Source organism: Haliaeetus leucocephalus, unplaced genomic scaffold, assembly GCF_000737465.1.
Source record: "Haliaeetus leucocephalus isolate CR32 unplaced genomic scaffold, Haliaeetus_leucocephalus-4.0 Scaffold273, whole genome shotgun sequence".
Lineage (NCBI taxonomy): Eukaryota > Metazoa > Chordata > Aves > Accipitriformes > Accipitridae > Haliaeetus > Haliaeetus leucocephalus.
The window spans coordinates 7,639,411-7,783,589 of NW_010972709.1; the positions used below are offsets into that span (position 1 = coordinate 7,639,411).

Here is a 144,179-nt window from a genome sequence, read left to right on the forward strand (position 1 = left end):
CGCAAAGCTCACGGTTAGTTGAGAGCTGTTTCCCAGATCACCTGTGAATGCATGACAGAGCTAGACAGAAAATAAAAAAGGGGTTCCCATCTTTTAGTCTAACACCCCAAATCGGTCTTTGTGGGAACATCTCACACCATTCACAGCAGTGCTATTTTGAACAGAAAGGAGCACCTGCAACCCAAAGCATCCCACCCGGGGGTGCTTTTACCTGCTGAGGAAGGTCGGGGCGCTCAGCCAGCATCAGCTCCAAAGCAGATTTCCGAAACTCTCGAGTGGATGTCGCCTTTCAAACCCCAGGCACCGTTTCATTGCTGCCTCTTTTTGGTGTAAAAGGCTGAGTTTAGGGCGAGACCCCTCGTTTGCAGGCGGTCTGAGGCTGCCACCTGCCGTCAGGCTGCCCGCCGCCCGGCCCGCGACAGCTCTCATCGCGACAGCCCTCATCGCGACACAGCCCCATCTCACTCCTGCTTCTCACACGGTGGGGACTATGTTTCCAGCAGGGTGAATTCAGCCCCGTTTTTACGTTTCACAATTGTTGCAGTATGGAAGTTGTGGGGTTTGGGGTTGTTTTTTTTAATAATTTTTGCTTTGTCTCATGCTTTATAGTTGCCATCATCTCCCTAATTCATCATTTAAAAAACCAACCAAACAAACAAAAACCAGCAAACTGCACCACTACAAAAGTAGTGTGGGTAATTCTATAATCTGATGATATTTTCCAAATAAAATCTATAGGGTAAATTAGCTTCTATACGTGAATGAATTAGGTCAGTAACAGCAACAGCTTGATCTGGGCTCTTATTCTTAAAAAAACCCAAAAAACTCAGTGTCTCTTTAAAAAATGCTGCTAGGAGAAGTTCCAATTTTTAATGTTGTAGTACCTTCAAACTGCAGTTCTGGACTTGCATTCCCCTGTGCTTTGTGCCATATAAACACCAGGTCACGTTGTTTCCTACCCCGTTCAATCTTAATGTGGGACTAAAGGCAATAGAAGAATTGAGCAGAGGAATAAAAGGTGCAAAGCAGGCAACAGGCTTCTTGTAATTGTGAAAAGACATGCCAAAGGTTATCCACTTCCATAAGTAAATATGCTTACTAACAGCTGGAGAAGCTTGCTAACAGGAAGATACTTAAGCCTCTGTGGTAGAAGAGGTATTAGTTAGTGAAGAATTAATTTCTCCTTGTTTATTTCTCAGCAGAAATCCTAGGTGAAATCTTGGCTCTCTTTCAGAGGGCTGTCTGAGCTTGTAAATACCCAGAAAACAAAAATTAAAGAGCCTTGGTGCACAAAGAGCTTTCTTCCGCTTTGTCACAATAGAGCTATAGAAAGCCTGGCTTTAGCATTACTTTTGTTTAATTCATGTGATTTCTCACTAGCCCTGACTTACCTGACAATGACTCACCTTGTTCAAGGTAAACTTTCATTTTATTGAATTAGCAGGAAAAAATTATGTGGAGAGCAGCCACCATTTATTGCACTCCTGTAAAGAGCCTATGAAGAACCGGTTTAGAGGATAAAGAATAGTTCACACTAGAAAAAAACAAAACAGACCTGACTATGACAAAAAAACATGCTTCAAAGTAGAGACTTATGGGAGAAGAAGAAAAGCAGGTTACAATCAATATGAAAAGGCACAATTAGCAAAGGATAACAAATTCATCATTTAACTTAGAGCATAAGTACGTAAAAGGCTCTTAAGCGTATATCAAGCTGCATTCATAAAAATGAGTTAAGCTTCTTGTAGTCTCCTTTGTAATTAAGGTGACATTTATGCACTTAGTCTATGTGCATCATTTCCAAATTGGCAAATTAGAGAAAGGCTCAAGAATAACACTTGAAATGAACTGGAACTTGGCAGAAAAAGAAATAGTAAAAGAACTCCTGATGTTTAACTATCAAAGGAAAGGTTGGGTGGTTCATGGTTATCAGAGGATGATTAAAATCAATCGTGGAGTGAGAAGACATATTCTTGAGTCTTAATTAGAAGCAATAAGAGAAAGTTGTCAACAAAACAATCTCTTAAACATCTCTTGCCCTTAAGCTATTCCTACAAAGGGCAGATTGGGGGGGGGTGGAAATTGGAAGGGTTTTGGCTCTCCTGAAAGAGCATGCTGTGCAGGATGGCTCCCAGTGCCACATCCAGGCACATACTCCCCATTCCCTTCGTATGAAAGAAACACACAGGTTGAGGCTACCTGGGAGCCACCGCAGGTCCTCCGCTCTGAGCGGGGACACAGCACGGTGCCACCCAGTTTAGTCACAACTCAAGGCAGGGCTGGACGCTGGCGCACACCCGCTCCCAGCTCTGCAAACAGCTCCGTCTGGGAGCAGCCTCAGTAAAAGCTGTGCAACTGTGTGGGCAAGCAGTGAGAAAGGAATAGGTGCTTGTCAATTTGGGATCGCTGTGTTTTGATCACACCATTTCACAATGTCTAGCTTTGTGTTGTTCCTATTGTGCTGAAGTTCTCTGACGACAACCCACCCTATGTTGTTGTGTGTGGTTTTTAAGTATAGTTGCTTCCACGCAGTTATACCCTCACTTAGCCCTAATTATCCTTGTGAACACCTAGATGCAGCCAGATACACATCAGGGTTCACGGGGAGGCAGGAGGATGTCCTGAACTGCACTCACACGGACTGATTTGTTGTACGTGGTGTTGCTGGTCAAGATATTCTGGCCATTTCCAGGTATCGGTTAGCGTTTATTGCCAGGGGAGGGCTAACTTGCATTTCTTACAATCAGCTGTGCCTAGATCTGTGCTGCTGGCATTTCACCTCCCCACCAGAGGATTAAACTAGTGGAGGCATTCACCCCAAGCCAGTACTGAAGCTAGCCAGCCAGGAGACATGCTTTTCCACCCAGAAGGCATTCCCTTTGGCGCTGTTCCCAAAGGCAAAGTGCAATCACTCTGTACTAACAAGACCTGCTTTCACCCAACCCACATTTACTTCTGGGCTTTGTTTATCTGATCTATAATTTGCTTACTTTTGTGAGCGTTACTCATTCAGCTATCACCTGGATTGTTTTATTGTATTTCCTCAATGCTGATTTTTAGAGACATGCAAGACTTTGTGATACTATACCAAAGCATTAGGGATCTGGACAATATTGGCTAAAGATGTATAATGGGAGAGATCTTAAAGTTTATGACTTTACAAGTCCATGAAATCGAAGGGAGTGTTATTTTGGTCATACGAGCTAGTTCCAAAGAGCCCAACTGCAAAAGGTGCATTTTCTAAATACCATGCAGTCACCTGTTCTGCATTAGAAAAACCTCTGTCACAGTGATATCAGCACCTCTAATTCAGTTGCTAATATACTCTAGAATATGTTGACAAATTAACGCAACATCTGAAGTCAAACTGATGACATCAAGTCTCTGATGCTTAGCAGAGGGCAGGAAGGAATCCCCGCTGTTTGCCCATTGAGGAATACCTGCTATGGTTTTTAACTGGCAGTCAGAACAACACCTCTGCCCTCCAAAGCTTGTCTGTGAACTGAATTTTGGGTGTTATGAGGACTGCAGTGGGGCAACAGACAGGAGAATGTCATTGCAACCGGTCCTGAAGGACAGGGAAGAAAAGACTTGGCATTAAGTTCTCATCTTAAAAAACTGCATCCTAGACATCATTTTCAGGTTAATTTGTGAAGGAACACAATTTAGCTATCGAAGAGCAAACAACCAACAGTGTTTGGGGATGCACCTTTGAAATGGGGAAAGAACAAAAGTTTTTGCATTTCTTCAAGAGTCTGTATGTCTTTTTCTTGAAGCCCAAGAGTAAAGACTTGAGATTTGGTTTCTCTTTGGACACTTGGGAGTCCCTTTGCAGTAATATCTTAGTGTTTCTCAAGCCTCTGCAAGCTGATGCTGAGCATGCGGTTAGAGGTAAAGTTGTCATTCCATTTTACAAGTGGGCAAAATGAAGGACAAAGTTGAAAGTTACACGGAAAGAACAAGTCCCAAGCCTTGGTCATGGAGGACAGGTCAGGTCATACCCTGGTCATCACACAGCACAGTGTGTCAGATAGTAACCTGTCACTCCTGGAGAGCTCCACTTAAATTAGGTGAATCTTCTTCATTTAAAGCTCAAAAACTGATAGATGATTTTGAATCCAGAGGTAATTGCTCCAAGCTGCATCAGGCCTTGAGATCTTCTAATATCTTTTTTTTTTTACTAATTTTGAATTCAGATGTGACAAAATCAACTCAGTTTCATTTCTGCCCCAGAAATATTGCTCCTTGCTAGAAAATTAATATCAGAGAGCTTTCATGCAGTACTGGTCACTTCTGGGAGGAATCACACTAGAAGGTTAGAGCTGATACTGCAGTGTCAGAACTGTGGATGAGAGAAATTTGTTTACCTGCTAGTTTTCTTATGCATAGCTCTCACTTTTGCTTTTGAGAATTTACAGTTTTAAATATTAAATCTAGTTATGAAGTTACTATCTGGTAATATTATCTCCTTCAAAAATGTAGAATATTACTGGATTTGAGTATTACTGATTTTACTGATAATGAGTTACAGTTAGACTGTAGATCTCTTGAACTGCAGTATGAATTCTGAATATTTGATAACTCAAAAAAAAAACCCAACCAAACCCATCAAAATATTTCTAAATGCATTCAAACACAAGCACCACTGAATCAATAAAACTATGAAATCCCAAGATGTGTGTCATGGTTTTTTATACACAAAGCAACTGGTTTCATGAACCAGCAGGATTTACAAGAAGTCCTCCTGTGCTTCCTGAAATTCCTGCTTTGTTTCTCCCAGCTGACTTGTGTCACATTCACTATCTGCTGGTGTAATGTCATTGCCTTCTGTGGAGCTGTGCTGAAGGACAGGCTCATTCTGTTAAAGCTGCGACTTACCCTGAAACAAAGCTTTAGATCATAACAATCAAGAACTTGCTGAGTAATATGGTAGGGTCACAGAGTTTAACTGAATTGCTGAGATGATGATTTCAGAAAGGGAAAAGAGCAGTGCAGGAGTTGGCAGAGGTCATACCTGATATTTCAGTGGAAGCTCATCTCCAGTGGTAGCAATAAAATTATATAATATTCTTATACTTCACAGCTGTTCACTGAAATTAATTTTTCCTTGCATAGTTTAAAGCTTTTATCCCTTCAGTGTAGTAAAGTTAGGGCTATCCATGCTTATGTTTTCACTTGACAGAAGTTTAGCAAATCACTTTTTTTCCAGGAAGAAAAATTGGCTCCAGCCATCCCAATCCTGCAGTGACCTAAGGGACCTCTCCTGCACTGAAGAGGAATATTAACTCTGCACACCACAGCAGGAATTCAGTACTGGAGTTGTACATAGAGTTTTCCCAGCTCAGGCCCTGTGAGCATGAAGCATCAAAACAAGGTGCCTAAGAGGCCAGTCAATATTGTTTTCTTGGGAAAAGGCTGAAGAAAAGAAAAGAAAATTTGGACATTTTCCTCAGCCTAAAGTCATGAGGGCAGCTGCTGGTGAAATACAGGCTTCAAGGGCAGCTGCTGGTGGAATAAAGGTTTCAAATCAACAGCATGACAGAAAGGCAGGACTGCCGACACCACTTCACCCTCACGGCAGTTGGCATTTGCCAAGCCAAAACCTGACTGTGGGGACGTGCCCTCTGCCCGAAACCATCATTTATCCCCAGCTCAGGCCATCCTATTGTCTGCTGGCAAGTCTTAACCTCACGCCTGGCTCTTCCTCAGGATGGAAAAGCATCATAGACATGATCCACATGGATCAAGCACCCTGGTAAAGATAATTACTTCTCCTACTGCTAATGCTGCTGCAGGTTCATGCTGATTGTGACTGGGCTAGTTTCTCACTAAAGTGAAGAATGAAATACATGATCTACAATAAGCCTTTTTCCCCCTGCTTTTTCTTTTTTAGTAAGCCAAGCTCCTCACATTTTATATTTCAGGCTTGGGAAGGGGAAGGGTGATAGACTGACAGGGGGAAAGTACAGCCAGCAGGCTTCAAAGCTGTGACAGCTGGCGAAAGTCATGACCCAGCCTTTGCAGAAGCTGTATTAATGAAGTGAAATATTTAACATAGTATTGTTATCATCAGTGCATATTTGATGGAAACATAAAATACTCATACAGGAGAGTAATTGTGGTTCAAATGCCTGTCCCACCCACTAAGGCACTACTTATACAATAACTCTCTGTTTCAATCCTGACACAGTAACATTTTATCTGTTCTAGAAGCTCCCACATGAAGAAATAGCTGGTATATATTCTGTAATTCTCCCTCTTTTAAAAAATAGTGACAGCAGGAACCTTTTTTTTCCTGATGGGGAAAGGAGAGACAATAACAGATTAGCAGTTCCCTTCCTACATCAACACTGTGAACCACAGTCAGCGTCTGGAGAAACTAGAGATTGCAATACATAGTTTGAAAAATCATGTTCAGGCTCTTTCTGGTAAGCAGCATGAGCGAATGTTTCTCATTCAGCATGGTGTTCCTGCTGAAGCGCGTGAGCCAAATTCTGCTTTCACGTTAGTGTGAATCTGGAGGGATTCCACTGGGTTTGGAGGAATTATTTCAGAGCGAGACCACAGTAACTCAGGCTGCAGCCTTGCTCATGGTCCCTGCTGAGAGGTATGGGGAACATGGTAATAATTACTGATGATTCTGCTTCCCTGGAGCTCCCCGCACTGAAGCAATTATTCTCTCCTTTTCATTACCCATTCAGGCCTCATTGGCTAAATACAAGACAGATTCAACAATTAATATGGACTCCATAAGAGACAGTGGGGAAAACCTACTTGCTGAAAACATAATTCTTCAGTAATCACTAGGAATCGCTAACTGTAAAAGAGCCAGATCCAATAAAGCCTAAAACTTCAGCAGAACTTAAGCAGAAACAGTTTTCCCTGTAACTCTGAGTCAGGCATTTCAGTTTTGGAGGCACATGAATTCAGATGTGCTTTTCTTTGTCTAGTTCAAAACAGCACCTGCTCTCCGAAAGATGGGGATGCTTGCATTGCTGGTGTGATGTGTCTGACTCTACCTCTGCACCATCTTTCAAGCTCATGTCTGTCCCAAGGATTATGGATTTCACTCCAGGGATCAGGTGTTTAGTAGTACCAGCATCTTATTTTGGGGTACATCAGTTATTGAAGCCCCAGGTGTGTAACAACATCAGTCATTGCACTGCCTCTGAGTTTCTAGAAACCTACTCTACGGTGCGTTACTGAAGTTACTTATATTGATCTGACAAATCTGAACCTCAGAGGTCTCACTCAAAGTTTCTCAGGAATGCAAAGTTACATCTGAAGACAAAGAGTTGCTGTGTTCTTTGCCATCTGCCATCTGCACTGAAGTGTTGGAGGGGACAGAGTGTCTCCCTTTTTTCTGAAATGACTGTGCCAGTGTGCAAAACACTCACTGCCAGGACAGCCTTCCCTGAGACATGGTATTAAACGATGCATTTGCCAACATTTTCAATGGGGAAAATTCCCACTGGGATATTCAGATGATATTAAATTTGGTTTGGACGTTCAGATTAAGCTGAAGCCACAGAATGGTGGAAAGGGAGAGGGTTATGTATCGCCTGACAGATTTATTGAGTTTTCTTGAGAAACGACTCTACGTCACCAACTCCATTTACTTTCGTGTCTGCTTCCTTCCAGTGCTGGCTGAACCAAATCACCTACTTCAGACTTGCAGGCCTGCTGGATTCCTTGTACCTCAGCCTGTTTCTCTGACCAAAGGCGGCAGAAATGCACCCAATTTACCCTTTTCACCGTCTTCTTGGACAGGAATGAAATCGAACTCGGCGACCTTGGAACTTCTCACTGTAAAGAAAGCATCTTTTATTTCACAACTCATCCCTGTTTACAGCTGTTACTCTGGCATCAGTGCAGGACAAACCCCGCAGGCCTCGGAGGCCGGTGTGTCACCCCTCAGGCAGTCGGCCTAATCCTGCCCCGGTGCTGAGGGTCCTGCCGGGGGCTGGCCTGGCTCTGGGATTTAGGTGGCTCACACGGCTCTCCCTGCTTGAGATCCAGGGTAAATTAAGCAATGTAAATATTGGGCTGGCCCTCCCTCATCTGAAAGAAGAAGGAAGTCCGTGACTCACTTCATCCATCCTCCTGGGACTGAAATGGGAAAGGCTGACTCAAAGCTTCATTTGTTTTTTGTCTGAAACTGTCAGAATTTGACTGGAATTATGCCCAATTTTTTTTTTCCTTAGCTGTTCTCCTTCAGGTTCCTTCTCTCAGCTCTCTCTAGTGTTGCTAAGGGTGTATTGCTGCTCATAACCTCCTGCTCGGCTAAATAAACCTTGACCATAACAGCCAGATGAAAGTCCTCACCTTAAGTTGACACGTCAGCCCCTTTCAGGAGTATATATAGCAAAAGCAGATGCAAATATAGACGAATATTAATCTGCTCTTCAATTGTCAATATTCGAATGGTGTTGGCTCTCATTCTGGACAGTAGTAAAAGAAGCTGGCTAATCATATATAATTGTCGGGAGCTCTGTGCTGTTAATTAACAGGAAGTTTTATGCAGCTGTCAGATGCACAAGCTGAGCATTTTCTGCAGGGGAGAAAGATTTATTTGGTGGCAGTTTCATTATAGATTTTAGGTAGAAAAAATAGCATTTTGATCACTGAGAAATCATGAAAGAAGCACACAGTTCCCTCTGCTTTGGAGAGGATTCTCCTCTGTGCCCATCACCCTCCCTCCCCTGCCACCCAGCTAAATAATTCCCAAGCATGAGGCAAAACAAAACTCACCGTCTGCCCCTTTGGTCTGTCCTTGATGAATTCGTGGGATGTCTTTGAAATGGCTGTAAAGGAATAGTAAAACCAGAGCTGAAATATACCTCAGAGAATGGATGGTTAATTGTCCATTAGGATCACATAACTGGGAAAAATTAAATCGGTATAAACCTCACTCTGATCTCTCTAATTTAATAAGGTTGCACCAGTGTAATCAAGAATAGCATCTCCACGACTGCACATCAGATTAGCTCTCAGTGTAATTGCACTAATGCTGGAGGAGTCACAGCAGAAAGACATTTCCTCTGATATTTGCTGTAGTTATTTCTGTTGTTGTAAGTGCTGCCAAACCAGGTCAGAGAAGGATGAGCGACGAGGAGGAGGGGAGAAATGGCTTTGATCTCAACACAAATGGCCTTGATACTGTGGAAAGACACACGGGGACACTGAGAGTATTCACATTGCCTGGTTGCAGGCATCCAACTCAGCTGCCAAAATTCAAGGATTGGACTTGAGAGAGAAAGGCACTTCAGATGCCTATCACAGCAACCTCCTGATTTGTCCAGCACAGCCTATGTAGCGTCCAAAGGAGGTTTGTCCCCTCACTTAAGCACTTATGTTAAATGCCCAAAGCTAGGCAGTGACCTTTTCTTTTAAAAGTATCTTAATTATTCCTGCGCAATTCAGGTCATGATGGGGAAAAAATGCCTGGATGAATAATGGCAAACACAATTCTGTGGAAAATAAAGGAAAGCATACAAACATCCTTCAGCAATAGCCCAAACTACCATCTGTTTGGGCTCAATTCTAAGAATAGCCTTTTTTGAGGAAAAGCAATATTTTTATTCTTATGTTCACAGCACATGCCATAAGGCGAAGTACGTGATAATCCAAATTATTTTTTTCATGATGCACATTTAGTTTTTAAGGCTGAATTTTGTGACATTTTAGGAGCAAATTGATTCATGGAAAGCAAAATATGGTGCAAACATACACTGAATCTTAATGACATTTTCTTAAAGAAATTAAGTAATTCTGGAATTAAACATTTACATCCTGCATTTCAGAATTACTTCATGATAATATTTAAAACCAAGAAGAAAGACACACACACAAAAAAAAAAGGTGACTGAAAACTAGTCCAGAGTCAATGAATGGTGACTGACTGGTTTCATAGCCAGGTTGGTATTTCGTGCCTTAGCCCACAGATAAGTTTTGTTGTCACCACCACATGTGCCATCCAGAGACCCTTCCCAAAATCATATTCTTTCTCTGGACAAGATTATGAGACTGAACTTGGGTATCTTCTGAGCTTGTAGTAGGCAAGGATTTGCAATACCTAAGGTGATAAAATAAGGCAAAAATGATAAAGATGCTTGACCCAATGCTTGAAGGCCTCAGGGAATCAGAATATCCACTCACCTTCCCATGCACTACTGAGGTGGTGGATATAATCAGAAGTTCTGTTTTCATGCTTACAGTTTCCTCATTGTCCTCTGAAACACTTGACACCCTTCACAGCCAGCACATCACCTTTGTTACAGATCTGTTTCTGTTTCTTTACCATGACTAACAACAGAATTCTTTTCAAAACCATAAAGCAACACAGAAATAGAAGTGCCTTCCGGATGATATAAGTCAATTGGGAAAAAGATCATGGGGATTGCAATGGTTTTCCAGTTTATTTGAATCTGGAGAAACATACTGTGCAGACAACGCACTACTTGAAACAAGCTGATTAATATATCTGAACACTTGAAGCTGACAGCCAAGTGATCTATGTACACCAGGCTTGGATGAAAGGAAGCTTAAAGAGAATTCTGGGAACCCCTGGCCTCAGGATATTTCATTAATAATTAAGGAGAAGTTGACATTGTGCTTTTAGTATCTTCACATCATGACAGTGTTAACAGCATTGCTGCTGTCACCGGCTGTGCTGGGGAGGAGCATGGTCTCTCTGAACCTTTCAACAGGAGCTCCAGCCAGTCCCCAAACTGGTTTATGGTATCGCCCTGCGTGAGTCTTTCACAACTCTGCTATCGCTTTCTCAAACTATAAAATAAGGAATTTTTTGTTGGTATTATGACAGCCTGTGGGAACCCCAGTTCCTGAAACCAAGTATTATTGGCTGAGGTGGTGTGAAAACTCAGAACAAAAAGCCTTTCCTGCTCCAGACACCTCCAGTCTGAGCGTGGGCTTAGTGACTCACTTAAGGGAGCAATAAATTGTGACAATAGGTTTAAAATATAAACACTTAGTCATTTGCACATTATGGAGGGATATTAAGATCCACTTTGACTACAGCAGTCATGTCATTAAATGTACTTTGGTATTTTCTGCCATTGTGGGAAAAATCTGTATTTGGAAGGGGTTTTTAGGTGTTCAGCACAGTCGTGACTTCTAACAACAGAGTGTCTGTGTTGCGCTGCCCTGCAGCCATAAAGTCAAGTATGTATTTGAACAGGTTTGGGTGGCCAGAATGCTCAAGACCAGAAAATATTTTGAGAAGGGCTAGGAAGGTGGACTACTCCACCCCTCTGTGTGTTGGCACCCAGTGTTTGTGAGCACTCCCTGGGCTGATTACGGGCGGCAGAGGCAGGGGCAGAGCCGTGGGGCTGGGCGAGCGGCATCTCGCTCCGACCAGCTCCTGCTCCTAGGGGTGCTGGGTGCCCCAGCCGCCCTCCCCCAGGTAAGTCCCGCTGCTGCTGGTGGTTTGGCTTTTCTTGGGTTTTGCTTTTGCTCTTCTTCTGCTGTCACTTCTGTCCCATGCTTGAGCAGAGTCCTGCATGCGCTCTTGTGCTAAATGATCTTGGGAGCTCCTGCAAGTGCTTTGCTTATTTTTTCTGGGCTTTAAAGTGTCTGGTATAAATTTTCCCTTTCTCTGCACTGGGGTTTTCTGCAAAAGAACAGAAGAACAAAAGGATCAACTTTCTGACAGAGCATTTCTACCAGCCAGGTTGGGATTGTTCACCTCTGCGGCACTGTTGAACTGTTCCCTCCCTGAAAGCCCAGGGTGTGAATGTTTGAACTATTTTGCTTTTCCCATTTGGCTACAATGCAGAGTGGCTGAAAGAATTGTATTAAAAACTGCCCCTAGAGCCTTAAGGACTGTAATTCTGCATGTCCTGGATGCACGGGCAGCTGCCAGGTTGCTATTCATATTGTTCTTGGGTGTTCCTTGTTTGCTCTAGGTGAGTCATCTCAATCTTTCCTTCCCCTGTCCCTCCACTGCTGTCTATTGTGTGTCCGCTTCTCCTCCTTAGCCACTGACGATGCTCAGATGCGTTTGTCCCCTGGTTTCATCATACCCAACACGTGTCTGAGTTATCTTTTTTCTGCAGGAGAGCAGCTGAGAGCTGCACTGAAGGAAGGTAAGGAGACTTTCTAAAACTCTGTCCTATTGCTAGTCCTTCCTTGTCTCCAAATGAATCAGAGCAGGAGCTTCTGCTTTTCTAGCTGGACACTGACATGTGCCCATGTTCACCTGTTTTCCGAGAGGCAGGAGAAAGGGCAGGGACAGTCTAAAGAGCTGAGGATCCAGTCCTTGCCCTGCGGCCATAATGGAGACTGGTTTTTGCATGAATTAATGCACGCTAGGTCCTTCCTCTGCCTCTGGAATATACACAAGTTTATTTAAGTCTTTCCCCAACACCTGCAGAGTGGACATATCTATAATGAAATGAGATGCAAAGAGAACTAAGTAAAGTTGATTATTTTTTCTGACATTTAAGTACAACATGTGGCAAGTTTTAGTGAAGAATTGTGTACTTTTTTTATTAATAGACACTGTGACACAGGCGATTGTAATATTCTAGGTTGGTCAGTACATTAGAAAGGTCAGGCTTATCTGGCTTTAGCCAGAGTATACAGTAGATCATGGATTTTGTCATAATTTTCTCTTGTAGTTTTCAAAGGTTTTACCACTCTGCCAGGACCAAAACAATTGTTTTTGAGAGTGAGAGAAAAAGGAGAATTTTACCAAGCCTTGAGCTCATGGTCGGGGCACACTACAGTTCATCTAAAGTTAAAAAAAATCTAAAAAATACAATTATTTTCTGCATTACAATAGAAGCAGTGGAGCATAATTTGGAAAAGGAACTGTTTCAGAGCTGTGTCTGATCTGGAGGCTGGTAGTTCATGTTCCTTTTTAAACCAGTTGGGCTGCATTCCAGCTGGTCTGAATGAGCCCCCCCCCCCCAGGGATAATATGCTTGAAACTTAATTAAAAAACCTGTATCTAGAAAGGAAGCCTAAGGATGAGAATAAGCTTACTCCCATTCCTCCTGACTTCTAAGGGGTTTCTTCTCATTTTGAAAAAAGTCCTTGCATCAGGATCATCTCTTTTCCTCTCAATCTCTGAAAAGTGTCTTGTCTCTGTAAATGTTGTCAAATCTCCTCTCATAAAATAGACATCTTGCCAACAACACCTCCCAGGTCTAGTGGAGGTTTGCCCCATACTCACAGCTTACTACAGAGACCAGCTTTGTACTTTTCAGACATAGAACGAAGGACACAAATAGGTCCTGCCTGCTGATTGTACCACTAATAAATAACCATGATTAATAACCGAGACAAAACAAAACCACCCAATGGAGACTCAAAGTCAGCATCCCAAGAGTAGGGTTCCCAGCTGGACAGAGGTCCTCAGTGATTGACAATCTCTGATTCTGCCCACTAGAAACAAGCACGTGGCCAGATCCTGAGAGTTCCCCAAGACTCACAGTTCTCAGGCAAGTCACTGCACACTGGGAGTCCTCAGCATCTTTTACAAATCCGTTTGCTTGTGAGGATTTTAGCTGGGTGCCAAGATGGGGCTTGGTGCTTAGCTTTTGGCAGCCCACGTTCAAAATGGTGGTCTTCGTAAACTCATTGGTGAAAAAAGACACCAAATGAGAGCTTTGTGGGAGCCCCTTATTTTTCAGAAAACCTCTTTGGCTCCACGTTTAGGAATTTTAGCTTCAACAGAAGGTGTTTCAAATGAGAGAAAAATGGATTTGTTCATATAAACTAGAGGCCTGAACACTTTGGGAAAAATGTAACCATTTTATGTTAATGACAGAACTGGAGTAGCTCGTTTATGCAGCTCTAGAGCCACATACGAGTGCAATCAGGTGCAATAGTCTTTACAGCAGCAATTTCTAGATGCAATGGCAGCAATGAATAGCTGTGACATTACTTGCTTGGCAACTTGAAACTCTGCCAATGTGATACCATTTTGTATGTGTGTATTATCACTTCTGCTGATACTCAGTTTTGTCTATAGGTGGCAGTGACCTTTCATTTTTTCTTTAAAATAGGCCAGAAGCACACATACATACCTATCTTCCTAATTTTACTGAAGGATCTGGGCCAGGACTGTGAGAGTGTGTGGTTGACTGAGCTCTGTACCCAGAGGAATGGCCACAGGCTTGTCACCTTTCTTCAGTAGCCACTTTGCCCCAGAGCATGCCAAACGTGCAGTTGTAATACTGCTCATACAGTGTAAAACTCAGTGCAATACAATAATCAATTACTGTTGCAAGGAAGGAAAAAGTCTGAAGACATATTATATATGTGCATGGTGGAGAACTGCATTTGGCGTTTTGGGATCATATTCCCCAGAGGGTTATGTAGCAAGTTTGTCCCATTTTTAGCAAAAATAGCCTCCAAGTCTTGTCCAGCTTTCTATGCGAGAGAAGGTTCTGGTGAGTGAAAAATCTTTAAAAATTTCACATAACCACCGTGTGTGTTTTATTTCAGTGAGAATTATAAACTTCACTGTAGAGAATGGGTAATCTCTCCTAGAGCAACATATGCCAGAGACCAGAGCCTGTGATTTCTGCTCTGTATCAGTTAAAGATAACTCACCTGACGTGAGTAGAGTTGCATCAACAGGAAACTGGAGCAATTGAGAATCAAGCTACAAATCATTGTCAAAATAAATAAATTAAAAAAAGGAATTTGTTTCTCTCATTCCCTGTGGATACGTACTGATTTGACAGCACATGTGAAAAAGGAAGCACGTAACCTGCAAATACTCCATCCTCTGCTTAAGTTGTCTCCTGGCATAAACCAGGCAGCCTTGTGAATGGAAAACAAAAGTAAATCCTCCAGATTCAACCAGATACTAAATTTACCATTGAGACTAAGCAGTAGGATTTGAATCTTGTTTTCTTCTCTTCTGATAGGATAATGCTTAAAGTTGCTAGGAAACAGAATTACATAGCAAGGACAAGAGGCCATTGTACCTCCATGGGGAAATGTTGGCTGTTTTCCACCATAAATCAGAAGTTCTGATTTATAGTGGAAACATCAGCTGAGAAGATAAAAACCCTGTAAAATAACTCTGCACTCTGAAATCAAGGCTCAGTCCTACAGCCACTATTTATGCAGCCATTCTCAGCAGCACACCACTGCGGTTCATGTTTCTGCATCAGCGGGGGCCGTTCAGCGCAGCATTAGGCACTTCGTGGAGAACAATAACCGTCTCTGGAGAGAGGCCCAGCTTAGATTTCACATCAGCTAAGATGCAGCATAAAATAGAAGCCAGATCTGGACCATCCCTGTAAAGCAAAGGTTTGTAGATTGAGGTTAGGAAAAAACCACAACCAGCTTGAGCTCTGTAAACAGTAACTGGAAGCAGACACCTGGGGCTATGGGCTGAAAGGAAAGCTGCTCCCAGTTCTTGCATTCAAATTCTAGTGAGCAAGATTTAGCAAAACTACTCTTTTCCTTCTTTTCTCCAATTGCCAAGGGTTGTTTAATTAAAACACTAAAGAAGTTGCTCTCATCCTTACCTCAGCGCCTTCACTGATTCATACAGGCATAAACCAGAGCAATAATAAAACAGAAGAGCACTTGGTACCCGTGGTGGCTGTGCAGGACATCTAACAGCAAGAGCACTGAGGCTGGAGCTGGATCCAGCCCTCTGCCTTCCTCTCTTTGGAGACCTTACTCCTTCAAGGTGTGCCTTAGAATAGTTTCTGCTTATTGTTTATTTGTGTAGCTTTAACAGTATATATACATATATATCCTGAGCCAAAGTCAATAGGAACCTTCCTCTTGACTTCAGTCTGATTTGCCCTTCAACCATGTTGTGGGGAGTGTGTTTGGTCTTGTCGTGGTCTAACCCCAGCCAGCAACTGAGCACCACGCAGCCGCTCGCTCACTTCCCCCCCACCCAGTGGGATGGGGGAGAGGATCGGGAAAAAAGTAAAACTTGTGGGTTGAGATAGGAACAGCTTAATAGGACAGAAAGGAAGAAAATAATAATGATAATAATACCAAAAATAAAATGGCAATAATAATAATAATAATAATGATAATAATACCAAAAATAAAATGGCAATAATAATAGGAATATACAAAATAAGTGATGCACAATGCAATTGTTCACCACTCACCAATTGATGCCCAGTTAGTTCCCCAGCAGCAATCTGTCCCCCCAGTTTATATACTGGGCATGACATCCCATGGTATGGAGTATACCTTTGGCCAGTTTGGGTCAGCTGCCCTGGCTGTTTCCCATCCCAACTTCTTGTGCCCCTCCAGCCTTCTTGCTGGCTGGGCATGAGAAGCTGAAAAATCCTTGACTTAGTATAAACACTACTTGGCAACACCTGAAAACATCAGTGTGTTGTCAACATTATTCTCATACTAAATCCAAAAATAACACCATACCAGCTACTAGGAAGAAGATTAACTCTCCCAGCCAAAACGAGGGCAGGCCCCAAAGAATTTACAGTCCTAAAGCATAGCAAGCTCAGAGGGTACATAAATGTATTTTAAATTAAGAGGAAAAGAAAAGAAAAAAAAAAAAAAAACCCCAACAGGTTTGTGTGTACTTGTACATAGCAAAAAGGCTAAAATTGAATCAAATACATTGCTCCTGAACCAAAGTTTAAAGAAATCAGAACAGTTTCACTAAGTGTTGAATTATCTATGGACTAATAGTCATTAACTAGCTAAGATTATGCCTGTATTGTAGTAAGAGCCATGACTCCAGTAGGTGTGAACATAAGAAAGCCATTTTAAAACTAAATTGTTTGGGTATCAGTAGTGCTGCACCTGTGGCAACGCAAGATGCTCAAAAAACACATCCAGGACCACAGATGAACGCTGTGGTGGCTGGTTCGTGTTGTCTCTGACTTGCTGCAGCTACAGTCTTGGCAGTGCTTGAACTAGCCAAGAAAATGTAGCTGGGTTACTTCTGTGAGCTGCAGTTGACTGGCAAAGCTGTCTAGAGCAAGCCAAATACTTCCATAGCCACAGGTGAGAATTTTCCCCAGAAGTTTTGTTATACATAACCACAGGACATAGAGGGCCTAATTTTTCAGAGTTTACATGCATGATATCTTTACATGCTGCCTCTTTTTTCTCTTCTTTTTTTTTTTTTTTTAAATGAAACCCAAGCAAAAATATAAATCCCCACCAAGCTGCTGTAATTTATTCATATATTTTGGTCGTCTTCTCTTTATTCTGCTGCTAACTCCATCTTATTATCTACTGAGTCCTAACAAATGCTGCAGGTGTGACTGCATCCAGTTTTCCTCAACAAACAAGAAAAGTTTGTTAGCTTGTACCGTTTTTAGTGAGCAGCTGTGAGCCCCTGTGCTTAACTGGGTTTGAGAAGGACTGGTTGGTACAGACTGATGACTAGGGCAGGTGCCTTTGGGAAAGGAGCTGGGTCTCATTAGGAATTTAAACAGCCTGTCAAAGTCTGTCACCATTGGCTGTTTCTTAATTTGAATTAGGTGGTAAATTGATATTAATGAGAAAGAAGGGGCTATTTGGGTTTTTTCCTCCTTTTTACAGGAACTATGGGGAATACAATGAGTGTCCCAGAGGAAGCTGAAGAAGACAATTTGTGCACAGTAAAGAGCTACCAGGTAAGCAAGAACTGCCCATTCTCACCTTCCCTGGCTATTGCATATTGCAATTTTTAAATCCCATTATGTAACTGGTCCGAAGAACTGTATTATTTGCTATTTCAGGCTCTATCTGAATCTCCTAACAATATTAAAAATGGATCTGCAGCATTTGTTCAGAGTCATTCTGCAATGAATGGTGAAGGTATGTACTGGGAAAGGGTGGCATATTTGCACTTCTTTTGCCGCCAGACAGGCAGAGAGAGGTTTGTAGTAGAGCAACAATAAATATTGGTGCATGGTCTCAAATTAAGATGAATCCATGTTTCAACTCTTACTTGTGAATCAGTAGATGTGGCTTTTCAGATGCTTGAAAGTTTAAAGATAACAAAAAGTAAAATAGGAAAACATTTTCAAAGTACTCTGGAAGCTGTTTGTTTAACTGTTCTAAGAATTTTGTTCTGCATCTGGTCCACAAAAAGTGGTTTTATGGACTGAAGATTTTGGTTAGCATGAAGTTTTACAGGGCAGGAGTGGTTTGGCACTGATCCCTTTCAGGTTGCTGCACAAACCTCAGGGTGTCCTGTGATAAAGTACATCTGCCTGGGCTCTGGTGGAAATAGTGCCTCCAACAAGCCTTGGAGGAATTGTTCCTGCAAGGAGCACAAATTGGAGCTCTTAAAAGGGGCATGATGTAGCAATGGCACCGATGCAAGGATCAGTGGTCTGTTAGTGAGGTTTTGTGTTTGTGGGGGACACAATGAAATGCTGGTTTGCAGACTGGAGTAAGAGAGCAGTTCGTGTGCTGGAAAGGAGAGCAAGTTGCCTTTAAATAATGTCATGGCATCCCTGCAGCTAGCAGGGAGTTACCAGGTGATGATGTTGTGCTCAGATGCCAGATTGAAATATCCACTGGTGGGGAAACTGATAGTCTGGAGCCAGTGTAGGAGACTATTAAAAAAAAAAAGGGGGTGGGGTTGAGGACTGAATGCATTGAAAAAAGTAAACTTATGTAGGCTAGAAACTGAATTTGTTGAGCTTTAAAATATTCCCCAACTACTGTGGAAAAGTAACCTTTGTGAGGCAAATGTTTGTGCTGTTGATCAGGCTGCTTTACTTTGCCAAACCCATTCTCCGGTCACAGTGGGCACAACTCTGGCACTATACAGAAACTGGGCTGTTTATATGGAGACCCCCTATAATTTTCTCTTTATAAAAGAAATCAGCAATGTGCCCTAGACTTAAGGGTCTATCCCCAAATTGCCTAATAGTGATGCCTGAAGACAAGCAGGCTAGAACAGTACAAAGCTTTGCAGAAAAGGAGTAACTTGGGATGGATAGAGGAGCTAAGACAGTAACGGGCCAGCAAAATGGCTACTGTATTGCTCTGGGTAATGCTGAGCTGCTTACCATGGAGCTCAATGTGTCTCACTTGATTTAAGCTTTGTAAGGAGCTTGAGGAAAGTGTTTCAAGGGATACCTGAGGTTGGCACAACAGGAGTTCACCCTGCTGATCTGGCATTTTACCTATGTGACTCTAAGGGGTGCTTACCAAGTGCCCCAGGTTGTTACCATATCGAGTGTAGGAAAGGGTGATGGAATCATGCAAGCCCAAAAGAAATGTATTAGTATAAATTATTTAAAGCACAGAGTAATACTGTATTAAGTTGAAAAAGGGAAAAAGAAGGGAGTAGGAAGCTGGTTTAGGGGGACTTATTTTAGTGACTGCAATAAAAGACATTCTTTTGAAACATTCTGCATGCACTTGGCCTTCTGGGGGTTTTTTGAGCAGTTTAACTTTAATAAAAGAAAACTTTACAAAATTCTTTGCAAGCTGGTTACAAAAAAATGAAAAAAAAATTTAAAATAAAATCCTGGTCCTAGCTACATGTTCTCATCCACAAGATTGTAAAATCTTAGGAACCACCTCTGCGTTTTTTTGTGAAGCCATATTTCTGATACTTTCAGTAGCAATTTCAACAAATGATAAGATAAATGTGAGCATGTTTTTGTTCATCTAAACATTTCCATCTTGTTCTCTGATATCTGGTCCTGCATTCTTGAGTAGGTGCATTGCTTTGACTTCAAAGATATCAAACAATTATTTGTTACCAATGAAATATGTGTAGGGATATTTTTTCTGTCCTGTTTGTCATTTAGAAAAAGTGTCTGGCTGTGAAACCTACCGTAATGTGGTAGGCATTATACCTGCTGTGAGGTTGTTACAACGTAATTGCCTCTGGACCTGAGGTTTTGCAGTGAAATGCCACTTCTGATCCTGAGCTGGGTCTTAGTGGTACTTTTCATATAAAGAAATCTACTTTGCCCTCATTTTAGAGGTAGTAGACTCTCTTGAAGAGAGCAGAGCATGTCTAATCTGCAGTGAGATCTTTGTAAACAAAATTTAACTATGTCAACTGCCTGTGTTTGAATTCCAGAGAACTTGGGTTATAGCACAGTAATTTATAGAGCTAGATAAGTGACAGCTGGGGATGCAGCATGGCTGATGTTATTACCAAGAGGTCAGTCCTATTTACCAGAATTTATTCAAATTGTGTCACAAGACTGATGTTGTAATCCTGACCACCTTTTTCCTGTTACTGTTATAGGATATATTAGATATAACTCGACTACTGCCAGGGCACCTAGAGCATGGGGGGTGATGACAACTTGTTTCTCTTTCTCTGTACACTAATGAAATAAAATCAATATGTCCCTATTAGGTATAAACTGTGGGTGTTTGTGTAGAAATTGCATAGTTGGTGGAGGTATGGGTAAATTGCTACTCAGTAAGGACATCCCATTTCAGACCTATTTGGGTGGTGGTCATAGCAGGACAGCAACCAAGTTTTGGAGTGATCACACCAGTGGCAGGCTGGACCCTGGGCTCCCCATGGAAAGATACCTGTCAGCACCTGAGCCCCACTTCCAGTGCTGACATCTTGAAAATCTGGTGTGAACTACATGGCCTGAGCATTAAAAATTTAGCTCCAAGTAGTTTTGAAAAGTTATCTCCCAATATTCATGGGTAATTGCTCTCATCCACAGATGTGCGTGTCTCTCCTCACCTTTCAGCACCTCATTAATTTCTCCTTCCACCTCTTGTTGGCTTTGGAGCCTTTTTCTGCAGCACTCATTTGGAGCAGCATTGCTTCAGCTCACATCTTTGCAGATTCAGCCACATTAATTTTACCAGCTTTTTCCTTGCATTGGGTTTCTTTCTGTTTTCAGAATACAATTAAACCCAACAATTTTATCCAATCTCTGTGAGGAAAGAAAATATTATTTTATTATTCATTGTTAAAAGAACCCCCTCAGCCTGTTACATCCAGTTGAAAAAAAATCTAAGCTTAGACAAAAATAATCAAAGACTGGTATGGCAATATGCAGATGGTACTGATTACAGTTTAGAATCTCTGTTCCATGGCTAATTTCCTAATGCCATCAAGCTATAATAAGTCGGTTTAAACAGTTGCCTACTAGAAAATAAAAGCCTGTAGCTGTGTGTTTCTGCTGGTGTAAACCAGCAGATTTCTGGGAAGTAAATAAAAGCCAGATGATTTACACTGTCTGAAGACCTAGAAAATAAGTGTACATTTAACTCTTAATATATAAAATGAAGCATATGGCATTGTTTTACTTAAGTGGATTACCTAATTAATGCAATAACTAAATCAGTTTAAGTAGCAAGTTGAAAAATTGAACTGTCTTGTGTGATATTACTTATATTTTAACTTTATTAATGTTTAAAAAGCAGTTAAAATCATTAACTACTTAGATATCACTGAAATCTCCCTGGTTTGTGTAATGTAATCAAGGTCTTGCTGAAACAAAAGTGCAAGTGCTGTTTGGACATAGAAGTTGTTCCTATAGAAAATGCAGTTGATAGTATTTCTAAAATGAAATAATGCAAGAAATAGTACTGTAATCTATTTTATGGTCATAAAGTGAGCACTTCTGGAGAATACAAAAGAGCTGCAAAAAAGGCAAGTGAAGCAAGAGGATTTTATTAATAGTGTTAGATGTATGTTTGTGGTCTTTGTCTTGTTAGTTTGCATTTCTGTGATTGCCAGTGATCTGACCATGTGCTGTGCATTAAATGGTATAGTTGATAAATGAGTCTATGAAATCTATATCTGCCAATATAATGAAAAAAGAATCCAGAGAGTTAACTTAATATGACCAAAGGAAGTAATGTTATTTGGAAGAGCCCCGTCACCATCTGCTTCACATCTGGGTGAGCAGATTGGCGACTGGTTCCCTACATTTGCTGCTTCTGCTCAAACAGGCTGACAGATGTGTGGACTTAGGGATTCTTTCCATGACTTGCCTTTCCTGCTCCTAGTGATTATCAGGGCCGCAGACATTGCACGGAGTGCCAGCATCCATCTTCTCTTCCTGTAATGCCATTTAAATAGTAGTGGTGCCCTTACTGCTACTTCATGACATGTTGCTTTGCAAGCAAAAGGATAGCATATTTGATCCTGACTTTTCCTAATGTGTTGTGTTGGCCTTTTTGAACTTTAATATAAGTACTTGGCAGACAACAGGTAGGGGGAAGAAGGCCAGAACTAAAAGCCATGTATCTCTGAGATTTGCACTACATAGAGCAGAAATATATCAAGAAGACAAAATGGGGAAAAAAATTGTTTGTATTTGGGTGGCAGTTACATGCAGATGAAAACAATGACCTGCTCATAAAAAGAAATATTACACAAGGAAGAAAAGTTCAGTTAAGATGCAACTCCTTTATTCCAGGGGATAAATCTGATTCAGCAAAATCTGCTACTAGCTGGTATCTAACAGAAAGGGTGTATTGCAATAACTCTGTGTGCCTGTAAGGTGTGAAACACAAGGCATTGTAGGTTTTGGGGGGTTTTTGTTTTGGTTGGTTTTTTTTTTAAAGAATGATCATTACTATTCTTGCTGCAAGCTTCTCTCCCTCTATTTTCATTAATTCCAGTAAATCTGTTCGGTAAACAACAATGCTAGCTAACAGTGAAAGAAAATTATTCTCAGAACATAAATGTACTGGCAACTTTATTTGCATGGGATAGCTGAGCAAGACTGCAAAATAATTTTAGTATCTTTTTTCATAAGAAAGGGAAAAATTTTCTTATTTTGGATTTCTTTAATGCTCTTGAAAACTCAGACTTGTCACAACAGTTTTTTGGGGTCTCCTGCACAAATACAAGGTATGCTTGGGAGATCTGAAAATTCTACATCTACTGTAGCATTATGATACCAACTCAGTTCTAAATAACAGAAGGAAAAAATTAACCTACACAATATCTGTAAAAATATATCAGAAATGTAAATTAGAAAACTAGCTTTTTGTTGCTAGGTATTTGATTTTTAAGCCCAGTATTTGCTATTATAATCCATTGTGTTGGCCTACACTGATGGACTTTAGTGCCAAATGTTGCCTTGTAGCCCATAATGGTTACTTCCTGGCCATTAAAATCCACTGTCTCCATGATTATCTGAACTCCAGGGAACAAGATAATGCTGTGGTACTATAAATACATTGCTAAGCAAAATATCTGTTTGTAACTGGCTTGTATTCAAAATAGTCAAAGATACTAAAACTGTATTTGTAGCTAATGGCTTGTTCAGTTTAAAAAAAAAGATTTTTTTTTTTCTATTGTCAAAAGCAACATCATCAGAAAACATTTTCTCCTAGCATTTATTTTATGGCATGTTCACATGCTAGTGGCCTACAGGAGGAGATATCTATGCTGAAGACCGTGCCAATTCAAGTTGTTCCTCATTCAACAGCTAAATATTACTTGCACTATGAAAGAGTCAGTAGGATAAATAGCAGGAGGTGAGAAGCTGCCAATGTAAGACATCACAGGACCTTATTTTATATGTTCCCTATGTGTAAGTATTAGCCATGAGGGTGCATATAACTGCTGAAACCAGACTAGCAATCAAAGGCTAAGGAAAAGGAGCATGTTTCAAGAAAGCATTTGAAGGATTTAACTTGGGCAAACTGAGCATCAAAAATAGATGCCTACCTAGTATGTAGCTTAGGCTGCTGCCAGGAATAAAAAGAGCAAACTAAGCTTCAGAGAAAATGGGGTTATAGTGAAGGAGGAGGTAAGGCAATCTGGAAGTGCTGGACAGAATTGCTTTTGGTCCCACTTGAGGGAGTTTGGCTGCCATCTGTTATGTGCACCAGGCTGAAGTCTGGTTATATTCCCACTGATTAGCAAAAGCAAATCAGCTGACAAAAGCTTGGGCAGCCTTTTCCTTTGTCAGACTGGTGGCTCTGAACTTCTTTTCATGTCAGTAGCGTCCTCAGGATTCCTGCCTGCATCTGCCATTCCCTCCAAGTGCTGCGTCTTGGTCCCAAAAACATGTGAAATAAGTGCTTTGCTGCAGGCACTCTACACTGATGCTTTCTGAGCTCTGCTGCCTGCCCACGGGCTTCTGGGTACATTAGCTCCCATAATGAAGAGAAATAATTCCATACCTACATGGTCCATTTTGCAGCTCACATGGCTTGTGCTCACCTTAAGGCTTTGTCCATTACAATATTTTATTTGCTGGCTCTGTCTATTAAAACCTAAGCACTTGCTTTTTAAAATTCAGTGCTAATTCTGCAGACTTGGTCCCAGTCTGTGTCAGCAAACAGTGCTGTTCTTCATTCTCAGCCTATGGAAGTGCCTAAAATGCTAAAGTCAAGGATACAAAAGGAAAGGGGAGAAAGTCTGTCAGCAATTCTGAGCAGGGAAATGGCATTGACATAACATTGCACTAACCATTACTCTTATCTGTACAGTTTTTCTTATAAGTCAAGGAAAAAATGTCTGTCTTATCTAGCAAATTTCAGAAAAAATGTCCTTATTTTGAGCGTATTCTTACAGAAGAGGGACTTTGTGCAGCTATAGTATTGCCTTTTTAACATATTCTGACGAAGTGAAGGGGAAGGAAGGACAAATCTTCTGTAGCGTGACTGTCTTTTGTTAAATACTTGAAAGGAAAATGCCTGTGTAGTAGTAGTATGGAATGCAACCTCACAGCGGTGCTGTAAATTGTATATTGATTTTAGTTTCAGACCAGTTATTAATCTCATTCAGAGTGAGCAGCTTTGATCTACTTGCAGACCTGGCCTAGAATTTGGTAGGTTTTGCTTCTATTCCTAATTCTGCCTCTGGATTGTGGCATAACTTTGGAAAGAATGGCACTTCTGTGTCTCTCTAAAACCAAAAATATCAGGCACTTTTCATCCAAATCCTGCAATTTCAAAGCCTTTCTCCTTCACAGTTTGCTGTGAATATAGCATGAGTCAAACTCTTCTGTTCAGCCCACCACAGTAGTGCCTCCTCTCTGGTGGTGGGATCTGCTTTGCCTGGTGTCTGAGCAGACTTTCCCCAAAACAGTTTGAACTGTTTTGACACAAGAGATGCTGCAGAGCTCATGCCAGTGATATTTTCCAGGTCTTTCATTCCTTCCATGATAATTAGAGATAAAAGGAGCTTGATAGGTTCATGAGCTACTTTTTGTTTGGTTGGTTTTCTTAATGATGAGCTTATATTCCTATTTTTATACTAAAGACAGTTTTCCTGTGTTTCATTTTTTATCTGTTACATAAAGCAGAAGTTCAGCATCTGTTACAATTATTTTCCAATGGATATTGTTTCTGCTTTCTTTAGCTGGGGAAGGGTTTGCTTTTTGCTTCCTTCCCAAGTTTCCAACTATAATTAGAAGTTAGTACTTCAGTACTTTTTCATATAGTACTACAGGAGGCTTAGGAAACTAACTGTTACTTAGTGGCCCTGACTGAATAGGTGGTTGAGTAGCTAGTTATTTGTGCCTTTTTTTTTGCATGTCAGTACGTTGAAATAGGTGCTTATGAAATATTGCAGAAGAATATTGCTGGCAAAGGATTCTTGCCAGTGTGAGTTATTTTCTTACATGAATAGTAACAGAGAGAATCCAGGGATAGAAATTTTCTCTATTAGAGTACACACAAAAGTGAAAATCTATTTACTTGAACAGAACAGGTTGTACTGAGGTGCTCTGCGTGCTTGCATAGGCCCAAAACACAATAAGAAAGCAAATGTCAGATTAAAAATGCTAGAAGTAAAGTTAGGAGCCAGCTCCCTGGCAGCTGGTAAAATGCTGGCCGCAGTTGTGAATCCTGCCACCGCAGCCTTTACTTTGTCAGCTCTTGCCTCCACTGCTGGCAAGTATTTCAGTAAAGTCACTTGAGATTCACGCTGACACGCTGCTACACTCCGGCACTTCTCATCTCTGGGGTTTACTGGAGCTCCCACCTCTTGTTAGTCAGGACCACCCCTGAACCGCGAAAACGAGGGTCCGGTGGGGACCCTTGGTCACTGAGTGAAGGCTGTGGGGACGGGGATGTCACAGCTGGATGCTGGGGCTCTGTTGTCCTCCTGCATAAGACCAGGGTCCTTGGGCACTGCTGCAGGAGGATGGTATCAAAGAGATACAGGGACGCGTTCGGGAGTGCCTGCTGATGCTTGTGCATTATGCAAAATGCTTGGAGGGGGATGGTGGAAAGTTGAGGTAATTTTGCCGTGAAAAGCTAAGGGGTAGTTTTGCAAGCTGGCATCTGAAATGTTCTGCTTTCCTTATCTTAAAAAGGAATTTAAAAAATGAAACTGAACACTGAAGATCTGTACTGTGGAAGACAGGTGTTTTAGTCAGGTTTTGTTGGTATCTGGGGTTTTATTTCTGTTAATGTAAAATGTGAAGGGCATAATATTGACTAGACTATTACAATTATTTGAAATAATTTCAATTTTGCACTGAACCTGACAATTTTAAAATTCTAATTTAGCAAGTCAGTTTGAGACTGTCAGTTTTTCACAGTTATAATTACGTAGATCTAAATGCATCCTTGAAATCTGTGGCTATGATTGACAGGGAAATCAGATATATATTCTAGTCAAAGTAGGGAAGAGAAGCTCAAGCTGAGGGAGAGCTGTAAGGTTTACCTCTTGACAAGCCACCTCTTGTTTACTGGGGTTTCACACCACATAATCTGTGATTCAGTCTTCCATCCACAGAACAGATACAAGAAAGATTTTTTTTTTCTTTTGTCTCCTGTAAAGCAGGAGCCTTCTGCTCCTGTCTGCATATACAGCATTAGGGATTTTCGCTTCAGCTGTATTATCAAAGGGCCATTGTACTATAAAATCATAAAACATACTTTTCAGATGAAAGATTTTTTCACATCTGAAGTGTGATGGCCATGTGTGTACACAAGGGGGAATCATTTGTGAGAATTTTGAGGGGGTGGAAATGTAATTAAGAGCCATATTGTTTGTGTGTAAAAAGAGTCAGAAAAGTAAGGATAAGAAGCCTGGCTCAGATGTGATTTATAAGTATCCAAATCAGGCTTAAACTAACCTACAGACTATAGAGGAGAAGTGCAAGTAGAAACTGCACTATGGAGAGTAGGCAGCAAGGCAAGGAACAGTGTTGGAAAAATGAATGAAATGAGTTATGACTGCTCGGCCCTGTGAGGAGTTTGGCAAGCCAGGAAATGAAATCGGTCCTTGCAGTTTCCATTCTTTTTTCCCACTTAGCTTTGACAGAGGAAAGTGTAACATTAATATAGAACTGTCAAGTTTTATTGATTTTTTTTTTTTTTTTTTTTTGCATATCACTTCTTTAGTTTTAATTGGAAAGCAAAATATCCTCAGCATGTCCACTGGGCTAAGTAGTCAAAACCCTGGGCTGTTACTCGAGCAGCTGAGAGGGGCTGTGGAGAATGTAAAACTTGCACCAACTTCAGTGAGGAATGACAGGAAAGAAAATCAGATGGGCAGGTCTGATAGATGAGCAGCAGCTCGTATTTAGCACCAGAAGACAACGGGGTCTCTAAACAAGCTGCACTCTGTGTGGTCCTCCCCGAGGCTCCACGTTTCAGAATTAGTTTATTAAAGAGCAAGGTCCCCATGATTAATTGTACAACCAGTATAACTTCGTTGCTGTGTTGGATAATTACTGTTTTATGCTTCTGTTTGTAGTGGATGCAAAGGCAAGTGTTGCACGGGATAATGTGGCCGTTTCTTCCCCAAAGACAATGGAGCAGAGCCCCGTTCCCGACGCGGGCGGGCAGAGTCTCGGGAGCGCTGCCAGGAGAGCTCTGCCATCCGCTAAATCCCACTCTGTCTTTGCGTTTTCATGGTCTGTACCAGGGCGTACTGAAGATCCAGCTACAGATTCATCAGTTGGATCGGCGAAACTTGATGTCAGCTCAGAGGCGCCCGGAGTGAACAAAGCACCAAGTGACAGCGTGGAGGTTCCTGCGGCAGCTGCGCGGGAGGAAGGCACGCATAAAAACCTGACCGGGGCCCCGGCAGCGGCATCGCTTCGTGACATCGATCTCACAGCCCCAGTGACACCTGAGGGAGGGGATGCAGCTGCCTCAAAGCCGAAACAAGTAACCTTCTTTGACAGGATCTTCAAACTGGAGAAGGGAAAGGAAAGGAGTAAAACGCAAATTGATACCCAGGAGGAAAGGCAGACTTCAGACCTTCCTGACGGGTGCATCACAGCGAAAGAGGCTGCTGGATTACAGAGCACATCAAACAGTGTCCCGCAGGGGAAGGCAAGTGCTTGAGTAGGAATATCCATTTCACTCTTAATGAAACCTCTTAGGAATACTAATAGCGCAGGACAACTCCATGTCATGATGGCTGTGTGAATGAATCGGTGTTGCTCTTAAAAATTATTGCAGGTAACCCCCCACAGGGGTGGCTGAATGGAGGTATGGAAGAAGAACCCATGGTGGAGTGGTAACCGCTCTGATGTCTGCCTCATGACTAAATGCTGGCACCTGACATCGCGTTTAAATTCATTTGTATTTCTACGAAAGGTTTGGGCAAGATAGCTGTGTTCATGCTCCAATTGCCAGGATGGTGAACAGCAGCCAGCTACATAGGAAAGCAAAAATACCTGAAAGTCAAATTGTTTGTTATGCTTTAGGAGCTTGAAGTTTGACACTGGATGGTTTTAAAGAAGTTCTTTAGCATGTTTTGTGCCATTCTTAAAATAGTCACTACTTGAGCAGTAGCTGCTTGTTGCATACCCTATACCCAGTATAAGGAATATGCAGCAGCAATTTTTTGCACTCTTAGCTATTGTGAATTTTTAGTCAAGGAAACATGTTCCCTTAGAATTGACTTTACAGGATGAGAATGCAATATAAGAAGTTAAGTAACTTATCTGAGAGCACACTAATCAAAGAAAGGAGCTGAAAACAAACATAAGTTTAGATTTTACGCTTCCTGCAAAGCTTGATATCAGCAAATATATTATAGGATTCATTTTCAGGTAATTAACTACTGAAAAGCCCATCCCCTGTATGGGGATAAGTGGCATAACTCTTATTAGTTCTGCTGGAGAGGTGCCAGTATACACTAATTGACAATCTAGCTCAAATCCTGTCCAATGTCAGGAACAGAAGGGAGAACCTAGTTGCATGGCTCCCTCATCAGAATCTGTGTGTAAATGCCATTTTAATAGTAACTGCTTTTATTGGCCTTGTTCAGGCTTACAAATAAGACTGCTGTATGACTGCTGATGCTTTGAATAGTGTTAGACATAGATCGCAATGCTTACTGCTTGCACTGACAATATTGCAGGTTGTCCCCAAAAGTCTCTTCAATTTCTATTCTTCTACCTTGTCTTCTCTATCTTATGCCTTCTCAAATGTGAAGATCACATTTGTTGTATAAACTTATAAATGGTAATATTTTTCTGAAGATTCATTTTTAAGCCTAAACAGCTGCATTTTTGACTGTTGCCCTTCAAAAGTGGCACCCATTGCTAGTACTTCAGACAGCTATATATGCGCATTTAAAGAACCTGTAGTCTCAACCTAGCAGAATATCAAGTTATTCACTACATAAACAGAACAGGGTGAATAATTCAGAATGAATAATCTATTCAGTCCATACTGGCACTTCTGTTTGTAGCTTATAAGACTGAATCTTTTCAACACTCTAAATTCCTGCAGATATTCTTGACTAATACACACAAAGAGTAAGTTTTGCCTGTGGCTTGCAAGAATTGTTACTTTTACAATCAAATGCAAAATTCATCATTTCCTATTTTGCTGTGATTCTGACCTTTCACACTCTAGATTGCAGTTTGTGCTGTTGAAGTAGGACAGTGTGAAACTGTCTGTAATAAAATAACAATGTGAAGTAGCTTTAACCAGAAGTCAGTTAAACATTTGCTGGTAGCAAATAGTCATGTTGGCAAAGCTCAAATAAGCAAGTGTTTGTAATGAGCAACCATCAGGGGATGGGACAAGATGACCTAAATCTTATTGTGCCAGTTCAAACAGGTACTAGAAGCACTGCTCATTCAGATCAAGCTTTTTTATATCAAGAATGCCTAGCTTGCTTATTAATCTTGAATTCTGTTCCAGTCTTCAGCTTTTACCTACCCACATCCTGAACCTCATTAATGGTGATAACCTGGGAATCCCAGGCCCTCACCAGCTGTAGATTGTTTGGTATGTGTTTAAGTGGCTGCAGGATCCTAGCCCACACAACAGCTTTGTGGTGCCTGGGGGCCTGCTTGAGGACAGGTCTGCTGTTTAAAAAAAGTGCCTGTACGTCTTTTGCATGTGTGATTAAAGCTGTACCACTGCAAATCTTTGAGGACTTGGAAAACAGGGGTTCAAGTTGCTCAGCGTAAACAAGTGGCAGAACTGTATCACAGGGGAGAGTGAAATTTTAATCTTATCCTTGAATTTCTGGACTATAATTTTTCATCTTTCATTCTTCAAATATGAAAAGGAGTATATGTTCAGGGTGGAGTGGAGTTAAGGACCTTTTCCGGGAAAAAAATGTCAACTAAATGCTGCTGGTATGTTGCCAAACTTACTTTAACTCCTTTTGTAAAACAAAGGCTGTGGCTCTGCCTTGCAGCACAGTTGCCTTCTGTTCCCTCTAAAGTTGCTAGTTCTCATGTGGGATGCAAGAATGACCAAGTCTAATTTAATTGCTGTTACTGTAGTAACTACAAACTGTTACCAAATAATCGTACTAAAAATCCAGATATTGCTGCCAACAGTTTCTTTTTTTTTTTGGATTATGACTTGTAGTATCTGTAAAAGCTAAAAGCAAAGCAAAGTTTCCCTGAATTGAGTGCCAACACAAAACAAACAGCATTGCTGGTAAGTAAGAGAGAGGCTCCACAGTTGTAGCTTAAGAGCTGCACAAACATTCTGTGTTTGGTGAACCACTCTTTATTTTTGTGGTCTACAAAACTACATTCAGAACACAGCATAATTAAAACAAGGACAGAATTCATGAATTCATGAAGCATTTACTATGTAAGCCAAAGAAAAGATAAATTATATGCCTGAAATGTTTCACTGAGCCATGATTCATACAAACAAAAGTGCTGGCAGGAATACATTCTTTTGATATGTTTTTCTAATGACCGAGCTGAAACTACAGTGTAAGTATTTAAGGTGTTTATCACCTCTAAATTTGGCTCCTCAAAGAAATGAATTGCACATTTACATAGTATCTGTTAACTTCCAATGCTGGCTGACTTCCCTTATTTCTAGAGTTTTCTTTCATTATTTGCCTCTGGGGCTTTGCGCAGCATATTATGCAGTGAGCTGCTGCAGAGGTTTTTGTGGTTATTTGACTGTTGCTCTGAAAATGGGATATTGTAGGACTCCATGTTATCTCTCCCTGATTTATATGCTGATGGCCTGAGTCCGTGCTCCTTCCTACAGCAGTATTCCCACGAAAGCACAAGATGGATCACAGCATCTCTCAAAGTCCAGATTTGAGTTTTATCTCAGTAGCTAATGGCAGCCTTGCCTTGGGAATCCTGGCATAGGGCTCCTCGTACAGTAGTGGGTCATTACGGGGCCCGTTTGTGCTCTGCGAGTTGGAGTTCAGGGATTTTTGGACGGTGTCATGCCTCAAGCTCTGTACAGTCTGCGCTAGCTTTCACTTCTGCAAGGCAAAGTGTGGCTTTAGTAGGGAGATAACCTGGAACAGCCGGTGCTGCCGGTGGTGGTACCTGTCACCTTTGCAGTTGTCCCAGCTGGTATCTGCTGCTGGTAGCAGCTGTTTGCTACAGTCCTTGGCAGAAGGATCCCTTCCTCCTAAACAGAGTGCAGCCCAACACCAGAGCTTGGGCTTGTGTGTGTAAAAACTAGTTTGCTTATTTTTGTTTGATAGCATCAGGTACTTCAGTTATGAAGCTAGTTTTGTTTAGCAACATACCTTCTGCCTCCTGCTTCTTTAGTCTCTTGCCTCGTGCCTTTGTTGCCCATTTAATATGTGAAATAGAGCCAGCATTTTTCATATGACGAGAGCTCTTTAGATGGCATCCCTGGAAGCAGGGCTGCTGAAGCTGGCGTGGCCACGCATGTTCTGCATGGGACACATTGTTCTTGGAGCCACTCTGGCCTGTAACTGGCAGCTGGACAAAGTGGTGTGTTAGACCCTTGTAAGAAATTTCTAAATAGCCCATTGAAGCACTCTGAGCTACTGTGCTGTGTTTCTTCCTGGGTAAACTTGGAAAACAGTGGGTGGAGAATTAGAAGTCTGTTCTTGCAAGTAAAACCTTGCATACTTTAATTCTTTAAATGCTGCATGGAGACTGGCCACTCCATGCTCAACTTTCCTGATGCCAAATTAGCCCTCTGAAGTTTTAAAATGTTTATGCATCTTTAGTCTACTCCTTCCTTTAGTGACCTACAGAAACGTATGTCCTATACAAATATTGTGATTTTTTTTAATCGCCCAGTACAGGGAAAGGTTCTCAAGAGTACAATTTTATTTTAACTTTTCAGAGTAAAAATGACATTGAACAACTATGTCTAACTGGCAGCTTAGGAAGAAACTGTTGGTATTGCTTAGACCTCCATGCAGTCTTTGAGAGCAGTGATTCAAAGATGCTGTTTACTGGAGACACCTGGACAGGCTCATCAGTTTTATTTCTTGTCCTGATTTTTCCTCTGGAGTAATCTGAGCATCTAGTATCCTAACAACTGCTTCTCTAGTCACTGTTTCCTAAGTGACCAGATGCGTACTGCTGTCTAAATAGTTGGGGATGATAACTTCTGCTGAAGAATTATGGCACTGCTATGATTTTCTGTTCAATAATGTCTCAAATCCCCTATCAAAGTCGAGGCCACCATCATGCTAGGCACAATTTACTTTAATAAAAATTGACAGATCCAGCCCTCTACTTACAATGTAGACAGACAGAAGGGAGGAGGATTATTGGTAACAGACTCAGACATTACTAGCCAGATGTAGTACTCTTAAATATTACAAAAGGAAGTGCTGAATGGGACATGAGGACTTGTCTCAAGCTGCTCCCTCCTGCACAACATTTGTGTTGGCTTTACCTGTGCAGGCTCAAGGCAAGAGGGGCCAGAATGGCAGGCAAATTCAGTGTAGAAGGGTGCCAAGCTCTCCAAAACTGGCCCAAGAAGAGTTTTTTAAAAAAACAGACCTTTGTTTAGGTATCTAAACAGAAACTGAATAACTTGTAATATTACACACTTGTGAGTGTTTGAGCACTGGAAAACTATTTTTGGGCTCTGGGAACTGTAATTCCAGGAAGAGAGGAGGCAGCTCCATCTGGCTCGGAAGAATTACTTTGGGTTGTTGCTTTTTTCCTTCTTTTAATCTGTACCATGTTTGTGTTTGCCAGATAAAAATTATTTCTGGAATTGCAGAATACAGAATATCGGAAGCAATCTTTGTATGGTACAATCAGACACAGAGCCATCAAAGGCCAAAATCTCAGCGTTTGTTCCTATTCACAAGTTCAGCCTTGAAAAGAGAAAAGCAGTGTTGTTTGGGATGCCGTGTGCAACTTTACTTGTGTTTGTTATACTTGGTAGCTGAGAACAATGTTCCTCCAACCAACAGCAAATGCTGAATATATTAGAAAAGAGGGGAGAGAGATGTATAAATGCTCGATTGTTCTGAATACGTAGGCTGGAGAAGTATGGTTGGAATTAGGGTTGTGACTCTCGGAGCAACATAATGCAAGTCACAAATGTTACTTTTGCATTCCACTGGAAATTAAGCAAGCTAGGACTGAGGAAACTCTGCCCCCGACCCCCCTACCCTTTTTCTTTTAGGAGATAGATGACTGCAACCAAAAAGACCTACGGCAGGACTCGGCAGGTGTCAGTGGTCTCACTGCTGAGCAACCTGAAAAGGCAGAGGTAAAACCAGACAACCCCCAACCAGCTGCTGCAGTAGATAACTCCGTCATGAGTTTCCTTAAAACACTGGTAAGCTTTTGTCTTTCCTTTTCATCTTTAGGCTATGCTTTAACTTGCTTATAAAAATCCCATGTGGACATGTTGAGTTAAATGTAACATGTTTGCTGTCAAGGGCACTGAGAAGTAATGAAGCCAAACAGATGCCTTAGAGAATGACTTGAGAGTGATAGATGTGTAGGTACAGTGCAGTTATGACCAAGTGATGATGACTTACTCTGGAAACTTCCTCTTCTGCATAGATACTTGTAGACGTGGAGGTATTAAGCTGTCTTAAGGATTTTTTGTATGATGAAACTTTATGTTGTAATAGCTCTAAAAGTTCACTTTTACGGTTAATTGGATGTATAAGCTTAAATAATATATCTTTGGTTGAGGTATTTTTCATTTTAGCCATTGACTTTAACATGTTCTCAAGAAACATTTGTAATATAAAATTTTCCCACATGGGTGGGAAACCAATATTTGTACTTCTTTCACCTTTGTGCTAGAAAAAACTGCTAGTTTCAAACATATGATCTTTCAGACCTTTTGAAAGACTGAGTTGGGTGTGACTGTTTGTTTTTCTCAAATACATTTAAGGTTTCCCCAAGTAAAGCTGAAGCCAAAAGTGATTCTGAAGACAAGGTAGGCAGATTCCTCCTCCTGTCACTGGTCACTAGATGTTTTTGGCATACTTATTTCCTCTTCATTGTGTTGCCTTTTCCCCTGTTGATGTTATCATTTGAAGTAATTTAAAATATTTTTCCCCTGAATAAATTTGAAAGGAAGGTGAGCATAAACAGTGCAATTCTTCATATCATGTTACAATGAAGATCTGAACTGTAGCGTTTTCTGCAAGGTTGATGATAACCTGGTAGCGCTTTTGGCTGTTACTCTGACTTGTCCTTGATCTAAAATTACATGTCCCTGCAGTGAAATCCTCCTGAGTCCACAGAAAACTCCATTGGCTCGTAGGCCTGGGCAAAGCTGCTGGCTTTTCATTTCCAGTCGCGTATATGCGTGTCTGCCTTATCTCTCTTCACACCTGCTGGAGCTGCCATGTCCTGGTGGGGGGGACATGTGAGGACCCCCTGCCTGTGGCAGTTCTGTGGCTGGGTGGGCAGGAGCCTGCTCCCACCCTCTGCCCTGCAGTGCATCCACAGCTACTGCTGGGTCCCCCCTTGGTGTGCAGAAGGATGGGCAAGGGTCAGCTTCCCACTGAAATCAATAAAAAGCAGAAGGAGATCCCAGCGTTTCCTCTCTGGGACTTTTCTGGGTGAAGCACCCCTGTGTGGAGCGGTCACAGCTGACGGGCTGTTCGCGTGCAGCAGCTGAAACCTCAGGAAGATGATGGAGCTAGTCTAAGCAGGAATGGGACTTGCAGGGAGAACTGTCCTGCCCTGACCGCTCAGGATTCTTCCCTTTACATGCAGAGATGAGGATCAGGGGGTTTAAGTGTGGAGAATGGAACACTCAAGCTGTTCTAATACAATGCATCAGGCTACCAGTGTGTGTGATGTTCCTGAAATCTGTATTGTCTGGACAGGTACAGAACCAGAAAACGCTCCTCCAGGTAACAGGCAGATGTGGCCTCTTGCTTTCCTCTTTACAAACCGCTTGTTCTTAGATTCTACTGGCAAGAGGAAACTTGTTTTTAGAGTCCATGAGCAGTGATGGTCCTTTATATGCGAGTTCAGAAAAGTTTTATTATTATAGCTTTCATTTGCTATTAGAGGTATTGAAAATTTCAGATTGTTCCAATGTATTTAAGAAACTTGTAAAAAAAATTGTGGAAAAACTGGACTGTAAAAATTTTAAGTTGAAAACATAATCTTCTGAAATGGAAAAATATAGGTGTTTAAAGGCTACTTCTTTCCCCTTTTTTCCTCTTCTGTTAGTACCAACACTTGCAATAGTTTCAACAGAAGCAGAAGTGAGACAATTTGTATTTAGCTGCCTTCTATCTTCTCGTGTTTCAGTGGTTTACAGGCATGTTACTGACTGCATAACTGGGAACTCCCACACTAAATATCCTTACACATTGTTATGACCATAAGAACTAAAGGTTTTCTTGCAATGCCTGTGATAAAATTTAATTAACACATAAGGAATAAAACCCTAAAAAAGAAATGGTCTTTCCATGCAACTATTAGGTAGCCAAAATTACTATTGGCATCAACATTTTTGTTTTCTATCCTATTTTCTACCCTTTTTGTGGCATTCAATTTTTTTATATAGCCTGGTTCTAAAATGAAGTCAGTCTTTCCAGAAAGCTTGGTGAGTACATGGGGGATACACATCACTCCCCAATTATAGCTCAATAATTCTGGAAATTGTCAACCAGGGCTAAGGTCTTCCAAGATATCTAGATAAGGTATTTATCAAATTGTGCTGTTTCAGTAAGACTTGTAGCTCTTTCAACAACTTCTTAAAAATCCAGTTGTTCAGTCCCATTTGCATACTTGACTTTATCAAGTACACCCATGTGCTTCTATAACAGGTGTAGGTGTACTGTAATTTGGAAACAAATATGCTGTTTGGGTTTGGTTTGCTATCACACCTATGAGGGTAAACAAATCCAGATGACTAGCAGGATATGTGAACTCCATTATATAGAGGTTAAATGGGAGTTGTTTTTTTACAAAGAACTCCTTTATGCTCACTATCTTCCTGATAAAAAGAATGACATTTTCACTATATTCAAGGAAAAATGTTAAAAAGGTTAATTTATTCACTGTCATATAGAAAAGCTGCAGATTTTTTAGCTGATGTGTATAATGAAATAATGGTCACTTTTCCCCTGAGAAATAACTTCTGTCCAAGTGGTGAAGATGTGTTCTTGAGTGAGGCTTTCCCCTTTGTGCAGTCTGAGCCTCTCGTGAGCGCTGTGGGGCTTTCGCGTGGTTTGGCTGGTGCTGGGACCTCTGTGCCTTTGAGTCCTGGTCGTGCTTTCATTTTGGCTCCTCACGCACCCCCTTTGCAGGGAGGAGCTGTGTTCTATCACACGAGGGCTGGTACGTTCCCAGTGTCTCTTAGCAGAGCTCTGCCACGGCGAAGAGGACAGACAAGCTTTCTCGTAAATCTAAGACAGCCACAGCCCGCTTCAGCTTTGCAAAGCACGGCAGCACGCTCCCTCCTGCTGAAACGCAGAGGTGTGTGGCATCAGCAAAGCTGAACTCAGTGGTTTTTGTAGCAACGTGCTGTCAGCAGCGATGCCGCTGGCTCTAATCAGCTGGCTAAAGACAGGTATGCTTTCAGCAGCCTGGGCACACCCTTAACAATTATCATTTCATCTCTGTAAACACAGGAGTTCAATACGAGTCGAGTCATATTTCCTTGGATTAATTGATCCTTTGCGAGTTTATACGAACCGAGATGGCATTCAGATCTGATCTGCCCCAGACCACCTATTTGAGCCTTCTGTAGCAGATCCTGACTTGTTCCCGCATCACTGTATGTTTGGGAATACTAAGAATGGTACAGAGTACTGCAGGGAAAAATGGCCGGTTTTGATGCAACTGGCCACAGCCTCTTCCTAGTACAAAGCACTTTATGGGAAGCATGTAATTGCACCGAATGAAATGTTCTTGGGACCAAGATCTCAACTTCACATGCTGGTATGTGTTACATTCTGCACTCTGGACCTTTCCTCCCACCCTGTTAGCTGTGGTCAACCACAGTACTTGATACTTCACACTGTAAATACTGTAGGCTGATTGTTCCTTTGGAGTTTGGGTCTCTTCATGCTTCCATAGTTCCTGGAAATTTTCATCAACTCATTTTAAAGCTTTTTACTGGTCGAAAGCTTTTATTTTTTTGCCTTGTTCAAGTGTAAAAGAAAACAGAATGAAGCTTGCAAAGGGGCAAGTTAATTACCTGAAGGGTGAACACTTGAGTCATATGTCACTGAAATAACTTTTAAAATTTGTATTTCTTCACTGGCCTGTTTCTTAATTAAATTGGGAAATAAATTGCCAAAGGGAGATCAGAATGAAGTGCAGGATACTAGCAAATAGTAAGTAAAAAATACTGCATCCTCCTTTGTACTAGGTAATCAAAGGCATCTTACTGCTTTAAAACCTGACACTGTGAGACACTGAAGAGTGAAGAATGCTACCCCATATTATTTGTGATTAGTCATATGTTGTAGGCATATGTACCATGCAGTTACTGCAGAACAGACTCTTGTGTTAACTTGTTTGTAAGTTAAAGCTCAGTTAAGCAACCTTAGATACTTCTGGTTTTGTCTCCCCTCCTTTTTTTATTACTGAAAAGATGAAAACAGTGGGGAAGAAGGGGGGGGGGGAAACAACAACAAACCCTCTTGTTCATAGCGTGAGAACTTAAGCTTTTTTTTCCTGCACTGATAAATCCAGAGGGTTGTGTAGAAGTCTGGGGGTAGGGGGAGGACAACGGTGATTGAAGAGTGAAGTTTTGAGAAGGTGCTTGAGTTAGGATTTAAAAAAATATATTTTTTCCAATGCTGTGAAAAGTTAAATGGAACACTTTAGCAAATGTTACTTAATTTTTTCCAAGACTTTTCCACAAGTCATGTATTTGAACAGGCCCACCTCTACCCTGTGCAGGGTAATTTAGTCTACATTGAGGTGCAGGTAGTCTGCTACCACTTTTGAAAAAAAAACCTGATAAAGCTTTTTTTTCCTATATAGACATCTATCAATATTTCTTTATTTTATAGCCCTTTGTAGTGGATTTTTTGATGTGCCACCTAGTTTTTTAGAGATCGACTCCCTAACACCAGTGGGCAATGATTTCCAAAACTGTGTCCTGCAGATATTTAGAATGGAATGAAAAGGAAGCAGCGCTTATTCAACACTTTTAGTATCAGTCTATCATTACTATTTTTCTGATACTTTCATTTCTAACTAGATTCACGAACATTAGTGCAAACTTGAAATATTTTACGTAGCATATATCATTAATATTCATACTGCCCTTTTCCTAAATAATGCATTATGCAAAACATTTTAAAGTCCCTACAATACTGCAATAAAAAAGAAGGTATTTTCAAAGATTTATATATCTGCCTGTTAAAATTATAAATCCCAAATTCAGTTTGTTACTTGAATTTAAAATACAGAAGTCTCAGTCTTTGTGGGATTTGGGTCTCAATTTAATGAAGATTTTAAGGGGCAAATTGTGGTTTAATTTTGAGTCAACTCGATTTCCCTAGCTTTCATATTTATTTCACTACTCATGTGAAAGAAAGACTAAGGAGAACTGAGTGATCACTCAGAAGAAAACAGTTTGTTGTCCAGGGCAAAAAGGAAATGTTTGGTTTTAATACTACATGTATGAGTGTTTTAATGTCTTTCATGAACCAAATAAGAACTTTGCAATAAGTACTGAACGTCAAATGCTGTTGTACAAAAGGGATCGAAAGCGGAAAAAGGCCATGGTGTGCAACCTGCTCCGAAGACAGCGGCAGAATCCCAAACTAAAGGAGCCAAGAAAAAGAAGGCAGAGAGTCCCAAGCTAGGACACAGTACATTTAGTAAACTCTTTAGGCATAAGGTCTGTATGAAACTCTAGCAAGAGCAGAACCCTGAGCAGTAACAGATGGCTCCAGTCACAGAGTGAAGTTATTTAATTGGTAACTGAAATCAGCATCTGGCCAGCTGTGCAGTGCTCTGAAAACTACTGGTGTGAGCCTTTCTGTGCCATGCATTATGAAAACAATCTTCATGTGCAATGTTTCTCTCGTTACACCATCTGTGAATTCAGGATTCTGAAAATGCCTCTAACCTTCCCTGCTATGTGCTTCCCAGTTACTAACACTGACTAAACTTCCCTGGCCACTTAAAATAAAATAAAAGGTACGGACAAGCAATGAATTATGCAGATATGAACAGCGCCTGCAGTTGTAGGATGTGTTTAAGAGCTCAGGCCAACTACAGTTAAGGCTTTATGATCCACGTTGCCTTAATATGCACTGTCATGTGGTTAAAATTGGTGGTTTGGTGAAGTGGGTCATCTGATATGGCACGGAGAAGGTTGGAACATGGAATTTCCTTCAGAAAAGGTTACTTTTTACTGAACACAGAAAAGAAGTAATTGTTGATTGAATTCTAAGTGTAGTTCGGAGGGGGAAAAGTCTGGTTTTCAAGGATACTTTAAAGTTGTTCAAAATGCATACTTTTTGTGCAAATGGTTGTTTCAGAGGGGATTATCTTTTATCTTAAAAAAAAAAAAATCACTGACAACTTTTCATCTCAAAGCCCATATTTGGGCATTACTGCATTCTCTGAAGATAATCTGCCGTGATGTTCTGTGGCAGGGCAGCAGAGAATTTTAGCTTTTTAGCCCAAAGAATGCAGAAGCAGAGACCCTTCCACTGGGGGAGGAAAGTAATTAAATATTAATGATCACTCAAAACACCCACATGGAATTTCTGGTGAGTAGGGGGCTTTATAATCAAGGGCACAAAGCAAAGGGATATTTTTAAAACAAAAACATTCTTTCCACGATCTCATTTTTGAGATAAAACTGTCATCTGCATATTACTGAAGGAATAATAAATCTTCCCAATGGCTTTAAGTTTACAGTTTTTGCCAACAGCTTAAAGTTAAGATCTCTTCTAGTATATACTACCTTGATAGCTAATAGTTTTGATATTTAATACAACTAAAATATGAATTACTTATTCGTAAGGAATTAGGCCTTCCTGGTAAAAAACATAGCTAGCATTTTTTAAGGTGCTAAGCCTCTTCTCTAACAATTCAAAATCTTGCCATGAGTTGTTGGGAGAGATGATTGGTTTTGATTAGGCTTTTTTATAGAATTTTAAAGACTTTTGGTCTGGAATGTAAGCAGTTATCTTGAAGAAACACAACAGCACTAAATTTTTACAGCAATAAAATGTCTTATAAAATGTCATTATTTTTTAAATAGTTTTTTTCTTGCTTCTAAGTTTATTTTCACAGCTTTCTTTCCACATACAAAATACAGAAGCAATAACTGAGGTATCACTTATGACATATTAAGAAAAAAGGAGGTGAATTAAAATGGTGCCAACAGTTTGTGAGGCTGATTGAAAGTGGAAATTCAAATCGGAGCACTGATGTGACAGGCAAACCCTGAAGTCATCACCTCTAGTAAAAAAAAAAAAAGTTCGGTTTATCTCATTTCATTTGAAATGCTGTCCTTAGTGTGATGTGTCAACTAGATGAATAGGTAATGAATTCCTTTATTTGAAATTATCATTTTAATATATGTATTCATATTTAATTTTAAGCACTTCACTGTCTCCTCTGAAAGTTCTTTCTCTGCAAGTCTTCCAAAATTCACTTCTCTGTACCTTAGTTAAGAATAGATTGGCTATTAGTTTAACAGAAACATTGGGTTTTGGTGTCCTGTGTTTACATGAATACTAACTTTAAGGCACCTTGTGAATGTTGTTCTCAAATAGCAACATGCATGTTAATATAAATCCATAACATAGGCTGATGCAATGTGATTTAGCCATTTGACCTCAAAGACTGAGTTTGGATGGCATTTAACAGTTGGGTCCCTGTCTGTCCTTTTATTCCTATTCATGTGTATTTGCCTTGCATTGCATGCCAGTTTTGCAGTATAACTGTACTGATTTATGGAATTTTTACTTGGAAGAGAAGGGTTAATCTCTTAGTTTCAGCTTTAGTACTGAAGCCAGCTTGTGACGTTACACTACTACTTACTACTTGCTCTGGATCTTGTTCATTAGAACTAACCACAAAAAGAAGTTCTTGGCTCCTGCAAAATACCTCTCACTTATTCTTTCAAGAAATCTACAAAGCTTGTGGTGGGCTGCCTAAACCCAGGGGGGCTGGGCTCACATTTACCTGAGTTTGTATCTTGCTGCTCCTCTTTCTGTACAGCTCAGATACTCATCTTCAGTGCAGGCTATGCTGGATGTTAGGGTCGATAGATACTGGTATATATTACTGGCCAGGAAGGAGTTTAACAAACTGGATCCCTCCTGGCTTTGTGTATTTTGATGAAACCAGGAGACCCATTACTGTGAGTGATGATTTATTTATTTATTTTTTTTTTTACAAAAGAGTAAATCCCACCTAATGCACTGAAGTGTGAGTGGATGGACTAAACCAACCTCCAGCACCTGCAGAGCTTCTCTTTGTAGAGGTGCAACTCCTGTTTCTAAGCTATAAAGCCTCTGCTGTTCTGTGCCCTTCATTTCCAGGCAGTCATCTGCCTACGTTTTGTATCCCAGAAAGCAAAGCTTCCTGCTTTGGAGGTGATTTTAGCACGTCCCTGACTGGTATGCAACTGGCCCAGTGGAAAAGACCCAGCTCTGGCTTCTAAGTGTGCACTGGAAGGTGCACATGCAGACCCAGCTCAGAAAAATCTCTGCTAATATCTTAAAACCCTGTGTAATGTCTTATCTGAAGAAACTGGGAATGCATATGTAAATACACATATTTTTAAAGAACAAGTTGAGGACTGCAAGCACAGCAGCATGAGCACAAAGCAATTCAACACAAGGCTGCAACGCTGCTGCAGGTAGAAGGATGCGAGCTGGCAGTCCCTTCAGGCAGCCTCGCCTCTGCCAGAGATCAGTTTCCATGGTTGCAGGAGCCAGGACTTTCACAAACATTCACTAAAAATAAAATAATTTGTGACACAGACAATTCCTGAACTGTGTAACTGTGAGCGCTGACATTGCCGGAGACAGACTTGTCTTTGTGTTTTGTTTCCCTTCAGGCTGCAAAAGAGACCCAACAGACAACTAATACCAAAGTGAGTAGGATGATTCAAGTTATCTGTATGAATAATGCAGTCAAAGGGTAATTATTCTTGCTGTCACTTTCAGTCTCAAAGAGTGGTTTAATTTCTTTATCAATTAATCATCTCTGTTATGAAGGGTGGGTTGCTATGTAATTTGCTTCCTCTATTCAAGACGTTACTTCATTTGAAAGGACAGGCGTGCAACTCATACGCTGCACCTTGCGTGTCCTGGGCAGCGGTGGTCCGCTGTGCGCTTACCTCTTGTTCCAGGGGATGCCTGAACGTGCGGCGAGTATCTCGTCCTTCACAAGTTTTCAATAGCCTTATGTGTTCGTGTTTCTTCCTAGAGCACTGAACAGCAGCCTGTTACCTCTGTAAAATCAGACAAAAATGTCCCTTCCTCTCAAGAGTCACAGACAACTAAGCAGAATACGAAAGTCCCCGAGCCTGCAGCCCAACAGCAGGCAGTGGCCAGTGAAGCCCCCAAAGAGGTGACGAAGGAGAAAGCATCATCCACTCCTATGCCACTGAGCAAGCTCTTTTGGAAAAAGGTATGTCTGGATTTCGGAGCTGGCCCATCCCACAGCTCCATTTTCACACAGCATCTAAAGTTATTGCTAAGCATAGAGTTACAGTAAAGCAGTTAAATCTCCAAAGTTGAGCATATCCCACGTGCTAAATGCACAAGGAGCATGAAGGATATACCCACACGTACAAATGCATACGTGAGCTTTGGGCAGTCACGTATGCACGTGGCTAATAATGGCAGTTAGACTCCTGCAGAAGAATCTTACAGAACATAGTCTTTTAAACTTGTCTGTAGTATTTAAGTGATATTATGGAAGAAGGAATATTATTGTCTGTCAATTCAATGCATTTGTTAAAGATCCCACAGAGATTATAGCATTCTTTATGAAATTATATCATTAATAGAGACATAGCTATAAAAAAAATTTTGTTTTTATGAGAACTGTTTGCTTTAGTTCTAAATGTCTGAAAACCTGGAATCTGGTGGGTCTATTCTTACTCAATAGAAAAAGTTGCATACCAGAGTGGATCAGTCATTAAGTTTGGGGATTGAGGTCGATTGCTTGGGAAGACACATTTTTCCTTTGTTAAATAATGGTTTTAACTAAAATTAGGACTAACTTTGAAAACATGGTTCCTTTTTCCACGGTCCTTATGGTTTATAAGCTGAAGGTTTATTCTTTTCTCATTCTGTTTAAGAGAAGAGCTCTATTAAACTTTACTGAATCACTGTATGTTGAATAACTGCTTTCCTGGGCTTCTGTTCAAGTTCAAATCCCAGAAATTAACTGCTTCCAAACACACAGATGCTGCCTGAGCAGCTAGCCCTGCAGCTTCTTTAGCTGTATTTTCCCTACTGGGCAGTGATACTGGAGATAGAGTTTGGGTATGTTACCTACACCAAAAAAAAGGTGGTTAGATATTTACAGAGTAAACATGCTTGAAAACAATCTAAGCTTGAAACAAGCTTGTTACTTGGGACTTAATTTCCTGTGGAACTGGGCAAATCAGGTACTTAGAATGAGAGGAAAGTTGTGAAGAAGAGGGAGAGGGAGGTTTTTTTATATAGTTATTACTGCTACAGAAACCTTCTCTGAGTAGTCTGGCTTATTTGAAAACAGAGATGGGAAGCAAGATGTATGCCGAACATGAAGATGAAATAAGAAAAAAAGGCCGCCTAGCAGATGGTCGTATGCAGTTTCAGTGTAAAACTGAGTAATAAATCTTAAGTTCAGTAATTTCATAATGAAGTAACAAGGTCTTTTGTGTTTGAAAAGGAAAAAGCATGTAAGAAAGGAACATTTTCTCACGGAAAAATAGTGGAAATCACTTCTGTGGAGGAGAAACTGGTGGTGATGGTTGGTTTAAAAAAAATCTGATAAGGTTTTGGTAAGACTTCAAAACCTTGTTTTGAAAGATTAACCCAAACTAATGTAGTTATAGATATTTTACTGCTTGCATAATGTAGGTTCTGCCCCCAGTGAACACCAGGTCCCCATATCTCATAGCTAGACTTAACTAGGTCTAGGTACATACCCTGTGTTTCTTTAACCTTACAATAATTTTCATGTGAAGTCCTGGGTTCTCAAACATCTCAGGGGTGTAAATCTTTTACCAAAATTGTCTTTTACTTCTGTTCATAATGCTGGGTTTAACTTATTCTACATCATCATTAGCTGCTTATGTCAGTGAATGGAAAGTGCTGTAGAGAACTTCCTACAACTCTGAGCAGGTTTTGGTTCCTACAGAAAATCTTAAGGGCTAGTTAAATCATTTATGCAAATACACTGAACTACAATAGTGTGTGAAATCTGAACTTTGTAATATGAGCCCATTTCTGCTTATTTAGATCTTCTTGGGTCTGGAATTGTGCTGAGACCAAATGTTTTTGCAGGTTTTCTGGAGTAAATTTCTGCAGCAGAGGACTAAATTTGGTCCTAAGAATTTAAAAAAAAAACAAACCCTGCATGCTTCAGCATTGAATCCTTACCTATAAAAGGCTGATGTTGCTTTACTGGATTTTCTTGACAGAGAATATTATATTTCCTTTGATGAAAGACCCTGGTGACCCAGTCAGCTTGAAGCTAAAAAAAAATGAGGATAGATGTAAAAAAAAAAAAAACTCCTTAGACTACAGGTTAGCCTCAAACTCAGCTTGGTTTGAAGATTCTGTCTTTTTTTTCTGCAGTGATTTTATCTTTCTGGCACACTTAATGTACTGTCCTTTTGCTAGGATAGAGAATCGAAGCTAGCAACTGTTCCAAACAGGTGTGTAATTCAGAGTCATGTGTAGTTTTTCTTTTGAACTAACAAATAGCAACCACAACACTCAATAGATCCAGGATTCAGATCTAGCTTCTCTCTTTCCAGGCAGTCTCTTAAATATCTATCTTCCGATGAGCTTTCACTTCAAAGTAAAGCTAATGAAGTGCCTGTCAACACATTGCAGTTAATGCTGCTGCTCTGACTATAGATGAATAAATATGTAAAAGAAAAAGAAAAAAAAAATCCTTATTCAAGTTCTCAGATAGAAACCACTTTGACTGTATTTGCCCCATTTCCTGATCAGTCTGCAGAAGGATTTTCATAACTGTTACTCAAATGTTTGTCATGCTAGCGTGGTTTTTTGTTTGTTTGTTTGGGGTTTTTTTGCAAATACTAGGGAATAGTAATAGAAAATTACAGTTAGTAATTTCACATATTTGTGTTGGAAACCTGGTTTCAAGACCTTGTAGATCTCTGATCAGGGCAGAGAAACATGATGCTTCACTTATATCTGACTAAAGCATGCCAGTAAGTGATGGAGGAAAGTTATTGAGGGACTATTTAGACTGCTCTGTGAATTATCTTTAAAAGCAGATATACTTTTTAAAAACTAGAATTTTAAGCTGTTGCAATTCGGTTGCCATACAAACGCAGAAAAATAGTGCCCTTTTTACGAGGTGTAATTATGCACTATAATACAGACAGCAAACTGGTTACATATTAAGTGAAGCAGAATAACACCTTTTATTGCTGAGCCTGCAACCATACTCTGCCATAGGAAAGCAAAGGTAAATATTTGGGTGGAGTGTATGAGATAAAGTTACCCAGGACTTACTGAGTTCCTGCAGTAGTTTACCTGCTCCCATCCTGGAATATACCACCTATCAGGCAGGAGAGAAGGAGATTCTGGCCTTTTTTTGCTGGGTAAATGGATGAAGGAACTGGAAAAAGAATTGCCGCTGCCTGAGGGAGTGAGGAGGGCAATAAGCGATGGGCTTTTGGGGGCCATTTCACAACCTGACTACTGGTATAGCTGCTGTCCCTACAGCAGAGAGGGGCCTTTATCTCCTCAACCCAGCAAATAAAACCAATAGGACTTGTGAGTCAGAACCACACTCCTGGCCTGTTTACAGCCCAGTGTGGTTTAACCATAAGCTGACGGTGGTTAGTACTAATTGGTTAATAGTCTGAGCTGTTATAGCTCAAGATCTGCTGAGCGGCGCCTTCAGGCAGCAGCTGCAGGTCACGGGGGTCTTCGAGGTGGAGGTCCGAGAGCATGTTGGTGGCTAAAGCTGAGCTACCTTAACTGCAGCAACCTCTGTCGTCTTTGCGTTGGCAAAGGAGGGCAGGAAGGTGGATTAAAGTCTCTCTAATCCTCCCTGCTTCCCACCCGTGAGCCTGCGAGTGAGCGGCAGGAACAGATCTCAAGCATGACTGCTTTTAAGTGGAAATTTCTTGAGCAAAAGGTCATCTTTCATATGTATTGTTAAGATAAAAGAAAAGCTGCTTCATAAAGAAGGTATGACCCAGGAAAAACAGAAAACCTGTTCCTTGAGTCTAATGAAATGCAGTGGAGAGTGCCAGTTCAGACTCTAGCACAAGATCAAAGCAGGGTACGGTGTTTACCTCAATTTTGAGAAAGCAAAAGGAAAACTCCTATCAAAGTTACCCAGGTCACAGAATAAGTTAGATTCTCATAAGGCAACAATTTGTATGGTCGCGAACCTAGATAAGAAAACGGTGTAGTAACAGTTCCCCAAAACAATAGGAGGGTTTGTAAGAACCAGAAGATGGCTCAATGAGCAGACACAAACTTCCCACCACAATTGGTTTAAGTAAGCTTATTACTAAAACAGAATTAGGGACAGGGTCATTTAAGAGGTGGAAGAATGCTTCCCAAACATAGTGAAATAAAGAGTCTAGTAAAATACTCTTATAAAACACAACTTGCGAAGATAAAATATTATTTTGAAAAAGAAAACAAAGGTAGTTCTGTAATAGGAAGAACAAAGGATGGTGCTCATCTTACTTCAAATAAGTGTATCTTGAAATGTTTTCTAAGCTTGGCAGAGTGCCTTTAAAAAAAGAAAAATAAATAACCCAACAGCACTTCTGTCTCTGTGGTGCATAACAAAAATAGCTGCTGACTTAGGTTGAATTTATTACGATTTGTGTCTAAGGAAACCAGAGGCAGAATTTGGACCCATGAATCCAGCAACCTCAGTTGCTGCAATTTATAGGTATAAGGAGAGAACTTCTATGAGAGCATTTATGCATCAAAGCATCATGAAGCTCATAGAGCTGGGCTGTTTGCAAATTATTCTTCTATACAAATTGCAGTTTCTTCCCAAAACTAGCCACAAAACTTGATATAACTTTTGGTTTTCCCCCAGGTGAAGTAAAGAAACTGAACCCGTTGCTCTAGAGAACAGTTTAGGTTAATGTAACATCATTCAAAGTTCATTGATTTCATCTTTGTCAGGCTCTTCCTATTACACTTTCAATTCCTGCCAGAAACACCTTGGTGATTCTCTTGAATGCACAAATGGAAATTTTTCTTCTAGCTTCTTAGGGGAAACAGGAACAAAAATGAAAAACTGTTCTTAAAAGTATGTCAGAAAACCTTCTTTGCTGCAAGGGGTTTTCCCATCTACTGTGAGACTATGCATAGGCATCCTCTGCCTCTCTGAAGTATGCAATATATCATGGTCATGTGTCATCAGTCTCCAAGAATCTGCCACCTTGGTCGGTCTTGTTTGAGAAGAAGATTTTGTGATGTCTCTAGAGTTTGCTTTTGTCCCAGTGTATCTAAATACCCTGATCTGATTGCACAGAAGTTGTGGAACTCCAGCCCTGGAGATACTAAAAGCTCAACTTGACAAGTTCCTCAGCAACTCTGAGCAGGAGGTTGGACTAGGTCTCCAGAGATATCTTTGAGATTACAAAATCGTAAAAGAATATTCAGCATTAGTTACTTCAGTCTTACAGAGGGAGATGGGTATACAAGAAGGATTCTTGGAGATGATTACAAGAAATTTATCATAAAACTTTTAATAGCAGGCTTAAGATCTCAAACAAGATTACCTGTAACTTCTGCAACAATTTTATGCCTAATATGTAGATTAGATATCTAAGTTTAAAAAAAAAGTAAAAGTAAGCTATTCTAAAACAGGATTTAAACTTTCTTAAAGCCTCCTATGGCTTCCATCAAGAAATGTACAAAAAGTCACTGATTACTTTAAACAAATCCATCTCTCTGAATAGTTGACTATCACTTAGCTCTTTTCTTTATTTAAATAGACAGTGCTTTTCAGAGTTTAGGCATTTCACCCCAGGATGCATTTGTTATCGGTAGTGACACTAACGCCTTTGCATAGGCATAGCTTGAGAGACAAAACTCATTTGGGTTGCAGCTGTAGCAGCGTAGCAGTAATATGATCCCAAACTGTAATCTTTGAATGATGAGCTCCCAGAAGCTAGGTTGCTGCTTTATTGAGCCACTGTTTCAACTCCTGCAATGAATCATTTCCTTCAAGCAAATAGATGGTGAATTGATTAGATGTATGTGTGAATAGGCAGAAATATAGATGAAAATTATTATAGATTGATTATCTCAAAAATGTTCATAAATATAAATTAAATCTACAATTCTATGGGGAAGCGGGCTGTGCTGCAGTCATCTCAGGCAGCAGGGGACAAGGAATATTCATTCTCTCATCATTCTTCTCCTTCGCCCTACCCCATCCCAAAAACATTTGTTTCTTCCACAAAAGAGGAGTAAAGAACAAAGCAAAATCTCTCATGCTGCTGTAGAACTCCATGGTGTGTCCTCATCTTGCATGTGGGGTCCCCTTCAACTCAAAAAGAATATGATAGAACTAAAAGGTATAATACTGACAGAAAAATGCATAAATATATTGAATGGCTTCTGTATGAAGAACTACATAAATTAGGATTTTTTTTTTTTGGCTCAGAAAGGAGTTGGCAGAAAGGAAGATGACAGCAGCATACAGAATGACTGCTGTAACATAAAAGGTGAACAGGAAAGAGCAGTCATTGCTCAAAATAAAAGCGGTAGATTATCAGATCATTTTATTTGGTAACAAACAAAAATGAAGTGCTTTAAAAAAAAGCATACTTAAGGTGTAGAATCCTTTGCCACAGGATGCTGCTGGATGTCAGAAATTTATATTTACTCAGAAAATGTTCAGCTAAATTTCTGTAGGAAAAAATCCATCAAAGGCTATTAAAACAAAGATACTACTTGGGAATCACCAAGTTGAAGACAGTTGGAAAAGTAGACAAGGACAGTAGTACTGTAAGCTGCTGCTGGAGGAGGCAGCCATTTTTCACCGCTCCCAGAGTCAGGATCTGGGGCTGGGGTGAGTCTTTGGTATTATCTTTTAAATTGTTTTCATGTTCATGTGGCTAAAATTAATTTGGTCAAAATGACTGTGAGTATAAATTACATGTGTGTTCTTGTAAGTACATGTACAAACTGTGAAATATCATTCCGAGATTTATTTACAGCAGTTGTTTCCTATGGTAACGGTAGTAAGACACTTCAGCTCTAACTGTGCTGTATTTTTAAGCAGCAGCATGTGTTGAAATGCCAATACCTAGGGTAACTGCTTCTGTTTGATTCAATATTGAAGTTACACTACTGAGGGTATACCTTATCCTGCTTTTATAATGTTCTGCACCTTTCTGCAATAGGCTGCAAAATGATCAAGGCCTTGCTCCAGGTCACATTACCTGGTTATTAGCATAATAGCTTCTTTTTATGGTAGAAGGGAAAAATCTTCTTTACACAGTTACAGTGAGATGGGAATTAATTAGTGGTTCTTGAGGGCACAGAAGAATGTTATTTACCAGAGCATTTATAGAAGGCAGAGTAGTCAGCTAAGGAAATGCATGTTCAGTCTCCTGCCCAGCTGTGCCTCCACCTCCTACAGCAGAAATGTGCCTCCTGCTCACGTATTCTGCTCTGCACGAGTCTTGTTCAGTTAAACACATTGAGCATTCCCAGGATAGCCTTGAGAAGGCCGTGGAATGAGACATGCAGGAGATTAACCAATAAATCTTATGGGGATCCATATTTCAGAGGAATTTACCAACCGCATGCCTCTGGTTGAAGTACTGTTATAACAGGAGGAACTTTCCAGTAATTCACAAAAGCTCAGTGGGACCCAAAATCCTTCTATAGAGGCAACATTGCTGAGTACCCAGCAGCTTTTCTTGAACTCAAATGAGGGTCAACGCTATCAAAGAGGGTGACTGTGACCTGTGGGATTGGGTGAAGTAATAGATGAGCTACTTAACTACCTTGTACCTCAGGAAGTCATTTATATCTTCACAGCTGGGAAAAGGAGCTAGTGTTGCAAATGTGACCGAGCCTGAGAACACTGTGCCTGCGATGTTACACTTTTGTATTTCACTAAGAAGGGTGCTAGAGTTTTAACAACTAATAATATCCACAGTGTGTTTTAATTAATCCTATTCCTGCTTTTGTGTGCAAACTCTTGGGTATGATCTTTCTTATTTTTACTGGTTTTACCTGAGTGTCGTCTACTTGGGGCACATATTACTGTATGTAATTTCATTTGAATTTCCTTTTAAAATTGTAATCAAAGTTAAATTATTGTTTGGGAACTGGTACTGCAATTCAAGAAAGGCTATTTCTTCAATGTAAACAAGTGCTTAAAATCCCACCACCTTATATACTTTTTTGAATTGGGATGAATCAAATTCCTGAAGAAACCTGTACAGATATAGTGAAGCTGAGAATGCTTTCATGCCACATTAGTTCTTGATGTACCATCTTACAGCACTGCTGAAACACTTTGATTGTAACCTCTTTAAAAACAAACAAAAAACCAAACCTCACTTATTAAGTTTGTTTTCCCCGCTTTCTTAATATTTACCCAAAATAACCCCAGAACGCATCAGAAGAAGCAGAGATCGTAAGCAATGAAAAAGCGGACGCATCTTTAGAAGCAGGGGCTCCTGACAAAGGTGAGAGTAAGAGCCCAGAAGCTGCAGAAGTGAAACCTAGAAGAGAAGAGAGTAAAACCCCCAAAGCAAACCTGAGGAAGTTTTTTAAACTGGTAAGCAAGACCCTCAGTTTCACGAGTTGAGAGCGATGTGTTCAGTGCAAGGCTGGGGGTGGGAATTCTTGAAAAAAACCTTTGGAAAAAAATCAATGTCTGTAAGAGAACAGGAGCGAAGCTATGCCCGTTTCCAGAGGTGGGTGTGTGACCTTGTCCCCTTGTCCCCAGCGCTGCCCACCCTCCCCCGTCCGCATTTCGCGTTCTGCATCTCCCTCTGGCGGCCGCGCCCGGGAAGCGCCCGGGAAGCGCCCGGGAAGCGCCCGGGAAGCGCCCGGGGGCTGCTGCGGCTTCCATGCTCCGCCGGGACCCTTTGTCCCCCGCCGGGGGGGGGGAAACAGGGCAGTTCCAGGGGTTTGAGACAGAATTCGGGGTTGCCACGGAGGCAACTTCCACTGGGCGATGCGAGACTATCTGGTATTAGCCCACCGTTGTCAAGGCCCATGCTTGCTTCGGGGAGGCCTGTTTTTAGTAGTGAAATTTTTTTTTTTGGCAGCTTATGTAGGTTAGCTGAACCGGCATGTGAAAGGATACAATAGCTGCTTTAAAGATGTTATGCGTTAGGTGGGAAAAAGAAAGGCACAAAGTAGAATCTAATCCTCCTTCCCAGAAGGAGACTGGAGGGAAGAAGGAAACCGCTGAGGCGATAACGTGGCTGGTATCGGCTCGTGGTTATAGGTATGAAGCAATCCTGCTGATTTGTGTACAAATGACAGCCAGACAGTATTCCTCAACAGAGTCTAGAAAAGTGGCCAAGAAAGAAAATAATCCAAGTCTAGAACGCTTCTCTGATTAAAATTGTAGCAGGCCTTTGAGGATTTATATAGCAATTGATCTATTTTGGCAAGGTTTACAAATGCGTATGGAAGATTTCTATTTTTAATCATGCTGGTTTATTTTCAGACAGCTACGGGTGGGTGTCAGAGTAGTTTATACATTAGAATGTGAAAAATGTAGTTTCTTATAACCCGATGTAATAAACAGCCCAGGTTGTCTGCTCACAGGTATGTGCTGGTACATACAACTGTGAACAGTCACGTTGTCAAAGGTTAAAGTTCGTGAGTCAGACCAAGGAAGGTACATGCAACAACCCAAATCCTGATTTATTTTTTGTCTCTAAAAGATTGGTGTTTCTTTTACTTTCAGCTGTTTGTTAGCCTTAGCCCAACCCATGATGGGTGAATTTACTTTTTTTTTTTCTTCAGAGTTACTTTACTACATAGCCACTCTGGTGTATTTGAGGATCCAAGCTAGAATTCCTACTATCAGCCAAGAATTGTGCACCCAACATGCTTTTAATTCCACATAAGATTTTACAAAACTAGTCCGTTTGGAAAAATCTGAACCTTATTCCTAAATCCAAGGGGACTTGCGGTCATCCTGCATAGAGGCTTGTTACTATGGGAGATGCTAGACATGCAGAAGGTGACTTGGGACCAATGCATATCAAACATTGACGTCTGTGGTAACTGTAACTTCAAATCATGTCACCCTACCAAAAAAAATACCACCAATTAAAAAATAAAGCTGTTCCACACCCATCTTAGTCATCATGGAAGAAAACAGAGCTGTATTAAAAGCAGTAGATGTAATGCTGCTCTAATCAGAGCAGGAGTTTAATCCAGATTTTGGCATAGAAAGACAGAACTAGTATGTAGGCAAACACCTACCCACATGGGAAACTGAATTGTATTAACTGTGTAACTGGTTTTGCAGCTTTTTGAAACCTTTAGTGTTCATCTGCTCTACTTTTGGCTATCAATTTCCAAACAGATAGTGGATTATTTTAATATATTTATTATCCCTGAAGTACGCCCCAGGCTGTTTCCTCTGAATAACTTTTGGACTACTGGATCGCTGTGACGCTGTCGCGCACAATTGGAGCTATATAGCTGCCCTACAGCTTCATGCCATCAGGTCAATCAGTATTTCTGATTCCTAAGGTAGACAGAAGGATTTTAAGCCACTACTGAACAACTAGCTTCTGTAAAGCTTTTGAACTAGTGGTGAGTGCTGAAAGTGCATGAAATGTTTAAGACCAACACAGGCTTGATTTTCTCACAAGGAAAAGGGGCAGAAACTCCAGTGCTGTGGGGCTGAGAGCTGAGCAAGTACTGTAGAGATGTCCAATAGGGTTCTTTTGCTCAGAATATCTATACTGGCAGACTGTGTGCTGGAAGGTATAATTTCCACTATAAGGAAGGTCCATTTCCACTGTAGTTTTCTCTGGAGGTCCGGCTACCCTACAGCAACAGCCATAAAGTAGAGGAATTCCCAAGCCAGCTTTACAATAGCTAGCTGGCATCTGCTGGTAGCAGCAGAATTCTGGCACTGTAGAGCTCAGAGAAGAGTAATTTGCACATTTTGGGGGGCTGCCATTTGCAGCCTCCCCAGTCCTCACGCTAATGTCATTAGTCTGCTGTTCACACTAATGCTAGTTGATTTAAAACTAACTCAGACATACGAGAGTTTACACTGCAGCCCTGGCCACAGCGTGCATGTATGTTTGAGGAGCACAGCAAAGGGCCTTATATCGGACCATCCCCTTGTGCTGTCTACCTGTGTGAGGAACTTAGTCCTTAGCACCTCTTACCTGAAGCACTGGAGATAAAATGATTTCTTCATGTGGTTGCATCGGTTCAACCTCTTCCACTTGCGAATCTGGACAAACCTTGGCTAATGCCTAGATGTACCTTGTGGTGTTCCACCTCCCAGAGGTGACACTGGGGCAGGAGGCTCCTGGAGGTGTTGGAAATGCCTTGAAGTGGCATCAGAGCCTGTACAAACCGTGCCATCCATGTGATGCAGGTCACTGACTCATCCAGCAGGTCCTCTTGGAGAACTCCTCCTGCCTTGTTGCAGATGGAGCAGCCGTGAATTTTTGTAAGATAGGATCTTAACAAGTACAGGTACTTACAGTCTCTGAAACAAACCCGTGCTTGTTGGTGAGAAGGAATGTGGCAGGACTTCTTTGATAAAACCCAGACTCCTGTTTACTGATATACTTTGTTGTTTAGTCTCCATTCTGGCAATAGATGGATTATTGCTCTGGCTGCTGAAAGAGATTGACTTTTAATTTTACATTAATATGATTGTTTACTGGGTTTCTCTTCCACCTGCGGAAGATGACCCCAAGGGTATTCTGATAACATCCACAGTTACGTTACACAGGTCAACCACTCAGGTTCTTAAGAAAAGGCAGCTTATCTTCTTAGGATTCAAGACTGGGACTCAGAAATTAAGTTTACTTCTACTTAGTCTATTGTGAGCCTCAGACAGGCAAGTCACTTATTCTCCATGTGCCTCGGTTTTGACATATTCTGCTCAGAGAGCATGAGCACAGGCCAATAGCAAGTAGACATTTAGATCCACAGCACTATAGTTGCCACTATTGACACAAGGATAGCCATTGCGAGAACTAGGAGTAATTTACTTTGGAAAAGGCAGTGTGTATCTTGAAGTCTGCCTGCTGACTTGCTCAGTACAGGCATCCCTTCTTTGTGGTCTGTTTGCAATTGCAAAGGTCGCAAAAGCCATTGCTGTGGTTAAAATGGGAGACGGTTAACTAATGCTACAAAAACTATTGGGAAATTATAGAAAGATATAAAGTATTAGTTTAAAGCCCTGTGCTTCAATAAGAGATGAAGAAATACCACTGCTCTTTTATCTAACTAAGCCACACCTACATGAATGTGAAATCCTGTGTTGCCAGTTGAAAGTCACACCTTATCAATGAAAATCAAATAGCTATCTTATTTACAGGGTAGGATACATCAGACCTAATGCAGATGTTTTGATAGAAATGGCTACACCTGAGCTATTCACCCCAGGTTCCCTTTAAAGGCACTGGTTAGAGGTGAGCAGGTCTGAGAGCCCCTTAGGATCCAAGACATATCAGATGATGTGAGGCCCTAAAAGCTCCTGCTGTTCTCCACAGAATATAAACAGAAGCAAAGCTAGGTAAGATAAATCCTTTCAAAATGTCTGTTTTGAGGTATTTTGTGGAGATAAGGGTGTAAAATGGCATTTTCAAATAGGAACAAGCAGAATTACCAACTGTAAACTGAGGCTGTAGACTTTGTCTTCAGCCGGGAAGTTGACTTGAAGCATGGTTGGTTTGAGATAATGTTGAGTATGGTCTCTGCAAATAAAATATCCTATTTCTGGATTAATGAAGTTGCTACCAAGAAGAATATATTTTTCTGGAATAACAAAAAATATTGTTTCCAAATTGTCTGCGGTGTCTGTGCTGGCCTACTTCCCCACGTAAATAAACTTTTACATAATAAATAGCATTTGGAATCAAGAATAAGTACTTTATGTTGTCCCAACTTAATTTTCCTTCATTATTCATGAAAATGTAGCAAGTCTATTGCCTGTCCCCACCCTCCTCCATTTAAAGATACACTGATCTACTCTTATTGCCCTAGAAAGCAGAAAACCCTTTCAGGAAGCTTTCAGCAGCAGCAATCCTAAATGACCAAAGGCAAGGATGAAAGGTCAGCAGTGCTCTAGAGAGAAATCCTTGTGATTGTTACATATACGTTTCACTGAAGGCCAGAGAGAACTTTGTCTAGGCAAAGACCTCAAGGTCTTTACTCTGTTATTTATGTTCTGATAAAAAAAAAAGATGGATTACTAAAGGTTGGCTAAAGCAGGGTTTTTTCTTTTTTTCTGTTTTGTTTTGGTTTGGATTTTTTTTTAGGAAAAAAGGTAACAAAGAAGTTGCTGTTATAGCATAAACTGTTTTTTTTTTTCCTGAAGGTATTTAAAGACCTACTGAAATAGAAATGCAAACCAGATCTTATCACAATATGTCTTCATACACTCTGGACTGAGTTTCTATCCTGTAATGTTAAGACAGACCACACTGTGCTTCCTCCCCTCCATTTCTGCAGTCTCTTACGCAGATAAAGAGTCACGAGCATAAACATGCAAGAAAGTGCACAGCAGCATGTTCCAGAAAGAGAATTTTTCCCACAATTTGTGACAAGTAATAAATTGTCATGGAGTGGTGTAGTTTTCTATCATGCTGTTGCTACATAGTGATTTTCTGTAGTTTTATAGGAAAATCAGAGACTGAAATAGGTCCTTGCAATAACACCATACATAGGATCAAGCTGATACTGTTGTGCTTCAAGTAACAAATCTACAAGCTGCAGAAAACCACAAATCCGCCTGATCTATCTTTAGAACAGAAGTCACATCCTTTCATTGTTTTCATTGAACTTATGCAATGAAAAATGACATTTAAATTTGGGCACTTTGAAATTCCGGAGTTTATTTTATGCCTTACTGCTAAGCTCTGTGGCTTATATGGTACTCAAGAGAATGCCACGTTGAACCCTCCAACACACTTTTTAATTAAACATATATATATTATGCCTTTCATTTCTTTTATATTAGTAATTGTAACTAAACCTTAATCTAATATTACAAGATTTGTCACAATTTACTTGTTGAGCTAGTTTTGTCAAACAGCTTTTTCTCTTTTTTAAATCTAGATAGAAACGGGGGATTGTATCTTAAAAACATATTTCCAAGTCAAGGTTTGCTCTGAATGACCTGCCAGTGGTACAGCCTCAGGGTCTGCTCTGGTTGTCTGGGCTGGGAAGAGTGGGCACCAAGAAGGGCCATTACTTAGATATATATAGAGAGAGAAGGCATAAACTGGAAAGGAAAAATGGATGCTGATGATAAAATACAGAAATATATCTATAAAGCTGAGTGGGTTTTAATTATTCACAGGGTATGCAAGCTTAGTATGATTGTTAAATAGAAAGGAAGTCCCACTAGATCTTATAAGATAGATTTGCCTCTGAAAAGCAAACAAAAGCTCTTTCCTAGAAAACTACAGTGGCAGGGCTGATATGATCTCTGGTCCACTGAGACCTCATTCATATTTCTCAGGCCTTAATGGGAAAATTGACTTGCAAGAGACAATCACTTCACATAGGAAAGAACTAGCAAAAATCTACCTTGGAGATGTGGGTATTTCAAAAATGTTGGTAGAGTTTCTGAAATGTCTGATTCTGGTTTAGCGTTGTAAAGAATATGCTTAAATCAAACCTTGCATTTTTTGATTCATGTGTGTTTTCGTGTTGAATTAATGCCTCAAACAGGAACCCAGTTAGAAGTCCTATAATCCTTTGTTATTTTAGTCAGTCAAGGGTGATGGAGGGACAACCAGTTCAGAAGAGGTAAATGGCCCAAGCCCCTGTCACCAAGTAAGTGCCTGGATTTTTTTCATCTTTTGGTGATGGGTTGTTGTCATCTACTTCCATATAACTCTAGCTTTTGAAATGTAAAAATCCCTGAACGAAAAGTGCTACATGCTCACTGAACTTCATATTTTTACATATTTCTTTACTTATCTATTTATTTTACCTCTTCATACTATTAAACAAGATTTTAAAGAGTCACTATCAGATTAAAAAGAAAAGAAGCTTTTTTCCAGGTTTGTTCCTTTTCTTAAAATAATTAGTGCCTTTATGTTCAATTTTATTCCTATCTCTTGCTATTATTTTACTTTCTGCATGCACCTTGGCTTAGGTAGTGAAACTAAATACACACAGACAGAATAATTTTTACTTTGTTGATTTACTTGTCTGCTAAGGAAAGGATCATTTAGGTGGAAACTCCATAGAAAAGAAATTGAGAATGAAAACTGTTCACTGCGATTTGACAAAAGCCATGAACATATTTTCTCTTATTCAGCTTTTGTTTCTTTCATTCTATGTTCAGAAAAGCTAAACCAAAACTTTGGATGTGACCTTTAAATTATAAGCTTTATGGCTTTAGAAAAAAAAAAATCACATTTTCATTAGAAATACAAATACTATTACCTTTTCTGAGAGACAAACCCTCATCTGTTGCAAGTCAAGATATCCAGAATAATTGCATTCAGTAATCAGAGATAAAACACAGGTTCTGTGTATAGACATAGGGTTTCCTTTAACCTGAGAGAAAAACTGAAGTCATATTGAAAACTGACCTTTCAGAATTTCCTTTTTTATTTCCTTTTTTAATTAATAGTAAAATTATTTTCTCAGTTTTCCTATTTTCATGATGTTCTATGATACTAAGGTTAATCTTTATGAATTATTTCTCTAAAAGCATCCCAAATATAGAAGGTCTTGTCTTGTGACATTTATTCCTTATTTCATACAACAGCATTGTGAAATGATTTGAGTAAGTGACTAAAGTTACAGTCCTGGATCTGTTTTTTATTATTTTAATGAGCAGCCAGTTTCCTTCCATTTTTTTAAATCAACTTATTAGTCTCCCTACTTCTCTCATTTGCACTAGTGTAAATTAGCATGGTTTTATATAGAGAAGAGCTCAAGGAAGACTGTATCTGCTGTTGACTCTTTCCTTTTTTAGAATTTCTGTGAAATGATCTCCTTAAATTATGCTATCGCATCTCTGGAATGCTGTGATTCTTCTTCACTTTTCATCACTGCTATTCTGTATGTTACAGAAATACATTAAAACACTGATCCAAAATCTGTGTAAATTTAGGGGTCTGCCTTTTGCACTTAAAATGCAGCCTTGTGTTAAGGTCTTCTGTAATACGATGGGGAAAAATACTATCCTGTTAATCTTTTTTTTTTTTTTTTTGTGGCACTGTTAACATTGAGCGAGTAAAAGCAATCTGTCAGGTGCAGATCACCCTTTAGAATAAGAAACATTAACATGTTTCATTATTCATAGGCTTCACTTTGTATTTCCTGAGCTGCTCCCATCAATATAAAATATGCCAATTTCCTGCCTTTCAAGGTTAATATGAAACACCTCAAAGAGATTATCTGATTGGAATTTTTTTTTCTTATTTTGCCTGGAAAATGTATTATGAATATTTTTAAAGTGTTTTGTTTGACTAACATCAAAGGCCAAAACCTGCTCACAGAAATAGTCCTGTTGCATCCAGTTCAGATTTAGCTGTAATACTGTAACTATCAGGCACCTACACAATCAAACACGTGTGGTGAGGAAGGCTCGACTCTAATTTTACACCCGCAGAGTAAACCCACAGATTTCACAGAGTGTTAATAAGGGTTAGAAGTTGTTCTGGTACCTTTGAACTCAGACGCATCCAGTCTCATAGCTGTATTTTGGGTGCTGTGGTTATTTTTGAATTGAATGTGCACGTTTGCAATTGTACCAGAGAGAAACATTTCAAAAGCGAGCTAAGGCAAATAAGAGTAAGAAGGATCTCGTCAAACTCGCCAATGGGTTCAGCAACTGAGAGCTTCCTGTCTGATAGTTAAAATGAGTCAGAAAGAGAGAGACAGAATTAAATTTGGGGGTTTGAAGTTCTGTTCGTCCTCGTGCTGAGAGAGCTCCTGCATCGCTCGGGCACTCAGACGTGCGTCCAGGCAGGTGTCTCTCCTCAGGCGAGGTGGACGAGATGCAGGTAGGGTGCAGTGTCTGCGCAGCCCCAGATGACAGTTCTCCTCTACTCTGAGGCTGTTAAATTTGCTTGAATAAACAACTGACACTCAGATGGTGCCTGGCCGTGGTGTATGGGGCTACTGATCACCTGCATCTCCAGGTTTCATGTGCTGTCTTCATGTATCTCCTGCAGAACTAGAGCAAAGACTAGCTTAATGACTTTTAAGTCTACAAGCAGACAAATCCAGCTGTAAGCAAATATATACCCATGTATGTCTGTCCTTTGGAAATGGAAATAGTTAAATACAAGCACGTATTTTGTTGAGGACTTAAGCTAACCGGTCAAGACTGAATGTATTACATGGTTGTAGGTTTTATAATTGAAATGTGGGGTTTTTTTAAGATTAGGTGGGGAAGAAAGGTGAATCAATTGAAAAAGGCCAGTGGTAGTATTGCTACCCCCTCTCATTCTTGTTTCCCCAAAATTAGAGTGGCTTGAGGTTTGTTTTATTTTTTTAATAGATATGAGAGGTGTATTTGCATTCTGTTTCTCTAGAGTTTCTGCTTTCAGTTTTTCCTCTGAAATCATGATGTCTAAAATTGTTGGGTGTTTTTTTTATGAAAGCTAAGCTTGTCGTATAAGTGTACAACCCTAGGCCTTTAGAAGAACACTAAATATTTCAAGACTAGTGGTAAAATCCCCAAAGCTGGAAAAATTACAGAACTTTAAGCTCTGGGCTGTGCCTTGAAGACAGATGTAAGATTTCCAGATTTTCAACAAGGCAAATAGGTGTGCAATTTTAATTATTATGTTAATAAATAAGGAAATATTATTTTTTGCCTAAGAAAAAAGAAAATCCCGTTTGCAAACAGGTGTCCTAGCAAAAGCATATCTAGTCATTTGCTACTCTGCTAACTGTGATAGTTTCATTGTCTTATCCTTTGTTTGCCAGATCTGATTTTTCTCCTGTGAACTTCAAACATATCCCGTACTTCTCTGAGTTTCAGAATCTTTTCTTTACTATATATAGCTGCTCTGTCATTGTGTTTGTCTTTGGAATGTTTGCTTATCTCTTCTTTTGCATTTGTGCATGAAATTTTCTACGATGCTGCAGCCTTCCATAGCCAAGCTCTATGTTGTTAACTTTTTGGTGGAGTGTTGTGGTTTTATAGCGGAGTTGTTTTTATCCTTTGCTTTATGGTGTCTTTTACTTCCTTTCTCTCCAAAATTTTTCCCTTGCACTTTTTGGGTGCTTTCACAGCCTGGGATGCAAAAACTGGGGGAGTCTCAGTTGGAAGTGCATGCTTGTGACTCTCTGCATCTTTCCGTGCATGTTTTCTGCCTCCTAAAACAGCTTCAGCATAGATATGTACGTAAATAAAGCAAGTCTATGCAGGGATGGTTTGATCTTGCGGTCTTTGCTCATGTAAGTAATTCTATCGGCTCCCTGGGAGTCCTTCCCTAAGTCAAAGCTGCAGGAGTTCGTCCCAAACTCTGTAAACGAAAACCTGTTGGACAGCAGGATTTCTCCCTGCCAGGTGGCCTTTCATTTTTGAATATATTTATGGATCGCCTTCCAAAATGTTTACATTTAACACTAAAAATAACCATTGTTTGAAACTGCTTTAGACATTAAACTCTACAGAGAAGCCAGTTGCCCCAGCTGAAAGTGAACCTGTGGGCCAAAAGAGCAAAGAGAGTTCAAAAGACAAGAAGTCTACAGTGGAGCTGAGCAAGCAGAAAGGCAGCAAACAGGAAAGCAGGGAGCAGCCAGACCCCCGGGAGCAGCAAGCAGCCGAGACCGACTCCATCCAGAACGGAGGAGATGCTTCAAAGGAACCCTCCTTCAAGAAGACAGAGAAGAGGCAGTCACTTGGAGGGTTTTTTAAGGGCCTTGTACGTTAACTTGATCTTATCTTTTTAGTCATTTTTTTCAGCTGATTTAAGTACCCAGCCTGCAAGCCATTAACCATGCGAGACTTGTGCTCGGATGGAGTGCAACTTCACAAGCAGCTTGCAGGACTAAGGCCAAACAACAGCAAGTTTTTGGGCAAAGGCGAGAAAACTTGGGCCTCAGGGTACTGATTCACAGGCAGGTATGGTTTACTATGGGAGAGCTATAATTGTTCCCACACCCCTGTTTTAGAGGTTCATGCCTTGGCTACGGGGATGACTCAACTCTTCCTGTAACAGGTACGGAACCACCTACAAATTACGGTGTGTTTATTAAGGAAAAGCGGAGGTGGTGCCGGTTTACCAGAGTAACCCACCTGCCACGAGGGTGGTTCAGCTGCTGCTTCAGAGCAGCTGGGACATCCCTGCAAGGTGGGAAATCCCTGCAAGGAAAAAATCAAGGTAGACCACTGGGTGGGTGGGAGCCAGCATAGTGGTCACAAGATAAGCACCTCGTGTTAGCAATGAGTTATAGGCTAGTTAAAGCACACACAAAAAATACACATGGTATTTTTATTCCTGCTTTATTTTGTTAAATCTTACCCTAAATTTGCTGTTCTCCCTTCACTGATACCTGAAATGTAGCAATGAAAGAATTCAGCATGCTAAAAATTTGGGTTTCTACAGGGCTTGGTGTTACTGATGCAGCTAGCGGTTCCTTGGAGCATTAAATAGATGGAAAGCTTTTTTTTTTTTCCCTTGCCCATATTGAGGGGCCACTGCAGAAACAAAAGCACAGGTTAGACCTGGGACTGTCTCTCAAGCCTCTGCAAGAGGGCAGATTTCCATTGCTTTTTATAAATCAATAGGCAGGATGCAGTTTGCTCCTCTTTCCTCACCCTGTCACAGCAGCAATGAATCCGCAGAGCTGTGGGCTCATTTTGAGCATCTTTTGGAAACCTTGTGTGTAAACTGCGCTTCATCACAAATTTCAAGTGATGTAAAGAACCTAAACAGGTTTGACTGTTACCTGCAATGATTCCCAGTGCAGCTGGCCCCCTGAGAGACGTACAGCTTTTGTTCCTTTCTCCCTACCCTGCTTCTAGGCTGTCAGCAAAGACAGACAGGTAGGCAGTCCTCTAGGCCTGAAAGAAGAAAAGCCAAGCAGTATAGATTGAAATGGTAATGCAGATTTGAAAATTAGCCCAGTTAGGACACTGGGTTATAAAGTTAGGCTGCCATGCAGACCAGTATGACTCATTCAGGGGCAGATGTTCTTCCACATCATAAGAAGTGTTTAATTTGCACGCGTTTCACAGAATTACTATGTATCCTACAGAGGGCAATTTGCATTACCAAAGTAATTGCACATTAGAAGGGGAATTAAGAACAAAAGAAAAATAACTTTCTGTAATATTGATTAGCAACAGTTCAGCCACTTCTGCTTTTGCCACTTCTGCCATTGTTCTGGGGTAAAATCCTGGTCTACCACAAAATCAGTGGGGTTTTCCTGTAGTTTCAATGGAGCAAGGAAGTCCTGGAGTGCACCTGGAGTAACTACCAACTTGCATTGGCTTCCAATCACCTTGACTCGCAGTGAAATCAAGAGGAGAAATCATTTTGCTCAACACTATGTGAAAAACCCAGGGTATTGTTTTATATGCACCTGTGAATTATACTAGCTGACTGAAGTTATCAAACACATGCACTTTTCTTTCCTCACCCCCTTTGCTTCCAAATCTGATATGAAATTTCTATTGTGCGCAACATCGGTGGGTGTGTGTAACACCTGATCTGTGCTCACAAGTATGGTGTGTAGGTGTTGCATCCCACTCTGGGTATTGGCAACCTCCCCCCCCCCCAGTGAAATCAGGAGTTCTCTTACTTAAACCACTCAGATAATCGTAACAGGTCTCTTAAATCAACTGGAGGGGAAGAAGACAGACACATTTTTCTGGCATAGGTTATCTAGAAATGGGGCAAATGTTAACTACCTCTATTATTCTAGATATAATTGAGATTTGTTTCTCTGGTCTAGAGATTTGTTGAAATTAAGCCCTGACAGGCCTCCTTTATCAAAATTCTTACTGTAGCCACTTGTGAGAAAGGGTTTATCTGTTGACAATTGCACTTTATGTATGGTGTCATTCATTGAAGCTGTATCAAAAAAATCTTTCATAGAGTTTAATAACAGACACAAATTTAGAATTATTCCAGAAAGGGAGATATGAGAAAGTGCAAGCTAGGGAGGAAGCATGCTTGCAAGTTCATGAAAGACACAGAGAGAGGCGGGAAAGGTGTCTCTGATTCAAAGGGCAAGAAAAAGCTTTTTTGAGCAAGAAAGGAGATTGTGAAGAGGTAAAAAGACCTTTTGAGGGGGAAAAAATGCAGAATAAATGTAGAGGAAGTAGAGATGTTCAGTGAGATATTTTTGCTTGCTTGAGTAGTATGCCAGACAGTTTGGCTGTGTATAGTCCCTCATCTTCTGTTGCTATTATAGAGGCCAATAGTATTCCTACAGCTTCTCTCTCCCATTAACAGAAGATGGCATTTAAAAAAAAAAAAATTATAACAGTATAGCTGATTTGGTCAGTTTATTGTGCTTTTGAACTGGGAGGAAAAAAAAACGACAAAAAACCACAACTATGAGGTCTGTGTATGGAAAATATTTCATAGAAAATGGCTACCTCGTTTTGAATATCCCCAAGAAGATTACCCACACCTAAGAAACATAGCTCTGCATTGCTTCTGAAAAATAATCTACACATCTCCGAGGTGATCATACTAAGTCCCAGGAAGCTGTAATCATTAATCTAAAAGTATTAGATCACATGCAAACCAATGCCAGAATTTCCATTTCAAGATAACTCAAATATCTGGTAACAACTCAGCAGAAATGTTAAGCTTTATGCTGATAAAATGGAAGCAGGAGATACTTAACAGGGGATCCAGCAGGCCTCACTTGCTCACATAACCTGTGCCCACCAAGCTCCTCCTAAATTCTGGTGAGCTATTTCCATAGCAGCTATTTTAACACTACTCTCTCCTGAATCTGTCAATTCCTCTGGGAAAGGGCACAGAGTAAGAGGATGTCATAGTACAAGAATGCAGCTGATGAGAACACTGCAGTTCAAACATCTGCTCCCAGTTGGGCTAACAAATGCTGAAACTTTCAACACAAATGGAGCCACTTATGCAAGCAAACAGTGTTACGGCCTGGCTGCGTGGTTTTAGCACAGACGATAAGATCCAGTGGTTGTTCCTATGGTGAAAGAGATTAATTTATAAGCTATATAAAATGCAAAGGTATTTAGTGAGTCTTAGAAAGATTAGATTAGAAAGAAAATGAGAAGAAGAAAAAAAGATTAATGACATTGTTTTCTGAGCTGGAATAACTCATACTTAACTTGTCAGAAGCTGGGAGTGCTTAGCATGTGGAAACTATTCTGACCTATTCTGATCAGAGTATCTGGTATACTGACACAAACTTCTCCTGAGCACAAGCTGGAAAAAAAATATACTCCAATACCATGACATTCCTGTGTGTGCACTTTAAAGTGCTCTGTCCAAAATAATATGTTCCAGCTTAGTTGTCACAAGGGCAGACAACTTCTACTGCACTAAAAGGGGTTATGCAAAGTATCTGAGAGCAAGATGTGAGCCGGTGGTACCTGTACTTCTGAATCTGAGCGCAGAGCTGGAATTTGTCCATTAAAAGGGCAGGAACAAAGTTCTTTATTTCACATCAGGCTTGGAAATTCCAGTTTAACAAGAATCATCAGCCAGTCTCCCTCAAAGCTTCCTGCTTTAATCAGCAATCACCTTCAAAATGGGTGCAGCAGGGAGACTGTAGTATAAGCAAATAACATATGACTCTTCTGCAAATGTGCTAAATGAGTCAAAATGGGGATTAGCTCAAATGAGCTCCCCCTCCTCTACTCCTCCTTCCACCTATGTATAGGAAGAATGGTAAATAGTATAATCTTGTTTCCTAGATTTGTCTAGAAATGGCTTAATATCTTCATGCATCAGACAGGAACAGCTACAGCTGACAGATTCCATTACTCTTGTAATGTGGGAATTTTTTAACTGATGTGTAGGTTTTTAGGGTTGCTGGATAAATTTGGAACGACTAGCTGGTTTGGAATTGTTTGATGTATATTAGAAACTGTCACAATTTTTTATGTGTCTTCCATTTACTGCTACATGCAAGTGGCTAAAAAATTTTATTCTGTTCTAGACCATCTTCCAAACTCAAAGTCAGTATAAGCAGAAGCAAACCCATTGTGGCCAGTTGAGCTGCACAAGATTACAGTTAAAGACAGGGGATTCTTTTAGTCCATTATGATATTTGGCTGCTCTTCTTTATACTTAGATTTTCAAAGGTGAAAAATTAAAAGAATATCAGTGAGGTGGAGTCTAATCAGTATAAAAACCCCACTGTTTTTACTTCCCTGAAAGGGATGAGGAAGTTTGAGATCTTTTACTCTCCCAGTCTGACACAGAATAGTCCTATGGTTACCTGAAGTGATGAGTCAGGTTTCCAGTGTGAAGCGTACTGTGTGAAAGGACAATTTCCATATGACTGCACAGTTCCTATTGTAGGGAAAGCACATAGCAGTCACCTTTAGATTTGTCATGCTGATTGTTCTGTTTAGCATGTAATGATTTAGGCATCTGGCTACAAATAGGATTGGCATCCTACAATGTTAACAGTGACCTCTGGAACAGTGTTTGTGGATCCATTTTGCTGTCACGTTCTGAAATTTTGATGGTTTCAAGGCCAGTAAAACTAGGTCAAGGCATCTTAAATTAAAGCCAAGTTTTTATCAATTACTAGTAAAAAATTTAGTTGGTATAACTAGATCTATGCATTTCCTTAATCTAAGCCGGATTAGTATCTTGAACCAGTTCCAAAACCAGAATTATATTTGTAGTGTAAAAAAGCTTTATCACTATAACATTGTCAAATACCTGTCATGCATAAAAATACTTAATGTTCCTTTAACTTAGAGCAGACCAAGGCTGGCTATAATACACTATTAATCATGCTTGAAGGACTCTTAGCATGGTTTCAGTGAACCGTTTAGGCCGGGGAAATTTTAGAGAAAGCTATGCCAAAACTACAATACTACAAGTACACAGCAACATGTCTCTGTATGTTAGTCCAGTTTCTAAAGACAATTGCTTTCTATGCTAACTGGGAAAATTATATTAAAATAACCAACACATTTAGGCAAAGTTGCAAGCAGTAGCTTTCTGGGATTGTCATGATACAGATGGTGCTCATATACATATGCATATTAAATAAAGGGCAAATAAAGAAAAGCAGAGAGGTGAAATGAGTGGAAAATATCTGGTAGCAAATAGCACATAATGACAGACTTAACTGTTCTGAAATATTTGAAAATTGTTACAAATTTCTATATCTTATTCCACAGGGTTCCAAAAGGATGTCTGATGCGGAAGTGCAAACAGATCCAGTGTCTATCCTACCTGCTGGGAAATCCAAGTAATGAATACACTTGGCTGCTGAAGGATCAGCAGCTCTCTGTAAACTCCCTTGCAGTAGAGATGACTCATTATTTTCCTTTACATGGCTGTCATCAAATGCCTGAGGCTAAAGCAAACATTGGTGTATTATTTAAGGTATATCATTTACAGGGTTTGTTCATTAAATGTTAGAAAGCAACTCTAAAGATCATCAAGCAACGTGTAGTATATTTAAAGAAAGGTCATGTGGATGATTTTAAGTCTATAGAGGGTAGAGTATGTAAGGTAAGAAAGTGGCAGTGAATTAAATAAATGGCAGAAAAAAAATGCATGTGACAAAGGAATGCAGTTTGTGCGGCAAGGCATGAGCAACAAATCCTCAGCTTTAGAGAGCTTTAAAGCACCCAGAAAAAAAAAAAAATCTCCTTTGATAAATGTTATACTTAAATGTAAAAACAACCAAGTCACCTTTTGTGATTTTCAATAGAGCTGAAATTAGCAAAAAGTCTGCAGTATAATAGAATCAGTGGTTATAAAGTTATGCTTCATATTGATTATTAATGTAAATTAAAACGCTAAAATGCAAAGGCTTTACGTGATTGAGACAACTTCTCTCTTGCCTTGGTGAGGTGGGATAACGAATTAAAAACTATTTAAGGTTCTAATAGGAACACAAGGGGGCACCCGCGTCCCCACCGTAGTCCTAACTTCAAGGCTGTACCTACAATCCTGTTATTAATGTTTTTCAGATGATAGGAAACTTAGTTGTTTCATCAGATATTTGTTTATATCCATACTTGTAATTAATTCTAATAAAAACCAAAATCCAGGCACCTCCCTGCTTTACAAGACTCCTGTAATAACTGTAGTTAATAAATTTTACAGAAAAAGAAGATTTCTGTGGTTTATTCAACCCTGGGCTAACCTAGACAGGGAAATGTGGGCCTGACATTTTAATCCACACTAGCATCTGAATAATACAGTACTGTATATTTTGACCTCCTTATGATGAAATAAACAACTACTTATCCTTTCAAAAAAATCATTTGCTGCTTTAATCTTAAAACAAAGTTTGTTATTTACATCCCTGTTTTCTGATGATTGATGTAACATTAAGGCATAAATCAGCACATAAAAACCCTGCCTGCGGAGTGAATAGCTGTCATTCTTTCTTTATGTGAGTAAAGATTAAAACTGGAAATCAAGTGAGAATTATGTAAAATCTGCAGAATTACATTTCTAACTAGTCATAGAAGACAGCGGTAAAAAAGCCTTGTTTCTGTGTACGAGCCATTGTAGGTAGATGGTATTTTTTCACTGGCCTCTGCAAACCTGTGGACTTGCTACGGACAACCAAAACTTGCTGCTGGTTCTATGCACAGGAGCACAGACAAAAGGTCCTTTAGTTATAATAGTACTTTCTGTTCTCCTCCCTAGCATAATGGGCCTTTGATGCCATATAAAGTGATATCAATCAAGAGTGACTGCTTACAGATTTCAAATCTGATTTGTAATGACCTACATCTGTGTAGGACCGGTGACTTCTGTACATCCCCATTTATGGTAGCATGAGAGAAGATTTGGGCTTGTTATATCCAGCTTTGCTCCACAAAAAAGTCTTAGGCTTTGTCTACACTACAAGAGTATACAGCTTTAATTAAATTAATGCATGTAAAGCTACATACAGTGAGACAACCACCATGGTTACATGCTGGTATGAAAGTGCCAGATGTCAGCATAGTGAGTGTTATCAGAAAAGAGGAATAAGCTATCATGCTATTTCCTGACTTCATACTGCTGTAATTGCCTCTGTATTAGAATAGTATTTAAGCAATTTTCAAATAAAAATATGCTCTGGCTAATTCATTATATTATAGACTGTATGTATATATATTATTATTTTATGGATAGATCAGGCTTTCTGTGGAAGAGAACAGTTCTTCCCTGGTCCATGCTTTAGGACTGGGACTGTGTTAATTGAATTCTGTATTCCCAAGGCAATTAGGACTGCTGACCACGTGATTTGACTGTATCACTTGGCAATGGGGCTAATTTCAGGAATCAGGAAATCCTCTTGGCAGAAAAACAAGAAAAACAGTAAGTTTGGCTGTGGGTGCCCCTTATGCCACTGAGCTATTATTGCAGATGAAATAACGGTTAGTGTTGGCACTGCCTCCCACGTGGAAACTCCCCTTTTTGTTTGATTCCTCTCTGATAACAGGAACAACACAAGCTTTGAAGAAGCAAGTCAGCCTTCTCATAAAGCGGCAACACGTGGAGCCCCAAGAGGAAGAAAGGTCTTAGGAGATGCATCCACAGTTAAGTTGAGCTTCCCCATTCCACACGCCGCATAAGAAACATAAAAGTACAGCTTTTATGTTCAGGCCCGGTAAAGCTTAACAAGTCATTTGGAAATCAAAGCTCTGGAAGAGGCTGCAATCCAAGGCAAAGGAGAAGAACAGCCAAAGCAATACATTGCATTTAGACTCTGTTGTCAACAAATAAGCTCTGGTTTTGTGCATAGGATCTTTTGAGGGGAACTGAAGCAGATCACAGCGCTTCAAGGATCTTAAGGTGTGTTTCATGTAGGCACTTCGGAAGAATTTTGAGAAGCTAATGCAATCTCATAAATATAAAAATCCCAGGGAACGGATTCAAATTGCTACTTTTTGTGTAAGAAATGCTTCCCTCCAATGCACAGGTGTATACCTTCCCCCCCTCCCATGGAAAAGCATGTTCCCGGGTGAGATTTGGGGCTCTGCTGCGCGTGTCCCGCTGTCTCCAGGATGAGCCCTCCGGGAGCCAAGCACGCCATCGCAGCACGGAGAAGCGAGCGGCTTCGTAGCAGGTTGGGTGCCGCAGGTTTCGTAACCTGAAAGCAAATTATCTCCTGCGAAAGTATAGCTGAGCTCAATTGTTCTTCTCTGGAAGCTGTCCAGATGCTTAACCTCACTGCACTTCAAGAAGGTTTTTATAGATAACTCCTGGCAAAACTGCCCCGTGCTGACTCTTACAACGCGCAGCCCGAGTAGAACAATGCGATTTCCGGTATTAAACAGTCCGCCCATTAATTGTGCGCGTAACCAGCAGCTAATTACCAGCATGCACAAAACAGGTAATAGCACTTTAGCAGCTATTATCATTTGGCGTAAGCATTGTCTGCTGACCCTTGCCTAAAAAAAAATCCAAAAACTCAAAACAAAAGCCTGGTGTTTTTTCAGCCTGCCCCGTCCACCGGTTGTCTTGCGCGTGTCTCTGAGGGGGCCCCGCTGGAGGCCGAGGCCTGGCCAGCCCTGTCTCCCTGAGCAGGCCTGTCCCCATGGCCACCCGACTTCGGCTGGCCCAAAGTTGCGTGTCCCCAGGGTTGTCACACTTCCCCGCACCTCTTAGGGGATGGAGGGAAACTGAGGCAGTGGTGAGGGCCGTGCCTGGCCCTCGGGGACAGTAGGTTTGTGATGGCTGCCATGACCCTGCCTGGCTTTTCTCAGGCGGAAGTGCTAGGATGGGGCCTGTTGGCATCTGCAAAATGGCCGTGAAGTATAAGGAATCGCTTGGTGGGTCGCAGAAAGAAAGAGGCCTTGCTGCATGCGACCTGTGGGGGCCGAAGTGTTGCTTTAAAGGCTGGTGCCAGAGCAGTGCTGGCTGTCTGTGTGGGCAGGCACCACACCTCGGTGGCCCGTGTCCTGGCCCACAGGCTTTCAGGTCCCCTCGGCCTCCTCCGCCTGCCGCTCCTGCCCCAGCCAAAGCAGGGGGACTGCCGAGGAGTTTCTGCGCGTCCTAGCTCCTGCAGAATATATGCCTGAAAATATCATAATTACACTCTTGTTCCTGTACAATAGGATCTTCGGAGGTTCCTGTTGGGCTACCCATCTGCTGAAAGCGTTTGTTCCGTTGAATTGTGTGCATCCATCAATCACGCTGTATTTGCATTCCCAGGGAGGTTTGCAAAGCGATAAACACCTCTGAGAGTATCCAGAAAGCACAGACTTTCTCCCTGTTGACTGTGCCAGACCTGTATCTACCCTCAGCCTGGCGTTAAGCTGGAGCGGCTTTCCAGTTGGGAATCTGATTAGGATCTTGCCCCTTGTAGGTACAAGATTCTTCACTTCAGGAGACGAGGGGTTGGTCTGCTCACACCGAGACCAGGATCTGACATCTCAGGGAGTAACAAAGCTGCTTCCAAGGTTTGTGTGTTTCGCATTGCTCTGCACCCATTAGAACATGTTTTAAGACTGCCTTAATACCTTTTTATATGTAAATGTTTACAGCTGGCTTTCAGGCGACTTATGCAACAAAATCCATGGTTTCATACATAGAAAAGATAGCACGACAGAAGATAAATAGAAAGGGTTAGTGCACAGATGAGTTGGGGCTGTGGGAACTGGCCCCGTTTGTGAGGTTAGAGATGGAATACCTCTAACTTCAGTATACTCATTTGAAAATACCAGTGAAGAATCTGGATTTGCTATAGACTCCACCTCTTCTGGATAACACACACAGGTCTTTACCGGCAGCCTCAGCAGTTTAGCAGTTCTGAGAACACAAAAACAGGAAATTCTGCAGCAGCCTTGTTGGAGGCTGAAGATGTGTACAAATTCCTTAAAGATTGTATTATTTTCTGAAAAGAAATTATCAAAAGCCTTGAAGAAGAATAAACCCCTTATCATCACTCTTTGCTTTTACTTAATCATTTCCTATTAAATTTGTCACCTACTAAACTGCATAGGAAAACAACCTCCTGTACAGGAAGCATTAGCAATTTGACTTTAAACCGGAAAGGTACAAAGTCCAAATTCCTTTTTATCACATCCCACTAAGCAGGTGATGTGGCATTTGACACTACCCCTTCACCTACCTTTACACAGTAGGAGTAAGGGCCTTTATGATTATTGCAATGCATGGGGAATGACAAAGATAGAGCCTGGACAGAGTCTTCAGGACATTTAAAACATGATTAGAATTTTGCAGACTCATCTTTGTTGCAGTACTTCACAAATTTTAAGGATGTTTGTGATTACTTCATTAGACTTATTTGGAAAACATAAGGGAAGTGAGGATTAAGTTGCAGAGTTTTCACTTTTTTTTTCTGTCAGCAGTTTCTAATCAACTGAAGAAATACATTCTCAGTTGGTATAAACTGAAATTGTACTACTTGAGTAAATTAGATTGAAGTAACCCAGTATGTTGAGGAACTGTCATCACAGGAAGCTTTGTCTTTGCAGCTTTTGAGCACTGTCAGTGGCTGTCATAAGTGGAGTAAAAGAATTGCTTCTGAAAAATTTGCTTCTAAAATTGATCTGGCCTCTGAAGAAATCTTTTTTCCTTTTTCTTTTTTTTTTTAACCACTGATTCACAGTGTTAGAAAAGCATATAATTATCAAATGCCCTGTTCCTACACAAATAAATTATATAACCCCTGATAGGCAAAAGACTGACAGAAACAAGAACATATGTCTGTCTGGTAGAACTGAAAATCTTCCTATCACTCATTCACTTCAGAAAGCCCAAATCAAAACACTGCTGTCACGATTCCTCCGCAGGCAGGTTGTCACAGAGTGCTGCATTCAGGGAGCATCTCCCTTCAAGGGCACAAACAGAGGGTTTGGAAGAAAGTGGGGGATTTTGCCAGCAGCTGGCTTCAGCCTCCACCTGTGTGGGCTGGGAGGGAGCATGGGTTAACAGGGCAGTGGGCAGTGCTGTAATCGCTGCTACAATGCAAGGCTTGTAGGAAGAGCAAGAGTTTAGCTTGCAGATGTCCTGCTGCCAGCTTCTGATCCCCTATCTGTCCTTCTCAAAGCTTTCTCACTCAGCCTCTGTATAGGAGACCATAAATTCCTATCTTGCATAGTTTACTCTATTTCTAGTACATATATGAACGTAAGTGCTTGTTGCCACCGCTCCGGAGGTGGTACCATGTTATGTATGAATGCACATCACGCTTCACTGCTTAGGAGATCAGGTTCATATAAACATATAGATAAATAGATACCTGGTGAGTTCCTAAAGCCTGGTGATTCTCACTCTAAGTACTATAGGAGACTTGCAGAATTAAACCTGTGCTAGATCTTAAGCTAAAGTATTTCACAGCCTTGGGTATTTATCTCTGTAAACTAAAATCCCTGGGACCTGAGATGATTGAAAGGTGTCCTCTCACTCAGCTGCCAGAAGAATAGAAGAGCAAGTAGGTGGAGACAGTAACCTTTTAAAAGTCTGCAACACAAATTAGCAGACATCCTTCATCAAATTCAGTAATCAAGGCTAGATATCTTTATCAGCATGTATTTATTGACACAGAATGGCTGTATCTATATTCAAATCCCCAATCATGGAGCAGAACCTTGTCTTAGATGTTATAGAAACCATTCCCTGTAGCCAGAGAACCCACTAATGTTGTACACTAGAAGCATTTTGGTGATTGCAGCCAAGTGTTTGCAACTGTGCTAGCAGAGCTCCCCTACCAGAGACATGAGCTACACAAATTTAATTCCAGTGTGACTAAATCCATGCTAAGGCTTTTATCAATGTTGTGACTATACTTGAAAATCATTTTGGGCTCTCTTCTCCCACCCTCTCGCCTCCACGCACTCCTGCCAGTAAAACTCCCAAGTAAAAACTAGGGGTTTTGCCTCCATCAATCTGCTGTTATGGTGGGGTCTGCAGGTCCCACAGAGACCTAGCAAGGGTTAATTACTGCAGTGGGGTGAGTCAGACCAGCTGGTTTTCATATATGAATTGCTGAGGAGGTTTAAGGTCCTTTGAAAGGATTGGGAAGGAAGAGCTAGCACATTAGCTGCTAGGAGAAAGGCCAGTTTGGGACACGGACCAAGTAGGAGCTGTGCGTTACTGAACCATCCCTCGGGCAGACAGGCAAGTGTGGGACTGTTGCCTTTTTCAATCTGGAGTATGTGCTCAGCCTTTCATGTGGAGTCTGTTCATGGCCTCCTAAGGAGATGCCAGTCCTTGATAAACTTTTCTGAGTTTAGTCTTCTCTGGAGTTTGTGGCGTGATTTGTCTGGAAGTGCTGTGGCAATACCTTAGCTCGAGCCCTCATTAAAACCTGACCTTTTGGAAATGTTGCACACCTGTAACCTAATGAAGCGATACGCTCTCCCGCCTTTATGTTAGAATCCTAAATGTGGACTTGGCCACTTAACTTCAACCCTGAAAACATAAACAACTTTGACCTTCATCAACATTTATTTAAAGGTAAATGGCAATGCTAGAATGTAAATTTACCGAAGCCCAGAAGTACATAGGAACATTCATCACAGAAATAACAAGCTTACTTTTTAAAGTTGCCTTTCCCTGTAAAATGTGCTAGTGTTTTGTAAGTAGGGGATGTGTCACTTTAAAGCCTCACTGAGAGATCCAAGCAGGGCTTGTATTGGGTATCTTGATGTGAGAGAGTGGTGGTGGATTTTGGCACGTCAGCAACAGAAAGCCTGCCTGTGCCAGACAGCATCTTATATTTTTTTTCTTGGGTTAATCTTGGGGGGGGTTGTTTGGTTTCTTTCCTTTCTCAGCAAGCAAAAATCTCTATATATCTTAAATTTGTAGTCTATCTTGATTGTTGCAAAGAGGTTTAGTAACAGTGCAAAAGGAACCTGAAGTCTGTGGTGTGTTCAGAGCATACAGGAGATGTAGTGTGGTGAGAGTTAAGGCAAATCTGCCTTCTTTCATTGTCCCATGTCACCATGTCAGTCATGATAGCTGACCTGCAGTGATGTAATATAACATGCACACTGACGATTTTAACAAATGTCAATTTGAAACAAAGCATGAGCTTTTAGAGAAAGTTGCTTGTTTTAACTGAACCCAAAATTAAGCATTTATTATCTTGTCTCCTGTAAAGCATATTGTTCTAGCTTGGAAAAAACTGAAACTAAACCATATGCAGAATGTGGAAGAATTTAGAAAAACTTACTCTCTTTCCATCAAGTCTGTGCCTCATTTTTCTAGCTTCAAGGGAAAAAAAAAAAGTAATTGCTGTAGACAGGATAAAGATGGTAGTTACTATTCCTAGTCCATTACACAAGAGTAGGTGCTTTCAAGTACTTGGAAACAAACATTGTACTAAAATTACTACTGGTTACTGGCAGAATTACTTGTAAAAGTCTATATTCTAGGATGGAAATAGTATTTAGGGTTTTGCAGAAAGTGTTCCTTAAGCTTTTTGTTCACAGATGTATCTTTGTTCTTATGTACGCACATTTGCCAAGAATTTCCTAAGCAACTAATGATTATGCATGCTTCAATTTTGGGGTATTCGGCTTGTAACTTCTCAAAGAACTTAACCTTTTATGAATGCTGATTCTTTGGCAGTGAGATATTGTAAAGGTCACCCCAAATTGACATTATTAGCATGCTTTCAACCTTCTCATTTATTTTTAATTTACTCCCCCGAGTTGACTCTTCCTGAGACTGTAGTGTTAGTTCCTATAAAAGTTGAAAAATATGATATCAGTTTGTAACTGGATTTGTAAGTTTGGGGACAATTTACTATCTGTTTCTGAGGAATATTTTTTTATGTTTTCAGGCTCAAAAATGTATGGTCAGATTCCATGCATTGATTGCGTTTATCTAAGTATTTTTTTGTATCTGACTTCCTCTTAATACTTTTAGTTGATCTCTGCCCTACCAACAAGAGAATGTGAAGTATTGAAGTACTTCTGAAAGATCTGAATTTGCAATCTGAGATAATTAAAACTAATGTGAGTAATCCCATTGTTATCATCAACAAACATCTCAGATATTTAAAGTGAGTTTTTTTTTTTTCAGTTGTTAGTTTGAATTTGGATCTTGCTGTTAACTGCCTACAGAGGAAAAAAATTTTCCTCTGGCTGGAAAGATCAGTTTTTGCAAGTTAATGCAATGTCTACCTTCAAAATAGACACCCCCAGAAAGATAATGCATTATTGTTCCTACACTTACTTGTACTTTGTAGATGTAGTTGGGCTTCCTTACATTAAAGCCAGAGATACAGAAAGCACTGAAATACTGCCCAACCGAAGAGGAGAGTTTGTGGTACAGCAAGAGCAACACAGGTCACCCTTAGGGCCTTTCCCTGTTGATGGCTGTTTTCCTCATAGGTGTGATGTGAGACAGACGGAGGCTTTATACACCACCTCTCGTAAAGGGGCCAAAATGGGGCTGTGGGGCTTGCTTATCCTCTGCTGCTCGTGGGAGCTCACAGAACCTGGGACTTCCATGCGAAGTGGAAGACCCTAAACCGTGCAAGGACAAGCCAGGCTTTTCCCAGAATAGTATGCAAGGAGCGCATAAAAAGGTAGCTACATATATGTGTTTAATTTTACTTTTCCCAGTGTATATTACACCTGAGACGTTTCTCCACAAGACAGGTTTGGTAACTGTCTCCAGGGGACAATGTTTCCAGCCTCACCATAGCCCTGATTCACATGTGGTCATTGTTCAAGTGAGATATAGCCACGCTTAGGCAAGACAGACTTTTTCTTTTCTTTTTCCTGTTGCATTTAGTGGGATATTTAACTTTCATTATCAGAACTAGTCCTGAGCTGTGGACTTAATATCCGGCCCACGAGGAAGTTTAGGCTTGGGCCAGATGATGAACACTATATAAAAGCTAATGTTGCTGTACTGTATAAAGAATCAGCTCAGGTGGAAAAGGAAAGGTGTGAAAAGGGAGGTGCTCACAATGAAATGGACTGCAAACAAGCTGCTGCAGAACCATATGCACAACCTGTTCTCAGCAGTGAAATATTAAAGATGAAGCAGATAAAAAAATCCTTGGTATTGAAAATAAGATTACTGCTTTCATGCATGTGTATCGGCACTGCAGCCCTTTCCACAGATGGACACTGTTAAAGTGAGTAATCAAATATCAACATGTGTTTCATACAGAAAGAGACCTTAAGCTAACTGGCTAGCAGGAGAATTTTTGTATTTATTTATTTTTTAGATCAGAAAGATGACCAAGATTTTTAAGCTTTTTTTCAGGCTGATACTGTGTGGCTGATCTGGTGGCGGTTACTGGGACCTCAATGTGATCCTCACCTCAAGGTCCAGTCTAACAAATGCGTAATACATGTTTTTTGAGAAAAAGTAGAATGCATGAACCTGATTTCACACAAGGTCTTATCACCATTTCTGATAGGTTTCAACATGCACTAGGATAATTTAGATGTCAAAAATTGACTTGCTTTTACTGTAATTAAGTGGCTATACATCAGGATTACCTGAACTGAATTTAATAGAATCACAGAGTGCAGAACAGATGCAATGCTGCAAATACTGAGTGGCATTCGTCCTCTCCCAATATGATAAATATTGCAGCTACTTACTGAATTACTTAGCCTGTGACATTTCTGAAACTGATTCTGGACAGAGCAGGAGAAAAAGGACACCATATACAGATTTGCAATCGTCGCATCAATCTTCCAGTGAGTAATCGCAATCCCATCCAGTTCTATTCAGGCTGTACAGAGCAGTCTCCTCCCCTGCCTTCCTGGCAGAAAAACAGACAAAATTGTCACTTCCCCAAGTTGCTTCCTCATGCAGCAGCTGAATCCCATCTCCGTCCAGCTCTCCTGTTCTGGGCTTCGCTTCCCCAGTGCCTTTGTGTCTTGTGAATGCTGTGTGACTCTCCATTCTTGACATGGTCTCTTCAGTAAATCTGAAAAAAGTTGTTGCTGTTATTACAGGAATTGAAAAGTACTTTCCCAGATTTACATATATTTTTAACCACCAGTTTATCAAAGTTTGCTGCTTGAATTTCTATTAAACTCTCTTTTTCGTACAGAGCCCTGCTGTTCTACTGCAGTTAATCTGTTTGTCTATAGTAATGTTAGGTTTGTTTTAACTTTTATTGGGGCAGTTGATAAGATCCTGTGGATTACTGAACTCAGTAAAATCTGTATGCCCTACAATTGTGTATTACACAGTCCTTGATCTTGCAAATTCACTAAATGTCAGCGCAGTGGTACCAATAAAATTGTACACACTGCTTTCCTAACAGGGCAAGAATGAGTTGTTCTATCCAAAAATGACTGTCTGAAACAGATTTTTCCATGAACTGTTTTGTCAGTGTGTGTGCGTGCATGTACACACATACAATCCCAGCATTCCTGGGACCTCATGGATTAAGTTCCCATAAGCACACATGATATAATTTCTTCCAGGACTAGATTCATGTGGTAATGTCATTGTTGCACAACTGCTTTTCTCAGCTTTAAAATAAAGACATTAAGTACTAAATAATCAAAAGTTTTTCTTCCTTACTTCTCTCCCTAATTTTTTCCAATGTGAAATTTAAAAGCCAAAAATTAAAAAAAAAAAAAAAAGGAAAAAGTTATCTTCCGTATCAGAAGTACAGACATTCCCCTAAACTAAAAAGAGTTTCATTATCCCCCCCCTTCCTCACCCCCAAAACAGAAGTTGTTTCAACATCCTGTGTTATTACTGCTTTCATACCAGCAATATGCTTTTTGGCATGTCCTGTACATTACAGTAACAACCCAGCCTGCCAACAATTTAATAGCTCTGCTACGTGATTATAGTTTTCAGGCCATACCCACTTTATTGACACAGTTTCCTTTTACTATTGCTTAATATCACTTCCCTCCTCTCTCTGCCACCCCCTTCCCTCCCCACCCACGTTATCCAGCCACCTCTTTCTCCCCAATGCCAGTAGAGGGCACTTGGACTTAGTTTCTTGGACGTTTCAGTCGCTAAAACTATTCAAGCAGTTGCACTTGCAGGTTTTTTTTTTTCTTGTCGTCCCATACATAGAAAAAAAAACCAAAAACCTAAACCTACCTGATCGAAATTTACCTAGAGATCAGGAAGGGGAGTGTGGTGCCTGTAGGTGCAGATGTGCCAGAGGTGGGAATGGCACTGCAGGGGAAGACACTGGGGGACACCATTTTGGTAAACTCCAAGTGATCTGTTTTCTTTAGGAGGATCTTTCTGATCATGGAGGGAGGCTAATGAAAGGGTCCTCCAAAATGTTTTCGGAGCAATTTCTTCACAGCGGTGCTCTGGGTAAATAAGGCTTCTGCAGCCTCAGCGAAATGGTGGTTTATCCTAACTATAGCACAGTGCTGAGCACAGGACAACAGTGCGCACCTCCAAACCTCCCTGCTTCTTCCTTTGTTTACTCTTTGATATTTTTTTTTTTTCTTCCCAGGATTTACAGCTCAAGCTGGATGTTGTGTCCAGTAATCTCTGTTCAGGTTTCCTGTTAATCCTACCCTCCTTCACAAAGAATAAAACAATGCCACTGCATGGTTTAATTCTTAATAATTGGCTCAGGAGAGCTCCTGCTCAGCACTGTTCAGGGTATAAATGGTGATGGGGTTTCAGCTGGTACCTTTTCTGGGATCCCACGGATTAAAAGGTGATGTGGGGTGTGTGACTGTGGGAGTGGGGCAGACAAAAGTGAAGGAATGTCACTGAAGGGGAGAGGGGTCATGATAAAGGGGAAATGAGAGCGCTCTGGTTTCTTCATCTGCTGCCTTGCAAAAACTAATGTACTTAGAAAAAAATAATAATGTGCCTAAAATTGTATCTATGCACAGTGTGATGTGAATGTTAAGCAAGTGCCACAGAAGTGCTTTTAAATTAAAAAGAGAGAGGATAAATGAGAATAAGTGCCTTATGTATATGAAAAGACATATTCCCTACTCCATTCTCTCTTTGTCTTTGAAATGCAGAAGAAACAAGAAGGTCAAGAGAGATTTGGTCGACACCATAACATGGAAGTCACTTTTTGTGCTATTGTGGATGTGTTATTGTTCTTCTCTTACTGCTTTGTTCATATTAAGAATGAAATAAAAACAATGCTAATGACAAGAGAGGGACAAAGCCTGTGCTGGGCCAGATGGCTGTTGGAGAGGAAACATGCTTACCTGTGTACTTTACCACACTGCTTTGAAGAAAAACTACGCTGTATACTCTCACCATATCCTTCTCACAAAGCAACTTTCAATTTTCTGCTTGAGACCTATGAAATCTCTTGCTGTAAACCTTTCCCTCCTAACACTGCCATCCAATTGGGAAAGCTGTTACCTAATAGAAGTAACTGAAGCGTGTCTGGTACAAAATATGAATAAGGTTGATGGCTGACAATTGCACACAGTTAAGCAAAGACAACTGATTTTTTATTTACATCTGTCATAATTGTATATACAGTTGTACAGTCTGTTCTGTGCTTTCAGTTCACATATAAGTCAGATAACTGTATAACTGCTTTGTAAGATACATAATTGCCTAGTTATGTACATAATTAATTAAATACCATATGCAATCGTAACTGCATGAGTAAAATAGGAGTGCAGTCATACCTGTCACAATAGGGTGAGCTTGGATAGACAGCTGAGTTATTAATGAGAAAGCCTTGCGTATACTGGGACAACTGGAGTTCTTAACTTGTCATCTATGTAACCTCAGCAGAATAGCCGTCGCAGAATCAGTCACTTTTAAAAGGAAGTATCCTTATCCTGCAGTCTGCACTAGTCCAAAGTATTCACAGTCCCTGCCCTAAACTGAAGCTGAGAAATAATTTGCCAGCATTTCCTGTATTATTTCTAGTGCAAATTCATCTGGGTTTAAAAAGCACACTCAGCAGGACCCGTATAGAGTGTGCATTATCAGTTACATCCTTTCAGCACAAAGGAAAATTTTTAATTTCCTACTTTCATTATATATCAGGGAAGGCATTGTCTTTGTAAAGTATCTCGATCTTTTTGTACAATAGTTCACACAACAGGTTTCTAGTTTGTGGCTGCGGCTCTTAGGAACTATGATATTTCTGAGACTGAAAATGGTGAAACTCTTTGAAAACTGACTAATACATATTTCAGTTTAATAACGGAAAAAGTGTATTCTGTACTCTCTCTTTAAAGATAAAGGATGGTTCCTACTCAACATGGTGTCTGAGGTTCCTGGTATTGGGTGTCAGCATTCTGGTTCAGGCAGATATGAGTCACGGATCCAGATCAAATTTTTGTGTAAATGAGGTAAATGTTCAGATTCTTCAGTCGGTTCTGACAGGCACATGACTGCACTGAGATTTCTTTGGTGATAAGAATAAGTATTTAAGCCTGTTGGCTGAAGCAATTAGCAGTTTACCCTTTAATCACAACTCGCAGGTTAAAAGAGAAGTTATTGGAAAGAGGCAGATACTTAGATGACAGGAAAAACCCCTAAATTTAATTTGAGGTCCTTGTGCTTACAACTGCTGTGTTTTCATCCCCGGAAAGTTTGGTATATATTTCTGACTCTCCGTGCGTTTGAATCCTATGATGGACAAAGGCCTAGTTACCAGAGATGGAAAGATTTGATTTATATTTTTGAACACAGTCTGGAAGGGGAGGACAAAAATAATTTGTCATTTGGCCTAGTAAAGAGTATTATATTTCCCTATATCTTTGCCTGGCACAAGGAAGGGTGGGATAACCTGCTTAGGTTTTCCTGTTGCATTTCTGTCAAGCAAATGTTATCAGTAGTGCCGTTCCTGTCAGTCAGTCATCCTCTTGGAAAGGGAGAAGTGGCACAGGGCAGAGCTCTGAGCTTTCGGGGTGCTTGGGGAGTATGGAGGAGTGCCCGTATGGACGCAGGCCTCCGCTTCCACTGCAGGATAACGTGTACCCACGTGCCAGGGCCACAGATGCACGTGTTCACCTCGCTGAGGCAGAAGAGTTGCTGTCCCCCAGCCCGTCTGGGGGCCAAGTTGCTTATGGGATTAGTCCTAAGCCCACCGCGGGCAAAAGGAGCCAGGTTGGCAGAAACCTTCTCGCTTTTCTGTTCCAGGTTCATAGATTTCAGGCCAAGTGAGCCAGAGGCAGCCATAAAAAGCAGCTTGCCAGCAAATTCTGAGATGGCAGGAATGAGCAGCTGAGTGGGGACGGAGATCTGCCTGTGGTTTAAGATTCAGCGATAAACTACTTCCAGCTTTTCCTCCACAGGGAGGTATGATTTATTATATAAAATGGGGAGTGTCACCAGGGTCAATTTGGGCAACCAGCATAAATCTAGTTTATATGCTTCCCTCTCAGTGTTCATGTACCTGCATAGTACAAGCAGATACAATAAAAGTTGTGGTTAGTAAGACAGTAAGAAGCATAGTGAGGAAGGGTGTATTTTCGGATAGTTCTTTTCTGACCATAGCCCCACTATAGTGAATGAAAGCTTGAAATAAAAAGCACAATCAAATGCACATTGTACACTGATACACAGTATATGGTCAAGTGTCTGTTTGCAGGGCTGTCAGAACTTGCCAGGAGTAAAAAACAAAACAAAAAAAACCACACACACTACTTCACATCTGCCACTGCCTGACAAACTACATAGTGTTTCCTTGCTTCTAATAAAGATCACACAGCAGCTAATACTCTATCAAAGCTTAAAGACCAAATAAATGCAGCACTTACCTCCAAGGGCCTATGCCCTGGTTTTATTGGCATGCATAACAGAGGCAGTGTCGTGAGAGGCTTGTGAAATGCAACTTCCCACGTGCAGCAATGCTTTTTGAACATCTTGGTGCAGATTTTCTTAAGAGATATCTATGTTCTTAGAAAGAGCGTGTCTGTGCTCTGAGAAATCACTTATTTTAGGCTTGTCGATAAAACTCTGGAGAGAGAGAGGGAGAATGAGAGTACTGAAAGAAGAACAATCTACCAAGTACAGCTAGGAATATAGTTTGCCAGGTACAGAGTGGTTTATTGGAAACAAGCAATCAATATTTTGCAGGATGATTTATTCTGTGAAGCAGGAACAGCGGTTCCTTCTTCAAAGCCTACCAAGTGACAATGGAACTGAGCCAGAAACCCTAATTCTGGAACCTGATACATCCAGGAAGATTTGGGGATCTATACCCAGCCTGTGTGCGGTGACAGATAACCTATCTGAAAGCTCCTGCCTGTTTGTGCCAGAAGCCGTTGGTGCTATCTATGTCAGAGATAGTTATAGAAAGAGAAACTGCTGATTTTGTTTCCACACAGAAGATGTTTGAATATTAGTGTGCGTAAAAAGAAAAAAAGACTCACATGTATCTGGAGTAGGGCAAATGACATTTATAATGTCAGTGAGAGTGAAGTTTGGGGTTGGAATGAGCAGACTAGGCTAAATAAAATAAGTGACCCAAATCTGAACTGCAAGAGGCTCAAAACTTTCTTCTTCTTCTTCTTCACTGAAAATATTGCTCAGTGTGGCTCACTTTATCATGAAATACTTAAATGCCTTAAACTTAGGCATTGGGTAATCTGCAGATAAAAAGTAGTATTTTGTGGAATGAGATAAAATAAGCCACTTACAGATTTGATCACAGTCATCATGAACAATCTAATTTAACCCTTTTTTGGTTTTAAATCACCCAATTCAAGTCTATTTGTTCACAATGATTCATCAAATAGCTTGTGCAAACAAACCATGTCCTGTGATTTTTCCATAGACAGTCCAGGAGGAGGTTCATGTTGTTCATTTTTTTGTCACATGATTGGCCACAAGTCACATTCTGTTTTTTCTGTTTCCTCTTTGATGACAGAAATAAGAGATGGCAGGTCTTGCAAATTATCTGATCTATTATGCAAATAAAAACCCAGCTTTTGAGAATTGTCCCAAGAACACTTTCCTTCTGACTGTTCGACCCAGTATGTGTTTTGTAGCAGTACTCATGATGGAGCTGCTTTTCCTCAGTATTCTGAAGAACAAAGATGCACAAATTCTTTCTTCTCTGCGTTTATACACCTTGCTTCATTTCTTTGGTAATGCTTTATGCATCTTTGGTTTAAAAGCTACAACAAACCTTTGAAGCTGGACAGTTGTTCATTTGATTTATCAGCATGGGCCACTTTCTTCATCGCCATGTAGAAAGGCAGTTTAAGGATTTCATAAAAAGACTGTGCAGCTACATGCGCAAGTGGCTATGTATTGCCACACTGGCACTAATTGCACACACTAATATAATTTAAATTAGACATGAAACTGTTTGTGCAAAGACCACAGGAACATTGCAGGCCTGCCAGACCATACAAAAGTAGTACCTTTCAGTTGCGCTGGGCGTGCTGTCATGGCCCGAACATTATTGTCTATTAGTAATTGAACCAAAAAAGAAAAAAGTAGTACAAATGAATGATGGTTGAGGAACAGATTTTAAACAATCCCACATTCGTTTCCTGTAGCCTACATAATGCTTCTTTTAATAATCTCAGCTGCATCATTTAACATTGGTTTAAATGAAAATGAAAGATTACAAGATAAGATCACACAAAAAACAAAGGTCACTAAAGTAATTCTGTGTCTGTGAATAAAAGACATTTTCTATAAAGGTATGTTTAGTAAGAAGATACTTGAGGAAAAAAGCAAATGGTCAAGCAGTGTCTGTCAGCAAACTTGCAGTCATTTGACAAAATCGTACTTGCTGATCACAGTTCACTTTCAGTTACCTTTGGAAATTAAGGGGGCTGAAGGGGTAGGGAGGAGACATGTACATAAAGCAAAACCCATCATATAGAATAGATGTCACGTGAGAAGAATAATATACATTAAATTCCTATTTTAAAAACCTATACGTTATCAAACAGTAAACAAGGCCAGGCAGCATAACATGCACTCTGCGCCACTTACTCAGCAGCAAGGGGTGATCCTGGAGATGGCAGAGTCTGGTTTAATATGCAAATTGGATAATTCACCCGTAGGAAATCAAGAGCCGATTATATGCAGGACTCTTGGAGTTAAAGTGCTTCATGAAATCACATCAGTGTAACCAGAATTCTGTTCAGGTCAAAACCAGAAAGGTTTGCCAGGGTTACATTTAAACTAATTTTAGGAGAAAACCATGATATTTGGTTTTGTCTGTTTATTTTATAGTTTAGACTACAGTACTATCTATTCTAAAAAGAAAAATGCAAAGTTTTCAAGTCTAAAAATGTGAGACTGTTTTCAACATTTGGAATTAAGCCAGTAATTCAGTATGTCTCAACCCAAAGTCAAGTCAAACTTTCTGCAGAACTGTAGTTTTATTTTCTGGTTTTAGGGGTATCTGGGAAGAGGGAAAGGGCTAAATGGCTTTTGTTAAAATTAGGTTAGAACAGAATAATACCACTTAAAACTACGGTGTATGAAATAAATATTTCTAATTTTTAGGTGAATTTGCTAGTACACGAGATCTATTGTTTGCACAAATTCATGCCTCTTAAATGGCCATGTGCATCACTGACACAGCAGGGTGGGCTTTCTTGGAAGTGCACCATGAGTGGCTCTGTCTCAATAAGACAATAAGAACGACCACTGTCCATTTCCAAATTCCCATTTGCTTTCAGATGAAAGTGAATTTCATAATTATGAAATTGGTCATGGGTAACTTCAAGTTGCAGTTATTTTGGATGAAGAAAGGGGATTTCTGTTGTTAGAGCTTTTAGTTTTGTGGAGCCTGTTTGGAGCAGTTGCTTTCATTTTGGTCATTTAAACAGAGAGAGTTACCCAAAGTATATAAACATGACAAATCATCACAGCAAACTTTACTGATTATGCGAGGCTTTGATGACTAGGTTGGATTTATACAACATAAATATAATAAAACAACGCTAGCAAACTTCAATTTTGTGCCATATATGTAGTCTCTGAGTGTAAATCAGTATATGCCTCAGTTTATCTTCATTCAGTACCCTGACTTTAAACAGCAGTTTCTACGGGGCAGACGGTACGTGCAATTTTTTTAAATTGCTATTTTAAAATAAAAAATGGAAGAAGTTTGGCCAAATGGTCCACTTCCCTGTCATTTCAGGATTCTTCTGTGCTCTGGACCTGTGAGGTTATTTATATGAGAAAAATAAACTGTTAGGAAATATGTCTTTAATAATTTTGCTGGAATAACTCTTCTTTTGGATTAAGGAGTTTTATTCAGAGGTCAGTACGTGGGCACCACTGCACAGAAGGAGAGTCTGTAGTGGACTTCATAGAGTGTTGGTCATTTCTGCATTTCAGGATTAAAGTTCTTCAGGGATAAGATCTTTATTATAGAGAAGTTGGCTTGGTGGTGTGTTTGGGTTTTGTTTTCTTTTTACTTAGTTTTAGTCAGGTGGTTGCACTTGTAGAGTAGAAGGCACTATCAGTATTGTGCTTGTCTCCTAGTGGAGAGACTTTTGAAGGGAGACAGTTTTGCAGCATGTCCTAAAGATGCTCAGACTCTGGATTTGCCTGATCTCTTCGTTGAAGACCGCTGTGTAGCCAGCTCCCCTTGACAGAGAAAGCTTTGTCTCTGGCTCTCATGTGCTTCATCCTGAGCTTTGTGATCTGCATTTTCCCAGCGGGGCACAGCTGTCACGGTGACTCATAGACTGAAAATCACCCTTTGATGTAGCTGTGTCTCTAACCATGTAGTATGTTCTCCAGTTCCTTGTCCAGTCTAGTTTTAAGTGATTCAAACACCACTCCTGTTAGCAAAATATTCCATAGTCTAGGAGACTGTGTTGCTATTCAGTCTAATTTCATTTCAGCCCACACTATTTCATGTCGGTCGTTAATGTTTACACAAGTCAAATATTTTAAGCTGTTATCATATCCTCCCTTAGTCATAATTTTACCAAATTACAGGCATTCAACCTTTCTGTTGTTGTCTTTTTTCTTTTTTTTTTTTTTTAAGAAATTAATTTACCCAGAAGCCTAGTTATTTTTCTGTTCCCTGAGTTAGCAATAGAACCCTATAAACAGATGGACATGGGGGAGGGGGAAGGCGGAGAAAAGGGGGAATTTTTTTAAATCAAAGTGAGTTCATACAGAAATATTAAAATATACTCAGCAATGTAATAAACTTTTTTTTTTAATTGAAAGGATTAAGAGGGTTTTTTTTAGATAGAAGGCTCTCTAAAGATTACAACAGTTGTGCAAATTAAGTCTGGGGTTTTTGTTGGGGTTTTTGTTGTTGTTGTTGTTTTTTTAACAATCCCCTCCCTGTCAGTTCAGAGCTCCTTTCAGTGGTTAGATTTGTATGATTCTAAAATTAGTTGGTGACTTATGTTATTTTTTCCCAGGGTCTTCCGTGGTGATTTAATTTAGCACATTTATGATTTATGTGAAATTATTCATTATGCAGTTGACCTTATGTGAGACAATAAATTGCCCCTTTCAAACAATTGACTGGCTTTTGGAGCGTAGTTAAGGCTGAAAGAGGAGTAAGCAGATAATACGAAAGACACTGCTTGGAATTTTAAACTGATATTAGGATGGTCTTTGAGTAGGCAGGGAGGCTGGTGCAGACTGCCCTGCATTTCCTCCGTGTCTGGAACATTAAGTGTTCAAGTGCAGTAATGGTGCTTCCTGTCAGTGGGAATTGTTTAACAGCTGATCACTTTATAAAGTGGAAGGGCAGGGGAAGGGACTGAAATAGCTGGGAATAGGAAATTCCTGCAGGATAGAGAATAGAGAAGTAAAACCCTAAAAGGCCTCAAAAGCGAGTAATTGAGGAAGATGGAGCTGCAGTAGCTGGAGGGAGTGGCTTCTCTCACTTTTCAATTACTTCAGTTTGCTCGACTCTCACTGGTGGGAGTGATACGATCACGAATGTAGACACCGTGATGCAGAGTCCCACTCTGCAGAGTTACGCATCACGTGTCCAACAGAAAAAAAAAAAAAAAAAAAAAAGAAAAAAAAAGTGATGCATTCTTTCTCCCCACAAAGCCTGCCTTTTCTTTTTTTTTCTCTTTTTCAAACATCTAATTGTCAATTAAAAATTGCAGTATTTTTTCAAATGGTTGGGGAAATGCTATTTTCCAGTGGGATATGAGAAGCAAACTTTACAAGCTGGGGGAGGGGAGTAACAACAAAGCACTTATTCTTCCCTTTCCCCTCCCCCAGTAGAGGGAGGAAGCAGAGGAGTGGTAGTAGAAGTAGGAAGAAGAAAGGAATTAAAAAGTAAAGAAAACTTGAAAGTGGAGTAAGGAAAAGAATTTAAAGGGGAACTGTACACTTTTTAGCAAATCTTTAGGAAGAGGGCTAAATCCTGTGAGATAATGAAAACTCTGGGTTTAGCAAGGCTTTTAATTTTAAGCATATGCATTGTCCTGCTGCTATCGGTTTAGTTACTCCAATTTATTCCAAGTGAAGGTGTGGCCTAAAGGTTTAGGATAAAACACAGATGAGAATATTTGTTTAACATCCTCACTGTTCATATACTAGGGGAGAGGTAAGTAACTCGGATAGTTTCACTCAAGAGGTTTCATAACCTTTAAGCTGGGTGTGTGCTGATTCAGTATGGTAACAGCAGTATTCAAAAGGAGTTAAGCTTTGTGTGTTGCATGCTGTTTTCTGAGGATTAGTCCAACCACCTGTTACTAAAACATGAAACTCAGTCAGAAGAACAATTACATACCTTTCCAGATGCATACAGAAAGGCACACCTTGGGTGAAATAATTGCAGAGCCAAGAAAATTTTCGTAGGGAACACATCAGCTTTTGTTTTTCAACGTGAAACATTTCCAACAGCTCTCGCTGTATGCCAGCTTTGCATTTCTGTGATTTTTGTACTCTGACTTCATGCACACACATGTGCGTGCACACATGTGCATGCACACACTTGGACAAAATCTACTGCTTGCTGATCTTCTGTTTGATCACAGTTGTGCTGCTCAGACTGTAGATTAGCAAAGATAAGCAAAGTGTAAGTTCCATGCTTGAAAGCACGTGCTTTTCCAGTTGTGGATGTACGCACAGCGTGGGCAAAGGATGTCTAATACTGACCAGCGTGCTGACCTGGGGGAGAATCTTTCCTGACCGATTTCCCTCTTAAATCTTGGTTTCAAATACAGAGATCTTGTTTTGGTTCGGTTTAATTACTCTTGAGTACAGCTGGCTTGAAAAGCAGGGTTTCCAGTATCGCAGGGATTTCTTTCCCTGTTTTTTTTTTTGTTGTTGTTGTCTTGTTTGCTTGCTGGTTTCCAACTTGTTCTGGGTATCGGGGCGATGAAGAAGTTTGCTAAGCAGCCTGGGTCCGGCCCACCCCCCCGGGCTCCGTAGCCCACCAAGCAAATTGACAAGCACAGCGGCGAAAGGCGCGAGGAAGGGCGGCTGGCCCAGCAGCTGCCCTGGCCCCGCTGGGCTGAGCTGGGCTCGACTCTGCCCCAGCCTCCGTGGCTCTTCCTCGAACCCCGGCATGGTTTAAATAACACATCTCAGGCTTAGCAAATGGTGATTATCCAACAAAAACTCGCTTTGTCAGGAAGCTTCTGACCGGTTTTGCTTTGGAGGAACTCGCTACATCTGACCCAGGAGAGTAAAAGCCTCAGCTTTCTTGGGGCATAGAGTATATAAATAACTGATAATGCATGCCCAAAGTTCTCCCACTGGGATTAATAATAGTACATAAATATTTATAACAAAAGTGAGTTGTCCTTGAATTAGATCTGGAGACACCATTCAGTTTTGAATGGAATTGAACCTGCTTATGCCAGATTTGTATTTGGGCCTGAATTTCTGTTCTGGGAACTATTAAAGCAGAGGCTGTTTGGCCTCTTATGAATGCAGCTCAGTAACAACACTTCTGAAAACTAAAACTGGAAAAGTTCCTCATTCCTTCTTCCTCATTATAGGGCAGAACACTTAGTTTTTGGCAATGACCTATACAAGCGTAACTGCCTGTTTACTAGCAGTGTTGGAAAACAGCTTTAGACCCTTTGTTCATTTACTTAGCAGCTGTAACAATAGATAGGTGTGCGAGAAAGCAGCAGCTCCGCTCTCTTCCTCATTCACTCGCTGCATCAGCTATGCAGAAGAAGACAGTTTGCAACACCAAGTTGCTACTGGCTGTGCGGCGTCAGTTTTGCTTTTTTCTATTTCCTTAACAGAGAGGGTTTGGGTTAAAAGAGGAAACAAAAATGTGCAGCCATTCCTATCTGAGAACCAGACCTTAGCTCCCGGTGGTTCTTTTCTTTTCCTTTCAAAACATGAGCAAGATTAAAAATAAAGAAGTGTCAGTGTGCTAATGTTTCAGTTTCTAATCAGTTCACAAATGGCAGGAAATTAACTGGCTTTTCATGAACATCTGTTCCACTTCTGGCTTGAAAGGTTTCAGGCAAATGCTATCTGTCAAATTTAATAGCGAGCATCAGTAATAAATATACTTTTCATTTTTTACACGCACACCCTCCCCCATTTCTCTATTAGTCATTCAAAATAGTACATTGTAGCCAAATGCATTGTTTCCTTTTCCTCTTGTATTTGGGGGGTGGGGGGGGATGGCATGGGTGGTAATATATGCTGTTAATTAAAAGGATTATGAACCGCCTCAGAATAAGGATCAGGAAAAAAGTTGCGATTACAGTACTGCAATGCTGTACACCTGCTGGATGTGTTATGAGGGGGTATAACAACACTCATCTTGAGTTCTTCTCGGGTGAAATTTTCTTTTTTGAAAAACTTCATAACGGCTTGGGAAGCGAAGTCTCTTTTTACTAGTATTATTTATTTTTAAGTGACTTGAGGAACTAAAGGTCTTGTTGCTGTAGCAACAGTCTCTATGGGGATGTCACATCAAAGTAACTTTATTTAATTCACCTTTTCGAGCCTAGTATTCTCATACAGCCAGGTTCTTCAGGCTGAAGTAATAGTATGCCACAGGACAGGTGTAAGTCATTTTGCACTGAGCTTAATTTTTTAAGGTTGATAGGAATTAATGAGTATCTAACCACTCCGGTAGTTAGTTTGTCCCCCAGGAGAGACTTTGCTACCACTGCGTTGCCTCACACTGGGACTGGAATGCCTGCACATTATGCTCTTTTCATTGCTGTTGGTACTGTGTACTAGATGTTGCCTCTTCATTTAAAAAACTGACAAGCATCCAGGATTTCTTGTTCACTACTACGAGGTGATAGGGAATTCACAAGCCCAGAATCATATGGAGTTTGTGACAGCTGTGCTTTTCTTGGTTCCCTGCAGACATGGGACATGAAATTCTTGACTGAAGAGACATTAGGATATCTACATTTTGCTTTTCTAATAGTGATTACTCCTAAAGTTGGTTTCAGTAGCAATTAAAAGGAAAGTTGCTCTGGAGAACAGAGAAGCTAAGTAAAACCTCAAGCAATGCACCGCATAGACCGCTGGGTTTTGAGCAATCCACAGCTGAAATAGAGAATGACAGCCCAGATAATGCAACAAATGGCCTAAAAAGCACCAAAAGCTTCCCAGATTCCCTCATGGGGTCCGAAGAGGAGGACATTAATCAGGACAGACAGAGGAATCTGTAACCAAACAGGTTTGGCCATTACACAAGAATACCATGCAAACATGAAACTAGAGGAAAAGATCTTTATCAGCACCTAGCATGCAAAAACATACAGAAGGGAAACTCAAACAGTATTATGTGCTGCGGTACTACGATACAACTGCAGATGGATGTGTTAGCTTGTTTTCCCTCATTACTGGCAGTAATTACTGGCACCGCATTGAACATTCAGTAAAAGTACTTGCCTCAGTCTGCTTGCTCGGCATCAGAACTGCTTTTCCCACTACTCTGATTGCTTAACTTGACTCGAAACAAGACTAGGGCTTTATGGGACAAACAGGCCAAACTGAATCAAAGGACTTAAGAACGAATACATTTCCTTTAAGAAGAATTGTAAGGTTTTAGAAAAATTGGTACATGCTGTCTTTAATCATACAGTGGAGTTAATGCTAATCTGCAGTGCCATAAGGAGAGCTTAAACAAGGGGAGAAGGCTGTTTTGATATTTCAAGGTGAAGCAGGTCGCTTGAATTACCTATGTAGCTGATGTTTGTTTCTGTTCCTGCCCCAGCAAGAGGCACACTGTGCTGATATTATCCATGAGAGCACTTTCTTGATTTACCTATTGCATTTTTGAACACCGCTTTACTTAGCCCTTGCTCCTTGTTAGTATCACCCAACGTGAGTGTGGCTGACAGCGGAGTCGGTGTGCCAAGGGAGAAAAGTTTGACCGTTCTATCCACCTAAATCCAACGCAGGAGCCTAACCACTGTGTTTGTAACAGGGGCTTATCCAGCTGAGGAAGTCGTCATAAGGAAATCCTGTGGTGGAAAGGAATGCCACTGGCAAAAGGCACTCCAAAATGATGGTCACTGCCGTAGCTCTTCTCCTCCTGGTACCAAAAGGCCAATGGGACTACAGGGCCACCAGGCTCATCCCATCATTCTGGCCATATTATCATGCCTTATCACTGCTCATTGACCTCAATACTGCCTGACAGAAGTTTAGAAAGAGTGTAAGTCATTTACTATCATTCATCTCTAAATTCCCAAAGCTTCCTACAAAGCTGGGAAAGAATTGTCCTTGTCTGACATGTGGGAAACTGAAGTGGAGCAGATGTGCTGAGAGATAGAGACTTGCTCACGCTAGCGTGAACAGCAAGCTGTAACTAGGAGTCAGGTTTCCTCAATTCATTGAATAGTAAGTGCCAGGTTCACGTTGTTCCTTCCTTAACAGTTACAAAAAAAAAAAAAAAAAAATCTGTGTGCTGCATGGTTGATGACTTATATATCCTTATTCAAATAGATGCACAAATCTGGTTTAATGAAAGGAAAAAGCAATATTGTCTATTAATGAACTCTGAATAATTATATTATGCTCTAAGCATTGAGTACAACAATTCTCACTAGGGGGGGAAAAATCATTGGGCAAGAAAAATAATTGTCTCACTAGCAATTACCATTAGAGTATTAAAGAAACTGATGTACTTATTGTTAAATAGTCTCTCTGGAAGCTTTTGTTTCCTAATAAAGTGCTCATCTTGTGAAGTATCATCAGGAGTACAATAATTTGATTCTGATTATGAGCCTTTACCTGCTTACTAGAGAATTGCTTGTAAATATTAATCATGGATTCCCACCATGGGAAAAGAAGGTACAACAGACATTCCCAAATTATGAAAAAGAAATCATTAAGGCCTAGCTGCCCTTCTCATCCTCTGTTAGCTATGTCTTCATGGCATCAAAAGCACATGAGACCCTGGTGACAAATTACATATGACGAAGGAGCTCTAACACTTTTCTTCAGCCTCCAGTTGCACCACACTATTTGATTAGCCCAGCAACGGGAGTGAAATTCACCCCCGTGCTACAGGGTGCATAAGGTTGTCAGTGGTATTTAGCTTGGGGATTGATTTGCAGGAGCTCTTCACAGGTTGACTTTCACTCTCTTAAGAATGGCAAATGAAATGCTTTAAAAGAGAGGGTAGAAGAAGGACATAGGTAGACGGTACAGAATTCCCTGTTCTGTGGCCAGTGTTCAGAGAGTGTTACAACACGCTGTTTTTTTCTTGAGATTGCACAGTTTAGCCCTCTGAAGTTGTGCTTTTTTATTTGCTTTTTCTTATCAAGATGGACTATCTTCCTCTGCAGTCTAGCATTTACATTGGTGATTCTTTTCACCCACTCATTACCTTTCATTTTTTCACTTGAAAGTGGAGAATCTTCCAACATGCTATATACTATCGCCATAACCTCCCCAGTTTATTGGGTGGATGGGGAAAACCCCCACCAATAAAGAGTTTGGTTTTTAGTTTTGCTTTGGCTGAAAATACAATATAAAGCTATAGTTTCCACTGTTACACTACCGTTTCAGAAATCCTAAGTGCTTCAAGACAGAGAACATATATTTATGTGTATCAAAATGCCAAGTTTCTACAGCCATTCTCCAAAAAGGCAAGGCACTTATTCCACTTCCTAAACATATCACAGTCTCCTGTGAACGTAACTTTAGAAACTCAGAGCTCTATAAATTTGCTCTTGAGTTTCCGATGTGCCCCAGCACAACCTGTTAGTTCTTGAAAAACTGCCACAAAAATAGCATTAAACTTGTAGTTTCATTTTTAAATACTGAAGATTGTAAATCTGCAGAATGAGGTGTGAATACCCTAAAAGGAATCCTCATAAGGAGAATTAAAGATAATTTTTTTGCATACTAAGTGTTCTTAATATACCAAAACTTTTGTCTGAAAGGCAGATGACACATCCCCTGCCTCTGCACCCCTCTGCTCCCCTTTGGCTATCCAGGTCCTGTGGCTGTCATTTTCTTTAGACGCTGCCTAACACTTAGGCATTGATATGATCAGTGCTTCACAACAGAAGCCCTTTATCCCTGCCATTAATCATTTTGCTAAGTTACTTTATTGCAGTTGGTGGCAATACATGTGGAATAAGATGCTACAGTTGTCCCTAAGTGATCTCAATTTATGATTTCATATTATAGGGTCAGAGCCTACTGATCTGTCTTGTACTGTGCTGAGTATGGCCTTGTGAAGCTCTGAATGCCTATATTGTGCTTTATTTGAAAACACTTACCTGAGAACTCATGCAACAGCTATCAAAGAGACAGCACTCCGATGATGGTGGTTATTACGCTGTCAGCCATTTAAAAAGCTCTTTACAGAAAAAAAGCTTATGGAAAAATAGGCGAAAACATGAATATTTGTGAGGTTTTGTATGGGTGAGAATTTTTAATGAAGGTTCCCGAAATTTTTTTATATGTCTTTTCTGTAGATTTTATTTCCCCATCTCTTGCATGTGTTTTTTGCATAATATTAACACTAACCTTTGAGTCACCCACATCCTGGTACGCATCACCACATTTTCTGTATGAAACAGAAGAGAATCTTTACATATTATCAGACACACACAGAGTAGTAATTTGTATTTTTCTCCTCTTTCCTTCTGAAAAGGAGGGTAAGATACCCGTACTGGAAGTCTTACACAAAAACTTTTCTGAAAAAGTATTGTCTGTGGAGCATGGCATGCTCCTCAGTCCATTTAGTTTGCATGCTGTTCGGATACAATTGTTCTTTAAAAAAAGTCATATTTCTCCAATTTCTTCATTTTCTCACCTACTGTAACTGCTATAGAAGGCAAAACAACCTGTGTTGTGCTGTAGTCCTCCCCGCCCCGCACCCCACATTAGTGTTGCAAACGTTTGCAAATCTTTCAAGCTGTCATAGTTTTCATGACTTTGGTACCATTTCATTAAGTTCTTTGTATTTAATTTAAAGCAAGTCTGCCAGGGCTGAGACATCTTTTTTGTTCCTCAGTTTGGTTTTTTTTATGTCTATGTGTTGTTTATGTATGTTTCTAGTATTGCAGAGCTAAAAGGAAAACTTAAAAATGTGAAACCAGGATATACGATACACTCAGAGCGTAATATATTTTTCCCACACTGTGGAACTTGGTCAGCTCCTGGTTTTTTTCAAGCATCTCAGCAGGTTAGATGTCTACTCCCCCTCATCTCAGTTGGAAGATCAGTTTGCCTGGGAATACTGGGAATAGTTGATTTATTTAGACTTCTTCATTTTCCTGAATCTTGACTTACAAGCTTCCTCCAGTTTGGATTACTTGAGGCTGAGATAGCTAGGTCTCTACTTGGAGCGGTAGAAACGAAGTACATTTAGGCCAGACTGAAAGAAGAACAGTATTATAATATATACTAGCTGTTGCTGGTTTTAATTCAGGTAACACAGGTAAACGATAGCAATGTGGAGAATTAACAGGAAGAAAAAGTACTCTAAATGTATTCAGGATACTCTAAGTTACTGCTCCTCCTTTACATACTGAAACCTCTTCTTCCATCCATGTCCATCAAGCCGTTTCCAGCTGGAACCCCCAGACCCAAGGAAAGAGTCAGGTAAAGCCAGGAGGATGTCAAGTGCCCAACCATGGGATCTGCCTGGATGAGCTCAGTGGAGGCTTGCCTAACCACTCACAGCATACAGCCTGGGAAGTAGATGAAAAGATAAATGCCTAGGTAGCTTTTGAGGATCTGTGTTGAAGTTTTCCATCTGTAAAATGGAGACAGTAACACTTATTTAATATAACACACTTATGCAGAAGAGGTATAAAAGTACTTTGTGGAAGTCTGCACTTGTGTAATTACAGCTACTCTAGACATCTCTTTAAAAAGCTTTTTAAAAAAAGATTTAAAGGCTTAAAAAAATGAAGCTATTAAACATGAGGATTCTACAAAATGTTACAATAGAATTTCAGAAATTTCATTTTATCCGGAAAACAAACAAAATAGGGAGTGGAGTATAAAAAAACACACATTTTATCTCCACAGTCCTCATTTATGTGAAGGGGGAGGTTTACAGCAAAAACAAAACCCAGTCCCTTTACACTCACAAACTGCTTATGTAGAAACCTTAAACTCTCATTTGTAAACCTTTTAATGTTTTGGAAAAGGGTGTTCCAGTAGTGTTTTCACACTAAATTCTGTGTCTGCCCACAAAACAGATACACATTCAGTCCAAGCTGCTGAAAGGCAATCACAAAAAGAGCACCCAAGATAGTTAAATGAAGTCATTCTGTCTGGAGCTGGGAGAAATCCCTTGGGTGTTGCAGCTCTTCTAAGAACCCCAAAGCTTTTTGTCAGTAATTCAGCACATACCTGACCAAAAAAAAAAAAAAAAAGTTGTCTGACTGGTTTTGTTGTTTCAGCTGTGCTGAAGCAGGGGAAGCAAACAAAGCTTTAGCATTTCAATTAAGTTTCAACTCTGATGATATTTTCAAGTAAATATTTGTCAGTGTTGATGCCCTTTGAATAGCTCAGTTACAGCATTTTATATTTATCAAATTGTTTGTTGCTAACAGAAAAAATAACGTGGATATTCCTCACAAGGAGGAAAAATGTCATCCCAGGGCTCCCTCCCGTAGTATTTAACGTATTCTGGTGGCAAGGAAAATAGTTGTTTTCTTGTCTCCTATGCTGGAATTTGTAAGTGAAGAGGGGAAGTCTCACATCTATCTTTTAACACTTGACCAGATCAATGACTTGTGATATCAGAGCTTCACGATCTCAATACAATTTGCAGTAAATGTAGGTTATTTTTTTTCTGCCTTCAGGAAGTGGGCTGCCAAGCACTGAGATTCTTTCTGCTCCAATGATATAAACAAGCACCAAAGGAAGTCAGGTCAAACTCTCATCTCTTCCTTTCTACTCCACGCTGTCATTAAGAAGAATAAAGTTTTGATTCGTTTTGCTGCAGGTTTCAAGCTGAATATAGCAGAAAAACACGAATGCATTTTAGTGGTTTCTTTTCAATATTTTCAAAAGATCTTCCAATTAACCAGTAATAATCCCAAACGCAGCATTTGCAAGAAGCTGTGGGTTTTATTGTGCTTGGTGACTTCAAAGTAACAGCAGCCGTGAGATTATCCAATTGCAATTCTTGGCAGCAGCTGTTAAATCTTAAATTGCTGAAACATTATCTGCGATACGGTACGATAGACCCTAGCAAAATTGTACGTAAACTTACATGGACAAATTTGAAACTTGCATCCTTTTATACTTCAGTAAAACTAAAAGAAGTTAACTAAATGGGGAAAAGGCCTTAGGAAAATAGTGATCAGCAGACAGCATGGAGACAGCTTATCTCTTTGATCAAAAGATACTGGGTTTAAATCACAGGTAAACAGGCTTTTGAAGTATACCAGACTATTTAATCTGTAACCATCAACACAAATTATTTTGTACCCATTTTAATCAGGAAAAGTGAACATTTCAGGTTAGAGAGAAAGTGTCTTTAGCAAGGTGACCAGGTTATCCTGCAAGATTACCATGCGTTTACCACACCCACTCTAGCAAGGCACCAAACACATTGTTAAATAACTAGAAAAGTGCCGGCTGTATAGAAGACCTTTTCTAGGCGTGCCTGCAAAACCTAGGAGTGGCTTTGATTGGTATTTATTCAGTTTAGTTATTCAGTTGCTGTGATTAACACACGTGCCAACGTTTTTGTATTTCCCTACACTAGTTTAAAATCTACTATTTCTGCAGAAGCAGCTGATCTTTTGGTGAGAGACTGGCCCTGCAGAATTGGGACTCAGCATGTAATGTTTCCTATCTCTTCGAGTAAATTTGCCTTTTGATATCCCTCCCTGTGCATCCTTTTTGGAAACATGATTATTAAAAGTAAAAAGTAATTGCTGGAGGAAAGAAAAGCTAAATGTGATTAAAGTTTGAACTGGCCTTTTATTTGCATGCATATAGCACCATTGAAACCTCTCTTTCACGAAGATATTTTTGTTTCCTCCTCTAAATCTGTGTATATAGAAGTTCAATTTCTTCTAACAGTGTAGAGGGGGTGAATTTGATTTATTGGAGGATTAGGGAGGGTTGTTATAAATGCATGTCTCCTCATTCAGTAACTCAAGCTTGAGGTCAGATTGGATGCGGTGCAGTCACAATTTGTCTGTAGTGATGAACTTTCATTATCTTAATATCCCAAACAAGGTACCTGCTAGCAACAAAACCACTTCCTTTGTATCAGTGGGTAAAAAAAATACCGGGGTCTGTGTATTATTATCTGCCAAACTTTAAAAGTCTGCACTTCCTGAAGAAAAAGTAGCAGAACAGCTGAAAGCAAAAGTTCGGTGCCTAGCTGGCTAAGGGGCTGAATATTTGGTAGGTTAATCTCTCATTATATTTGGTAAATCTCTCAAAAGTTAAATAACTTCATTTCTTTTATCTGGGTTTAGTGGGCTACACTTCAGCGAAAAAGTGGAAGAAAAGAGCAAAAAGTAAATATAACAAATTGTCAGGCAAGCAGACTGCAGCTAGAAGACTGGTCTGATGTTAAGGAAGTACTTTGAAGACATTTAGGTCTGCAATTGCAAAACCTTTTTTCTCACAGTGAATTGAATCAAATTGATCTGGCCCTTCTAAAGTCAAGAAAAGACAAAAGTTATTTTTACCTCAGAACATTTTTACATCCCTGAAAATGATCTTTGACTAGTTTAAGGACATTTTACTACTTAGATGACGAGGTAAGAGGAGGAGGAACCATTCTTTTGACTCTGTGTTAAGATCCTTGTGGTTCTGTTTTGACTACAGCAATTAAATATAGGGGTGCTCATACTGAAAATGTTATTAAGGATAAGAAGTAGGGAGAAAGTGAGAGATTTTTGAAGGTTAACCATAAAAGCTCTATCCAAAACCATACCACAGCAAAATTCTTCCTTCCAGGCTGTGTGGGATATCTGATTCCCCTTTTAGTTCCCACTGCCTTCTGCAAAGACTGAGCAGTAGAAGGTGAATTTGGAAGGAAAAAGCAAGATCTGAGAACTTTGCCCTGTAGATTCAAGTATATCTTGGAACAAAAATAGACACTGAGCTGTCATTACAGGGGTTTTTTCCTGCCCACTGATGTGGTATACACTGTCAAGTCATCTGTAAAGCAATTAAAAGCTTTTTGTTCTAGCTTAGAATAAGAGAAGTTTCTCCATGTATTTTTAATGTTGAAATAGATCCATTAGATCCCTGATGTGGACAGACACTTCCAGCAGCATCTTGACATTGATTAAATATCAAACCGGTTATTATTTGTGACTGATCCTCACCTGAGGAGCACAAAACATTTCGGTGAGACAGCTGTCATGAGTGACATTTTTATGGATAAAAATGCTTCCCCACTCTTCTTAGACAGTACAGTACAACATGTCTGTGATGAGATGTTGTAATATACACATCTCCCAAGTATTTCAATTAAAATCATGAGCATAACCATTTTAAAGCTATGCTGTTCCTTTTTCTGAGCTATACAAATACAGAAGTAAAATATACAGCTTAGTAAATATATGCATGCACTTCTGCAAACATCGTATTACATTTTGTGTGTAAGTATGTGCATATGTATATTTACACGCACTTTCATTTACAAAGAAAGTGTTGGTTTCGTGTAGCCATATAAATGATGAGGTACAACCGGAGGATCTGTGACTTTAAATGTGCTTAATTGGGGAAAAAGTGTGGAAATCTTCAAACATGCACGTGGGTGGTGTCTGAAAGAAGAGTAAATGTCTCGCAAGGTTTCATTGTGCAAACAGTGATCTCTTTCACTAGACGTTTTGGATTATTTTGACCAGAGAAGCTACCGCAATGTAGCAAAAAGCGCCTAGAGGAGTGTTCAGATAAGCAATGTACTTCGGATCTTTTTGTTTTCCTCCTTTTTCCTTCCTCTCGTCCCCTCCCCCAGCCCCATGTGTCCCGACCCTAGGAAGAAGCAAAGGGGCCGAGTTTCATCAGGCTGCTGCAATTAAATCCTTCGGTGGCTGTGAGGAACCTCTGAGATGTTAATAAGGCCTTGAGCTGTCCCTGTAACACAGAATGCAAACTGGGCTTTCGCTCCTGCTCTAAACTGGGTTCCAGCCCAGGAAGAAACCTTTCTCCTTACTCGGACAAATTCTGCTTGCTTCTGGGATGGGGATGGTGCACAGCCAGTCCACGCGTCCTGCCAGTCTGGGTGCTGCTAAGCTTACAGCCACTTTTAAAGCAAAAAAAAAAAAAAAGATTAAGCTAGCATCCTTACTGCTGGGACCCCTTCAGCACAGGACTTTTCACCGTATTTGCTAGGAGATGCTCAGTATCTCTTCCTTGTAATACTTAGGCATTTCAAGGGTAAGGAAAAGTAGGAATTTTCTAAATTTCCCACTAGGTGCCTGTCTGCATCTTGCTACTACAGGTTATAAAGGTTCGGTTCAGCTTTCTACAGGGAGCTATGCTGTTGAACATGCTTTAATCCAGAGGTCAGAGCATTCAGCACCTGATGGAAGAGCCGTATATCTCTCTTGCAGACAGTGACAGTCCAGATGTATTTTTTTTTACTGCACTATGCCAATAATAAACTATCTTTGCTAATAACAAGAGGATTTTATGAACAGTTTTCCCTGAAGCCATTCAGAACAGAATTCTTATCTGAGTCATTTCAAATCAAATAATTGTTTTTCTCAGGAAACAAAGCTTTTACTCAAGTCTAAGTCTCTAGCTGTACCAGAATTGGGGGGCGGAGGGGTAAAAATGTCTCTTTCTTGCTAATACTAGCGCAGTTTAAAATTTTTAGAAAGACTGAAAGGGAGTATAAAGCGCTTAGAAGGGCTAAGATGTACAAGGAAGCAAGAATTGCCTCTAGGCTACTTGCGTGATGGCAGTTCCTTGGCGCTTAAACTTGTTTAAAAACAAAAAATTAAAAACAAAGCTCGAGTTGTTAACAGTCTTGCATATGTAGAACGTGGTACTGATAAAACTTGAGTGTTGGCATAGTTACATATGTATGTATGTGTACCTGCATGCATAAAATCGAAGTATGACTATCCTTAAGTAAATGTGCACAGGCAGTTACCTGCAAAGAATCTGACCATTCTAGACCGGTGTGGTCCAGTGCTTCAACAGGAAGATGGTATTTGCTGCTGGGTTTGTGCAGGGTTAGATGCCTTTCTGTGCCTCAGGTTTAATCTGTAAAATGGATCTGGTAATTCTGCACACAGGAAAAAAAATTCTGTCTGGTTATTAACCACTAATTGCAAATAGTACTTGCTGACTAATTTTGAATAACAAATATATTTTGGGTATTTCAGATTTTTTTTTTTTTTATGAACTGGAACAGATAGGAAAATAAATCACTTGCATGGAATTGTTCAGCTCTGACAACTGCCATTATATAACATAAAATATAAATGTTATCCTGTGTAATTAAGACACAGAAGAATTTTTTAATAATCAATGAATCGACCATATTTTAACTAAAAAAAAAAAAAAACCAAACAAAAAACAAACCAACAACAAAAGAAACCACACAAAAACCCCAAAACTGTTAGGAGGGTTTTATTGAAGTTCTAGTTGATTGCTGTTGTTGATGACAGAATATAATCCATTTCATTGAAGAAAATTAAATTCTTTTTAATAAAGTAGAGCACAGAGAACCCAAAAGCAAACAATCTTAACTCTGACCTATAATCATGTTTTTTACTGCTTTGTCTTCTACTTCTAAAATTAGTATTAAAAAAATTAAAATCCAGATTAAATACATTTCGTATTTTATCTGACTGTTTAATTTGTTACAAGTTGTGCAATCTTTTTATAGTTCCATGCAGCAAACCACTGGTTTAGGTCACTGAAGTCAGCTGGGCTCAGTGTGAGACCTGCCCATCTGATTCTCTTTGCAGGATCAGAGACAGTTTTCATCTGCGATGGTGTATCCAAGTTTCAAAGCACAAGCTACAACGATAATTTTACAACTCTGGCACTTTCAGACTTGCTCAAGCAAAGAACACAATCTTTAAATCCAGCTGAATTCAACACTTGTATTTATTAACAAAGTGGCACCCAGCCAGAATTCTGAACACGTAACCTGTTTGGTCATAATGCTGCCTTTGTAAGGATATCTGAATTTCTGGAATTCAGACCCACCAATTTGCTCAATGAACCAGAAAGCATTTCTATTTCATGGCAGAAGGAATTAGGAAAAATTACTAGGCTTGCATTTTTTTGGGGTCTGTAATAAAATTATTTTTGAACTTTATTCTTTTGAGTATTGGGTCGCTCCTGTACATTCCAGTTGTCTCTGGATGACCACATTAAAAAAAAAAAAAAAAAAAAAAAAAGGGTACTGAAACAACAGCAAATATTGTAATTTCCTAGTTTCTTTTTCCTAGAAATAACCTCAGAAAAGCTTCCTAAATAAGGATGGTGGGTAATGTAGAAGTTTTGTTCAGGAGATTTATGCAGTATAACTGGAAAGACTGAGAAGATCAGCAAAAGATTTCTTTATGGCTTTTTAAATTACTCTAATTATAAAGGCCTACAAAGTGGCAGTTGGCAAAAGGGGGGTTGTCGAGATTTAGTTTGTGTTTATTTTGAGAAGAACTAGGCACTTCTAAAAAATATTTTGCCTTTACTTTCTTCTCTTTTGTGGTTTTGGGGGGGGGGTTGTTGTTTGTTTGTTTGGGTTTTTTTATTAACAGCAGCAAAGGTTTTGTCCTCTCTGAAGAAGTGTGAAAATGTTTATTGTAATTTCTTACATTACTTGAAATGGCAGGACAGTTTGGACATTGCCAAAATGTCCCTTCATTAACGTATAAGTTGGTAACTTTTTTTAAAGTGTTTAACAAAATTAACGTTATTTGTTGTATGCTCTTCATGTAAAAATCCCTTCCCTTCTTGACTATTAACACTTTGGTCGTCTTGGCTATTGTGATACTGTTACTTCATTAAGCTGTATCTATCAGAAAGTGTTCAGGTTTAGGAGTTGCGTTTCTACATAAAATTAGTGAGTGGGAGAAGACCCCTTTCAGCTCTCTTCTTAGAATATATTTTTAATGAAAAGGCCATGTATCTTGCAAGTATCCATGAAAATTAAGGAAAGACAACTTCTATATTACAACTGTCATAATCTTCATGGTTCTTTTCTTGAGTTTTGCTGTTAGATTTAGAAGTGCTTAGAAAAGGTCAATGGGCTTCTGATAACCCCAATAACTCAGGCTGAGGCTTCAACTATGCAATATGAATTGAGGAGATGTTTTGATGACAAACTGAGAAGCATTCCCCAAACTTTGAAGAGTTCAGCTCCTGAATAAATTAACTCACCCTAATACCTGACAATCTGCTCACATTGCACAAAAGTCTGGCTGAAGTTATAAATACTTGATGACAGCTTGTAGATGCTCCACTACGAAGTAAGAGTCCTGTAGTGATCGTTCCATGCAAGCTGGATGCACAGGCGATGTGATCTAGCAAACATGTGATGTCCAGGATATAGGGAAGACTGGTTGTTATCTGACCTTCACCTTCTGTTTGGTATCTGCATTTGGTATCTGGATTTTTCTCTACAAGTCATTTACCAGGATTGTGAAAGATTTGGGATATTTTAAGACACGGATCAATCAAGTTCAGGGCTTCTAGGGGCTATCGTAGCATAAGCTGTAAACTATACTGTGAATTTCTAAACACAAGCCCAGATCTGCTAATGATACACAAGCCATTTCAAAGTGGTACACTGAGGAAGTAATGTATCCTGCTATCTTCTCCCCAGTGGAGATGGGAGTAGGCCAGATAGTACTCATGGCTCAGTAGCTGCCACTCTTTTCTCTGCCGTGGGAGAGAAGTTTGGGAAGGCGGCATGGTGCAGTCATGCAAACCAGCATAGCACCATGTGCTTCTGCTCTTGCGGTCCAAGGTGGTTATGGCCTTCACAGAAAGTAACTAAATGAGCTACACCTGTGAACTTCTTGGTTAGATGTTTGGGAAAAGCGTTTCTAGCACAGCTGGCTGACAGGGAATTTATTAGGTTTCATGGCAAAGTTCTGATGTTCTCAGATTTCCTTTACCTCTAATTTGGAATGGAAATAAAAGCTACTCCAAGATTTCCCACAGTGTGGAAGACCCTTGGCTTCATGGCATTATGCCTGGAGGGCTGACAACAGGTTACCCACCCTAGAAGTCTTCGGTTTCTTTCATATGTGGACTACTGAGAATAAAAGGAAAGCATTTGACAGACAAGTTCACTCATATTTAAGGCAAAAATTACACCATTTCCATATGACATTTCAGTTTGGACGTATCAGCAAATATTGTCAGAGACAAATGCTATGTCTCATTCTTATTTTTATTTTTTTAGCCTTTCACTTCCTCTTTTAGTTGTCTCCTTGGGCTTATTTGTTCTAATACTGTTTTGTTACTGTATATTTCACATCCTTTTAAATGTAAATGGAAAGCCAGACACTACAGGTGGATGAATTGATTCTGAAGCAGTGACAAAGATGCTGTAGTATCAGCTCTTTCAATAGATGTGTCCTTTTTTTTTTTTTTTCATTTTTTCTCTAAGTGTTCGTCACAAACCAGGAACACACTGTTGCAGGTGCTGCACCAAAACCAACAGTCCCTGTCCTCCTGTCCTTTGCATCTTCTCAGCTTCTGACGGTAAATTTGAGTGCTCTGGACAGCATATGTGATGGTAGGAGTGTAGAAAAAGGCAAAGACCACATAGAACAAGAACAAATCCTTCACTTCAGATCTGAGTAAGAGAAAACCAATCTTTGGTTTTTGTTTTTGTTTTTTAATTTTTCCTCTATTTCCTTGTTTCTGTTTCTGTATCACTTCTCCATGTCTTGTTCCTGCCCTCTTCGGGTACCACTTTTCAGTGCTAATCCATCTCTCACGTTGCTTTCTCACACCCTGCCATCCCTCCCGCACAGGGTGAGCGTACAGCCTGCCTTTGTCACCCGGGTTTGACAAGTCTGGTGGTGTTGCTTCTCTGAGTAACCAAGGCTCGTAGTGTTGGTAATGTACACTTTCTTTAGATACCACGTGAGCTGAAGTACGGACTTTTGCGTAAGGGATAGTTGTCCCACTTGGCGTCATTGTGTCACCTGTATTTACATTTCTGGTCTAATGTGCCCAGGTGACTATTTCATTTTAGAGTGCCAGACAGTGGCTTTTGTCCTGGGTGTTTTGAACTCGCTGACTCTTCAATATAGGTGGCATAAAACTGGCGTAACACTGGTATCCCTGTTTACCCTTGTTATTTCCACTTTAATAAAGAAATAAGGAAGGGGCTGCCCTAAAGATCTGGTACATGCATATGGAGCAGATCTCTGAGCAGAAATTTGATATGAAAGGCAGAATGAGGGGTGCCCTATGAAGAGCGAGGAGCAGGAGCAAGGTGTCCCATTTAGCTAGCCATGCCTGGTAAAAGGTATCTGAAGAAAATCTTCACTTTTTTTTCCCCCCAGACTCACCACTGTATGCCTCATTGACCTGCATGAGTAGAGTGGAAGAGCTGTTTTCTCCAGCATCGCAGGTGAATAGTTTCTATACAAAGTAGCTGTTGTGAACAAAGGGAGGAAAAAAATCACTCTCATGGAATCACAGGGCTGTAGGATAATTCAAACTGGAAGGGACCTGAGAAGGCCCTAGTCTAACCTCCTGCCATCACATGAGATCCTCTGTGTTTCCATTGCAATCTTAATTAATGAAAAAATGGGACCCAGTTTACAGATGTACACCTGATTTATTTGCCAGAGAACTCTTGGAGTGGCCTGTTCAGACTTCCAAAGACGAAGAGGAACACTGTGTTTGGCTGCTGGAAGCAGATTGCTATTTAAACATTAGTGTGACTCCAAACACTCCCTTCAAGGTCAGGCAGCCCAGGAAGCCAGAAGTAAATGACCCACTGGAGAACTGCTCTGGAAGTCCAGACGTGAGGTTTTGCTTCTACCAATAGTTATTCAGATTTACAACTGCAATTCAATTATAAATTCAAAGCAGTTAGTGTAACTTTGTTGTGTTGTTTCACACACCCTGTGACCTGTTCTGTTGCAAATCCTAGTTCGGTTTCCCACACGGAGTACAGCCAGGATGCTTCTTCTCTTTGCCTTACCAGTAACATCAAAGTGTGCCCAATCTAATGATAAGGTTTTCCTCATCTATGCACAGATAGATAGATAGATAGATATATATTCTTGCCAATTCCCTGTGTTGGCGCTGACGATTTGTCATTTCATGGAGCCTGGGTGTCAGGAAATAATTGTTAGTATTTGGCTGGTTTAGCTCCCTGAACCAGATCTCTGTGGTCAGAGAAGCTGGCACAGGGGAGGGGAAGGGAGCTTGCAGTGGGGTAAGCCATTGGACTGGTTTAGCTGTAACGTCAGACTGCAGTCTTTGTTGATTTTTTAGTTTAATGTGAGAGGCCCTCCCTGGAAAACTAAATTTGTATTGTTCGGTTGTTTGGCACCCTTCCAATTATGCTGATTGTCTTTTATTGGACATTACAGATTTTAGCTGTACTTGATTAGGGCATTAGCTAGATTTCTTTGACTAATGCTTACAGTTCTCACATGTTTTTCTCTGCCAGATCAGCTACCAGCAGCATGACTCCGAGTGTCTGCATTTGTTCTTCCTAAGTAGCGATATTCAAAGCAAAAAAAATAATCTTTAGCAACCTTCTCTTGCCTAATCTCAGTTCTTGACTTTACCCTTCTGAAGGGTGGACCAAAATCTGTATCTCAGGCCTTCTCAGTGTCTCATCTACTGTCATAGGAGGAGGCAAAGTAAATTAATGGACTGGGACTCACAGGCTTGAGTTTCAAGACCAGCCAGGCGTATGAGCGCACATGCAGTATGTGCTAGTGGAGAACCACACTAGTACCCTACCTTGTCATAAGCATACACTGGCCAGGCATCCCCGGGTTGCCTTCTGTTATGCAACAGAGATCTGGTCTTAGAAACTCCATGGCCAGTATTATAATTTAAAGCAGCACATAACCTGTCTAAAGACTTATTCGTGAAATACAACGAAGGAGCAACTTTTGGCTCCCACTACGTACTTGCCCCTGCATAGAGCAGAGGTCAGAAGTAGGAGAGAGTCAAGCTTATGGTTTTGATTTCATATTAAAATGTTTTATTATGGCTTCATTTCATGTCCAGGGATCCACAGTTGAATCACACATCATTCAGCCTCTTAATTTCCTGTAATAAAAATATAAGTGCTCAGATAAAGAAGTTCAAAGACCTTTTCCTGAAAACCATGGGGGTGAGGGAGAGAAAAATCTTCACTACGCTTCTTCCAGCTCTTAAACAGGTTACAGTGTTAGATTATTTGTTTGCATGGTGTCCTTCATTGTCACTATCTTCCGATCAGGGGCTTTTGAAGTCTATACATTAATATATTCAGTAACTTGACAAACTCCATTTGTCGAGCTGGCTGGAAGAGGCACGTACCGCTGTGTTCTCCACAGTCGATGTGAGCGGAGCTGCCTGCCTTCAGTGAGTCTGCGGTCCCGTGGCGGGAGTCAGCGCAAGGACGCTGGAACTGCCCGAACTGATGGCGCTGCGTGTCTGTAACCTCCCAGGAAAGCATTTGGTCACTTCCTCAGTCAGACACGTGGACGCTAGGCATCGCCCGCTGAGAAAACGGGAGCTTTATCCTAAACTTGAATGGCTGCAGAACCCAGGCAATGAGGAGTGCTCTGGACAGCCTCATGCTATACATATGTCTGTTTACCTTAAATCCCTGTTTGCATAACTGCCTGATTCTTCCAAAGAAGGAAGCTGTTATTGACTTCTGTTGAAATCAGAGATGCATGATTTTAGGAAGGACTGGCAGTGCTCCAAGGAGCTTGCTTTCTCCCGCGCAGGGATGCCTTTGCCATGCCACCATTAGGCACAAAGGCGTTCTGATTACTGAAAGCACCAAGAAGCCATTGGAGCCTTTCACAAGATTAGTCTTATTGAGGACAGTCAGTCATAGGGTTAGTTTAACAGGAATGATAAACAAATTGCTAGAAGTCTTTACTTCTACAGCGTTTTCTGCCTCTGTTCTCTAAATCCTGCAGAGGCCCCCATGAAACACCAACACAGCGACAAGGGAGCGGCAGCAAGCACAAAGCACGAATAAAGAGAATGCTAAAGCTGGGCTGCATAACCCTGCTTGATGTGCGGTCTCCTCTGATATCACAAACTTTTTCTATTAGGAAAAAGAAGCCAGAAGCCTTTGCCTACCAAAAAAGAATCTTTGATCTAAGTCTTTTATGTTTCTCTCTCCCCACCACCACCAACCCCCCTTGCTAAAAGGAGCCATGCCAGCATTATAGAAATAGCATCTGCAAAACAATTTGCAAGCTGGCGTTGACTACATCTTGCTTTTCAAAAAGCAAATCTTTCACATAATGTCATGTGGTGATTTTTGTGATGTTGCATTTTTTAATGGCCTATGTGTAGAAGATAGATGTCAAAGGCATCAACCCAACAAACAACTGTAAATATTTGCCTTGAGAAAGCATGTGGTATATCCTGTAATTCTTGGCTCAGCCTCTTAATCTGGAGGCAGCTTAATTAGTTGTTAGTGGACTAAAGCAAAGAAAATCTTTTAAACATAAATTAAATAAACAACATGGGGCCTGATTTTTATGAAGTGATATAGTCCACAGTGGCTTTTGTAGAACCTAAGGGTGCTCATCACTTTGAAAACCAGGCCTTGAGCTCATAGTTTGAAAGGTAAAATTGTAGCTAAGTTCTTGGCACTACATAAAATCACCCGATTAAAGGTTTTCAGAAATGATTGGCAATGCACAGTCCCCTAATTCCATATGCATTTTCCTGAATAAGTGGCCATAACTTCAGAAATACTGAATTTCCTTCAGCTTCTGCTGCTTTTTGGTCCTAAGGAGGGGATAAAGTTTTGGAAGATGGAGGCAAGCTGAGAAGGTGCTCCAGAAAACAGTTCCCTTTTGTGAAAAACTCTGATGTCTTGATACTTGTTTTCATTCTAACAACATCTTTAAATATAACTAAGGATAGTGAAAATGCTAACAATTCCATTGACATATGGTTCCAAAGAAAAGGTCTATTTTTTCTAGTGAGCTCAAAAAGTGTGAAAAAAGACCTGAGCATTACTGAGGACAGTTTAATGGGATCTGTATTCAGCATTCAGTCAGGATTTCAATTTCTTTTTTAAAATATTAGAGCGTATAAGGAGTGCAATAGAAAATAAAATATAAAATGTTAATGGTGTGATGTCATCTGGAATACTGTGTTCAATCTTATTTCAGCAAGAACTACTTCATAAATAAAGGTGACTAAGAGATGAGTGACATGTTTAAAATGGCTAAAGGAAATACTTTTTGCAGTGCAACACAAATACTCCATGGAACTCATTATCACAAGATGTTCTCGAAGCCAAAAACAGTTAGATGTGATCAGAAATAGCCACAGGTAGATTAGACAGAGCAAGAAAAGAAATTATAGCTTCTCAAGCTCCAAGGCATAAGACACTATTAACAGATGTGGGTTAGAAAACAAATCTGCTATGGATGGGATCTTCTACAAGATCCCTGAATATCCCAGACACTGAACTGGCCAACATTAGGGAGAAGATGCTTAGCTACCGAGGTCTTATTCAATGTGGTGATTTCTGTACCTATTTGAAGTAGTAATTTCTTCAGATAAATAATATAATGAATTTACTGCATCTTGAGCAATTCTACTTCTGATTAGCTGCATAATTTTCCTAGTTAGGAACCCAAGGAGACTGCAGCAAGGCAGTTCTGGATTCATTTGTTATTATAGGAGTTTGTTCTCTACCTAACCAGAAGGGGTTCAGGTCTTCACTGGTGATTTACGGTGATATTTACACAGAACAAGCCACTTCTGAGCACAAGCGTTTTGTGGTGGCTTTTTGTTTCTCTTTTGAAAACAGACACCATCACATTAAACCCTAATTTAAGAATTTTCACTAGCAGTTTTGCCTGTGCTGTTAACAAACTGTAGATGCAAATATTGTTCCCACTCCATGGCTCCTGAGGAGAGTGTTTCATTGATATGTTAATACCGTCTTTTCTCTTCTTTCCATGACCTAAGATCTAAACAGCCATAGTATTAGATACAGTACTTGCACGAAACAAAAGTAACATATCATTCTTAGGAACTAAGCTTTTTCTATAAATGTTTTCTGTAGGGACAGTTGAGCTAAGTAATGTTTTAATTTGTGGGAGTTTTTGGACAATAATAAATAACACATTTTTATGCAAAGTAATGTACTATTTACAGCTGTGATGGTCAAGTTGCTATTTGTCCATTGCCATTCTTACTAACATTACAATTAAAGTAGATGTAATATAAATCAGGCCATAAATGTTAATTTTTACCGTAAATCTCATAAGTTTAAAGTGTTAATATGAGGAAAAAAATCAACAATCTGAAAATAGAATGCTTACAACTGAAGAGAATGTGGGTGTTATATTACACCAAGAAATAAGGTGGATAATTAGAAAGCAGTTATGTGCCCTGAGTGGGACAAAATAATTAGCTGGAATTCGGGAGACCCTGCACTGTTCAGAATATAGAAACTGCACTTGGAATATACCAACTAAAAATTAATTAGAAATAGACTACTCCGTAGGGTTTGTAATTGGAATTAGGAAGTCTCTATTCTATTCTGTGATACTGAATTAACTTGTGATCTTGAGAAAATCATGTAATCTGTGCTTCAGTGTTTCTACCTCAGTCACGTGGACACTGGTAATTTCCTTGATAAAACTGCTTTATTAACAAACTCTGCATAGCACCTTTTGAGGAACTGGCCTCTGCTGTCTGTGGTCAAAGCAGCTGACGTAGAATAAAAATGCTGAAATTCAGTAGAGCTTTAGCTAAACAGACTCCCACCTTTTATGCATGCAGCTGAACAAATTGTAACATCAGTGGGAATGACGAAATTTCCCTTCTGTAGGCAGATGCAGTAGATGACAATATGTTTCAAATTTTCCCAATGAAAATACCCCCAAATATTTTAGATAATAGGAAGTATTTCTTAGTCAGAAATCTTGCCCAGACGCAATTTTAACAAATTATAATGCTACCCATTCTACAGTTATTGACACATACCCTAAACATTTTTACTGTAAGTCATTGCTTAAGGGGTTTTTTGTGTGAGTTTGTGTGCAAACACTCCAGATGAGTCACTAAGATACTGATTAAAAAAAAAAAAAAGTGTTGAATCTCTCTAAATGGTTTCACACAATGTGTGTCCGAAATCTGTATGAATCAAATCCATGAGCATGGCACCTCTTTCAAACCTTCACTAGAGCCAAACGAGTAGAGCAATTGGTATGAAAGAATTTTAAACTATGTAGAATAAGTGATTCTCTCATCACATGCTCCTTCTTGAAATCAGAATGAGAAATTTCTGCCTTAGATGTGGTTCTGCTTGGTCAACAGATATAATAATTAAATTAAATTTATCAATTAAGATGATAGAATTTTCACTGTAGGAGTCTCATGTGGCAGTTACATGAGCACTTCTATACTTATACAAGCATACAAATGCAGTTATATATAATTGTCAATCTGGGGAAGCAATAAAAATTGTATTTTAACCGAGGTATAGCTGGTGGTTGGCATAGCCTTGCAGAAGCAAGAGTATTCAGGGACCTCATCCCTGGATTATGGCAGGTTGTCCTTTATGTGCTCTCTGAGCTGCCCATCTGGGATAGCAGCAAGCACTACCTGGTCAAAGCACCGACTGCCTTACGGCTTCATACCCCTACACATCCTTTCCCAGCAGGCTCTGACAGACAGATGTAGCTCTGCTGATTGTTTTAGTAGTAAAAAAATAGCCCAGGATGAATTTGAGAATGTTTCGTGCAATCATGTGATGGTGTGGAACATCCCAGTGTTTCAGTACCGGTTGAAGGGTTTACAAAGCAGGTCGAGTACGTGTCCTTCCAGTGGGCCAGATTTATCAGTGGTGCAATTTCTTTGATTTCATCAAAGCTATAACAGAGTAATGCGCTGTTGTGACTTGAGGCATACTTATGTATACCTTGGGTCTCTGTTACATGTCTTATTTATTCATGGTTTCGGTTTCTGATATCCCAGAAGTGTTTCCTTGCTTATCACAAAACACAATTATCCTTCTTATAATTGAGAACAGCATTCTCAAGAAGCAGCCCATTTTGTTTATGGAGCAGGCTTTTTTGCTAGGGGAGGTATTCCTGAAAATATACAATCCAAGGGATTACTCTTTTAGAACTAGTGCCAAAAAAATATCGCTTAACTGAACTTCAGGATTCACAAAACAGAGCTCTGAATTGAGGCCCTTAACTTTTTGATCCTGCACTGACCCACATTGTATGTGCACAGCAAATACTTAGGTTATGAGATTCAGGTATGCAAAAAACTATGAGCACTTTAGTGCATGTACACTGAAGAACAAAGAAAAAAGAAGGGGGGAAAAAAAAAAGCAGATCTCTGTGCCAATAGTATTACACAGCACAACTGACCAAACATCTTCCAATGCCTGCTCTGGGCTTTCGTCTCGCTGTGTTTACATGCAGTTACGTTCAAAAAGAAAGCAGCAGGGGTTACGTGTTTTTTTTGGTTGGGTTTTTTTTTTTTTTTTTTTTGTGGTGTGCATGTCAGCAACTTCCATTTCACTGCTCCCACATATGTCATTTTCTAAAGTTAACAGAGAATTGCACCTAGCATTCTCACGACCAAAGTCTGAGGTTTCCACACAAAGTTAAAACCACTAGGGCGTATTTTAGTCTGCTAGTAAAATATAAGTTGTCTCATTTTTTAAAAATAAGTAAACCATAATATTATACACAAATCTATCTGTAAGAAGGGCATAATGCCCCTGAAACATCTTTAAGCAGAATTATGGTCCTGTACCAAGCTGCCAAAATGGTTTATAGAACTAAACCCTCCAGGTATTGCCCCAACTCCACCAAAGGTTCCTGAGGAGCAGAGATTTGGGTGGGGACACTGTGATATGCAGATCCATCCAAGAAAGATCTGATCTGTACTGTCACCAGCTCCCTAGTGACTGTACACCTGGAAAATGAAGGAATATTCAAACCCTTGGGGAACTGCTGCTTCTGCAGTAGCACGGGATCATTAAGTAAAGTTTTGTACTTTAAAAAAACACTGGTTGCTCCTCTCGTGGTTCCTGTGTTTGTCAGGGTCTGACAAACAAGGTCTGACACCTGTAAGCTACATGGCTGCCCAAATCCTACAGCCAGCTGTGGGGCATCTGGGTTGGGGGGACCCCAAGGAAGCCAAGAGTCTCCATTCGTGTGAGTGCGCTCATGGGAGTTACGCTGAAGCCCTCTAGCTAGATAAGCTCTGAAATCCATCTGCTCCTTCAAATCTTTTAAAGATATTATTTTGAAAAAGATAGGGACTCGCTCTGCAGTTCTGGACTTGCTTGGAGTCAGTTATGATGACGAGCATGTGAAGTCATCGCAGCAGGGAGCCAGGACCCATACAAGTAGAGAATATTAATGTCTTCCTCCTAACCTTCTTTTGTTTTGACTTTGGCATTTTATATCACGTTTTTCTCAATGCTTATAAAGAAAAGCCGAGCCCAAGTTCTATCATTGCTTTCTAAAATTCATAATCCCTTAAATTTAAAATGTTATTGTAAAATAATTGGATTTGTGAATAAATTGCCAGAGGTTTGAGGTTTGGTTTACATTTATCTTCCTGAGGAATTGCGTTTATCAACTCCTTGTGAGCTGTCATCACCTTATAGGATCTGCTAAATACACAATGTTCAGGCTGCTGTTTCAGCAGAGTGCTAAAGGCTTGTCCATTGTAATTAACATATTCGCTGAAAACATTTAAACATCAGCATTTGAAACCTTTAATACACTAAACTAACTGCCCCGCTGCCCAGGAGGGGCTGTCTGGGGGAAGAGGCTCGCGGGAAAAGCAGCAAAATAAAAATAAAATTAGGAAAGAAGGAAAAAAAAAAAAAAGGCAGCTCTGCTTTCTTCAAGGAAATAGGACAGAGGCAGTTTCTTAATTGTTTGCTTGTTTATTTATTTACTTCATACCATTACTTCCTTGAGGGGAAAAAGCTGTTAGGAATGAATTCTTATTCAAACCTCCCAATCAAACATGTGCACTTTATCATCCGCCCTCGGTTGGGTCCGATGTGATAGGAAGAACCCTCAGGACAAAGGAACAGAACAAAAAAGGCATTTGGAGAATCATTAAACCACAATCAAGCCTAATTGCTTCGTATTGGTTCAGAAAACATCTAACATATTTAACTTTACCAGACAGCTGGTATGTGGAACCAGTAACTGTTCCTCAAGAGTTTGTTTGGGTTTTTTATTACACCTGAGAATTAATATTTTAAAGCCTCTGGAGTAAATTTCTCTCTCAGAAACAGCAGAATAAATCTGTAGTGAGTGCCTTGCAAACTCCTCTAGTTTGGGATTGTGGCTTTCCAATTCTGTTTGGGGACTTTGTGTTCAGCTAATAAATAATAGTGGAATGACATTTGGCCTTAAATATGTATTTAAATGAGTCACCTTGAATGAACTAGACTGCTCTTGCTTAGAAGGAGGGAACATTTAAGGAGATGTTTTTCAGCGTGGCTTGGGCAAGGCTTTCTGGTTTGAACTGTAATTTATGGGTGCAAATTTCAGTAGTCTGAACCTTACTTTATCTGACCTGTGTGTACATTCCTCAGGGGGAAAAAAAGTGAGTATTCAGATTTTCCCTTGTACAGGAAAGTGATCTAAAAGAAAGCAGTATGAAAACAGACACTGGGGGGGGGGGGGGGGGGAATGCCTATATTTTATGTTTAAAATCCTTCTTCTTTTCTGGCAAAAGACACTTATGAAATAGGAGATTTTCATAAAAGGGAGACTTCCTTATGCATACCCATAGACAAGCCATCACTGCCGAGATGCAGCTTTCTCCATTACAGTGCATAAGGCTACTGGGGCCTTCCCTTTGCTTCCAGGCTAGTAGAACTAAACTTGTTTCCATGAGTCTGGCTATCTGGGTCCAAGGTACCTCTCCAGAATCTCTTAAATGTTATTATGTAATAACTCAAAGTTGTTAGATGGAATCCAGGTTTGGGAGTTGCAACAGAGTGCACTTTTTAACAGTTCATCCTTAGTCCTTTTGGTAATCTTGACATAGTACCGGTGGACCAAACCATGAGTGCATAAGAGACAGAAGTTCATTTTTCATTCTGTATTGATAATTGTCAAAAGCAAGAATTGTCAGGAAGATGTTTTAGAGATTCTTGTTCTCTCCACTTTTACATCACCTTGCTTAACCAGAAGGGATCACAGCTGGGATATTTCTGTGCTGCCACTGCATTAGCAAGAGCCACCATTTCACAGCAATCCTTAAAACCAAATGGTGGCACAAAGGGCTCTGCTCATCATTCATTCCCCAGCTGTCTTTTTGCCTTTGCCACCCTCCTCGTTCTCCTCCTCCAATAAAACCTTTCACTTCCAGAAATTCAAAAAAAGGGCTTAATCCCCCTGTCCCTGCAACATCAGCCCTACAGGTTAATGCACACTTCAATAGTTCAAATCAAAGAAATGGGCCTTCTTACAATGGGGCCTTTTAAAAAAAAATAAATCCTATACATCTCTTTATAAGCTATCTAATCTCAAAAATCCTTATTACCTATCGTGTTACTTTAAATCACGGACATGAAGGAAAGGGAGTCTTGGCATTCAGTTATCCTTCTTGCTTTAACAAGGTGTGTATAATAAATGAGCAGTTCTTAATTGACTTCAATGCAACTTGACACTGCTGGAGTAGGAGGAAGAGGGAGCTAGAAAGAAAGAAGACATGCAGCTTAAAGATGTTAGACAACGCAGTTATTTATTACATGAGACATTATTTTATGACATTAAATTAATTAATCACCATTTAAAGAAACAATATTCAGTGTAAAAACATTTACGAGCAATGTTTTGCAAGTAATTATGTTTTACTGGTTTTTGTGTTGTCACAGATAACGTATCATTGGTTAAAAGGTAAAATTCTCAAGATTTTAACAGTCATTGCTAAAGAAGTGTGCTTAAAAATGTAATTTCATATTTTATGGGTTTCTTTCCTTAAATTAGACTTTATAAAAACAGATGATGCAATAACAAAACCCCTGCTCATAAATATTTTATCTGGGCAATGAATGATGCAGAAACATATTCCACCTGTACCTCTGAATTTAGATGAATTTAGTTAATTTCGAGAAGGTGTTTACAAGATACTGGGCAGGTCTTCAGAGGAAACATTTGTCAATATAGTCATGCTGAATCAGGGTATGACATTTTTGGGTGGCTTTTTTTTTTTTTATGTAAACATAAGCCTTCAGGCTGTGGTTTTACAGCAGCTTTAATCTGGCATAAATCCTCCCTGGGTCTGTGTTCATCCTCAGCCAGATCAGTTCCCTGGTCTGGCATCCCTGCAAGCACGAGGAAGGAAGGACAGGGAGAGGTGGTACCACCACTCCCAGTGGCAGACCAGACCCTGGATGGCTTCCCTGGGAGCACCAACTGCAGCAGTACGCCACGCATCTCCGCTCTTCCCTCCGTGTGAGCTCCCCAGGGTGTTTTGGCGATGCCGCATCAGCTTTTGCCCTCGTTGCAGAAGGGTTTGGTGGAGGCGAACTCCGGTGGCTCCGGCGTGGAAGGACGAACACTGCAGCCACCGCTGAAGAATTGCTTTAAAAACATGTTTGACCCTCAGCAGGAAAACACTGCTCTGTACAAAAAAACCTGCTGGTATTGCCTTCAGGAGACGAGGCAGATATAGATGGGATAAATTTCAGCCAGGCAGGAGAGCGCAGCGTGCCCAGCGAGTGCTGCCTCGTCCCCCACGCCATGAGTACCCCGAGGGCCTTTTCCTGAGGAGCGGGACACAGCTCAAGTTAATAGCACTGATACAGCTAAAGCTTCCTGAACTCTGCTCCAGTGATTTATCTGTTAAACCATACTACTTCCTACTAGCTGCGAAAAGCAGTACGCGAGGCGGGGGGGATGTGTGTGCGTGCCTCTGTGTTTCAGTTAAAGCTGTTCCCTGTTTTGGCATAGTATCGAGCCAAAAAACTCCTGGGAGAGGTAGTTCACCTGCACTGATCCGTTTTTAAAAATGATTTAGCTAAACGGTGTTACCATAGGTATTTTCAAAACCAGTGTCATTTTCAGTTAGAACAGGCGGTTTCGCCATTCTCCTCCACCCGCAACTAATTTTCTAGCATTGCAACTTCAAATATATCTTTCAGCCTCTGCCCTCAGCAGAGCTGGGACAGGAGCCAGAGTGCAGTAATTCTTATCAAAAGATCACTTTAAAACTTTAACCACAGGAGTAAGGTGTTACAGATTCTTAGATCTAGTGAAGAATGTACTTCCATCCCCTCACTTGAGCAAAACCAGGCTTGTCACTGTTCAGGAAAAATGAAATGCCATGAGAGTGGAGCGGCGTTACTCGCAGGACGCATAATAGGCTCTGTCAGCTCTTTCAATCATTTAGGTATGATTTGCATCAACGTTTACAGCTGCTGACTATTTACAGTTACACAGCTATTATGTCTTCCATCAGCTGCTAAATGAACAGGTGTTTACCATTGTACGGGCTGGAAAAGAGAATGATAGATGTAAACCAACAGCCCTCCGATAGGAAAGCTGTTCCCTTAAGGAAGCAGTAGAGTGCTGAGGATGGATATAAATTTAGCTGAGTTGCCTAACAACCTCTAATTTTAATACTGACTTTTTTTCTTTTTGGTGTTGGTAGGGGAGACAGAGGGCTGGCAGAAAAGGGAAGAAACTCAGGTTGTGGACAAATGTGCTGCTCTGGCTGCGGCTGAGCTGGGGGACAAGGCTACTTACTTCTTGCTCCCCTCTGGCTGCATAGCGGCACGAGCGGTCACTCCCAAAATGCTTTAATCTTGCTCTTTACTTGCGTGAGGTCAGCTTGGCATGTTGGGGCTAAGAATAGCTGTGTGTGCAACTGGGCTTGTGCCTGCTGTCCTTTGAAGACCCCCCCCAAGACGCGCTGCTGAGCTTGGACATCGCACCAGGCAACCCCACCACGTGCTTTAAGTTCTCCCTCACTCTGCTATTGCTTTGGCAGGACAAGTAGGGGAGACAGGTAGGTCTGGCCTCCTTATATTGCTCTTTTAGGGTCCCCTGTTGTCCACTCATTTTGTGGGTGGTTTCCCATTCACACGGACTGTGCTGTCCCTCGGGAGCGTCCCAGCGTGAAGCTCTGCAGGGTTACTGGTAGGCTGCAGTCGAGAGAATGTGCTGGGAGCAGCTGTAGCTTCCCAATTAATAATGTTATTAATAATGAAATTATTAATATTAATTAATCCATGCGGTCACGGATCAGGAGCTTTTGAGCTAGAGGCTGTAAAATGCTAAAAGGGAAAGACAAGTCCTTTCCCCCAGAAACCCTGTTTGCCAACACTACGGGATTATATGCCAGGACTAAAAGTCATGTGGGCTTGCATACATGGGCAATTTTTCTAGCTTACTGAATTACTGTTACACAACTGTACTTAGCTGACTGCCTGTTTTCCAAAATGAAGAGTCATCAATGAAGTTATATTAATACAACTGGAGTGGTTTAAAGTTACCACTTGGTCTGTACCAAGGATATCAGAACCATATAAATAAGACTTTATGATTTGTTTTCAGAAAAGCTAACAAAAATGGTATGAGGGCACAGTTAACATTTGGGGGGGAAATTTATGTAATAAAAATCCAGTTTGCTGCTTACAAAGCAAGAAGTCTTTGGTGTAGATAAAGATTGTATTATAGCTGGTTTTAGTTCAAAAGAGGTTTTGAATCCATTTTTTTGTGTCACTGCTGTGGTAAAACTGTAATCTGTCTTATCAACTCTGTCCCTCCAAAGACATACATTAAGCCATTCCTATTTCCTTAGGCACTTTAAACATGTGCTTAACTTTAAGCACATGGTTCGCTGGGTTTTATTAAATAAAAAAGTAAAAAAAAAAAAAATAGTTGGCATACTCTTACCATTTCAGTTCCCAATGCAAGCACTGATGACAATCTAATGACAACATAGAGCGTGCTCTCAGCTTTAGGTTCGGCTCTCTGTGGGGAACATATATAGCCTTTCTATATGTGGAAAGCTATATTCTTGAGAGTTGTTTCTAGTGCCAAATTTTCAGGGGCCTGAGTAACTGCAGACCAGAAACCAGGAACAATTTCAGTAACAATTAAATAAAAAGTTGTGATCCTATTTAGTTGTTCTGCCTTTCAAAGCAGGTCTAAGTTAAAATGCTCACAGTTTCACACTGGCATGCCTCCACTCAAATAACCTTCGCTTTCTTGTGCTGTTAAATGAACTTATTTTTTCTTTTCCAACAGCCAGGAGTGGCCTCTCCTATGAAGAACAGTTTCCTTAATTATTTTGCAAGAGCTCGGTAGTGTCACTGCTTCTCCCATGAATCCGATGTTCTGGGTAAGGCTGGGCCCCACCTTAATTGGATCCCGCTTCTGCCGGGCGTCCCGCTGCGGCCCTCTGAATGAGGAAGATTCTTCATGTCCCAGCAGAACGCCCAGCAAACGCCTGCATCGCCACGAAGGGGGAGGGAGGGAGGGGGCTTGTTTTTTACAGCTGCCTAAAGACGAAACCAAAAAACGAGGGTGTCTGCCACCAGGCAGGCAGGACTTGGCAGATTTCTCTTTTCTATGTCTCTGACCTTTTGCAGATTTTTTTTTTTTTTTTTTTTTTTTTTTTTCCAAAAACTCGGCAGGCTTTTGTTGCGATCTGCTGGTTTCTCTTAGGTGCGTGCACATGATGTTTTACCCCTGACATCTTCTGGGTTTGAGAGCTTGGCTCGTCACCGTGCTCTGTATCTCGGGGAGGTGGGAAACGCTTCTGCCAGGCTGAGGGGCACTGAGCCCCGCTGGAGGATCGGGGACGGGGCCCTCCACAATGGCCTTGGTCGCTGCCCTATTACCCTGCCTGTTAGGCTCTCCGGGTACCCTTCACCCTCACTTTGGTTTTAATTTTATACTGGATTGACTTCGGTGGAGTCACACCCATGATACACTGACATACTTGAGAGCTGAGTCAGGGCTGGTGTACCAGCTTATTGACTGACTCGAGTTTCAGTTGTGCGAATTAGAAAACAAAAAAACAAACCAGCTGAATAGAAGTTAACCTTCCAAATTATCATTCATGGGGAGAAGAGTCAGCTTGAGACAATTCAGCAGAAGGCTAATCTTTTTGTTTTTAATAGAAGAACAATTACTATGAGGCAACTAAAGAATTCAAATAGAAAGTCCCTCGGTGTAACAATTGGGCTTCAGATATGATACTCCAACTGATGACATATCTGAAGTATCTTGATTTCTTCACACAAAAGTGTATCACAACAATTACTTTCATGCATGTGATGAACGACAGCGCACGTTAGCACAGCTTCTGTCTCCTCTTGTGCTTGTGGTACCGCTAGAATCATGTAATCATGCTGCAGTAACAAAAAGCATTCATCTTAGAAATATGTTTTTCCACATTTCCAAAGAGAGGGCCAAGGCCTGAGAGAAAATGAGGAGCTTTTTCAGTGGTGGGATTTTTTTACTGTGTAATATCCTCAGTTTCTTTAGGCTTTTGTCTGAGTTTAAAGAAATGGTGGAGATCATTTATTATTATTCATTATATTTTGGGTGAATACGTTCTTAGCATAAACAGCTTGCTTTACAATTAAAATTACCAATTAGCCATCTAATAGACTTACTACCTTTTTCCCTGAAAGTAAATCAATACTCGAGTGTGTCAGAGTGCTGTTTATGTCTGATGTTGAAGACCTCAGTTGTGTGTATTCAGGAAAATGAATATCAACTAGCAGCAAGTATAGCTAAGAAACTGAGGTATTTTATTTCCTTCTGATAAGATCCTCTTGGACAACTTTATTTTCTGCATACCCTGGGATCTGGTTGTTCCACTGAGCAGTTATGCTTAGGTAAGTATATAGCATGTATAAGGTCAGGTCTTTATGGCCATTTTGTTTACATATCCTTCTAAACCAAGAACAGTCATCAGGTCTGTTGTTTGCCCATGGTCTGCGGTCCATGGCATACTTCTTCCCTACGCCTCTACACTTAGCATTATTGTTCAAACTGTTTCTAAAGTTAAAGATTGCACAAACAATGCATCAGGGTGTGAATAAGGTATGTGTCAGCCCCGTTTCTTCATTTCAGGGTATATTTACATTACTCAGCTTAAGACTCCTCAGCACCGCAGCTTGGTCAATGAAAAGCCCATGCTGCAGAAGCTGTGGTCTGTAAGGTACAGGGTCACTGGAAAGAACAAATGATTTGTCTTGTAGGTACAATTTTCTTAACTGGCTCCTAAAGAAAACATATCCCAGCACGTAGTTTAATATTTAGAGCCCTGTAATCTCTAAACTGCGGTGCCTCTGGGACAGGACCTCTTCAGTCTGCATTCGGATTCTCATGAGATCCTGATTCATCACTGGGATTCCTGAGTATTAGCTAGCACAAGTCTTATAAGATATTACTACTAATATTTTCTTTTCTGTAGAATTTTTCCAGGCTGATTCTGTGTGCTAGCTCATGGGAGCTATGTGTTGTTTACCATTTTTTTCTTTGATCCCTTTTTCATAAGGAAGTTAAAAAAATCACTGTTTCTTGATATCTGAAGCAGGCTGCAGATCTGAACACTTGATTACAATCTGTACAATGTGAATACTTGATTAATAGTTATTGTAAGCATTTGTAAGGAATTTGAGGCATCTGGTTTGAATGAATATCACACAGGGATAAAGATATCTAAATTCAGCCTAATTTTCATCATCCTGGAAATACAGTCTTGAATATGGAACCTGGTAACCGTGGGGATCTGTTTATGGTATAAATATTCACTCTGTCCTCTTGAGATTAATGAGTGTTGCTACTGATGCCAAAGGATTCAGGATTTCCCCAGAATTTCCCAGATAATGGAATAGTAAAAATCAGAAAATTTGCATACAAGAAATAATTCATATAAATCACTGGCAGTGCGTTGTTTTGGGCCTCTGCAGTTTAGCTCCCCCCGCCACTTCACCAGTCTAAACACATACAACCCACGCTCCTGCTACTATTCTGCTGCACTGGGGAAAAATAAAAATGCAAATATTATTTTAAAATGATAGATGTGTTCTGCTGGCTGCTGACTTCATTGTTGCTCATTTCACTTGGGGTCTGGATGCCCTGAGCACAGGACAGGCTGGGAGGCTGCATTTCCTCCACAGTTGTAACTTTAGATCAGGACATCGTCGATAGTTTAAGATACTGCACCTGGCAAAACCCCAGCTTGGTCCCTCTGATGGCAGTGCCTGTTTCCTTCCATCAAATAGATGTTTTTCTGTTGAATGTTAAGAATTCCACCAGTTCAACTTGGAGCAAACTAGTCATTTTAGGGTTTTTTCCTATGTTAAGGGCAGTAAATCTTCAGTACCTACAGAAATGAGTCCACCACCTAGGCTGAGATCTTGATCTTAGTGAAAGAAATTGGCATGTTCCTATTTACTTAAGTGGAAGCAGGGTTTCTCTTATGATTTCTGTCTCAGACCTGATGGGGATTTTTCTGGGAGAGGAAGAGTTTCTTGCTGCTAATTATTTTTGCCTGATTTCCCTCCACCCTCTTTTGCAAGCATAAAATCCATAACAAGGCTTCAGTTTGCTTCTAGGAACTGTTAGTCCACTGATATGCTCTGCCTTTTCTTAGGTGTAGCCACAGATTGAGGATCTAGCTCTTCAAAAGTTCTGCTTTTCGTTTAAGAACGTGGGGGGTTTTTTTCCAGGTAACGTTTTGTTTGCTACTTTCCCTTTTTCTATTTGTCTGTTAACATTACAGACAGTTCTAGCTCTTTTTTAATATGACATGCAACTTCCTTTTTATGGTTGTCAGCTCCTCCTCCTTTGCCATAGCAAGTTAAACAGTTTCTGCTGTCTGTAAAACTCCACTCTATTTGAAATACTCCACGGAAGAAGTAAAACGAAATAAAATCCACAACTGTATTTTCCATCTTGATAATGTTATTTAACCGTTGGCGTTATGATAAAATATCATCGAATAAAATATCATTGAATATTTTTACACACACATATTCATCTGAGTTTTCATTGACATCCCTAGAGTTGCAGACAGCGAGCAGTATCTGTTTACCACGCTGCTGATACGAAAGGTCATGATCTAATTTCTTAGCTTTGCATGAAGGCACAAGAGGAATACGCGACCAAGAATTACTCAATACGAAGCGTTCGGTTTGAATAAGCTGATGGAGGATCTTACACAGAGCCCTCAGCCTTTATGGGAAGGGTTTCTTCCAAAGAGGGAGGAATGATAAAAAACCTGTAGGGAGAGTCGTGAGTGATAACAGTGTTCCTTTAATGGGTTAACTACAGTATGCGAAAACAGAGAGCTCTTCTTTAAAAACGGTTAATTCAGTCAAGCCTTATTCAATAGATAAAAGCGTTTTAACGACAGGTGCCAGCCCATCAGCCCCTTTTCAGCAGGGCTGAGTGTTTCAAAGGGTAAGTCACTTGCAAATGTGTTCTTTCAATAGGTGAGAAATCACTGACAAGAATAGGTAGTCACTGGGCTGTTGCTAAATGGCACAAAGGCTAGTTAATACCAAGTTACATTTGCAGGGTGAAATTTAATTTTGTTTGTTTATTAACTATCTCTGACTTTATAATTTATCCCCCCCAGCCCCGGTTATTTACAGAGTGGGTTCAGGAACAGTTCCGGAGCTCCCATTTCTTTGTTCTAGCCCAATCGGTCAGAGAAATGAAATCTCCCGGTGTGGGGCTGGAAATGCAGTTTTCTGAGAAGCCGTATAACTGGCCAGGCTTGTTTAAAGCGAGGAGAGTTTAACTCTATTGACTTTACCGCTTTGCTTTGCTGTTTAGTTGTACTTGAGTGACTTCATTAAAAAGGAGGGCAGTTACTTAATCGTACAATCCAAACCACTGGTGTCATTTGCAGTTTCCTGTTCTATTCTTACTCAGTGAGCTGAACGCGAATTCTTCTTTAAACTCCTCCTTGAGATTTCATCTAAATAAAAATCTCCAAAAAATCTCCGCTGCCAGATTTCCTTCCTATCATTTTCTTAGGGGAGCACGTTGAAAAATCATGCTTTATGCTTTGCTGTAAATGCATTTCTAGTTGGGTTAATGCCACTTTGAAATTCTACCCGCTTGCATCGGCGAACGTTGCCATACTTTATAAGGGCTAGATTGTGTCTCGGCATACCCTTGGCAGGAGCTGATTACCTTTGTTTAGTATTTGTAATACAGTAACACCAAGAGGCCCACTATGAATCCCTCATAAAAGCAGGCATTGTGTACGCAGCCTTCCTAAGGAGTTTAGCCTCGAAGTGTAGGAGACAATTAGCGAATAAAACAAGGAGAAGCACAACGTGACAGCGACAGTATTAGGATGTGTGTTTCCCCCGTCCAGTCGAACAGATGCTGGTGTCTTTCGGTAGAGATGGTATTTAAGGAGGAATTTGGAGGGGTGTAGTGTCTTTGCTATTTCTTTTTTGCTTTTTCATGTGGGAAGTTCCCTTCAGACATTAGTATTTTTTAAGTGAATAAGTACTACTACTGCCATTACACAGGCATGGCCGCTGAGCCAGATATCAGGGCGTCACCATCTGACACTTAACTTTTACACATGTATATGCAAAGCCGTGACATCGCTTTTCAGGCACAAGCTTCAGCACAAACCCTCTTTTAAGGAATTTCTTTTCTGAGAAGAATTGATGAACTTCAGATTAGTATGCATTTGTGCTACTCTTATATCCCCCTATCCTGCCAACATAACACCAGACACGATTCCGATTCCTACTCTGTGCAATAAACCCCAGTCTTCTCCCCATCCAACTGAAATACATCTCTTTTTGTATCTGTCTCTTTGCATGCTGGCTGGGCAGGGGCACCAGGATTAGGCTGTTGGCAGGTACGTGCTGATTAGTTACCTGATGGTTAAATAACTGTGGAATTTTACTTGCCTTTCCCTTGGTTTGGGTGCTCTCTCCCCTCTGCCAAGTCATCCGTTTGCATAAAAAAACAAGGGATTAATCATCACTGTGATGAATTAATCAAGAAATTAATTAAGAAATTTCAGCAGCTCTGCCAAGAATGGTCTGCAGGTTCTGAAATTGTCAATGAGGGGAAGGATGGTGCTAAACTGTTTGGTTTCACGAGCATCCTTCCTCAGGTGGAGTGACTGTGCGTGCTCAAGTGTTAGGGCATTTGCAAAGCTTACTAAAAGATGCTTTTTGAGAGAGGAAAATTTAATATCTGATTGTGTGTAAGGTAAAAATTTTTTAAGAGTAGAAAAAGTGCACCTGTAGTTTCCTAGTAACATATAAAAGTATATAATTTTACAAATACACATAGACTTATATAACAATATGTTTAAATGCACAAAATTGTGGAAACAAATGGGCAACAGTGAGGAAAAAACATAATTCTAAATTGACTGAGTTTGTAATGAAGCATCCCACCCACGTGTTTTGACATGGTGTCCCTTAATTTGCCCTAAATACCTGAGCAGGAGCAGCATTGTTAAGAACATCATTTCCATCTTCTGTTCTATGTTGTACAACTGCTTTCTATGTGCTGCTTTATTTTTAGGAAATAGCTAATGGCTCTGCAAGTAATCACACTTTGCATTTTCCCCAGCATTATTCTGTGGTACCTTTCTTTTAGCTCTGTCCTGACAATTAAAAAGTTACATGCAATTATCTCAGAGTGTTTCACACACTTTTAGGGAGGCCTGGTGACAAAAGATGCTCCAAGTCCTGTGAGGATAATCTTAATTTTACCTTCACATAAATATTGTAAATATTGCGGAAAAAAGTTCAGGGTACGTGTAAGGTTAGGGTGTGAGAGTCCAGGATGGCCTCATTTTGATTTAATTCAGGCCCCTATTAATTTTTCTGTAAGCTTGAAAAAAATCTCAGCAAACACTTTTTCCTAATGATTTGAAAATAGAATTGCTCGTTTTGTAGGTGTTTAAATGTTATCGAGAATACACGTAAATAGAAGGAGGAGGAGGGAGGGGGTATCTATTTGTAAGATGAGAAAAGGAACCACTGCCTATTGTTTGACCTGAACAGCTCCCTGATTGACTGGGAGAAGGAATATCTCCATGGGAACAGATGAATGTCTGGTTTTCATGTGGTGAAATCCCCAATCGAGCTCACAGTGGCTTCACTAACATGGCACTCTAAATTGGTTGTTTGCATGCTGTTTCTTACCTTCCGCTAAACTAAATAAGAATACTTCTTCCAAAGTTACTATCCCCCAAAATATAATATCGAAATAAAAATGCAGGAAAAATAACAACCTAAATTAATGGTTTTGGTTTGGGGCTGTTTTAAAAATTTATTTTGGTTTTTAAGTAAAGCAGGCAAAATAATTAAATGAGATTAAGCGTTTAGTATGGAACAGTCTTTTCAACGTGCTCCTTTTTGCAGATTTGGGTGATATGGGAGGTATTGCCATGCCTCCTCACGACAGAAGAAGGCTGTTAGTTTGGCGGAATTTGGAGAACTCCTGAATCTATTGTGTCTATGGGTTTGCTACAGCCATTTACAATGGTCTGTTTTCCCTCCTAACAGGAGGGAAATGTCAGTTGACTTCAATACTGCTGAATCTAAAAATAAGTTTTAAAAAAAAAAAGAGAGAGATTAGAGGTAACAAAAGAACCACAGTTAACATAACAATAAAAAAATGGCAATCCAGGTTGGACGAAGGAGTGATTCCTAAATATTAAAGCCCCAGTGGTCTTATCTGGACCAGCTGCTTATAATGTCTGTGAGGAATGTGGCACATCAAGTGTGTGAACACTGCAGCTATTGTATCCTAACAGGCTGATTGAACCCTGGATAATTGGCATGTAACCTTCTCTATTAATAGTGCAGACAGATATGTGAATTAGCTGAATGCCTCAGACATATGCCATGCATTAACCAAAAGGGCTTACAATTCTCATAACAACTTGGCTAACTATTACACCAGTAATTATTCTTTAGAACTGGATAATATTAGAGAAAAATCAATAAATAATTTGTAGTTTCAGGACAGATTATGAATAATCAGTTGCACTGTAACAGAATCGCCAAAGGTTGGATTGTAAGGAAGATTCAGGACTGATAGTGTGGCACTTTGATGTTTTTAAGGGGGTCAGAGTGTGATTCTCGTCTTTGTTTAGCACTTGTAACTTGAAGGAATCGATAGGCATGTGAAACATTTAGTATAATTTCGGGATTGCTATTCTTTCTGTTGTACAAGAGATGTACAGTCGGGGCCATTTTCTTTGGAAAGACAATAGATTATTTTCCTTTGTGAAATATGATGTAGAGGGGTAAGTTGGACTGCTTTTTTTTTTTTTATTACATTATCTTACTGTTCTGAACTTCTCATCCTTCCATTTCAGTTGTTCGTCTAGCATGAAATGGCAAAAAAACACCTTTTACTTTTTAATTAGGCTATTCTTTTGCTAAAGTGATAGAGTGTATGATTCAACTCTGAGTGATCTTGAAAGAATGCAGCATTACAACACTTTAAAAGCAGTGAAATATCAACTACGGGCAGAGAATATTTAAATATGGGAGCCCCTAGAGCTGCATAACCTGTCTGGGAGTGTGTGTTTGGCGTAACAAGCTGCAGCAAACAGAATAATCCGACAGAGCTATGGGGCTTTTTGTTATTTGAAAACCTTTTGCAAAGGACTTTTCCTTAGAAAACCTTCTTACAAATTAGTGGGAGATAATTGGATATTTTAGGATAGAAATTCAAGTTTAGATGTTCCAACACTTATGACGATTATGCTGTTGTTTCGCCTAAAGAAATGGAGATGCATGCAGTCTCTTTTGCAAATGCTTTAGTCATTTAAACGCTACTCTTAGTAATTGCCATGTCAAGTTGGAATCAAATAAACACAGACATAAAAAGTATTTTAAACAGCTACAAATACTACACAAATAGAGACTCTTTCATTTCTGAGGTAGTTTTATTTACATTTGCCATATCCCACAGAGGCTGAGTTGAAAACAAGGTATTTGGAAGATGTTACGGTATTAGGGCCAGAACTCAAATAGCTCCCTGATAAAAAGCGAGCACTTAATCTCATAGTATTCTTTGGCATTAATCTATCTTCACGCAGATAAGAACTTCTTTCTTGCCCTTGTCCCATAGTCTCCTGCATGCGAGTTCCCCATCATCAGCTGACAAAGACCGTAAGGCTTTCTTCCACCTGCCGCACCTCCTTCTCTAATTACCTGGCTTCTCTCTTTAAGATCCTACAAGTATCTCTTCTTTATTGGCTTTTCAGCTACAATATAGCAATTAGACCAAGACTCATCTTTCAGGTTTAAGATGAACTTCCTTCTTTCAGGCCCCCAACTACTAAACCCCTGCATAATCTCAGCTACTGCCAGCCTTAGAGAAAGCCCCTGGTTCATGAATGCTCCCAGTAATGTGATTTGCACCAAGCAGTTGTAAATGGTTGCAATATGCATCATGTCTAGACAAACTGAAAATCAGATCATTGGTCTGAACTGTGGTGGCTTGATCTTGCTCATGGCAGTTCAACAGTATTTATGAGGAAACTGAGGTAGCATAAACATTGTAAAACTGAGTTGGCAGTAGTGTTATAAAAAGCTGAGGAGTCAGCAGGGGAGAGGGTTGAAATACGCTCTTTTGTGTGCATGAATTTTGCTGCTCATCTTTCTCATTTCCTGTCTTCCTGATGGAAAGCTAAAAAGAAAGAAAGTTCTAACAGGCAACTGTGTGACCATAGAGTCGCCAGAACAAGATCTGAACCAGCACCCCAGAGCTCAGCTCCTAGTTTTGGGGAGAACCAGATTAGAATTGACCTAATTGGCCGTCTTCTCTGATGGCCACAGCGGTGTTGCCTGCCCACCGTGCGGAGGCTTGGCTCGAGGGCCCATCTGTGGCTGTTTTACAATGAGCTAATTTCCTATCAGCAGTAGGACGTCAGCAAATCAGCATGGTGGAGGTCCTGCTGCCTTTGCAGTTTCCCTTTGGAGCTCTCGGGACACGTGAGAACAAAGCAAAAGAAGCAGCCCAAATTATTGCACCCTTTACTCTTGAAAACGGGGGTCGTGCCCGGTTTCTGAAGGTGACTTTACAGGGTTTGAATCTCTGCCGAACATGGTAGCTGTAGCCCTAATGTAGAATTTCAATTCAATGGATTGCCATCTAGTTCAAAAGGCATTTTATTCTGATTTGTTGGGAAGTCAGAACAATTTGGTATGGTCCTTCACTAGCTCTTGTGTCCATAGTAATAATTTATATAAAGATATTTTTCTCTATATCCTGGCAGATTTTGGGGGAGTGCATGCCTAAGAAGACTTTAAATTGTGTTCGCTTGAACTCAAATAGGTATTTTTTTGTTTGAAACCTATTTATATTTTCATATGTCTAAACTGTGTCATCTATAAAAAGTATATAAACTTGTTTAGTGAGAAACATATATTAAAATGTACATTCATTTCCATCCTGTCTATATTAGGTACATTTTAACTGTCTCTATGTACACAAAATATACAACTATATAAGCCTGGATTTCTGTCCTTCTGTGCAAAGATGCAGAAAGACATATATACTGCTTCAGAAGTTCTCTGGCTGTATCCGTTTGTCAGGTTTCATATTTTCTTCGGTGGCAGACATGCCACAGTCAGCAGTGAGGAAAAGACTAGTAGAAACTGGCAGATAGATGACCTTAACTGGGATCAATACAAAAAGCTTCAGGAGCTTATGAAATAAAATACTTTGAAGTAAAATGCAAAATTGGATTTCACAAGCCATCATAACAGTTTGTCACTTTGGGGAGGGAAGAGAAAGACCTATGTGCTGTATTTAAAGTGTTCACATAGGAACAGGACTTGAATGAACTGAGTTCAGAGCAAGCTTTAAAGATCACACTGCCCGTGAGCAAATTACTTCAAAGTCCCCTTGCTTAAGGAAAAAAAAAAAAAAAGTTAAGTAATAAGCTGGTTGATTTTGTGTGTCACCGATGATGGCCAGTGTCAGAAGTATATGCTGAACTGAGAATTCCTATATTTTACAGCTCCAGCTTCCCCAAGATTTGGGGCTGTAATTCATAGCTTCATATGGGTTTAAGCAGGACAGCTGAGGCACTTGCACCTACCTGTGGCCATCCATCTCCCATTGGGATGCTCGTGGCCCCGCACCAGGGACAGCCACATGGGCACGGATCTGCCCTGCTGCTTCTTCCTTAATGCCTGATGGATTGTGGGTGGAAAATTAATCATGTGGGTCAGGTTTCTCTAGGTGAGAACTTGCGTTAGAACTTGGCATCATAGAAGATGTCTGTACCTTCTTTCAGTCCTACCAACATTAATTACTTTCAAATTGCATCTCAGTTTTGTCTGCCCTATTGCTGCTATTCTGAGATGATCAGGTTTACTGGGGCTATTTTCACTTGATTATTAAATCAAAGTGCATATTGTCGTTCAGGGCTTTGAATGACTGGTAAGTGCTGACTTCTGAGACAAGAAGCCTTTACTTCTAAGATGAGGGGTGGTTTGGTTTTTTCACCTGTACTTAACATCTGGGAGGGCTGGGTTCCCCAGGCTGGGTTAACCTGATGGGACTCAATAGTTTGAAATTGTTGGAACTTTTTCGCTGGTGGGTGAGGAAGCATTTGACTGAGGGTCTTGCAAAGCATGGAGCTGCTCAATCAAAAGTTTTTGGCATTTATCCGGCAAAGTAGGAAAATATGTTTCTGGTTTGGTCCTTAATGCCCACCCACCATCACATTTTTCTCTCCTGCTCCTGAGAAGGATTAGGTGAGGGGAACAGGAATCTGTCTTTGATTTAGAGTCCTTAGGCTCTCTCTTTAAAGTACTGAGCAACGATTTTCAGCTTTTCTTAATCCTGGGAACACCTAACCTTGCAGGGAAAGAAGTCCAAACCTGGTAAAAGTTAAAATAAACTTTGGATATATGTCCTATTTTTTTTTCATTTTCTACCTTTGGTTTGCACTCATGGGGAAGGTTTCCTTTGTTTCATTTGGCAACAGCCTTGTGAACTGCCCTCTTCTTGGTGTTTAAAAGAGCAGAAGTAGTGTGTGGCCCTGTGGCTTGAGAAAAATGGAACTGATGTTACTGAAACTGCCTGCGTGGGTAATGCAGATGGTTTATCCTGGGTGGAAAGAGTTATTAACGCAGATTTGGCTTCTGCATTTAATCCAGATGGTAATAGTTAATAGTGGCCACTGCAATTAACCACAATGCAGAGTAAATGTTTCAATTTGATGTTGACATAGAAAAAAGCACAAGCTTGCGCAAGGTGTGGATCTGTCTCAATTCAGCTGAAAAGACTGTGAGATACTGGTGACAAAATACTTATACTGCATGTGGGAACTTTGTGGACTAACCGAAGAGAGGGCTAGAATTTCTGACCCAGGTGATGTTTGGTGAACATATACTGTTTATTGAGAAGGTACTGCTTGCAGAATAACCAATGACTTTGTGGCTAAGGCTCCTTCTCAGGATGGGGGAACAGCAAGTTTTGAGCCTCTGATTTGGATTTCTCTGGGATGGAACATTGCTCAGAAGTGGGCGGGGGCTGGACCCACATGTCATGTCAGCATTAGGACATATGTGTAGAGTGGTAGCATCCAGTTAGCTTAGTGGACAGGAGATATTTCATATCCAATTTCCTCCTAAAAATGAAGAACCACAACAAGGAGAGATAATCAAGACCCTGTCTTTGTAATTCAGCATCAAAATCAGAAGGGACACCAGGAATTCTCACTATTAGCTTCTTAGAGTAGAAATCCCAATGTTTATGGAGATTAAGAAAGGTATTGATTAGTCACAGGCCATAAGGTTTCCTGTGTGCCTGACTTTTTCTTTAATTCCCCTGAGTTTGACAACATTGACTTAATCTATTTAAGGCCCTATGATGAAGGATAAAACATCACCATCTGCTAATGCAAACATTTATAACTTACAAAAACCACATCAACTTAAGATAGTGGGGTAAAGAATAAAATCTTCATGTACCTGTTTAACATGGTGAAAGAAAAAAGAATTCAGAGTTCTTCTAAAACACATACAAGATTAGCTGAGGAAGAAGATCAACGGATAGAGAGCATCTCCTTGATTACAAACAGATTTTGGTTTATGATGAAATGATACAACTTGGTAGGCAACAGGATGTAGTATATTTAAAATATGTCTTTTGGTTAAGATGTCTTTGTCAGTAAGTATTGTTGAAGTCTGTATTCCACACACAGTCACAGACACACAAGAGTTGTACTCACCTTTCCTTACAGACACGATGAGTCACAGCTGTTTGTGTCTTCCTCCACATAGACGACGTACCAATAGAAACATTTTGTAGAATGACAAAAGAGTGAATCACTAGACAGCTTGGTTTCATCAGAGATAAGATTCTGGACCCTTAGACTTATTATTTGGTCTAGTGCATTTTGAAAATGGACTCCTTTGATGTGTTTTGTCTAACAGCTGCCACCACAATTCCTGCAAATCCCATTAAACAAGGTGTTCTCTCAGTCTCCGTTAGTACTAACGCAATGGCTAGGGAACATCTAACAAATACTGCTGCAATCATTTAACAACACCATCCCGCAGCTGAAATTAGTATCCTGAAATATATGCATCTTTCACAGCTTTTCAGTGGCTTCGCTTAAGCCCACCTTAACTGGTAGTTTGAGATAAGGCCCTGCCCTATCTCAAACTGGACACACTAAGCGTGGACGTACATCTTTCCTGCTGTGGGGCAATAATGTCCCATCAAAGCCACCCACCCCACTGTGAGCTGATGCTGTGGAGGTACCTGCACCCTTTCTCCCCTGCCTTGCTGGGAACCTTGTACACCGGGCAGTAACAAAGAGCTGGAGGCAGTAACTTCTGAAACTGCTACAGCTATATCTGCCTTGAACATCAGCCCACAGCCTAGGTCTATATTGCAGTTGAAGGCATGATTGCAGGCTGTGTTGACATATCTAACCCTCACTTAAATTAGCTAATTTAGGTACTGATAACTGTAAAGCTCTGAAAGGTGGACTTCAGGCATTTGTACAGTCTGAGCTTGAAGCAGTGCTGCTATAGCTACTTGTTATCTTGTTATTTCCCATGGTGTTGCATAGACTACAATATGCAGCAAGTAAAGTGCAATTTAATGTTACACTTAAGCCAGCCTAATGGCTAACTGGCATGAAAAAGAATAAATAGTCTGTTAGACTGGTCTAACTGCTACATCAGACTGCACACTTAACCGTTTGGTTTAAATGTCCCCAATTTTGTAAACCCAGCATCATTTACACTTTCTGAAGCTCACCTTCACAAACAAATGTGCAAACATAGCTACATTGCTCGACTGTAATACTTCTGAAACTCCTGTTTATGGCTTTCAGGGTCCAGCCAATTTAGATCCTGTTCAGAAAGCTGGTTTGTGTGTAGCCTGTGAGTAGCAGGTAGGAACTGTTTACACTGATAACCATGATTAATGTTGTACTCTTTGCTATCAATAAGTATGGGCGAAGGTTGAACCATGCTGAGTTTTAGGCTTGTTAGTGAAAGAGCACAGTCCCTGTTAAACCTCTGATTTTTGAGGCTATTGCTTTTAATAAAAGCAAATGTTTTTGTCAAAAGATGATGTATTGTAGCATATTCCTTTTAGGTCTCTAGTGTACTGACTATTCTGTTTTTCCAGCATCTCAGTCTACACAGGACACAACCTCAAAATCATTGAGGCCAACAGGATTTTTTCTTTTTATTTCAGTGAATGTGGATCAGGCATACAGAAAGCTGCACATGAGATCCTGGGAAAGGGCAATGTATCCAAATGAGAGGTTTGTTAATGTAATGTAGACATAAAGCCCAGATTTAAGCAGTTCAGTAGCAGAAGCCTGTGGTGTAGCTGCAGGAATTCTTGATACCTTTACTTCCTGCACCTCTTAAACACACAACGAAGCAGGAGGGAAATCGTTCATGATAATTAACTGGTTAAAATAAGAGTGAAGAAATCTAATATCATCAGGGTTCAGCAGTTATTGAATAGTGCATAGACCTCATGCTGATTCTATGTAAAGAAATTAAATTCAGCTGCAGAAAATAGCCATCTTCTAATTCAGTATGGCCTGTGTCCTCCTTTTATAGATGGACGGTTAGCAATGTTGGGGGGGGATTCTCGGGGCATAGTTTGATGATATGTTTGCTTCAGGGAAGAAATATACTTTAAAGGGTAATTTGGATGATCCTGGGTTACAACACAATCTTATAGACATTTTAATCTATATAAATTAGAGTGGTGAAGTCTGGCCATGGCAAGAAAGGGTGGAGGGGAGGGGGTGGAAAAGGGGTAGGAATGTCTTGCCAATGCCATTGCTGAAGAAAACACACAGCATAAGCCTCTATATCAAATATACTGATATGAAAGTATCATTTAACCTGGGCAAGTTGTTTGGGTTTTGCTGGGTTTGGGGGTTTTTGTTTTGGTTTGGGTTTTTTTTGATAGAAAGAGAATTTTAATGTAACATTATGTTATCCTACATAGGATAAAGATTAGCATAATATAGTGTAAGAACATGGGCAACCCTTCCCCTGAACTTTGGAGGACAAATAATTTTATTGGAGATTCATATCTATAAAGCTGAAGATTTGGTAATAGGCAGGTATGTGGAAAGAAGAAAAGTGGGAGTGAGCACCCGTGGGCATGCTTCCTTTGAGTAAATCTTAAGCAAAGTCCTAGCAAAAGAGGAAAAGATATTGAAATGGAATTCATAAAGTCAAACAATAAAAATACATTTAAGATTCGGAACGGATTGTCAGCTGGTATAATTCAGTCCTCTGCGGGCTGTGAGAGAGCAGCGTTACCAGATGAGTGTGTTTCTCACACAGTATATAAAGGGTGCTTTACCCAAATGTTTTTTTAATCAGTCCATTTTTAAACAATGTAAGCTGACAGCAGCCCTTTAATATGCATCGCCAAGGCTTTCTGAATTGTAAGTAGAAAGGACGAGCAGATTTCCCTGAATTTAGGAGCATGGTCTGGAATTTCATAGGTGGAGAGAAAAGGCTGCTTTGCTTTGAAGTTTTCTGCTTTATATGCTAAACAGTGCTGTTGACTGATTTACTGCAATTTCACATTCAGGGGGCGGGGAAAAAGGAAAGCAGTGACTTTTTGTTGAGTGTGATGAGGAATTATTGACAGATAGGGATACAAGTTCCACTTGCTTGCAAATTTGCTTTCAAACACAACAAGTTAACACAAGCAAGGGCTTGTAACAGTCCAATGCAACATTTAGTAAAGACCTGCCACATCTGGCAAACTTAAAACATTACCTGGTTTTCCACAGGGCTTAAGAAAGGCTGTGCTATTGAGGAAAATGCATAGTTTGCAGTTTGTGTAAACATATTTTTTATTTTACTGGAAATGCTTAGTGTACCACTCTCTTTCACTGGTATTAGAAAAGCTCTTTTACCCTATCTTTCTACTGAATGTTTAAGATTCCTGGAATATTTTGTTTCCACTAGAACATTTAACCAGCCTGATTATGCGTCAGTGGCAGGGACGCATCCTCAGTAATAAATTCATATGCATGTGGTGAAATGAACTGTAGCATATGTGGAGTTCCAAGACCAAAAACCTTTGTAACAAAGAAATTCCTACTAAGTGACCTACTAAATTGTGTTCTAAACACTTTGGTTAGAAATTGTATCTTCCCAGTCTTCAGGAATAAAAGTCAGACTTAATGTGAAAATACTAAAGCAGGTTGTACAATCTCATGACAGCATGTGCAACTTTAAGTGTGGCAAAAAAGCGCAATGATAGCAAGCTATGAGCAAGAATTCAATAGAGGTTTTGTTTTAGTATCTCTGAAAGGAAACTGTCTCCTCTAGGAGAACACTTCTTCCTCAATAGCATATCATTACTTACTTCTTTACATGCTATGGAAAGATGTTTCTTTGAATCTTTATGTGTGGAAAGAGGCAGAAAAGAGTGTATGATAAAAGAGTCTGCTAAATATAGCATAAGCCTCTGAATGCAGAAACGCAGTGCATACTTATATGCAAAATGTGTAACAAAGGGAAACATGCCTTATCACATCAAAATATTATGTTTTGTTTAGTGTGTATTTATGTTCTGTAATGACATTTATATTGGGAAGGAAATGCTTCCTCCTCCTTTGGCAGTAACCAATAGGACAAATTTCATTAACTTAATTCCCAAAAGTGGTGTTTGCTCATGTATAGTCCTGCATAGCTGAACCATTCTGTGCCTTAGTTTCCTGTCCATCAGTGATACTTGTTGAATTCTCAGGCATATTATTAAGTCATTTATATGTTTTTAAAGCACTTGGATATCTCATAAAAACGATTGCATAAAAGTGCATTTATATTAGTACACCTTAATAAAAACAGATCATGCCAGGCCCAATTAAACTCTTTTTTATGTCCCACCATGCAAATCTTCCTGTACAGCTTGAAGTTTAACTTTCAAAGCTCGGCTGAGTTTATTCAACTGATTACTATCTAATCCACCCACCCATCATCCCACACTCCCTCAAAAAAATGTTAAAATCCTGCCCAGAGTGATATTTTTATTTTTAAACTTGAATGTCTAAGCATTCCTCACAGATGTGAGAAAACTTGAGCCTTAATCATTACAGTAAACCCATGCTATCATTAGACAGAACACGGTCTTTAGCAAAAATGTAGATTTTCATGAATAAATTGGCTGGTATCTACCAGTCAGTACTGTAGAAAGCCACATTTGAATACCTGGCAGTCTTACATCTGCAAATATTGTACGTCTCCGTGATGCATTGCTTGCTTATTACGCTGGGAAACAGGAGTCACCGTCCTCTCTTCCTGCTCCAGCTGTTGCAACATACTGGATCATTTCCTAACTTTCCAAAATGAAAGCAGGTATTGCCTCCAAATGAAAGCTCGTTGCACATAGGCCTTTGCTTGGACAATTGTTTGTGGAGCAAAATATTAGACCCAGTAGGTCTTTGTGATCTGGCCCGTGCTGGAGCGTGGGGGCAGAGATGCACTGGAGACAGATCTGGGGGGGTACCAGGTGTATGTGCCATTTCTTGTTGGTTCACTCTGCACACTCAGGTGACCCTCTTGGCTCCTAGTCTTCCCTTTACTGCCTTTGTCAGCTTCTTACTCTCAGGGTAAAAACATTTGGCTCTTGTCTGACTCGCAATTGTCCAAGTCCATGGCCAGTGCCCTTTGGGAGCTTGCTTGCTCGCTTAATGCTGAAGAGAGGATTCCCAAAAGAAAGGAAATTTCTTTCTGCTTAAAATGTCTCGTCTAGCTTGTTGAAACACCAGTCTTACCAAAAAGCAGACTTTCTTGGCAGTGGAGGAAAGGGCTGGCGTTATTCCTGCTGGAGGTCACACTAGAATCTGTTGGAGGTTTTGCTGTACATGCTTTCTTCCTGGTTTCTGCTGTGCTGTACAGTACTCACATCAAGCTGTTTTGTAGGAAATATTTTATTACATTGAACTGTTTAATTCCCTGGGCTGGTGTAAACAAGTATAACTTGTTGGTACTCAGTGAAGCCATGAATATTTATGCCTGCAGAGCATCTTCTCCATTATTTTTAATCTAACTGCATTAATAATTCTAATTAAATATTAGTACTTGACACTATATAGCAAGTCTGGCCAATTACTTTTGCAAAGATATAGACTCAATATTCGTCAAAGTAAGGCGCTGTATTGATATAAAGACTACTACTACATGATGTGTGAAGTTTTAGTTACAATTGTATCATTCTGGTGTGCAATCAGAACAGTGTTTGTTGTGCACAACACAGACTTGCATTATAGTGGCAAGGCACGGTAGCTGATCAGGTCTAGCTATAAGGAAATCGTCAATTTGGTCTGTCTTGAAAATTTTAGCACTTTGCAAGGTGATCAGGGAGGGCTTGGGAGGCAGTTCAGGGCTCCTGAGCACCTTTACATCTCTTGAGTTTTGTGGTTTGTGAGATCCAAAGACTCTTGTGGGTTTTAGTGTAAGCAAAGAATGATTCCCAAGAAGATCAACCCAGAAGGAATTCTTTAGGGCAGCATTCAGTGGAAAATCCTACTCACAAAGCCACAGCAAGTACTCCTTAGACAAAACACCCATTTTTATGCATAGATGTAGCTGTTGGGCGAGACTATCTCTCTTTGGGTCCATAGAAGTCTGATCTATTTTATATGAAAAAGGCTAATTTGCACAGGTTGGGGAGAAGGAATGCTCTTCCAAAGGATCAATACTTTGTGATTTGTAATAACATTGACTAGGTTATCATTAGTCTTCAGATACTGCACACATGGGTGTATCAAAAGATTAATCACATCTGATTATATACAATTTTAGGATCAGTTCCAATAAACCCAATTACAGTGTTTCATAATGAATAAGACCTCTTTGAACTCAAGGTACCCCTCTTAGGATGCAGACTTGCATGGTTCGGAGCACCTCTGGTGAGATAGGCAACAGTCTCTGTTAAATCCTGAAGTCTGAGAAAACCAGGCCTCCCATGAGTTAATTATGGGGGATTAACGACCTATATGAAAAATAACAGATGTGGCTAAACAATAAGTTTGCAAGCAGCAATATGACCAATCAATATAAAGCTGTGTTTAGCAGGCGATTATGCACCAAACATGGCAGGAAGATTAAAAAAAGCAAAACTCTTCATACTTAAAAACGTATTTGAAATGCTGGGAGTATGCAAAACATCCAGTTACGAAAACAGCATGCTAGAACTGCTGAGCTAACTTCTCATTCTTGTTATTATACAAGATGATTTTTAAAAGGTTTGCTTATTTTCATAGTTTCTTTTCACTCAAACTAGAACAAAATGGACCACAGGTAACAGAACTGCCTTAAATAGTTACTTGGTTGGCAAAGCATAATTTAAAGTCCATTTCAAATCTATACACTAGAGTGATTAATCTAAGCTGGAAAGGATGGGAAAAAATAAACACTATGATAAGAAGATATGATATCAGGAGCTGGCTGTGCTTGAAATTTCTCTTGATTCTTGCTGCTAATGCTTGAGACAGACAGGAACTGCAAATAAATAAATACGTTCTGTTAATATTTGCTGAAATTTTTGAACACATTCCCTTTGGCTCTACTTGTATCCTGTCTCTCTTTTGCTTTCTGAGAACATATGTGTGATTGAGTTAGGGAACAAATGTTTGGAGAAAAAGTTCAAAGTTTCTAAAACTGGCACACATTAGTATTTGTGTCAGAGAGATTTGTGCACTTTAACCCCAACTCGGAAAAACCATGCCTGTTCAGGATAGCACTAGCACATCAGGTAAAACCCTATCTGCACCAAAAGCCAAAGGGTATTTGGGTGGGGACAGGACTTCTCCCATGGCCCTGAAAGTTTTGTGCATATTTGGGGTTTTAATCCTCCCCCAAAGTCTAGAAAAGTCAATGAAATCCGTCCCCTTGGATTTTAATGGACTTTGGATGAGGCTCCCAGACAGCAAACAGAAAAGCTTTTATGTGACTTTGTTCCAGTACTGCAAACTCAAGGATTCACAGTTTGTAAGTCAGATCCTGCAGAATTGTGGCAAAATTATATTTAACATGATAAATTTGGGATCTTGTTATTGTCTTTTTGTATCTTGAACCTATGTCTTTCACATTTTTCCAGCTGGCCTGCTATGAGGGCTAGACACTTGCTTTATATTATACAGGGAAACTGAAAGTCTCAAGTGATCACATGGCTCCTGAAGCATGGGGCTTACCAAAGTCACTAACTGCCACATAATATTTAATGAAATGTTGGCGATTTAGCAAAATAACTGCTAACTGTATTTCAAATATCAAATGCTGCAGATTATGATCATTTGGCGAAGATCTTATTTTTTGGATGCGAGTTTTCCAAAACACTTTAGTATATCACGTTTAACTAGCAAATCAAAACATTGTAGGAAAACTTGACTCCAGATAGATATTTTGCCAAAAACCCAAAGAGTTTAATGTGAATTGATGTTTATACTTAAGGATATTCTCTATCCTGCAGCTGGGAGGTGTGATGTGAAAGCTCCTAAATAAGCGTCCATCGTGCTCCTATGCGCAGACTGGTAAATTCTCTGAATTTCAGGCCACCTTAGCTTTGCTATTTACTTGGCCTAGCTAAAATATATATCCACTGTAGCCTCACCTCTGAGCTCAGTTCTTATATGTGCCAGCCCATAGCACACTCCTATTGTTGCAGGTTTGCTTTTAGAGTAGGACACCAGTAGCTACGATAAAGGGCAAAATTTGGGTTTGTATAGACGGACTGCATGGCCGTCAGAGCAGTATCACCTCTCTTTATTCAACTTTATTTGACATGCAGCCATGATTTGGGATTTTGTGCCTATTTTTACACTCAGAAGTCCTGATCTGAAGGATGTGACAGTGCTTTTTCTAGAAGCCTGACCCAGAGACCAAGGAGGCACAGAGCACCCACTTCACCCACAGCCTGTACCGTTTCCTTTACAGATCTTCTGCTTCAAGGGTGTCCACATCACCTACAGCCCCCCCAAGTTCAGGCTGCCTGCAGTTTTCATCTGCTTCTGTTTTTCGGGAATGACCGTGGAAAGGACGGATGGCCTGTGTGATAGAAACTGGATTAGGTGCAGCCCATCCACGCGAGAAAGTGGAGCGTCTTTGGGTCTGTGTTAAGTGCAGATCCAGTGGGGATAGTTAGAAACTTTGAATAGCCTTGAGTGTATCCTTGCTGACTCAGGAGAACCAATTAAAAAATATTTCCAGTCAAGTAGATGCATCTTACGTTGCATTCAGAAGGTCATAAATTTCCTGATTAAGCTATCTGCTTGTTATAAACTAGACTCAGGTGTTAGGTATGTTCCAAGAGGGCAAAACTGTAATTTGGGCTTGTGAGAATAAACTCTATTGCTACAGGTAGCTCCAATTCTGAGACTGAAAAACAACAGATCAGCCACTATGTTATTCACCTATTTGTTAAAAACATTAATGAAATGTTTTCCTCAGGAGCAGGAAAAACCAAAGCAAACAAACACAAACCATACCACAGCTTCAGTGAGTTTCAGAGCTATTATGGCCTTTGATTTATAAGTTTTAGCAGGTTCTGGAACAATGTCAGAAGAAAAACTGGTAGAAGCTTGCTGTTACAGCATGAGAATACTATAGTATTCTCATTTTTATTCTCAGTATTCTCAGTTGTATTTCAGAGGATTTAGTCTTTTATTTTGTGGCTTTATGACACCAATGGGTTGCATTATTTGCAATTTGCAGACTCACAAAACTGTAAAATACAGTGTGCTTACATTTTGAAATTAAAAACATTTTCACAAATAAATCTAAGCAGATTGGAAATAATACAAAACTCTGTTCATTTTACTAGAAGAATTTGAACAGAAACTGGGCATGATTTCAAAGTCAAAACACAACACAAAACTTATTTGGGTTTGCAGTGCTGCAGAAATGCAACCAGTTGTCATTTATTCACCGATCATTAAATCAGAGCAGATTGGTATTATTTAAGAGGTAAGATGAAATCAGCATTTCTCTCCTGTGGTCCATTTTTTGTTTATTGCTCTTATCTTCTGTACAAGTGGATAAGGGAAAAAAATAGAGCAAGAACATAAGCAATTACAAAGTCTAAATGGTCTCAGTGTTAAGCTAGATCTATTCTGCATGGAAAGAGACACTGAATAAGAGAAAACTACATTTTTCTTCATATGAATCATCCTATCTAGTTCCAATAAAATTCCCATGGAAACTTCAGGGCCATCCAGCAGATCCTGCACTATTTGTTAAAGGGAAATGTTGTGGTTTCAGATTTGCCTTGGGTTCCTATCAGGCCATCTATGCTCTTTAGCAGTACAACTCCTATAACTACAGTAAGTCCTGTGGTCCAGTCAGGCATGGAAAACAATCCAAAATGTTGTGTTTCTCGTTGTAATGATAGGTGGTTCCCTCCTAAAAGACTAGCAGTGACACTAGATGCAGAAGCTAAAGAGGTGATAATAAAAGTATTGGCTGCATAAACCTTGCTAGGTTCAAACATTTCTTCCCAGGTTCCCAGAATCTACCTATATCCTGAAAATCCTACTGAGTATTTTTTTTAATTAGCATATATATTGACTTTGATGGGATCAGGTCTGCCCCACATGCAGCTTTCATACCAGCACAAGCACATCAGTTTATCAGTTTACTGCTATAAGCTCTACTGGGGAACTGCACAGGGGTAAAGGTGCTCTGCATCGCTCGTGTATTGTGATTCTCCTTCCTACTGAGCTATTATAAGTTGAAGCGAGGCTGAGTCGTTACTATATAAGTTTTTGCTGCTACAACTGCTGACTTTTGCTAATGTAGCTACTATAGTTACTGACTCATCAGTGATGTAACCGTCCTGACAGAGGACAGCAAGATGGATGCAGTTTCTTCTAGTCAACTAGGTCTTTGAATATGACTTGCATTTTTTTCCCCAGTGCGTTTTAGCAAGAAAAACAGAATATTCCATTGGTAGCCCTTGCTCAAGCAGGTCTGAATCTCCTGCCATGAAGTTTGTTGGCTGCGTCAAGCATTTTGATTAATCTTAATATAGTAGGAAAAAAAAAGGGGGGGGGGGGTTCCCAGAGATTTTCTGACTTATTTTATTTCTGTAATAGGGCTGTAGTAAAAATGCTATTGAACTCTGAGCTACATGGAGACTAATACCAGTCACCAAGCAACTAACTTAGGAAAAAGGATAAATGTTAGTAGGAAAACAAGGATATTAGTAAAGCCAAACAAAGCAAACGCATAAAAAAATCAGGACGCCAGCTAGCTCTTATTGTTCCAAAAAAAAAAAAATCACTTCAAAACAAATTCCAAAATAAACAAAACTTTTCACTTAAAAAATCTCAAACAACACATCAGCATTCTAGTAATTCCTGCCATTGAGTGTTTGACTCTTAAACAGCACATATTTTAGGAGGAAATATTTGAGCTATATAAATAAAAGGCATCCAAGAATCTTTGTTTTCCTCTGAAATGCAAGGCCAATAACTTATCTCTTATTATCAAGTTCATCTTTTGTTTCCCCAAGGTGCTTTTTTTTTGTGTGTGTGTGCTCTTGGCAAAATTGTTTGGAACAAAAAGAAAGCAGCTTCCCCTCCTGTTGTTTTGCTGCCTTTGCAAGCATTTATTTTCATGGAGACAAAGCTGGGTTTCCTCTGTGGCAGTGTTGTGTTGCGTGAAATGTCCCAACATTCCTATGAATGGAGGCTTCTAAAGACAGGCTGTTCTGTTTTGAACTTGTTATGACAAAAATAGCCAAAAAAAAAGCCAGCTTGTCAAATTAGGAATTACATGAGGTCAGCAAATTTGGGAACAACCGCAACTGGAGGAGAGAGAAAGAGAGAGACCTAATTACGACTTGGGGGGAGGGAGAAAGGGTGGACCTTTCTGAAGCAAACCCAGAGCCGCTTTTGATCTCTAAGCGCGGTGGGGCACTCAGGACGAGTCTCCCACTAATTTTGGTGGCAAATGATCGGGCCTTAATATGCCTAAAAATAGCACTAATGCTGGCCAACATTCCAGCTTGCCCTCCGCACACCATAAGATTATTTCTGCCAGATGCATAAACAATTTGAATGGTGAGGTTTAGCACTGCCCTAAAATCCTGTGCCCTTTTCTGTCTTTCTCAGGTTTTTATACGTTACCTGTCGCTCCGACATCGAAAGCTAACTTCTGCAAAAGTCTGGCTCTGAGAAATCTCTGGAAAGGGAACTCCACCCATTTTGGAGAAGTTTGACATCACAGCACAACAATTTTACCACTTGGACCTTTGTCCGGCCTCAGA

General features: G+C 40.2%; 1 protein-coding gene across 1 annotated transcript; it reads left to right on the forward strand.

The window, feature by feature from the left end:
- The first annotated feature begins 17,534 nt into the window (after positions 1 to 17,534).
- BCAS1 (breast carcinoma amplified sequence 1) lies at positions 17,535 to 67,280 on the forward strand. Its single transcript, XM_010569620.1, has 12 exons — positions 17,535 to 17,603; positions 17,709 to 17,787; positions 27,764 to 28,176; positions 33,706 to 33,861; positions 34,432 to 34,476; positions 39,226 to 39,366; positions 42,553 to 42,588; positions 42,924 to 43,127; positions 51,309 to 51,476; positions 57,638 to 57,703; positions 61,501 to 61,767; positions 67,206 to 67,280. The coding sequence occupies exons 1-12, from the start codon at positions 17,535 to 17,537 to the stop codon at positions 67,278 to 67,280; spliced, it is 1,719 nt and encodes a 572-aa protein (XP_010567922.1).
- Positions 67,281 to 144,179: the final 76,899 nt, after the last annotated feature.

Coding starts and splice junctions, on each gene's coding strand:
- BCAS1 (XM_010569620.1), top strand. CDS start 17,535: ATGGGGAATACAATGAGTGTCCCAGAGGAAGCTGAAGAAGACAATTTG. Junction 17,604..17,708: donor GCACAGTAAAGAGCTACCAG/GTAAGCAAGAAC, acceptor TTGCTATTTCAG/GCTCTATCTGAATCTCCTAA. Junction 33,862..34,431: donor TGAGTTTCCTTAAAACACTG/GTAAGCTTTTGT, acceptor AATACATTTAAG/GTTTCCCCAAGTAAAGCTGA.